The 144,179-nt window shown below is 43.9% G+C and overlaps 1 protein-coding gene across 1 annotated transcript; it reads right to left on the minus strand.

Moving 5' to 3' along the window:
• Positions 1–2,290: 2,290 nt before the first annotated feature.
• On the minus strand, positions 2,291–111,534 carry LOC124775129 (serine-rich adhesin for platelets). Its single transcript, XM_047249972.1, has 11 exons — positions 111,299–111,534; positions 79,418–79,823; positions 78,193–78,213; positions 76,057–76,089; positions 60,269–60,463; positions 60,050–60,120; positions 53,600–59,843; positions 43,082–43,300; positions 26,159–26,324; positions 17,340–17,713; positions 2,291–4,078 (listed from the first exon to the last, which is right to left on the minus strand). The coding sequence occupies exons 1-11, from the start codon at positions 111,532–111,534 to the stop codon at positions 3,857–3,859; spliced, it is 8,187 nt and encodes a 2,728-aa protein (XP_047105928.1). The 3' UTR covers positions 2,291–3,856.
• Between the last annotated feature and the right edge of the window lie 32,645 nt (positions 111,535–144,179).

The raw sequence follows: 144,179 nt of genomic DNA on the forward strand, positions 1-144,179 counted from the left end.
GGCCTTTGCCAGAGACTGCAGTTTTTGTGTGTGTGTGTGTGTGTGTGTGTGTGTGTGTGTGTGTGTGTGTGTGTGTGTGTGTGTGTGAAGAAGGCCTTGCTGGCCAAAAGCTTATTTGTGATAGTCTCTTTTTGTTGTGTCTATCTGTGACTATATGGTGCAGTGATGTGTTGCTCAGGCATTTACCAAATCAATTGGTGATGATTTCTGCCATAAAAACTTATTTAAGTAATGAATTAGTATAGCCTGTTGTTTGAATGTGTGTTTTATATATGTTAATATATTCAGGAGTGGATGGACACAGGATATGTGCAAGCCGTGATACCAATAGAAATCTTACTATATTCACCAGTACCTGCTGGTTGGACAGTTTGTCGTCGGGCCCTACCTTGGTGATATGTGAGCCATGGAAGAAGAATGGCCATGACCATCCCAATGATGTCACAATGACAAGGGAAAAACTGTTGTCTGTATATTCATTTGGTACCTGTTAACTAAGACTGATCATAATGTATCTGTGATGATTTGAATAATGAGCAAACTTCCTTATGCATAATAATTGTAAATGAGAGTACAGTATACAACACATTGTTCTGAGAAGCATCGTATTTATTTTGAAGATTTGGATGTTGGCTTGTACTCTTAACTTCCAACAGTACTGCAGCGCTTTGAGAAATGAAGTCCACCCAATAGATATTGACGACAGTGAAGAAATAACATGATGAGCAAATGAATAATAGAAATTATAGTGCCCGAGCAAATTTTACATTTCTACTCAATATCACGATAAAGAAACTCCGTACAAGCCCTTATTTCTCCTATCTTCATGGTCCTTAAACGAAATATATGTTTGTGGCAGCAGAGTTGTTCTGGAATCAGCTTCAAATGCCATTTCTCTAAATTTTCTCAATAGTCTTCCATGAAAAGAATGTTGTATTCCTTCCAGGGATTCCCTTTTTTTTTTTTTTTTTCAAACTCTTACAGTAAAATGTGATCACAGTTGCTCTTTTACTTCAGATGCATTGGGGTAATATAGAGTTTGGTCATTACTTGTTCTTCTAAAAGATTAAAATATTTCAGGGAAGAATACTTACAGAGTTTTGTGCAGAAACAGAAAGCTGCTAATTTTACTATAAGGAAAATATTCTAGTCACTGACACGGAAACCAAGACTGGCTCTAATTATTTTGGCACCCTAGGCACATAATGTGTTTGGGCTCCATCTCCATCCCCCCCCTTCTTCCTTCCTTCCTTCCTTCCTTCCCTCCCTTCCTCCTCCTGTCATCTGGTTTTTACCCTATCCTCTGCAAAAAATTGTAAATATTAGCATAATGTTAAATGGACAACAATTTGTAAGATAAGAATTGGAACAGTGACAGCTTACATCAACTGTTTCTCCTGACTGTTACTTTGTAAAAGAGGGTTGGTACTTTACCTTTAATGCCATACTTGTTGGGAATGCAACAGTAATTTTTGGGATTTATAAGTTCGTGGAAAGAAGTGTTAAAATTTAGTATGTAACAGCATGTTCTGAAGAGTTCATTCTTTAGAAGAACGTGTGTGTGTGTGTGTGTGTGTGTGTGTGTGTGTGTGTGTGTGTGTGTGTGTGTAATATTGACAAAATGAAAGCCTGTTTATATATAGGACTTTCTCATTCATTTTTCTCCATTACAGCTTCATCTAGGTTGTGTTGTTTCCATGCTATTATCTTTAAATCTGTGCTAGTTAACAGTTGTTTCTTCACAAGATTATCCTCTCCAAAGGTTATCTTTCATAGAATACAGTTTCTAATTAGACTGTAATCTCCAATTATCTAAACTGCATTTGTTAAGTGAATAGCATATAGAGAGTGAAATTGGCAGGAACAGTAAGTTGTGACCAATTTCATACAACCAATCACGTCCGAACAAATTCGTGCGGGATTGTTGTCAATTGTTATAAATCACTTTCTCTGGTGGAACACAGGTTGATAATGAAGATCTATAAAGGGGAGAATTATTTGTTGTGAAAGATCATTGTTCCACACTTCTCATATGACACGTTTTACTGTATACTTGACCGTATTTTTCATTTAATGATGTCCCCACCCATCATTACATGTAATTGATACTTGCATTTTGTTTACTGTCTGTGGAACTTGTGTGTTACTGATTAATCTAGGAGGCCCCTAATTTTACTTTCATTTAATGATGAAACATATCTACTAACAGGCATAAATATTTAAGGGTTTATTTCTGCTCTCCTGGTAAAATGAAATGGATATTTAGGAACTGATAGGTAATATGATGGGTTGTAAAAAAAATATTGTTTGTTGTAAAATGTTATAACAAATTGTCATTTTTATTCTTTTGTATTTAAATGACACCTCTTAGGAATATGCACCATCGAGTGCTCATCCATGAAGGTATTACATAAGTTTTTCCATACATTGATTGAAACGTCTCCAACAAATATAATAAATAATTTATCTGTATATAATGCTTTAACCTTAAATAGATATTAAGCAGCATTATTTAATGTACAGCATGTCTTGTATGAAAATAATGACTATGTTACATAAATGCAATTTGATGAGCTCCTATAAAACATTTGCGTTGGAGGAATGGATCATGACAAACTGAACAATGTGCCAGCATATTTTGAAGTATGGAGTGATAGATTCTGTAAGTCACATGTTTGTAAAGGGTTACAATACAAATAAAGCATCAGAGTGGTCATACATATCACAAGATACACCTTAAAGTGGGAATAGAGCTTTAGAACCTCTATGCACAGGGTGCAATCATTAAATATATTGCATGGAAGTCTGTCAGCATAATCTCGAGTATTTTAATGGCACTGTAATGTTCCACATTATCACAGTACATTTTCAGTGGAATAAAACCTGAGAACATTTTGGAAAATACGTTTCATTTGAAATTGCTGTGTAATATGTCCCTTGAGAAATGCCAAGAGCTTCCATTCTTAATATTAAAAATGAACAAAAATAAATGTACATTTTCATTTGAGTCAACACAGTCATCTAGAAGCTTGCTTCAATACCTTGACAAAGAATTAGGTGTACAGTACTCTGCAGCCTGCTGTTTTTAAATGTGAGGCAAATTGAAGACATGAGAATATATTATCAACAGGCAAGTTGGTTGTTTTTATTTCTAGAGTTATTTCACTTATTTTGCCATGTGGTGCTGTAAAGCTCTTCACTTAATCCATGCTAGTGCAGCACAGGAATTAGTAAAAGAAACTACTGAAAGTTATATCCACGAGCATGAAAAACGGAAACCTGCAAGGACAAAAGTAACTTCCAAAACATAAGTACAAGTGTTTGTTTGCAGCAGAACTCATTATTAACATGTTTACTAAACACTGCAACTGGACTAATTGCAATTCATGTATCACATTTCACCGCAAAATTCTTTCATTTTGCCATTATCAAAAGATACCATGGGGAAAGCTGCAGAGCATGATCTTTGATAACAGAATTTAATAACAAATTATAAGACATGTTCTTATCTCATTAAAAAGTGCATTCATACTACAGTCATCCACCTCCTGCACAGAAACTTGAGTGTTAACGACTGCCATGAGGCTTCCAGCGACCACAGTAGAGCCTTAGATCCAATACTGTGTGACCACCAGAAGCCACACCAGGACCTCATGCTTGACACAGAGGTCTGACAGTGAAACATTCATCACTATGCATGGAGCAGTCAGCGTGTTAAAAGGACACTGCGTCAGGAATATCCACTCGTATAGAGCAGCGAACAGCAGCTGTTATCACATCCCTAATTATTGTCAATGTTGTTGGCACTGTCCATATACAGTTTTCCCCTGTTAGTCACGATACAACTAACAGGTTTTCAGTGAATCAGGCGTGGGTTGAAACGGCCCATGTGTAGGATAATTCCAGTTGGATTGTGGCGCACAGCATAGAAAAATGGCCTATTAAAGGAAAGACGTGCAGCAGCTGCAGGACGACGTGCTTGCCGTGGCCGCAGTGCCAGAGGTAGCTGTAAAACTTCAGCATCTGTATCGTCATAATCCAGTCGTCTTGCTCGACCAGCGGCACGTTGAGGGAATACCTGTGAAACAACAGTAATGTTATTACTGCAGTGGTTTCTGACCACACACATTTTCTCTAGGGTGTGTTGATAAAAGGGATGTTATTCTTACAGTCACTGGAATGAAAAAAAAAGTTTAAAAATACTTAGGTAATGTGTATTCTGATAAATTATAAAAATTGAGTGCATATACATACTGACATACTCCTGTACATTCAACATAATGTGTTCCATGGAAGTACCAGAGAATAAGTAGTAGTTCAAAACAAGGTTTCAACAAATGATTGCTTTGAAAGTTTCGAAGAAAATAAAATTTCTGTAAATAAAATGATGCATGTTCTTCAGCACCATTCAATTGTTATTGAGAAGAGAACAATGAGGTAACAGTCATTAAAGTTTTCAGTGAAACATGTTGTTAAAATACCCCACAAATATACTGAATATGAGGTGCAATACTGATGACATATTGTGATTTCATTCCTCTTCACAAGTACAAACCACAAAATGGGTATCCAAACCATGTCTTTCCCAATAAATTTACTGAATTTATTTTTGGATAAAGGCTCATGTTGCAGATTAAAAATCGTTATGTTGCTGTTCTGTTTCCCTTGGCATCAGTGTCATTATAGAAATACTGGATTCATAATGTATAAAATTACTGTTGTTTAAGGATCTCAGCAGGTAAGAATAGAAGTATTAGCCACACAGTAAAATAAATGTCCCTTAGCGTACTATTAATTGACATGAATTATCTGGACATTGCTGTTGTGTTCTACTTTGGAAGAACTGTTGCATGAAACCTTACACATATGGCAGTATTTTCATTGTGCCTGTCTGTCACTCAATGTCTCCTCTATGTGATGAGTAACAGTCTCTCCTTTTTATAATAATATTGTTATTCCATTCTGGACTTTCCACTGTTAGAAATCTATTTAGGCAAGAAGATCCAAACTGTTTTACCACAACCATATAATATTCTGGGTTATAAATCTGAAGCAACTTTAAGGTAGGAGGTAGACCATATCAGTTGTAGGCAGATGGCCAACACATTTTGTTCGTATGTATGCCAACAAAGAATTAGTGCCCTCAGCCATTGTAAACATAGGGGGGGGGGGGGATCTATACATTTTTATGGGACCAACTTTTATCTGTATTCTCTCAGCCACTGTTACTTTGCACAAAAGATCACTGAAAGATTATTATAGATCAACCTGTATCAGGCACTCAACACCCACCATCGGAAACAGAGCCCCACGCAAATATTTCCATACTAAGTGGCTTCTATTCATCATAAGAATGAACCTGATGTAAACAAACACAAATGTGATGATTGATCAGAGGCCGTAGCACATGTACACTGGTGTTGACTCTTGGAAGGACTTTAAGATACTCTAATGTACTAACAGCCATCAATGTTTTTTTTAGTCATGCTTTAGCTATGTATTTTTTATTTAAAAATAATGTGCAGCCAGTCTCTGTACTGTTGTGCTCCGGTTGTCACTCTGTTAATACGCAATATGAAAATGGCTGAGGCTACTTCCTGCTCTGTAGTGAAACACCCATATGGAACACAGATAAAAAGTGCCGAGGAATAGGTTGTTCTTAATGGTGTCCAAAAAAAAAAAGGCTTTGAAGTTTTCTGAGGGACTGTATTAGATACATCTTTTTTATGAATAATGCACATCTTCTTGTTTCCAATTACATATTGTGCACGAAAATCCTGTTTTCATTTCAAATATAAATTCTTAATTACTGTATTGATATTTTATGAAAGAATGTTAATAAAAGTTCCTTAAATTAAGAAAACATAACAATTTAGTTTTTAGGATAAAAATGAAAAACCAAATACTCTTTATTTGGACTGTGTCCATTGTCTTATACCATAGATGTAGTCTTACACAAACCAGCATCATAAGTGTCATAAAAATATGAAAAACAATCATTTTCGCAGCTCTGATAACACCATACAAATGCATTTTTACATTTGCCACAGTACATTACAATATGAACCAAAGAGAACTGAGCTGGAGCGAAGTTAAGGGATTTGTCACAAGAAATAACAGAACTGTTAAGCTGCCAGATGAACTGAAACTAATGCGCGCAGCTTTTTCACATGTCACTGTTGAATGCTGGCGGGATATAGAACGGTAAGTCAAAAAAGGAGAAAATGCAGTGCCTGAGTGACTTCGTGGATTCTGTCGATTGACTTGCTGTCAACGTAGCAGATGACAGTTCCAGCATTGAAATGCATTTCTCGGATTTGGATGAGGAAGGAGCTAAGAGATTACCGGGTGACTGACTGTAATTAATACCTTCCATGCCTTCAGTTTTCAACAGTACTGTGCAATTGTTGCAGTATGCATTTGTATCACACACAGTTTGTTCGCAAAAATTACCCTGTGTTAAACTTAGTAATTTTAATCACTGTTGTCTGTAATTAGAATACTATGTTAGGTGAGAAATAGAGCATGCTTTCCGTCTGATCACCTAAGAAGCGTGTAGTAGTGCTGGAGTTTTGCTGAATATTATTTCATTCTCTTGAAAAATTAAATGGCTTTCAAAGTTGTATTGTTTCTGTGGTCATCTTATTTTACATCTGAACTGCAGTTGTTCATATCATTGCAGGTTAGTAGGACCAGGTGGCTGGCCAGTTCCGTTCAAGTCAAATGTGCTGTTAAAGCTGTTGTCCCGCATTATCGCTCAGTCTATGTGCATGTAATACAGCTTAAAACTTATACATGTGATCATACTTGACTGTACTGGACGTAGATTGGCTACTTCTCCATGTGAAACGAAATCCAATGAGATTGAAGCAAATGTGGAAGAATACATGGGGTAATTTTGGAAAGTGCTAGCAGTAAAATACTACCAAGAAGCACACCAAACAGGTTGTGTTCTTCAGTTCATTGTGCAGAAGCTCTGTCTGTTCCTGAACAGATTCTATTCTGAAACATTCACTGCCTTGTAGCAGCTGTCTTCACATCATAACTTGTTAACTGTTCTGGAAGGCAAACTCTGACAACCTTATCAGGAAAAATTGCTGAATGGTCGAGTGGATTCTCCTGCTTAGACCCATACATAAATCTTCTTGTGCCTTCAGCTCCCAAAATTTATCTTTCCTGATTATAAACTTTGCTCTTTCTGCTGCCTATTAGGTGATCATCAAGACATTTTATACATTTCAGAGGAAGCATACAAAATTCACATGATTTGTGGGCTGGATCTCCACAAATCCCATATGCAGCTTTACTTTTACATGTGACAAATATTAGACTTTTTTTTTTTTTTTTTTTTTTTTTTTTAAAGGCAACCATAGACCTTTAACAATGTAGTTTGCAGTACAAGATTTCTTGTGCAGTGTGGAACTTAAAATCACTTTAGGCTTCTTGAAAACATCATAGTGGCAATTTGTTCCATCAATGGATGCTTATTCTGAGGTCTGATAAATCCAGATCTGTGAGACAGTCTTTAGCATTTATCGTGAATGGCTTGGTTACATGTAGCCGATTCCTGAACATCCACTTAAAAAGTTTAGCTTCTCTAGCAGTCTAAATGTCACTAACTGAGGCAATGCTAATATTTTCGTGGCCTACCTAGCCACAAGGAAGCAACACCATATTTGGAATGCTTTCAAACTTGCTTTATCATGTTCTTCCATCAGTTGTTGTAGATTTATCTGTTCTATAGGAAAATGAATGTCACTCATTTATGTTAGCCCAGTTTAGAAATCTGGAAACTCCCTCTAGGACTACTGAGAATAGGTTAGTTGATATGGAAGCTTCTTTCTTAACTCTTCTTTCAATTTTGAATTTATCATTATTGAGATAAAGTCTGGTGAATGTTTATTTTGTGAAATTAAAACTGATGTACAATTCAAGAGATGCAAAGATAAATACATATATTTTACATTATCCTGCAGAATGGATATTCTGAATCCATTGGGTATGCTATACCTTATATGGATACTGCGGTGAGTTTCCCTTCAAAGTGTGCTTCAGAATGACAATAAAGAAATCATAGGAATTATCTTGAGCTAGAACTTTTGCCCACAGTCAGTTTTACTTAACACACCCATGTTTAAGCTTAGTGCACAATGTGGCAAAGGAAGTTGTTGTTCATTCTACAGCTTTTGCCCATTCACTTCATGTATGATTCCACAAAAGTAAATACTCCTTTTCCGACTCTTTACTCATGATACATCAGGCAATATTGCTTCGGTGATAAATTCCACTAAAAAAGTGACAATTTGCACAGGCCATTCCTTAACTTCCATTGCTAAACATGGACATACTACTTGATGTTTAATGGACCTCACCTGTTATCCCTTCCAGAAGTGTCTTTATTTCATCTCTACTGTTTACTTTTCCGATTCATATTCTGCACAAAGAATTAAAGAATACTTCAATAGTCTGTTATTTTTATTGTTTTCACTTGTTTCTCTTGGCAAATTTTCATTGCAACTTGTCATAACCAATCCAAAACATTTAGAATGGTTTTAATTAATCCATCATATTCCATCATGTCCCTTTTACTGCTTATATGGAACTATTGCCTTGTCTTTAGTGGCTGCCCTGCTCCATTTGAGACGTTCTTTTCTTTCACTTTCACCATACCTGCAACTGCTGTTGGCATAAGGACCTTTAAGAAACACAAACATTGCCTGCAAGGTACTACAGATTGCATATTATTCGATTTATTACCAGTTTTTCTCATCAGATGAGTGCATCTTCAGATGTTCATTGTCCTGACAGAAAGTTAAAGGTTTACATCTGAGTTGAACTTTAAACCTTTAATATATTGCCATCGAAGCAAATTATATTTAAAGATGTTCTCATCTGAAGAGGTAAACTGGTACTAAATGAAATAGTATGTAACCTGTGGTGATTTCTCGCTACATTAATATGTACCTTTTTTAAACAACTCTTTTTCTACCTCATCATTATGTTAACGTGTTATTGCAAAGATTTAAATTATTTCTGTGGAACAACTTTTGCTTATTTTTAAAACAAGTCTTAGTATTCTGTTGGAGATTCCTTCAGTCTTGTTGTGGCCTTCAGTGTGAAGACAGGTTTTAAACAGCTTTTCATGCTAGTCTGTCCTCTGCAAGCATCTTTATCTCCATCTATAATTTTTACCCCCACAGTTCCCTTCGTAACCAAATTGTCAGTTCCTTGATGCCTCATATATGTTGCATCAATCAGTGCAGTCTTTAAGTCAAACTGAAAATTTTCCTTTTTTCTAATTCAGCTTAGTATCTTTTCATTAGTTTTGCAGTCTATGACATTCTTCTGGAACACTACATTTGAAAAGCTTGTTTGCTCTTCTTGCCTAAACTGTTTATTCTCCATGTTTCACTTTTGTACAAGACTACACTCCAGATCAGTACTTTCAGAAAAGACTTCATAGCACTGAAATTTATATTTCATATTAATAAATTTATGTTTTTCACTAAGTCCAGGACTGACCTGATGTGATGAGACAGCACTTGCCTCCACTCCCTGAAAATCTGACTTGATACTGCATGACCACCTTAGTGGGTCAGAAAGTTTGCTTATTGGGAAGAGATACAAAACACTATTTAACTGTCTGAACAGTGATTTTTCTTTGCTGTGTGAATGGAACTGATAAAAATTATCTGTGATGAGCAGTTTTAGTCTTTCAACTAACATTCATTATATTTGTCAGATAATGATTCAAAAATCTGAGTCTATGGTATCTGAAACTTATTAAATTAGTAAAACAAAACTTCAACAGTCATTACCTTCACATATTATACAGAAGTAAAATAATACATTTAGTACATAATGCTGTATAGGGGATCTCCAGTTCGTCAGTGCTGTGGGCCACATATTACCTCAAACTGGACCTTAGTGTATATTTGTATAGATTTTGCTGTCTCACAGGTAACATTTTGATAGATATAATTATTAAGTACATTATTATTTTTAGAAGTTTTTGACATTGGCTGGCAACAGCAGAAAAACATAACCAACTGAAAGTACTATGTCACTTTAAAGATTTTAGAACCCAGAGGCAACTCACACTTTCAGATAAGGGGTGAATATTGGTGAACAGCCAAATATTGTTGAGATTTGACATCACACATGTCTAGATACAATTGCTACTAGTCAAGATCTATTGGATTTTCTGGCTTTTTTCAAACTAATTCTGAATTAACAGTGATGTCTGTGTAGCAGGCAGCATCCATCATTGGTTTGCAATGATCGTAATTATTTTCTTTCAAGAAGAGGGTGGGGGAGTGGGCCAGCTGTCATTCCTTGCCTATTGCTTTGTACTTCCTTGAACAGCTGCATTTCATGAATGTCTGGAAGGCAAATTCAGATCCACATTGTATGATTCCCTTAATTCTCACTAAGATGCGAGTAATGTATCTTCGTCCAGTTCTTAACATTGTCATTTTTAACTGTCCTACATGAAATATTTAAGTATTTGATAGCTTTAGAGTTCTGCTTTGAATCAACAGTTACTTCAAATGAAGAATAAACCAAAGCCTTATTTCTGAAGTCAGGTTGCTAGTATTAAACGGCAGAGGTGGTGCTTACTTAATTTGCTTCTCTGTAATCCCTGTGTGAATCAGTTGGTATGGCAAAGTCTTTAGGCTGCTGTCAGGCTGAGCATGCGATTGAACCACACGGCTGATAAGTCTCTGTGTCAAGGCTGTGTTGGCACATGAGAGAGTTGGAAAGTGGATACTGATGAGGCTTTTTGCTGTGTCACTGAGTATGGATGCCAATGATGTCAATGGAAGTAGGGCTCATGGGAACTACTCATTAATTGAAGGATGTGGTTCAGACACATGGGAGAGCATATTGGGTGGACTTGGCCTTAATTTGCGGTCCTATCTATGGTGGGGTTGAAGGAGATGTAAGCTAATGCACTGCCACCCTTTTAAAGATTTCCAATCCACTTAAGATTTAGTGTGTATGGAGTACATGAAATGATTAAATTTACAGATCAAAAGCACAAGCAGTTCTGAAGTACCAGGTATCGACCCATGCTCGAACACCCATATTAGTATGTGGTGTAGACTCCACAGGTGGCACGGCATGTGCTCACACTGGCTTCCAGTCAGTCATCCAGTTGATGAATACTGTCTTGGAATACATTATGCCATGCCTGCTCGGCATGTTCATGTAGTTCAATAAGAGTTGTTGGATGGTGAGTTGAACATGACACTTCTCATCTCATTGTACCCCACATGTTCAATTGGAGGCAAGTGCAGAGATCATGTTGGCTGAGAAAATTGATTCATGTCTTGCAAAGCTCACTGTGTTTCATGGGCAGTGTGTGGGTGGACAATACGTCACCTTCCTGTTGCAAGAGTGGCAAAAGATGGGTCTGACATTATTCTACACATAGTGAGTGCTGGTTAGTGTCCCCTCCCGAAACCCCAAAGATAAAAGAGTTTCAGCTTCTCACCCCAGACCATAAGGCCTAGGTTGGGACCAGTGTGTCTTGGATAAATGCAATTTATGAGACAGTGCTCACCATGTCTATACTGTATGGGTAGATTACCATCACTTGCATGCAGGCAGAATCTGCTTTCATCGCTGAAGACCACGCTGTGCCACTTCATCTTCCAAGTGATCTTCTGTTGGCACCAGTCAAGCCATGCATGACAATGCTGTGGCGTGAGTGGAAGACAGGTTGGCAGACAACACTGAAACCATTATCACTAATATTCTATCTCCCAGGTAGCATATGCCATCATCGGATCAAAATCGACATTGTCTTTCCAGGTATAGTAATTTTTGCTGGTAGTGTGTCCCTAGAAGTCAGTCAGTTTCGTGGCTAATGGGGGCTAGTTGAAGCTACAAGTAAAGAAGGTACTAGACTGACATTGAAAGTTTTCCCACAGTGCCAACCTAGCTTGACTTTCCTGAGCGAATTTTCACTCCGCAGCAGAGTGTGGGCAATTTGAAACTTCCTGGTAGATTAATACTGTGCGCCAGACCGAACATGGGACCTTTGCCTTTCGCAGGAAAGTGTTCTACTGACTGAGCTACCCAAACACGACTCATTACCCGTCCTCACAGCTTTACTTCTGGCAGTACCATCCTCTCCTGCATTCCGAACGTCATGTGCAAGATGTGCATGAGAACTACGAAGTTTGGAAGGTGGGAGATGTTCTGGTGGAAGTAAAGCTTTGAGGGTGGGTCGTGAGTCATGCTTGCATAGCTCAGTTGGTAGAAGAGTTGCCTGAAAAAGGCAAAGGTCTCCGGTTCGAGTCTCGGCCTGGCACACGGTTTTAATCTACCAGGATATTTCTAGGCTGATTTTGTCGGTAGACAGTAACAAGTTTAGCAAGCCGTCTGCTTTTCTATAGGGAAGTGGATGTGACACATGAAACAGACCATAATGAAGGTAACACTGAAGAATAGCAATAATTCTTTGTATGCTACAATGTACGCTGAGGTGACGAAAGTCGTGGGATAGTGAATGCACGTATATAGGTGGCAGTGGTGTCGCATACACAAGGTATAAAAGGGCAGTGGATTGGCAGAGCTGTCATTTGTAGTCACGTGATTCATGTGAAAGGTCCCGGTGTGGTTGTGGCCCCACAACCAGAATTAACAGACTTTCAACTCGGAATGGTAGTTGAAGCTAAACACATGGAACATTCCATTTCGGAAATTGTTAGGGAATACAGTACTCAAAGATTCATAGTGTTAAGAGTGCGCTGAGAATACCAAATTTCGGGCATTATCTCTCACTGTGGAGAATGCACTGGCCGACGGCATTCACTTAGCGACTGAGAGCAGCTGCGTTCCTGTAGAGCTGTCAGTGCTAACAGACAAGCAACGCTGCCTGAAATAACTGCAGAAATCAGTGTGAGACGGACGACCAGCGTATTCGTTAGGATAGTATGGCGAAATTTTGCGTTAACGGGCTATAGCAGCAGACAGCCGAAGCAAGTGCCTCTTCTATCACCACGACATCACCTGTAGCCCACCTCTTGGGCTTGTGATCATATCGGTTCGACCCTAGACGACTGTAAAACTGTGGCCTGATCAAATGAGTCCCGATTTTAGTCACTAAGCGCTGATGTTAAGGTTCGAATGTGGCGCAGACCCCACTAATCCAGGGACCCAGTTCGTCAACAAGGCACTGTGCCAGTCAGTCATGGCTCCATAATGGTGTGGACCGCGTTTACATGGTCCAACTGAACTGATCATTTACTCGAAATGGTCAAGTTCGGCTTCTTGGAGACAGTCTGCAGCCATGGATGATGGTCTTCACGTTCCCAAACTATGATGCGCCATGTCACCATCCACAGTTGTTTGCGGTTAGTTTGGACAATTCGAGTGAATAATTTGGCCACCCATATCATCATCATCATCATCATTTAAGATTGATTCTGCCTTTCAGCGTTCAGTTTGGAGCATAGTCCCCCTTATAAAATTCCTCCATGATCCCCTATTCAGCACTAACATTGGTGCCTCTTCTGATGTTAAGCCTATTACTTTAAAATCATTCTTAACCGAATCCAGATACCTTCTCCTTGGTCTACCCCGACTCCTCGTACCCTCTACTGATGAACCCATGAGTCTCATGGGTAACCTTGCTTCTCCCATGCCTGTAACATGACCCCACCATCTAAGTCTGTTCGCCCTGACTGCTACATCTATAGAGTTCATTCCCAGTTTTTCTTTGATTTCCTCACTGTGGACACCCTCCTGTCATTGTTCCCATCTACTAGTACCTGTAATCATCCTAGCTACTTTCATATCCGTAACCTCAACCTTATTGATAAGGTTTCGCTGCCATACAACAAAGTTGGTCGAAAGATTGAACGTTGCACAGATAACTTAGTCTTGGTACTGACTTCCTTCTTGCAGAAGAGAGTAGGTCGTAGCTGAGCGCTCACTGCATTAGCTTTGCTACACCTCGCCTCCAGTTCTTTCACTATGTTGCCATCCTGTGAGAATATGCATCCTAAGTACTTGAAACTGTCCACCTGTTCTAGCTTTGTTCCTCCTATTTGGTACTCAGTCCGTTTATATCTCTTTCCCACTGACATTACTTTCGTTTTGGAGATGCTAATCTTCATACCATAGTCCTTACATTTCTGATCTTGCTCTGAAATATTACTTTGCAAACTTTCAATCGAATCTGCCATCACAACTAAGTCATCCGCATATGCGAGACTGCTTATTTTGCTTTCACATATCTCAATCTCACCCAGCCAGTCTATTGTTTTCAACATATGAGCCATAAATAATATGAACAACAGTGGAGACAGGTTGCAACCTTGTCTTACCCCTGAAACTACTCTGAACCATGAACTCAAATTACCGTCAACTCTAACTGCTGCCTGACTATCTATGTAAAGACCTTTAATTGCTTGCAAAAGTTTGCCTCCTATTCCATAATCTCGTAGAACAGACAATAACTTTCTCCTAGGAACCCGGTCATATGCCTTTTCTAGATCTATAAAGCATAGACACAATTCCCTGTTCCACTCGTAACACTTCTCCATTATTTGCCGTAAGCTAAAGATCTGGTCCTGCAACCTCTAAGAGGGCTAAACGCACACTGATTTTCATCCAATTTGTCCTCAACTAATACTCGCACTTTCCTTTCAACAATGCCTGAGAAGATTTTACCCACAACGCTGATTAAAGAGATACCTCTGTAATTGTTACAATCTTTTCTGTTTCCACGTTTAAAGATTGGTCTGATTACTGCTTTCGTCCAGTCTGATGGAACCTGTCCCGACTCCCAGGCCATTTCAATTATCCTGTGTAGCCATTTAAGACCTGACATTCCACTGTATTTGATGAGTTACGACTTAATTTCATCCACCCCAGCTGCTTTATTGCACTGCAATCTATTGACCGTTTTCTCCACTTCCTCAAATGTGATCCTATTTCCATCATCATTCCTGTCCCATTGTACATCGAAATCTGAAACATTACTGATCGTATTTTCACCTACATTGAGCAACTCTTCAAAATATTCCCTCCATCTGCCCAAGGCATCAACAGGATTCACCAGCAGTTTTCCTGACCTGTCCAAAATACTTGTCACTTCCTTCTTACCGCCCTTTCGGAGACTGCTAATTACACTCCAGAATGGTTTTCCAGCTGCCGCCCAGATAGCCGACATAAATCCCTCTGAATATTTGTGGGGCATAATCGAGAGGTGAGTTCGTGCTCGACTTCCTACACTGGCAACACCTTGGCAATTACGGATGGGCCGGCCGGAGTGGCCGAGCGGTTAAAGGCGCTACAGTCTGGAACCGCACGACCGCTACGGTCGCAGGTTCGAATCCTGCCTCGGGCATGGCTGTGTGTGATGTCCTTAGGTTAGTTAGGTTTAAGTAGTTCTAAGTTCTAGGGGACTTATGACCACAGCAGTTGAGTCCCAAAGTGCTCAGAGCCATTTGAACCATTTTTTGAATTGCGGATGGCTATAGTGGCGGAATGGCTCAATATTTCTGCGGGGGTCTTCAGCAGCTTGTTGCGTCCATAGTATACAGGGTGTTACAAAAAAATACGGCCAAACTTTCAGCAAACAATCCTCACACACAAATAAAGAAAAGACGTTATGTGGACATGTGTCCGGAATCGCTTAATTTCCATGTTAGAGCTCATTTTAGTTTCGTCAGTATATACTGTACTTCCTCGATTCACCGCCAGTTGGCCCAATTGAAGGAAGGTAATGTTGACTTCGGTGCTTGTGTTGACATGCGACTCATTGCTCTACAGTACTAGCATCAAGCACATCAGTACGTAGCATCAACAGGTCAGTGTTCGTCACGAACGTGGTTTTGCAGTCAGTGCAATGGTTACAAATGCGGAGTTGGCAGATGCCCGTTTGATGTATGGATTAGTACAGGGCAATAGCCGTGGCGCGGTACGTTTGTATCGACACAGATTTCCAGAACGAAGGTGTCCCGACAGGAAGACATTCAAAGCAATTGATCGGCGTCTTAGGGAGCACGGAACATTCCAGCCTATGACTCGCGACTGGGGAAGACCTAGAACGACGAGGACACCTGCAATGGACGAGGCAATTCTTCGTGCAGTTGACGATAACCCTAATGTCAGCGTCAGAGAAGTTGCTGTTGTACAAGGTAACGTTGACCAGTCACTGTATGGAGAGTGCTACGGTAGAACCAGTTGTTTCCGTACCATGTACAGAGTGTGCAGGCACTATCAGCGGCTGATTGGCCTCCACGGGCACACTTCTGCGAATGGTTCATCCAATAATGTATCAATCCTCATTTCGGTGCAAATGTTCTCTTTACGGATGAGGCTTCATTCCAACGTGATCAAATTGTAAATTTTTACAATCAACATGTGTGGACTGACGAGAATCCGCACGCAATTGTGCAATCACGTCATCAACACAGATTTTCTGTGAACGTTTGGGCAGGCATTGTTGGTGATGTCTTGATTGGGCCGCATGTTCTTCCACCTACGCTCAATGGAGCACGTTATCATGATTTCATACGGAATACTCTACCTGTGCCGCTACAACATGTGCCTTTACAAGTACGACACAACATGTGGTTCATGCACGATGGAGCTCCTGCACATTTCAGTCGAAGTGTTCGTACGCTACTCAACAACAGATTCGGTGACCGATGGATTGATAGAGGTGGACCAATTCCATGGCCTCCACGCTCTCCTGATCTCAACCCTCTTGACTTTCATTTATGGGGGCATTTGAAAGCTCTTGTCTACGCAACCCCGGTACCAAATGTAGAGACTCTTCGTGCTCGTATTGTGGACGGCTGTGATACAATACGCCATTCTCCAGGGCTGCATCATCGCATCAGGGATTCCATGCGACGGAGGGTGGGTGCATGTATCCTCGCTAACGGAGGACATTTTGAACATTTCCTGTAACAAAGTGTTTGAAGTCAGGCTGGTACGTTCTGTTGCTGTGTGTTTCCGTTCCATGATTAATGTGATTTGAAGAGAAGTAATAAAATGAGCTCTAACATGGAAAGTAAGCGTTTCCGGATACATGTCCACATAATATATTTTCTTTCTTTGTGTCTGAGGAATGTTTCCTGAAAGTTTGGCCGTACCTTTTTCTAACACCCTGTATAGAGTTAGTGCACTACGCCAGACAAAAGGGAAGTCCGACGCGACATTAGTAGGCATGCAACGACATTTATCACCTCAGTGTATACTGGGCTAAGGTCGGTAGAGACTATAAACGAGTGGTTGTCAGTTCAAAGTTGTACTCCGTCTCGCGACACTAAAAGCCAGAGCTCGGAGCGCCTTCCCCGGAGAGGACGATTTACAGGAGCAGACGGGCAACTGACCTCGGCGTGCGCAGAGTGCCCCGCGCAGGTGGAGAGCTGTGTGGCGGCGAGCACGTCCGCGAGGTGGAGGTCTGCGAGGCCGCCGCTGAGCCCGCGCAGGTCGGCGCGCCCCCGCGTCAGCAGGTCGCGCAGGCCGAGCCGGCGCAGCGCCGCCGTCGCGTTGAGCAGCGAGCGGTGCGCGAAGCGCGGAGCCTGCAGCTGCAGTCCGCGGCGCGGCGCCACGCAGCGCAGCGCGCGCGCCCAGCCCTCCGGCGTCAGCAGGCGGCGCTCCAGCGCCGACAGCCCGTCGCCCGGCGCCACCTGCCCCTGCTGGCCCGGCAGCGCCAGCACCACACTCACCGGCGTGTCCGCGCCTGCGCCACACACACCACCAAACGGCTAACATCACAGCTCTGCCGCGTAACCGGCTTCCCGACACTGACGGTGCAAATGGCCGAAAGCGGGATGTTGTGATTTTAAACAGTGGAGAGCAAAATTACTACAGAGACCTTCAGAACAACTAAACGACTGAAACAAGGACGCTGTCTGCCTCCCATACTCTTTTAAAATACACAATATCGCTCAAAAGTATTTTGTATTTTTGAAAAACAAATTTAAGTGAAACAGTATAATTATTAAATCTTTATAGCGTTTCTTTAATTTTCTTACTTATATTACACTACTGGCCATTAAAAATGCTACACCACAAAGATGACGTGCTACAGACGCGAAATTTAACCGACAGAAAGAAGATGCTGTGATATGCAAATGATTAGCTTTTCAGAGCATTCACACGAGGTTGGCGCCGGTGGCTACACCTACAACGTGCTGACATAAGGAAAGTTTCCAACCGATTTCTCATACACAAACAGCAGTTGACCGGCGTTGAATGGTGAAACGTTGTTGTGATGCCTCGTGTAAGGAGGAGAAATGCGTACCATCACATTTCCGACTCTGATAAAGATCGGATTGTAGCCTATCGCGATTGCGGTTTATAGCATAGCGTCATTGCTGCTCGCGTTGGTCGAGATCCAATGACTGTTAGCAGAATATGGAATCTGTGGGTTCACGAGGGTAATAAGGAACGCCGTGCTGGATCCCAACGGCCTCGTATCACTAGCAGTCGAGATGACAGGCATCTTATCCGCATGGCTGTAACGGGTCGTGCAGCCACGTCTCGATCCCTGAGTCAACAGATGGGGACGTTTGCAAGACGACAACCATCTGCACGAACAATTCGACGACGTTTGCTGCAGCATGGACTAAAAGCTGGGAGACCGTGGCTGCGGCTACCCTTGACGCTGCACCACAGACAGGAGCGCCTGCGATGGTGTACTCAATGACGAACCTGGGTGCACGAATGGCAAAACGTCATTTTTTCGGATGAATCCAGGTTCTGTTTACCGCATCATGATGGTCGCATCCGTGTTTGGCGACATCGCGGTGAACGTACCTTGGAAGCGTGTATTCGTCATCGTCATACTGGCGTAACACCCGGCATGATGGTATGGGGTGCCATTGGTTACACGTCTCGGTCACCTCTTGTTCGCATTGACGGCACTTTGAACAGTAGACGATAAATTTCAGATGTGTAACGACCCTTGGCTCTACCCTTCATTCGATCCCTGCGAAACCCTACATTTCAGCAGGATAATACACGATGCATGTTGCAGGTCCTGTACGGACCATTCTGGATACAGAAAATGTTCGACTGCTGCCCTGGCCAGCACATTCTCAAGATCTCTCACCAATTGAAAACGTCTGGTCAATGGTGGCCGAGCAACTGGCTCGTCACAATACGCCAGTCACTACTCTTGATGAACTGTGGTATCGTGTTGAAGCTGCACGGGCAGCTGTACCTGTACACGCCATCCAAGCTCTGTTTGACTCAATGCCCAGGCGTATCAAGGCCGTTACTACGGCCAGAGGTGGTTGTTCTGAGTACTGATTTCTCAGGATCTATGCACCCAAATTGCTTGAAAATGTAATCACATGTCAGTTCTGGTATAATAAATTTGTCCAATGAATACCCGTTTATTATCTGCATTTCTTCTTGGTGTAGCAATTTTAATGGCCAGTAGCGTACACATTTCCGATCTTTGCATCAATAATAAAACACAAATGAACAATTATATAGACTCAAAAGTATTTTATTAAAACTAAACAGAAGAAAAACAATACTTGATTGCATAGGCCTTTGCATGTATTACCACAGCACATCTGGATGGCACAGAACCAATAAGTTTGGCTAGTTGCGCCTGAGAAATCTTTTTACATTGCTCACACAATTGTTTGTAGAAAGTCTCCTTATTGGTACATTTCGTTGGCGAGCTCATCTTTCCAGCTCGCCCCAAAGATGTTCTATGGCGTTTAAATCTGGACTTTGGCTTGGGCATTCAAATACCTTTACTTTGTGCTGCTCCAAAACTGTCTTCACGTGGCCAGAAGTGTGCTTCGGATCGTTTTCGTGCTGGAATTTCCAATTGCAAGGCATATTTCATCTTCTGTGAGGTAGAGACGTTGAAGTAACCTCTGGCGTGCCACAGGGGAGTGTTATGGGACCATTGCTTTTCACAATATATATAAATGACCTAGATGATAGTGTCGGAAGTTCCATGAGGCTTTTCGCGGATGATGCTGTAGTATACAAAGAAGTTGCAGCATTAGAAAATTGCAGCGAAATGCAGGAAGATCTGCAGCGGATAGGTACTTGCTCAGGGAGTGGCAACTGACCCTTAACATAGACAAATATAATGTATTGCGAATACATAGAAAGAAGGACCCTTTATTGTATGATTATATGATAGCGGAACAAACACTGGTAGCAGTTACTTCTGTAAAATATCTGGGAGTACGCGTACGGAACGATTTGAGGGGAATGATCATATAAAATTGATTGTTGGTAAGGCGGGTGCCAGGTTGAGATTCATTGGGAGAGTCCTTAGAAAATGTAGAAATGTAGTCCATCAACAAAAGAGGTGGCTTACAAAACACTCATTCGACCTATACTTGAGTATTGCTCATCAGTGTGGGATCCGTACCAGGTCGGGTTGACAGAGGAGATAGAGAAGATCCAAAGAAGAGCGGCGCGTTTCGTCACAGGGTTATTTGTAAGCGTGATAGCGTTACGGAGGTGTTAAGCAAACTCAAGTGGCAGACTCTGCAAGAGAGACGCTCTGCATTGAGGTGTAGCTTGGTGTCCAGGTTTCGAGAGGGTGCGTTTCTGGATGAGGTATCGAATATATTGCTTCCCCCTACTTATACCTCCCGAGGAGATCACGACTGTAAAATTAGAGAGATTCGAGCGCGCACGGAGGCTTTGCGGCGAATCATACGCGACTGGAACAGGAAAGGAGGTAATGACAGTGGTGCCCTCCGCCACACACCGTTGGGTGGCTTGCGGAATATAAATGTAGATGTAGATGTAGATCAGCCAGCAGTGACGCATAGTGCCGTGGAAGCAGTGAGGCCTCGCTAGGTCGCTGGAGGGAGTTGGCACCATATCTGCACACACAAGTCATCTAATTCCCGTGAATTACGGGGAGGGGGCGATGAGCTCTGACGCCATCCCTCCCATCAGCATGATGAAGAAGGAATAGGGATTTATCAAACAACTCCACACTCCACCACTGCTTCAATGTCCAGTGCTGATGGTCATGTGCACATTTGAGTCATAGTTGTCGATGTTCTGGTGTTAACATTGCAACATTCATGGGTCGTCGGATATGGAGGCTCATCGTTAGGAGTGTTCAGTGGACTGTGTGTTCAGAGGCACTTGTACTCTGCCAAGGAATAAAGTCTGAAGTCAAATCCACCACAGTTCGCCATCTGTCCTGCTTTATCAGTCTGCCCAGCCTACGATGTCTCACATCTGTAATGAGGGGTGGCCGCCATACGCCACGATGTCTGGACATGGTATTACTTTGGTTTGGCCACATGATGAATACACTCACCACAGCACCAAAATGCTTGTGCCGAGCCTTTACAATCTGCCCTTGGCCAAACTCAGACAGATCACACGCCTTCCCCATTCTACACATGGATAGCACGCTCACTGATACTACACGCCCCGTATGTATGTCTGACTAGCAGACATTCCTCGCCAGGTGACGCTGCTATCGCCTAGAGGGGTTTATATCGATAGTAGGTCGGGTTTTGGCTGATCAGCGTATGGTCTATTAATATTTCATCATACTTCGGAGTATCCACTACCTCACGCATTTCGACGAGAGGACCTACACCCGATTTGTGAGAAGCAGCCTCGCGTTATGATAGCTCCTCCTCTGGGCTTAATGCTGGGTCCTTGGTACTGTCTGTCGTTCCTCTTGTTTATCAGCTGTCGAACATATTGCATCTGGTTGAGGACAAGAGATTAAACTTGCTTTCAATACTCCATAGAATTTTTGACCAGTCTTCAGTGGCACATGTTGCTTACTTCTTAGCAAACCGTAGTCTGGCCTTCCTATTTTTTGAACTTATCATAGGTTTCCGAGTAGAACGCCTACTAACCAGGTCTGTGGCTGCCAAGCGACGTTTAACAGTCGAAACACGGACCTTCACCCCCTGTTTACCCGCAGTACTGCCTGAGCTGATTTTTTGGGATCTACCACTGATTGCCTTCGGATGAACCTATCTTCTTTTTGGGTGGTTTTTCGGGATCGACCACTTCGTGCACTGCTCTCTATCGTCCTCTTTTTTTCTGAAGACAGCCTCAGACACTCACGACCTATTCTGAGATGCCAATCAAGGACTGAACTTCGCCTTGATTCAGTACCGTTAAGACAGCTTGTCTGAAATCTACTGAACATCCCTCAGTTTTAGGCATTGCTGTCAGTAAATGAAAATATTAGAATTTGATTTTCTTTATATAGTTGGATATATTGCAGTCTTCACATTCTACAAAATACTTATGAACCCCTTGGAAACACTGTTTACGGCCAGGGTCCATGTTTACCTGCACTCGGTAATCAATACATGTAACCGTGGCGAGGTCAATCAGTCTTCTCTCCGAACAGTCGGTTTGTTTTAATTCCACGTAAAGGTAAACCTGCCTACCAACATACTAGTTCAACTACAAAATACTTTTGAGCAATATTGTGTGAGTAGAAGCCACTGGATCTACGGTGTAGAAAGTGTGTCGGTGTGGGGACTGAAGTAGGGAACCAGTATATGTATAGACTTGTCTGTGCTGATGGTCAGGTCCTTGCAGCAAACGATGAAGGCGATACATATTCTTAGATGCTTAAGAAGTAAACAATTTGGGTTTAAAAATTAATTTCGAGAAGACGGAATACGTACGTTGCAGATAGAAGGGAAATACACACATCAAAAAAAGTTTTGCATCAGCCCAGTTCCCAGAACCCCCGAAGATAGACGTTGTCTGTGAATATTGTATCACAGACATAGTCCTTTTGACTGTTCAGAGATGTCACTAAACCCGCTCAAATATGTAAACAACCATGCACAAGCAGCGCCTATTAGACGAAGGGGGTCTGACTGCCGATCAGTTGCAGCCATTCCACCAGGAAGGAGGTATACGGATCGTGTTGTGTGTAGTTCAACCATGCATAGACGGCCAATAACGCGGTTACTTTGTGCCAGGAAGGGCTCTCAACAAGGGAAGTGTTCAGGCGTCTCGGAGTGAACCAAAGCAATGTTATTTGAACATGGAGGAGATACAGAGAGACAGGAACTGTCTATGACATGCGTCGTTCAGGCTGCCCAAGGGCTATTACTGCAGTGAATGACAGCAGCGCCACCATGTTGAATAATAATTTTCGTGCAGCAACAGGGCGTCGTGTTACTACTCAAACTGTGCACAGTAGGCTGCATGATGCGCAACTTCACTCCCAATGCCCATGGCGAGGTCCATCTTTGCAACCACATCATGCAGCGCGGTGCAAATGGGCCCAACAACATGCCGAATGGACCGCTCAGGATTCGCATCACGTTCTCTTCACTGATGAGTGTCCCATATGCCTCAACCAGACAATTGTCGGAGAAGTGTTTGGAGGAAACCCGGTCAGGGTGAATGCCTTAGACACACTGTCCAGCGAGTGCAACAAGGTGGAGGTTCCCTGCTGTTTTGCGGTGGCATTATGTGGGGCCGACGTGCGCCACTGGTGGTTATGGAAGGCGCCGTAACGGCTGTATGATACGTGAATGTCACCCTCCAACCGGTAGTGCAACCATGTCGGCAGCATATTGGCGAGGCATTTGTCTTCATGGACGACAATTCGCGCCCACACCGTGCACATCTTGTGAACGACTTCCTTCAGGATAACGACATCGCTCGACTAGAGTGGGCAGCATGTTATCCAGACATGAACCCCACCTAACATGCCTGGGGTGGTTTGAAAAGGGCTGTTTATGGACGACGGACCCACCAACCACTCTGAGAGATCTACGTCGAATCGCCATTGAGGAGTGGGACAATCTTGACCAACAGTGCCTTGATGATCTTGTGGATAGTATGCCACGACGAATGCAGGCATACATCAATGTAAGAGGACGTGCTACTGGGTATTAGAGGTACCAGTGTGCACAGCAATCTGGACCGCCATCTCTGAAGGTCTCGCTGTATGGTGGTACAACATGTAATGTGTGGTTCTCATGAGCAATAAAAAGGGCACAAATGATGTTTATGTTGATCTCTATTCCAATTTTCTGTACAGGTTCCGGGACTCTCGGAACCGAGGTGATGCAAAACTTTTTTGATGTGTGTAACTTGGACTTCGGCGGAATTCATAGAAAAGTGTGTAAAGAGTTTAATTACTAGGTTTGAAGTATCCTGTCACATGGTGGTAGATGTGACGGAGATGTCCAACAACGGATTAGGCAGGGAAGGGCTGCTATCCAAAAACTATAAACTGTACTTTGATCCTCAAAATTGAGTTTAAAGGTTAAAATGTTTTCATACAATTGCGTCTTGAAATCTACAAGAAGTTATCGGAGGGAGTGCTGGGAATTCATAGAAAGAAGTAAAAAGAGACTGACAGCTTTAGAAATTGACCATTTGAGAAATGCATGCAGAATTTCCCAACTTGACCACGTAAGGAATGAGGAAATAAGAGAAACGATGCACTCTCCTTATAATTTTATGTACGAAAATAGAAGAAAGACGGCTATGCTGATTAGAGGATGACAGAAGAATGGAAGAAGAAAGATGGTCAAAGAGCGTACTTTCGTGGCAATATCCTGGTAGGAGGAGAAGAGGAAGACCACACAAAGGATGGCTAAGGGTTAACCAAGAAGCGATGGAGAGAAAAGGAATAGAAGAGGATGAGGAAGAATGGTGAGATCGAGTTGTTTGGCGACGGAGACATGGCATGCAGCGACATCTGTAGGACGCCCAAAAACAGAAGAAGAACAACAAGAGATGATCCTGAGAGGAAAACGAATGATAAATTTAACCTCTAGCAACCCCATACACATAGATTACTCTAGCTTATCCATTACCAGAATGCGAGCACTACCTTGGTGCGCCCGGCTGATGATGAGATTAGGTTGTTTAGCTTATTTGGCTCAAGTATTCTAAAACACACTGAAATATTAATTTCGTTGTAGGATATACGTAAAAACAAATCTTCTAGAATCTTCATTTATTATCATGTCTACAACACTAAAATATCTAATGAGTCATACAGTTTTACAGACAACACCATTATTTACAGAAAATTACTCTCTGAGGTTTGGTATTCACCAAATCATCGAGAATGGAACTAGTTTCAATTTAACTTGAAGAAAGGCTGAATTAAAAATCTGAGCCACAAGTATTTAGAAGCCTATCACATAAAATGTATGTTTTGCCCATATTACACAGTCCAGTCACATAACGTGACCACCTGCCAAAAAGCCCGAATAGCCACATTTCGAGGGAATGGGCACGCCAGTCCATTCCACGAATATCCACTATTCCAAGAATTGCTCCACCTGCGCGGTTTGACTTTGTCACGCATTCTCATCCATTAAAATGAAGTCATGACGGAATGCATCCCTGAAAAGACGTGCATGGGAAAGACGTACAGTGTCACAATAGCATTGATCAGTGAGCGTACCATGTTCAAAGATTTGGAGGGCAAGCACCCTAATACGACATTACACCTCCCCACACCTAGATCATCAAAACAATCATGTGTGACAATGTTCCTGAGGGCATTATTTGTTCCCACTGCCATATGGAGGTATGTCTAGCATTGGTATATCCACCCCCAAATGTCACCGGTCAACGTGCTGTACACCGTTCTCGTATGCGTCTTTTTGGAGGTGGATTCGGCCCTGACTTCTTTTTTATTGATGGCATTGTGAGACCACATTGAACTGCGCAGTGGAGGAGCTCCTGGAACGAGAGGATACTCGGCCTTCCCCTTCCTTCGACTTACATCCCAATGGGCACGAGACGCGTTGGGAGACTATTGCAGCACGTGCATATCCACCAACAACCGTCCGTCAGTTGTCAGCCGTGCTGGTGGAGGAATGGGACACTCTATCACGGAACTCTGTACCAAAACTGTGGCCAGCGTGGGAGTGCCCTGCAGAGCAAGCACTCCCATCCGTGGGAAAGCGTGGAAGGGTGGAAATGGAGAGGAGTGACACTATCAGTAATGTGAGCCCCCCTCAGAACCAAACCCAGAATCCACGCCCGATCGTGCACTCATTCATCGGCGCCCCCCCCCCCCCCCCCCCCCCCCACCATGGTGCTGGCATGCGGGTGCAGTGCGCACCGGATGAAGGCTCGCCAATGCGTCCATCAATGATAACAGAAAGCCTTTGTAAAACACTGTAGAGCACGGTGCTGAAGCCTGGAGACAGCGCCTTACCGATGGCCGCTACGGTGGCGTCGATGTGCGGGTCGTAGCCGGCGTGCACGCCCTCGCTCCACACGGCGGCGGGCACGGGCACCAGGCGACGCTGGCGAGGCGACGGCGACACCGTGAAGTACATCTCCCCGTCGCGGCCCTCCGTGCTCGCGCCGCTGCAGTCCGTCTGCAATCGGGAGCTCCATACAGTGCGAATGCCGGACACTGGAGCGCGACTCCATAAAAATCTTAGAGGATCTTAACTGAGTGCTTTGAGATAAGGAACGAATGGCGTATTAATGACTTGGGAGACAATATTAACAGCAATGTCACGCTTTTAGCAGATGATGGAGTTACCTTCTAGGAGTTTCGGACAGGTTCATTACATCAAAACAAGAAAAAAACGTCCACAAAAGTTGGGCTTTAAAGTGCATACCTTAAGAGCTATGAGCACTTGTTCAACTTCAGAACTGTAAGACAGATCTTTTCTACTACAATCTCTTTGCTTTCCATATTTTGAGAGGACAACAAAAAAATGTCTAGTAACCTCGGGCTGGTAAGTGCTCACCTTTAGAGTTACGAGCACTTGTTCCGTAGAAGAGACGTGTTTCACAGTATCGAAGATGAGCAAGAGCTCATAGTTCGTAACGTATGCACATTGCAGCTTTTACTGGACTTTTTTTCTTGTTTTGGTCCGTACTGCCTCCTCCCAAAATATGGAAAGCAGAGAGCTTGGGCCCGCCGGAGTGGCCGAGCGTTTCTAGGCGCCACAGTCTGGAACCGCGCGACCGCTACGGTCGCAGGTTCGAATCCTGCCTCGGACATGGATGTGTGTGATGTCCTTAGTTCTAGGGGACTGATGACCTTAGAAGTTAAGTCCCATAGTGCTCAGAGCCATTTAAACCAAAGAGCTTGCAGTAGAAGAGATGTGGTACACAGTATCGAGGAAGAGCAAGTGCTCATAGCTCTTATGGTATGGTATGAATTTTAGAGCCCATGTTTACTGAACATTTTTTCTTATTTTGGTGTAAGAAACCTGTCTCCAAATTTTGAAAACATCGTTGTGAAACACCCTGTATAACGCGGCAATGTCCGAAGAAAAACTCTGCACAAATGGCCAGTCAGATCTTCAAGATTTCAAAGCGGTGCAAAGACTGGTAACTCGCTTTAAATGTTCAGAAATGGAAATCTCTACACTTCGCGAAACGAAAAACATGCACTATTCTAAAACTACAATATCACAAATTCATAATTAGAAACGCTCAGCTCATACAAATATCTGGGTGTAACGATTTTTAGGGATACAAAGTGGAATGATCATTTGAAGGGCTTATTTCAATAGTGGTACAAGTCCATTACCTCCACTTTTCTGATTATAGTGCTTCTGACATTAATGATCTGAACAAACAGAAAGAAAGGTTCGTCTCCAGCAAGAAGCCATATGCTTGAATATTTCTGGTATCTCAACTGCAGATTTTTCAGCGCTCATTTAACTTTTGGACTATGTATCTTAAAATGAACAAAAATGCACTTGTACCACTATTGAAATAAGCCCTTCATATACGCTCACTCATAGACAAAGCACAATCAATCTGGAAAGATGGCTGCTCACAAAATACTCATTCAACAAACCTAGAATATTACTCAATGGCGTGGGACCCTACCAAATAGGGCTAACAGGGGATAATGGACGCATGCAAGGCAGTGCAGCACGAGTGGTCACAGGTTTGTCTGACCTACGGGAGAGTGTCATAGAGGTATTGAAAATTCTGAACTGGCAGATGCTTCAAGATAGACCTAAACCATCCCGTGATAACCTACTTACCAAGTTTCTATAGCCAACATTATGTGACGAATCTAAGAATATACTACAAATCCCTGTGTATGGTTCCTGAAGTAATTGCAAAGACAAGATCAGACTGATTAACAGTAAAGTCCCATCCAGATTCATTACAGAATCGAACTTACATGTATAAAACATCATATCTCCCCAACTATGTCGTACAATGATATAACGTTTCAGGTACACTCATTGGTACATGTGAAAATTGTCTGCAAAATGTGTTGCCGATAGAGTTGGTAGTAAAGAAATATTAAATTAAAACGTCACGTATAATGCTGCAGTCTTACTGCATAAACAGCGAAATTATAGTAAGTGATAAAGTTTATTCCTTTCATCATTTTACGGAGGTGTCAGCGAGAAAAAATTTGGGTGCCTGGGTGCAGTTGAAATTGCCTCCCATGATCAATGCATCCTACCGACCCAGGAAACGAGGCGTGACTGTTTCTGAGAAGAAAATGGAACGTTCACAGTGCTGACCCGAACCAGATGGCGCATAGACATTGACAATCCTGACGCCTCTAAACGTGAGAGCCATCAGGGAGATAGGCAACAGCATCAGCTAAGATACCATTACGTAAGAGGATCGCCGCCCCACTACCAGTAGGGGAAGCATAAGAGACATGTGCTGTAAAACCATGGGGAGCGCAGAAAGTTGCAACGTGTACCTCCTGAAGGAGAGCAACATCAGCGTCCGCAGTATACAGCATTTATGGAGTACAGCCAGTTTTTGGTATACGCGAATGGTGTTGACATTGATCGTGGCTATGTGATAAGTCTGGACAGCTACCGTCGACAGGAGGATGGGGCGATGCAAACACGGGGGAAGCACAGGGAACTCCCTGTTAGGCCCCCACGGAAGGACACATCCCTGTGATGGGGAAGGAGACGACTCCATCAAGGATGGTCCATCGCTCTGTACACCTCCAGAATATCTATCCTTAGCATTGACGTCGTCGGCCCGGTAGACAGACGTCTCATTGGGTCGGTTCAGTGGAACACTATCAGAGGTGCGCCCACAGGCAGCGTCAGACACACAAAGGGAGGCAACCGTGTCAGACGCAGGTGAGGGAAGGTCGATGTCTGGAGGTGGACGCTGACTGGAAATGGAGGCGTGGAAGGACGTTGCGTCATCAAGTGTCAGGACTTCAGAGGACAGAGCACCATCAGTAGCAGGGTCGTCTTCCTGTGTGCACAGCCAATGGAGACAGTCATCAGACGGGGTAAGGCGTTGTCTCTTCCGTTTCCTCAGCGACCGTTGCTTCCTAACATGCTGTCCTGTGTCAGACGGCGAGCGGCTATCATCCTACATGTGGCCAGAAAGCAGAAAATTGGTGGTCGGTACAGCTCCATGATCAACACATAATTTGCTATTAAATGGACAGTTCGGCTTTATAAGTCGTCTAACAAGTGAAAATGCTATATTCTCTTTTCCTTGTGAGGAAGTGGATGGATTAAAACAAAAGGTTTCGAACGCTAGACGTACTTTTTACCCAAAGCGTTTGATTATGTTGATCATAAAATGTTGCTCCAGAAGTCTGGCTGCTATGGAATGCGGGGAGTAGCTCACAATTGGTTCACCTCTTACTTTGATAGCAGACGGAGAAACGTTATTCTCCACAGCGTTGAGAATGGCTATGATGTGGTGTCTGAATGGGGCATGATTAAATGGAGGATCAGTTTTGGGGCCACTCCTGTTCCTTATTGGAACGAAGGTCACTCCAAAAGAAATGCACACTATTTTTTTAAGTCCATCTTTTATTCTACATGTTTGAAAATTTTACAGTGAGTAGATACATCCTTTAGGAACAATATTTTCATTTCTCCACATAATTTCCATCCCTCTCAACTGCCTTACGCCATCTTGGAACCAGCGCCTGTATACCCGCACGATAAAATACTGGACCAACCTGTTGGAGCCACTGTTTGTCAGCGTGCACAAGGGAGTCATCATCTTCAAACCTTGTTCCACGAAGAGAGTCTTTCAGTTTCCCAAAGAGATGATAGTCGCATGGAGCCAGGTCAGGACTGTAAGGCGTGTGTTGAACTGTCCATACAAGTTTTGTGATCGCTTCCATGATTTTTTGGCTGACATGTGGCCGTGCATTGTCGTGCAACAGCAAAACATCCTGCTTTTGCCGATTTGGTCGAACACGACTCAGTCGAGCTTGAAGTTTCTTCAGTGTCGTCACATATGCATCAGAATTTATGTTGGTTCCACTTGGCATGATGTCCACAAGCAAGAGTTTTCGGAATCGAAAAACACCGTATCCGTAACTTTTCCAGCAGAAGGTGTGGTTTTGAATTTTGCTTTCTTGGGTGAATTTGCATGATGCCACTCCGTTGATTACCTCTTCGTCTCTGGTGAAAAATGATGGAGCCATGTTTCATCACCTGTCACAATTATTCCAAGAAATTCATCTCCACCATTCTCGTACTGTTCCAAAAGTTCGCTGCATACCGTTTTTCTTGTTTCTTTGTGAGCCACTGTCAACATCCTGGGAACCCACCTGGCACAAACCTTTTTTAACGCCAACACTTTCAGTATTCTGCAAACACTTCCTTCCCCTATCCCAACAAAGGGTGACAATTCGTTCACTGTGATGCGTCTGTCAGCAGTCATCAATTCGTTAGCTCTCTGCACATTGTCTGGAATATGTGCAGTATGTGGCGTGCCGCTGCGAGGACAATCCTCAATATTGCCGTGCCCACTTTCATCACGTAACCTGCTTGCCCACCGACTAACTGTACTGCTATCGACAGCAGCATCTCCATAGATCTTTTTCAACCTCTTGTGGATGTTTCCCGTTGTCTCGTTTTCACAGCACAGGAATTCTATGACAACACATTGCTTCTGACGAACGTCAAGTGTAGCAGCCATCTTGAAGACATGTTGTGATGGCGCCACTCGCGGGAACAGGTTGAACTAAGTTTGAAAACAAGCGGGAAGGATTTATCTACACACCGTAAAACATTCACACATGCAGAATGAAAACTGTATTTTTACAAAAATAGTGTGCATTTCTTTTGGAGTGACGCTCGTATAAATGATACGTCCTCTAGTATTAAAGATGATTCTAAAATATTTCTGTTTGCTGATGACACTAGCCTGGTAGTAAAAGATGCTTTGTGCAATGTTGGCACTGTTTCAAATAGTGCAGTTCATGACATAAGTTCATGGCTTGCAGGAAACAAACTAACGTTAAGACTCAGTTTTTACAGTTTCTAACACCCGATGTTTTAATTTCCCAGAATGGGCATATGATTAGTGAAACCGAACATTTCAAACTTCAAGGTGTCCAGTTAGATAGTAAACTGTCGTGGAAAGTCCACGTTCAGGATCTTGTTCCAAGACTTAATGCTGCCATTTTCATTGTTCGAACGGTATCTGAAGTAAGTGATCGTTTGATACGAAAATTAGTCTACTTTGCTTAATTTCATTCGCTTATGTCGTATGGTATTATATTTTGGGGTAAATCTTCCCATTCTAAAAGCATATTTTTGGCTCAGAAACGGGCAGTTCGGGAAACAAGTGGTGTAAGTTCGCGAACCTCTTGCCGACCCCTGTTCACTAGTCTGAGTATTTTGACATTGGCCTCTCAGTTATACATTTTTTACTGTCGTTTCTTGTTGACAATATCAGCTCATTCCCAAGAATAAGCAGCTTTCACTCAGTTAATACTCGGCAGAAATCCGATCTACATTTGGATCGCACTTCCTTAAATGTTGTGCAGAAATGTGTGGAGTATACTGCTGCATCCATTTTCAACAAGCTACCACAAGAATTAAAAAATCATAGCAATAATCCAAGCGCTTTCAAATCGAAACTCAAGAGTTTCCTCATGGGTCACTCCTTCTATTCTCTCGATGAGTTCCTTGAAGCCGGCCGCTGTGGCCGAGCGGTTCTGGGCACTTCAGTCTGTAACTACGCGGCTGCTACGGTCGCAGGTTCGAATCCTGCCTCGGGCATGGATGTGTGTGATGTCCTTAGGTTAGTTAGGTTTAAGTAGTTCTAAGTCTGGGGGACTGATGACCTCAGAAAAAAAATGGTTCAGATGGCTCTGAGAACAATGGGACTTAACATCTTAGGTCATCAGTCCCCTAGAACTTAGAACTACTTAAACCTAACTAACCTAAGGACATCACACACATCCATGCCGAGGCAGGATTCGAACCTGCGACCGTAGCAGTCCCGCGGTTCCGGACTGCAGCGCCAAGAACCGCAAGACCACCGCGGCCGGCCGATGACCTCAGATGTTAAGTCTCACAGTCCTTAGAGCCATTTGAAGTTCCTTGAAAAATTAAGCTGATTCTTGTTGTACTGTTTACTTCAACTTACGGTTTGACTTTTTCGGGTTCATGAACATTTTATTTTTATCTGTTATTACTTTTACGTTGTAATCTCATGTACTGACACGTTCCATGACCGTGGAGGTTTGTTCCTCAATTTGGTCCTATGGAACTAGACGTGTAAATAAAATAAATAAATAGACAGCTTCTGTCTGCTGACGGTCATCGTACATTTGTATTGCCTCTGGTAGGAGAAGCAGGCGAAACATCCATCGCGTCGTCGAGAGGAGTCGTCGCCGATACCGACTGATTCAGAGGGAGCACAGCAGGCAGCAGCGCCTCAGACTTGTAAGATAGAGGTAACACAGTGGGCGGCGCTGGAAGAGCGGCGTCTCCGATCGGCTTCTGAACCAGTCTACGTCGGAGACAATCAGAACGAACATGGCCTTCCCGGCCACAACCTGAACAGGAGCGGGGCTGGCCATCGTACATGACGAGAGCCGTACAGCTGGTAATAACCGAGGAGGAAGGCACGTGTTTCTGTAGTTCTATTTTTATCTGACGGACATCATTGAGGACACGGTATGTTTCGGACGTGTTCCAGGTTTCAGCGGCGTGACTGACGACGTTACCGTAAAGTTTCAAGGCGGTCACCACAACGTCCAATGCTACCTCAAACGGGAGTTCGGAAACCTACGTTCGGAGGCTAAAACCTGCATGATCAAGCACGACAATCCTCATATGTCAGTTAGAATATCGGAACTTGAGAGCGTCGCGCCTCTCAACGTCGGCGCTCAGCTCGTCATTCACCAGCTTTATGCCGGCCGAAGTGGCCGTGCGGTTAAAGGCGCTGCAGTCTGGAACCGCAAGACCGCTACGGTCGCAGGTTCGAATCCTGCCTCGGGCATGGATGTTTGTGATGTCCTTAGGTTAGTTAGGTTTAACTAGTTCTAAGTTCTAGGGGACTAATGACCTCAGCAGTTGCGTCCCATAGTGCTCAGAGCCATTTTGAACCAGCTTTATGTACACAGTACTACTGAGGATCGGAAAATGAATTCAGAGAACATCTTGTGGCGGGAGACGCATTTCATACCGTATAGAACGTTCTACTTCATACGCCTTCGGTCGTTCGTGGTCCAAAGGAAAAGTTAATTTAATCGTGGCTAGGGGGTAAGAAAAGACCATGATGATCGATGAAGTCGGATTCTGAGACAAGCCGGTACGCGGAAGTAAACGAACGCGCGCTGGTTCGCAAGGAGCACAACAGGCGAGACTCAAACAAGGCGTGCGCGCCTCACCACTGTCCAAAGGTAGACTGCGACACAAAAAAATGGCTCTGAGCACTATGGGACTTATCATCTGAGGTCATCAGTCCCCTAGAACTTAGAACTACTTAAACCTAACTGACCTAAGGACGTCACACACATCCATGCCCGAGGCAGGATTCGAACCTGCGACCGTAGCGGTCACACGGTTCCAGACTGAAGCGCCTAGAACCGCTCGGCCACACCGGCCGAACTGCGACACATTAGGCTATCTGAACATGCTTCACGGCCAGACCCAAATTTCCAAATGTCGTCAACCACGTGTCACAGCCATTATGTATATTACTCACGTGCGGGGGAGACATTTTAATTAAAAGTCGATTGCCCGGTATTGGCGGAAGAGACGCAGAAGTTACTTGTTTTGTAACAAATGTCTGCCCTCGATGTAGATAGCTAGCTTTCTTTTTATCTTTCGTCATTTTAAAAATTAAAGTGTTCACAGAAAGTTCTTTTTCATTCATTTGGGGGATGGGTGGAGGGGGAGAGGGGGCAGGGGAGCGAGGTGTGGAGGCGGGAGAGTGTTGGCTAATATCTGTTTGCTGTCAGGGGTAATCATCTAATGGTCTCACAAAGGCTAGGAACCACTGGCCTAGGTTCTTGGCTTTCAGGATGTCACATGAGAAACTGACGGTCAAATTCTCATCGGAACATCAGTAAGAACAAGAGTCCAGTAGCGAAACCTGTTAGGTCCTGTGTAGGTAATACAGCTGTTTTTTACTGGCTGTTACAGAATGCGTGACGAGCAATGAGTGGGGGAGGAGAAGAGGAGAGGGGGGTTTACCGCGCAGCGAAGCGGGTCAGTGGCGCGGCCCTCGCAGCACGCTCAGCTGCCGGCGGGCGCGCCGTGTGCGGACAGCGCGTAACAACACGTCTGCTGCCGCCGCCGCACTGGTCGCACTGGTCGCACAAGTGGACCGGCTGCCCCACCGGCCGTGGGCTCGGCCGACCCGTTCTGCGCTCTCAGGTGAGTCACCGCGCGCACAGGACGGAGGAACGGTTGCCCAAAGCTCACCGATTCCGCCAAAGATCTGGCGCGACGTTGCAACAAATACAGTTCCGGAGTATTACGAGAATATTAAGAAGGTGCTCTTCTTGTCCAAACTATTTACCGTCCATGTTTCACTTCCATACATGGCTACACTCCTTACAAATACTTTCAGAAACGACTTCCTGACACTTACATCTATACTCGATGTCAACAAATTTCTCTTCTTCAGAAACGCTTTCCTTGCCATTGCCAGTCTACATTTGATATCCTCTCTACTTCGACCGTCATCAGTTATTTTTCTCCCCAAATAGCAAAACTCCTTTACTACTTTAACTGTCCCATTTCCTAATCTAATTCCCTCAGCATCACCCGACTTAATTCGACTACATTCCATTACCCTCGTTTTGCTTTTGTTGATGTTCATCTTATATCCTCCTTTCAAGACACTATCCATTCCGTTCAACTGCTCTTCCAAGTCCTTTGCTGTCTCTGACAGAATTACAATGTCATCGGCGAACCCCAAAGTTTTTATTTCTTCTCCATGGATTTTAATACCTTCTCCGTATTTTTCTTTTGTTTCCTTCACTGTTTGCTCAATATATAGATTGAATAACATCGGGGAGAGACTACAACCCTGTCTCACTCCCTTCCCAACCACTGCTTCCCTTTCATGTCCCTCGACTCTTATAACTGCCATCTGGTTTCTGTACAAATTGTAAATAGCCTTTCGCTCCCTGTGTTTTACCCCTGCCACCTTCAGAGTTTGAAAGAGAGTATTCCAGTTAACATTGTCAAAAGCTTTCTCTAAGTCTACAAATTCTAGAAACGTAGGTTTGGCTTCCTTAATCTAGCTTCTAAGATAAGTCGTAGGGTCAGTACTGGCTCACGTGTTCCAACATTTCTACGGAATCCAAACTGATCTTCCCCTAGGTCGGCTTCTATCAGTTTTTCCATTCGTCTGTAAAGAATTCGCGTTAGTATTTTGCAGTTGTGACTTATTAAACTGATTGTTCGGTAATTTTCACATCTGTCAACACCTGCTTTCTTTGGGATTGGAATTGTTATATTCTTCTTGAAGTCTGAGGGTATTTCGCCTGTTTCATACATCTTGCTCACCAGATGGTAGAGTTTTGTCAGGTCTGACCTCTTCCAAGGCCGTCAGTAGTTCTAATGGAATGTTGTCTACTCCGGGGGCCTTGTTTCGACTCAGGTCTTTCATTGCTCTGTCAAACTCTTCACGCAGTATCGTATCTCCCGTTTCATCTTCATCTACATCCTCCTCCATTTCCAGAATATTGTCCTCAAGTACATCGCCCTTGTATAGACCCTCTATATACTCCTTCCACCTTTCTGCTTTCCCTTCTTTGCTTATAACTGGGTTTCCATCTGAGCTCTTGATGTTCATGCAAGTGGTTCTCTTGTCTCCAAAGGTCTCTTTCATTTTCCTGTAGGCAGTATCTATCTTACCCCTAGTGAGATAAGCCTCTACAACCTTACATTTGTCCTCAAGCCATCCCTGCTTAGCCATTTTGGACTTCCTGTCGATCTCATTTTTGAGACGTTTGTATTCATTTTTGCCTGCTTCATGTACTGCATTTTTATATTTTCTCCTTTCATCAATTAAATTCAATATATCTTCTGTTACCCATGGATTTCTACTAGCCCTCGTCTTTTTACCTACTTGATCCTCTGCTGCCTTCACTACTTCATCCCTCAAAGCTATCCATTCTTCTTCTACTGTATTTCTTTCTCGCATTCCTGTCAATTGTTCCCTTATGCTCTTCCTGAAACTCTGTACAACCTCCGGTTTAGTCAGTTTATCCAGGTCCCATCTCCTTAAATTCCCACCTTTTTGCAGTTTCTTCAGTTTTAATCTACAGATCATAACCAATAGATTGTGGTCAGAGTCCACATCTGCCCCTGGAAATGTCTTACAATTTAAAACCTGGTTCCTAAATCTCTGTCTTACCATTATATCATCCATCTGAAACCTGTCAGTATCTCCAGGCTTCTTCCATGTATACAACCTTCTTTTATGATTCTTGCGGAGGGAGCTGTGGAAGTAAATTAATTTATCTATACAAAATCATAAGTTGTCTTAAACTGCTTGGGCGAGAATTATGAATATTTTTTTCTTCTAATGAGAGTTTCATTTATGAAATAAGAGTGTAATGTACTTTGAAGAAAAGTATTTTACCCAGCTCAACCTAGCCGTTCCACTCACTTCTTATGTAGCATTTTACATCCCTGTGTTTTAGCAGATGTGCTGTATTAATTTAAACTTGTGTCTGATGTCTGTTGGCAACCAGATAGTGTAAAAAAAGGTGAAGTAATATGAAATCTAACAACAACGAAGTCTGATGTCCGTATACTCCTAGGCTACATTTCAGAAACAAACAAAGAAAAAAATCCACCGAGGGTACCACAAATGTGTTCTAGCAAGAAGACGGACACTCTTCATTTCATTCTTAATAAATTCCTCTTTTTCAAAAATTCTTTCCTTGTTATTGACAGTCTACATTTTACATCTTCCCTACTTCGGCCATCATGAGCTAGTTTCCTCCACAAACAGAAATTCTCAGTCAACTGCTTTTAGCGTCTCATTTCATGTTCTCCATCTACACCTACGTCATACTCAGCAAGCTTATGGTACGTGGTGGAGGCTATTTTTTGTGCCACTAACTGAGCATTCCAACCCTGTTCCACTCGCGAATAGCGCATGGGGAAAATGACTGTCTTGAATTTTCTCCTCATGGTCATTACGCGAGACGTATGTAGGGGGGGGGGGGGGCATAATGTGTTGTCCGACTCTTCCCAGAAAGTGCTCTCGAAATTTGAATAGCAAATCTGTCCGTGATGCATAACGCCTCTCTTGTAACGTCTGCCAATGGAGGTTGTTGAGCATCTCCGCAACGCTCTCGTTCCGACCAGACTATACAGCGACTAAGCGAAGGATTTTCTCCATCTTTTCTATCAATCCTACCTCGTACGGATCCTAAACAGATGAACAGTACTCCTTAAATCCACTTCCTTCGTGGATGAGTTACATTTCCTTAAGATTTTTCCAATGAATCTTGCACCTGCTTTTCCCACTATTTGTTTTGCCATTCCACTTAATGTCGTTCTGGGTAGTTACTCCTACAGGTGCGGTTCCATCGGTTTGTCATCGATAGTGTAGCTATACAATAGTGGATTTCTTGTCATATGTATGCGCAATATGCTACATTTATTTACTTTCAGGATCAACTGCCGGAGCCTGCACTATTCATCAGTTGTCCGCGAATCGTTACTATCTTCTGGCGTTGCTACTTTGTTGTAGACAACCGCATCATATGCGAACAGCCTCAGAGAGCATCCGACGCTTTGTACTAGATCATTTATAGATATTGTAAACAGTAACGATACTACCACATTTTCTTGGTGTACACCGGAAATTACCTTTACATCTGTCGATTTTGTTCCGCTAAAAGCGACGTGTTAAGTTCTGTCTGCAAGGAAGTCTTGAATCCAGTCGCTAATGTGCTCCGATATTCAATAAGCTCCTATTTTTTTCACTAAACGGCAGTGCGGGATTGTGACAAACGCCTTCCTAAAGGCAAGGAACACGGCATCAACCTCAGCGGAGTTGTCCACTGCGTTGTGGATCTCACGGAGGAACAGAGCGAGCTGAGTTTCGCAGGATCTCTGTTTTCTGAATCCATGTTGGTTTTTATATTATTTAGTCCGACTTCAGTCTAATACCCTTGTTTTACTTTTATTGATGTTCATCTTATCATCTCTTTTCAAGACGCTGTCCATTCCGCTCAATTGTTCTTCCAGGGCCTCTGCCGTCTCTGACATCACATCATCATCGGAAACTGCAAGGTATTTATTTCTTCTCTTCGAACTTTAATTCCCTTTCAAAATTTCTCCTGGGATCCCCTCACAGCTTGATCAGTGTACTCTTTGAATAATATCGGCGATAGGCTACAACGACTGCTTCTAGTTCATGTCCTTCGTGGAAAGTGGTTCTGTACAAGTCGCAAATAACTTTTTTCTCCCTGCATTTTATCCCTGCGACCTTCGGGATCTCAAGGAGTGTAGTCCAGTCCGTGCTGTTAGAAGCTTTCTCTAAAACTGCAAATGCTATAAACTAAGTTTACCTTTCTTCAACCTATCTTCTAAGATAAGTCGTAGGGTCGGTATTGGGTGACCCTACATTTCTCCAGGGCCTAAAATGATATTCCTAGAGATCAGTAAATAATTGATGTCAGCCTTTTGGAACCGCGACTTAATAAACTGATGGCTCGGTAGTATTCACACCTATCAAGCACCAGCCTTCTTCTGAATTGGAATTGTTACATTCTACTTGAAGTCTGAGTCCCAGTCCCATATATGTTGCACCCCAGATGGAAGAGTTTTGTCACGGATGGTTCTCCTGAGGCTATCAACAGCTGTGATGGAATCTCGTCTACTCCAGGTGGTTTTGTCGACTTCGAACTTTTAGTGCTCTATCAGATTCTTCTCGCAGTATGATATCTCCCATTTTATCTTCATCTATATCCTCTTCCATTTCTATAATATTGGCTCCATATCCTTTGTATAGACTCTCTGTATGCGCCATCCACCGTTTCGCTTTTCCTTCTTTCCTCAGTACTGGTTCACCATCTGAGCTCTAGATATTCATGCAGCTGCTTCTCTTTTCTCCAAAGTTCTCCTTAATTTTCCTATAGGTGGCATCTGTCTTTCTGCAAGCTATGTATTTTATATCATTGCATTTGGCCACTAGCCATTCGTACTTAGTCACTTGCACATTCTGTCAATCGTTTTTTTTTTTGAGACATCTGTATTCTCTTCTGCCTGCTTCATTTGCTACGTATTTACATTTTCTTGTTTCGTCATTTAAATTCAATATCTCCTGTGTTATCCAGGGAATTCTACAAAGCCTTATCTTTTTACCTATTCGATCCTCTGCTGCCTTCACTGTTTCATCTCTCAAATCTATCCATTCGTCTTCTTTTACATTCATTTCCCCTGATTCAGTCTAACGTTGCCTAGTGCTACCTCCGCAACTCTCAACAACCTTTCGTTCTTTCAGTTTATCCAGGTCCCATCACTTTTATTTCCTACCGTTTTGCAGTTTATCCAGTTTTAGTCTGCAGTTCATAACCAATAAATTATGGTCATAGTCCACGTCTGCCCCGGAAAAACCTTATAGGTCAAAATTTTTTTCCAAATCTCTGTCATGCCATTATATAACCAATCTAAAACCTCCCGCAGGTCTCGCAGGAGAACTTCTCTGAAGTTTGGAAGGTAGGAGACGAGATACTGGTGCAAGTAAAGCTATGAAGACGCGTAATGCTTGGGTAGCTCAGTCATTAGAGCACTTGTCCGTGAAAGGCAAAGGTCGCGAGTTCGAGTCTCGGTCCAGCACACGGTTTTCATCTGCCAGGAAGTTTCATATCAGCGCACCCTTAGCAACAGAGTGAAAATTTCACTCTGGAATCGAAACCCTTCCAGTGTTTCCAGGTCGCGACCATGATGTTTCCGACGTTATTTGTAGGTGCCGCAAGCAGGTTCCGACCAAGCAGTTTTGCACCGTGAGTTTTCTGACAGAACCTCCCCACTCCTAATTTACGTTACTCGTTCACAAGTAGCGGGTGTGTTGTTACCGTCAATCAGACAGTGCGCTGCCAATAGGCTTCTTTTCGATATGATTTCGTAGTCCTAATGTACTTCAGTTCTGTGAATTGTGATTAATGGAAATAACTACAGCGATAGGGAAGCCGTGTCTTCCCGGCAATAGTTATTGCTACTGGTTGCATAGTAAATGTAATGTGTATACGAACTGGTTGTGTGTAAATTCAGAATGGAGTAAGTGCCGTGACCATTTGAAATTTGCAAATGGCAGAAGCACGGCTGAACAGCAACATTCTTGCCCACCTGACAAAGCAGATATGGAGATTACGAAACGAATGCCTAGCTGCAGGAAAAGTGTCCACGACATAAAAAAACAGTGTCTGTTTTAAAAAATTTTAAAGAGCAGTTTCAAGATGTAAAAGATAAAGGTTTAGATTTCATCGCAAGTATGTCAACGTATGAGAACTTCAAGACTGCATTCTGCAAAGCAAGAAGGGATGCTATTGAGTCGACCGAGCATCCTGAATCTAGTTCGGAGATTCAATTGAGCCAAGACATTTTGAAATTAACTGGACTTTTTTTTGTTTTGAAAACGGAGGGGTATGTTCCAGAGAAAATAACGGTGGTGTTCGGTTGTGAAGAAGCGGAGAAAAATCCTGCATACAATTGGTACTGTTCTTGTGGGAGGGATATTTGACAGTTGTTTGAACAATTCAAACTGTACACTGTACACCACACTCGTTGACATCAGAAGCGCAGAAGAACAGACGACGGTATTCCTTGTTTTATTTGCTTTGTTCCAGACAAAAGTCAAAATACACATGAAAGACTTTTTTCCGGACTGAAAAATAAGATGCCTGGTTGGTAACTGAAAACAACAGTGCAAACCTTTGAAATGGCTACTATTAAAGTTATGCAAACAGTGTTCCCCAGAACATCCCTTTCCGGTTGCAATTTCCGCTTGAACCAATGTTTATGGCAGAAAATACAAGCATTGGGATTAAAGATGGAATACAGGGATGGAGAAGAATTCCAACTGTTTTGCCGCATGTGTGCTGCAGCGGCACACATTCCAGCAAACAGTTTTGACGAAGCGTGTGTGGTTATAACGGAGGAAATACCCAATGGAGAAAACGTCATGAAATTCGCAGACTATACATAGTCAATCAATGGATGGAAAATCCCAGTATACCAACTGAAAAGTGGAATGTTTTTAACTAGCGGCATGGGACCAGGGTTGCTATCCAAGGTTGGCATAGGAGACTAAACTTCTCAACAAATGAAAAAAGCCCTAACGTATAGTTTCTGATAAATGAGCTGAAAGAGGAAGCAGTAAATGCTTTATTTGAAGTTAAAGATGGTTCCATTGCCTTGCTTCTTCAAAAAAGAAGGAAAAGTGCATAGAGACAGAGATTATAATATGTAACGACTCGAGCGATTTAAGGTATTTAGAATCTCTGGCTTTCTTATAACGACTGACTGAGAAATTAAAATTTATAACATTTGCTGAAGTAATGTTATAGAAGGAAAAAGGTGAAAATGGAAACAAACAAAAAATCAAAAATTAAAAATGTATAAAATAAATAATAATTATTTAAATAAAAACTTTCTCATGTAACACGTTTTTAAAACTGCCTATAAGGTACAAAATAGTTTCTCCTAGCTTCATACATATTCTTAATCCCATATAGATTGTCTTAAAAATTTTGCTTGTGAATTTTTAATAGCAATGACATTGTAAAATTGAAAAAGGAAAGCGTAGAGCGCATGCAATAGATAATTGATGCACGGGTAGTTCACCTAAGGCACTAGAAACTTTATCACACTGCAAATGACATGAACTGTTGTGTAATTTTTCTCAACAGCAGCAGCTCTCTACACTGCTCGCTATTATCTACTGCATGCGCCCCACATTTTTCGTTTTAAATTTTACAAGGATTCTCGTAGCTGTTAAAAATTCACAAGCACAAATTTTCAGGGCTATCTGTATGGGGTTATGAGTCTGAATAGGGCTAGGAGAAATTATTTTATGCTTTTTAGTCTTTTTTAAAACGCCAATCAATTACTGAAACTTTGTACAAGTTTCTGTTTCAGGTTAAGAGGGAAGATATTTTATATTTTTGTAAGACGTGGAGAGATACAGATGCCTTCTTGAACACCTCAATTACGTGCTCAGTCCAACTGAGATTTTCATCTATTATTACTTCTAGACTCTTTGCTGAAGAAGAGAAGTTGATATTTGTCCCATTTAGGGTAAAGATTGTAGGGAATACCGGATATTTTGGGCTAATGGGCCTAGATGACTAACCAGTATCGCTTGGGTTTTGGATGAGCCGGGCTTTAACCCTATATCCTGCACAAGTTTTGATGGTGCACACAGATCAGTAATGAGATTCTCGACAGCTGTCTTCAGGTTTATTGGTTTTGCTCTTCCATACAACTGGAGGTCATAAAAATACATGTGGTATTTGCTATGAGAGGAAAACTGATGGCACATCATTGAAATACAAGGGGAAAAGTATAGGACCTTATACCGAAACCTGGGGGAAGCCTGATACTAATTGCCTCCATTTTTACTGTTTGGTACCGGACATGACGCATTGCTGGCGTACCTGACAGGTACGAGAGAAACCGTTGCAGTGCATTTGGCGAGAAAATTATGGTGCTAAGTTTGGCAAGTGAAATGTTGAAGTCAACAGTGTCAAAGGCTTTGCTGAGTCTAAGGACCACGTTACAGTCGTCTCTTGTGAATCCATGGCAAGCTTCAGGTAATCTGTTGCCTTTATTAAGGTATCTACTGGCTGTAAAAAGACTGGAGGAAGAGGCTTAAGTTAAAGGCGTAGTAGCGCTGAGAGTAGAAGCTAGAAGCGAGCGCCGCTGACCTGGAAGACGGAGGCGGTGAAGGCGGCGAGCGGGGGCCGCAGCGCGAGGCCGGCGCCGCGGACGAACTCGTGGACGCGGCCGCGCGTCTGCCGCCGCACCAGCAGGTTGGTGCGCCGCCGCACCAGGTCGCCCACCGCCGACCAGTCCGCCTCCTCCACGTGGCCCTCGTACCACTGCTGCGCGCGCTCCTTGTAGAACTCCAGCAGCTTGCCTTTACTCTGCACAAGTCGCGCGCGCCACCACGTCACTCATCTCTCCACCACAAAATACCCTTCTTCTTTTATTTTCTATTTTTTTACGATATACTCGCTAGAGCAACACAATGTGGAACAATAAACAGGACACTGACCTGAAAAGATACAAAAACTAAATTTTATAAAACTACGGCGGTTGTCTTATAACTAAACGAGAGCTAGATACACTACCAGCCATTAAAATTTCTATACCAAGAAGAAATGCAGACGATAAACGAGTATTCATTGGACAAATGTATTATACTAGAACTGACGGCTGATTACATTTTCACCCAATTTGGGTGCATAGATCCTGAGAAATCAGTACCCAGAACAACCACCTCTGGCCGTAAGAACGGCCTTGATACGCCTGGGCATTGAGTCGAACAGAGATTGGATGGCGTGTACAGGTACACATGCAGCTTCAACACGATACCACAGTTCATCAAGAGTAGTGACTGGCGTATTGTGACGAGTCAGTTGCTCGGCCACCATTGACCAGACGTTTTCAGTTGGTGAGAGATCTGAAGAATGTGCTGGCCAGGGCAGCAGTAGAACATTTTCTGTATCCAGAAAGGCCCGTACAGGACCTGCAACATGCGGTCGTGCGTTATCCTGCTGAAATGTAGGGTTTCGCAGGGATCGAATGAAGGGTAGAGCCACAGGTCGTAACACATCTGAAATGTGACGTCCACTGTTCAAAGTGCTGTCAATGCGAACAAGAGGTGACCGAGACGTGTAACCAATGGCATCCGATACCATCACGCCGGGTGATACGCCAGTATGGCGATGACGAATGCACCCTTCCAATGTGCGTTCACCGCGATGTCGCCAAACAGGGATGCGACCATAATGATAATGCAAACAGAACCTGGATTCATCAGAAAAAATGACGTTTTGCCATTCGTGCACCCAGGTTCGTCGTTGAGTACACCATCGCAGGCACTCCTTCTGTGATGCAGCGTCAACGGTAACCGCAGCCATGGTCTCCGAGCTGATAGTCAACGCTGCTGCAAACGTCATCGAACTGTTCGTGCAGATGGTCGTTGTCTTGCAAACGTCCCCATCTGTTGACTCAGGGATCGAGACGTCTCTGCACGATCCGTTACAGCCATGCGGATAAGATGCCTGTCATCTCGACTGCTAGTGATACGAGGCCGTTGGGATCCAGCACGGCGTTCCGTATTACGCTCCTGAACCCACCGATTAAATAATCTGCCATCTGTCGTCTGTGAGCAGCAATGTCGTGATACGACAAACCGCAATCGCGATAGGCTACAATCCAACCTTTATCAAAGTCGGAAACGTGATGGTACGCATTTCTCCTCCTTACACGAGGCACGACAACAACGTTTCACCACGCAACGCCTGTCAACTGCTGTTTGTGTATGAGAAATCGGTTGTAAACTTTCCTCAAGTCAGCACGTTGTAGGTGTCGCCACTGGCGCCAACCTTGTGTGAATGCTCTGAAAAGCTAATCATTTGCATATCACAGCATCTTCTTCCTGTCGGTTAAATTTCGCGTCTGTAGCACGTCATCTTTGTGGTGAGCAAATTTTAATGGCCAGTAGTGTAAATACACGGTCCAGTCACACCATCACCGCCTATGTTCTACTCACAGACGGCAGGTGGCAGCACTACCAGTGGAGGGTGTATAAAGCGTGTCAGTGGGATGCGAAACACAATGCAGTCATTGTCCTGTTGTGGAAACGGAGCGATTTATCCAACTTCCAACCGGGCGTGGTCATTGGCTATTGGGCCGAGTGTGGAAGTATCTCCGAAACGGCTAAGTTTGTATACTGCTCGCGTGCTGCTGTGGTTAAAGTATAATCGTGCATGGCAAAATGGCACTATTCATAACTGGCGCCAAGGCAAACGTGGTTCACCACAGGTGCTGGATGACAGGGGTAAACGACTGCTGCGGAGATGTGTGCGGGCGAACAGATGTGCAATTGTTGAGCAACCGAAAACCCAGATGAACCAAGGTGGACCAGTGGTGTTTCCTCTACGACTGTTCAGCGAACGCTGCTGTGTATGGGCCTCCGCAGTAGGCACCTGGTTCATGGACCCATGCTGACTGTTGTTCATCAGCACGATACTGCAACCGAAGGTCCACTCAGTGGCGACAGGTAGGCTTTTCAGATGAATCACGTTTTATGCTCCATCGGACAGATGGCTGTTGGCGTGTACAATGTGAAACGTCTGAAAGCAAACACAGTGTAACAATCGCCAGGAGGGTCCAGGCCGGAGGGCGAAGCACTATGTCTGGAGAATACTTTCGTGATATTCCCCGGATGATCTCCTCTTTCAGGAAGGCACTTTTGATCTACACAAGTATGCATATATTCTTGAGTACCAAGTCCATCCCTACATGCAGTTTATTTTTCCTCGGTACGTGGCAACTTCCAGCAGGACAATGCAACGTGTCATACTGCTTGCAGTGTACGACCGTGGTTTTGAAGAGCACCAGTATGAGTTTGCTGTATTCCCGTGGCCACCAAATCCCTGTATTAAAATCCAATCGGCAATCTGTGGGACTACATCGACTGTGCTGTTCGTGCCGTGGATGCTCAACAGAGAAACCTAGCGTGCTGGCCACGTCACTGGAGTGGGCATGCCTCCAAATTCCTGTTGGTATCTTCCAGAACTTCACTGTCTCTCTTCCTGTACGCAGCAGTCTGTACTGCAGAAGATGGCTATTCAGCCTTTTGACAGGTGGTCACGTAATTGGGACTGGACAGTGTATAAGGCGCATTCAAAAATAAACGAGCCAGAGGCTGTAAAATTAAAACCGCTGAAAGAGTCGTGATGCCACTGTCCGAGGAAGAAGGTACAATCCCTATAACGCTGAGGGACACTAGAGGGACGCAATCACACCCGACGTGAGGACAGAGCGAGCGCTCAGCCGTGCTGGAAACAGTGAAATGGAGGCCTCAAACGAAGTGCGTTTTGGGTAGCAGCGACCCTGCGCGCTTCCTGTGGAGACTTTGACGTTTTGACTCGGGTTCAAAGTGGTGACACCACGTCTCGTCTCCAGCGACCACTTGTGACAAGCAGTCGTTCCCTTGCTTCGCATAGCACTGCGCATGTTCAAGAGAGAGTGCCATTCGACATTCTTCCTGCGCTGTGAGGCACTCATTGGGTGCACATTTTGCGAAACTTTCTCTTTAATGATGAAGTGTACACTTCTGATGCTCAGTGCGACCCTCTGCAGCAATGCCTGCTATTGTAATTCGACAGTCGTGGACAATGAGAGCATTCCCCCTGCTGGACAATGGCACCGGTAATGTGGTGTACTGTTCTAGACAGTGCATTCTTGGCCAATGACATCGGTCATTCTGTGGATTGCTTGTGCCAAGCCTTGACCTTTGCAACAAACGTGTAGTGCTCTCCATATATTTGTGCCATTCTCCTTCCGCTGATGCTAAGATGGCAGCAGCGTCGGTCACAGAGTGATGTGGCTCCGCATTCGGACGCAGTTTCCCTAGATTAAAGGTGGCCATGCACAATCGTATTTACTTTTCCTGGTACAGGGAGTGTTTTCTAACCTAGTGCGCTTCTACTTTATTTATTAGGTATTGTATATGAAACAGAAACAGTGATTAAAGAATTTGCAGTGCGTTCGTCCTCTGGAACTTGTCTGCTGCGTGTCGGTTTTGCCAGTTTCGTTGTTAGGGACGGCAAAAACCAACCTGTTGAAACCGATACAGATGCTTTAACGCTTAATAAGCGGTACTTTTTTGGTCTTAGTTACAACACTTTTTAATTTTTTAAAATAATAAACACGTAAAAATAACCGGTATATTAATTTGTGATAGCAGAGGTGCTAAAATTTTTGATTATTAAATAAAACTTTTTCAACATGAGCAATGTTCATTAATAAAATTTCCATTTCTTTGAAATATTAGGTTTTAAAGAAAATGAGAAAAATAATGAGTGCTGTTTTAACAACAATGTCGACAGTTAGAAACAAGCAATATACACATTGCATAAAAATCGGTACAGCACTGCTGACGCAGTAATGTTCCCGTTGTCCCTTACTACCCAGGAGCAGCGGTCCTTTCATGTTTTGGGAACAGAGTAAAAGCCGTCGTTTGCAGCTCAAAAATATTTATCATTGACAAGGAATTTCTGTGGCTTCTGGAGGAATGGTATCCTCTTTGAATGAAATTGTTTCTGATGAAAGGAGTCGACTCACAGATCAACACATTATAGAATGTGTATTTGTGAGTAGATTGGTCAATAAATATTGGCCACTGAATTAATTCATTACTAAAATTTTAACTATTGTCATGTAACTGTTCCAGGTAAATGTTCAATTTTTCTCACTATATAAATTGTTCATTTGAATTTTTTAGAAAAAGTATTTTTAGTTATATCGGTAAAAAATCAATTGTATTCGATTTTTTGTTAATAAGTACCGTAAATAAATATATTTGACTACGGGATTTTCATTCGAAATAATTAAAGAAAAAGAACGCTATAAAATTTAGCCAAGAGTTTGTTATTTGTCTGCTATTTCTATGAAATAATAAAAGAGAAAAGAAATTAAGGTCACTGTAATAAATTAAAATCTTAACAATTCACTCACAGTTTATGATAAAAATAGAAATTAACTGATCTGATGCCCTTATTTATATAATATGCTTTTATCTGGTTGAAGCACTGGGAAACGGACAACTTAACACGAGAAACAGAGTTCTCCAACCTCAGTTTCTCACTCCTTAGCAATTTGGTAATATCCAAATAGTGGCATGATAATGAATTACAATATAATTTTTGATCAGAGCTCCAAAAAATTAGAATCAATAGGAGAATACTAGCGGTTTTCCCAGTATTCAAGTCCTCATTACTTTTTGAGAAAAACACGAACGGTAGAGAGACGAGGTATTCTTTTATTTGCCTATTGTATTTCATATTTTGATTCCACATATCTTGAACCGTGTAATGCAAAAGGCTGAGGGAGTCTTATAGCTTTTCAGTCTTTGTTCTATGTTTATTACCGGAAATAATAGTAATGAAAAAATCAAAGATCGATTATATCAGAAACTGATTATTTTGGGCGGTTTTAGCAGTCAGGTTAAACTGAAGATGAAAGAAAAACCGATATAGCCGAAAATCAGTTGTTTCAGGGAGAAGCGCAATCCGTACCTTGTCTTTCCATCTGCCTTTCAACACTAGCAATTACAAGAGTTATGATGCCCCAGGGACGAGCAATGTGTATTAGTACAGGAGACCCAAAGCCGGTTATGCGTTACGTTTTAATAACGTCATGATTGCGTGAATGGTAAACTACAATGCATTTCTCAACAGGTCTCGACGAGAGGAATGGATTACCGAATAAACGACTTAGGGCACTATTTAAAAGAGACGAATTGATCTTCATATCTTCCTAACGATCGAAGTTGCAAGAAAGGCAATCATGTTGGTTCACATCCCCTGGTAGCTAAACAGTACTGCTTGATACATTTTTTTTTAACGAAAGATTCTTTGTGGTAGTCAAGAGAAGTCGGACACGCTTTATACGTGGTATAAGTAGCTGCTGCATCAATAGTTTATTAAAACTGGTCCTGTGGATGAAACTACTGAAACGTGATTTTTCAACACGATACAAGTTTAGTTTTATTCAGTTAAATCACCTGTAATTGTAAGGTTTTGTCGTGCGGTTCTTTAGAAATTACTTCAGAAACCTTGTGGCAATATCAGCTAACAGAAAATACTACGGCTATGAGGAGCGGTTGAATGAAAAGCGGACACCCACCGCAACGGGACCATGGAGTGGTTCCACTGAAAAGTTGTCATCACATTTGTTAACACGTATATCTAACAGGGAGACGAGACGATCAAAACCGACCTCCACGCATGTCTTTCTTCTGATCGCCAACGATTTGAAATCACATGGTGAAAGATGCGACTGTACTGAGGATGTTGCAGTGTTTCCCAAACAAACCACTGAAGTGTAGACTTTGTCCGATTAACAGTATGAGGACGGGTGTTTTGGTGAAACAGGGTGCTTCCGTCCGGCAACATTCCAACAGCACGAGGCCAAACGGCAAAGACAAAGGAATCCAAAGTAGTTTCACAACTTCTGGTAAGGTCATGATGACCTTATTCTTGGAATGCAGAGGCCCTCTGCTCGTCGAGTTCCTCGAGCGTGAGACCACAGTCAGTATGCAGAGCTATGAAGATGCTTTGCAGAAACTGCGACGTGCCATAAAGTCAAAACGCCCGTGAATGCTGTCGGATGGAATCATCCTGTTGCAAGAAAGCAGTGCCCCCCCCCCCCCCCCCCCCACTGCCAATTGGACAAAGGCTACACTTCAGCAGTTTGGTTGGGAAACACTGCAACATCCTCCATACAGCCTGAATCTTTCACCATGTGATGTTCTCATTGTTGGCGACCTGCAAAAAGACACACATGGAGATGAGTTTCAATCGGACAAGATAAGGGAAGAGTAGGCATGGTTTTGGATCCGCCAGCAGTCGACTGCATTCTACGAAAGAGGAATTCATCTACATCTACATACATACTCCGCAATCCACCATACGGTGCGTGGCGGAGGGTACCTCGTACCACAACTAGCATCTTCTCTCCCTGTTCCACTCCCAAACAGAACGAGGGAAAAATGACTGCCTATATGCCTCTTTACAAGCCCTAATCTCTCTTATCTTATCTTTGTGGTCTTTCCGCGAAATGTAAGTTGGCGGCAGTAAAATTGTACTGCAGTACGCCTCAAATGCTGGATCTCTAAATTTCCTCAGTAGCGATTCACGAAAAGAACGCCTCCTTTCCTCTAGAGACTCCCACCCGAGTTCCTGAAGCATTTCGGTAACACTCGCGTGATGATCAAACCTACCAGTAACAAATCTAGCAGCCCGCCTCCGAATTGCTTCTATGTCCTCCCTCAATCCGATCTGACAGGGATCCCAAACGCTCGAGCAGTACTCAAGAATAGGTCGTATTAGTGTTTTAGAAGCGGTCTCCTTTACAGATGAACTACATCTTCCCAAAATTCTACCAATGAACCGAAGACGACTATCCGCCTTTCCCACAACTGCCATTACATGCTTGTCCCACTTCATATCGCTCTGCAATGTTACGCTCAAATATTTAATCGACGTGTCTGTGTCAAGCGCTACACTACTAATGGAGTATTCAAACATTACAGGATTCTTTTTCCTATTCATCTGCATTAATTTACATTTATCTATATTTAGAGTTAGCTGCCATGCCTTACACCAATCACAAATCCTGTCCAAGTCATCTTGTATCCTCCTACAGTCACTCAACGACGAGACCTTCCCGTACACCACAGCATCATCAACAAACAGCCGCACATTGCTATCCACCCTATCCAAAAGATCATTTATGTAGATAGAAAACTACAGCGGACTACGACAATTCCCTGGGGCACTCCAGATGATACTCTCACCTACGACGAACACTCACCATCGAGGACAGCGTACTGGGTTCCATTACTTAAGGAGTCTTCGAGCCACTCACGTACTTGGGAACCAACCCATATGCTCGTACCTTAGTTAGGAGTCTGCAGTGGGGCACCGAGTCAAACGCTTTCCGGAAGTCAAGGAATATGGCATCCGTCTGGTACCCTTCATCCATGGTTCGCAAGATATCATGTGAAAAAAGGGCGAGTTGCGTTTCGCAGGACCTATCCTTTCTCTGTCTCAAAGAAATTCATTATATTCGAACTGAGAATAAGTTCGAGAATCCTGCAACAAACCGATGTGTAGGATATTGTGAAACATGCCCTTAGAAAAATTAATGAATGACTGTGCTGATAAACTTCTTACGTTATTTGATTTTCAAACAGCTGAGCAGAACTGAACGTACTCAGACATTTCTCTTTTTACTTATTCTGATCAACACTAAACTTACACACAATATTTTTAGCGCAACGCAATCTGACTTTTAATAATCCCTACAAAAGAATGGCCCTGACAAACAATAACCTATACCTCTCATGAATCACTTACCTCACAAAAATCTTCGTTACACAAACTACTGCAATACAGAGAGCGCCACTACTGCCAGCTAAATAAAAGATTCAAACTACTGAAGGCACTAACTACTGATAGACATAGTTAGCAAATGAAAGATTTTGATGGAGAACAAACAATGTATTTACCTTAATAGTGTTCAAAAGTCATAGTATATATATCAGTTCATGACATCCAGTCTTACAAATTTACTGTCTCTGATGGACACATGTCCAGATCATCCGCTCTCAAAACTCCACCACTGCTGGCGGCTTATCTCCAACTGCGCAACGCTACGTGCTGTTAACATCCAACTGCCCAACACTACAATAGCAAATTGCAACAATACAAACCAGCCACAGACTGCACACAGCACAGTCAATGATTTTCATATAGAGCGCTACATGGCGTTACCAACATAAAAACCTAAACAGCCTCATTACAATTGGTCTGTAATTTTGAGGATCCGTCTTTCTACCCTTCTTATATACAGGCGTCACCTGCGCTTTTTTTCCAGTCGCTCGGGACTTTACGTTGGGCGAGAGATTCGAGATAAATGAAAGCTAAGTAAGGAGCCAATGCAGTAGAGTACTCTCTGTAAAATCGAATTGGAATCCCATCAGGACCGGGCGATTTATTTATTTTCAACTCATTCAGCTGCTTCACAACCCAAGGGATGTCTATCACTATGTCCTCCACACGGGAATCTCTACGAGACTCGAACGGCGGTATGTTTGTACGATCGATTGTCTGACTTCCCAGTGGTATAAATGACTTGTGTGGCGATTATTTTGAGTGGAACCGTTGCACGGTTCCGTTGTGGCGAGTGTACAGTTCGGCTTTAGAAGTCGTTTGACAACTGAAAATACTATATTCTCTTTTCTCTGTGAGGTACTGGATGGGCTAAACAAAAAGTTTCGAACGCTTGGTGTATTTTTTGATTTAACAAAGGCATTTGACTGTGTTAATCTCACAATATTGCTCCAGAAGTTGAACCATTACGGAATAAGGGGAGTAGCTCACAATTGGTTCACGTCTTACTTTAGCAACAGGCAGCAAAAGGTCATTATTCACAATGTTGATAACGGCTGTGATGTGGAATCTGAGTGGGGTACTGTCAAGTGGGGGGTGCCCCAGGGATCAGTGTTGGGGCCGCTCCTGTTCCTTATTTATATAAATGATATGCCCTCTAGTGTTATGGGTAACTCTAAAATATTTCTGTTTGCTGATGACACTACCTTGGTAGTAAAGGATGTTGTGTGCAACATTGGCTCGGTTTCAAGTAGTGCAGTACATGACCTCAGTTCATGGCTTGTAGAAAATAAACTAACGTTAAATCACAGACTCAGTTTTTACAGTTTCTAACACACAATTCAACAAAACCTGACGTTTTAATCTCAGAGAACTGGCATACGATTAGTGAAACTGAACAGTTCAAATTCCTAGGTGTTCAGATAGATAGTAAGCTGTCGTGGAAAGCCCACGTTCATCTTGTTCAAAGACTTAATACTGCCATTTTCACTATTCGAACGGTATCGAAAGTGAGTGACACTTCGACACGTAAATTAGTCTACTTTGCCTATTTTCATTCGCTTATGTCGTATGGTATTATATTTTGGGGTAACTCTTCCCATTCTAGAAGGATATTTTTGGCTCAGAAACAGGCGGTTCGGGCAATAAGTGGTGTGAGGTCACGAACCTCTTGTCGACCTCTGTTCACGAGTCTGGTTATTTTGACATTGGCCTCTCAATATGTATATTCCTTATTGTCGTTTCTTGTTACCAATATTAGTTTATTTCCAACAATAAGCAGCTTTCACTCGGTTAATACTCGGCAGAAATCAAACCTCCATTTGGATCGGACTTCCTTAACTCTTGTGCAAAAAGGTGTGCAGTATACTGCTGCATCCATTTTCAATAAGCTGCCACTCGAATTCAAAAATCTTAGCAGTAATCCGCGCGCTTTCAAATCGAAACTGAAGAGTTTCCTCATGGGTCACTCCTTGTATTCTGTCGAGGAGTTCCTTGAAAAATTAAGCTGATTCTCATTGTATTGCTGATAGCGTTTGCTTAAACTTATGGACTGATTTTCTTTCAGGTTCGTGAACATTTATTTTTATCTGTTATTACTTTTATGTTGTAAGTTCATGTACTGACACGTTCCATGACCTTGGAGATTTGCTCCTCAATTTGGTCCTACGGAACTTGACGTGTAAATAAATAAATAAATAAAATTACAGTTGCGAATTAAAGTATAAGCAGAGAGAGTACGGGCGGAGCAGCCACCTTGTCGCTGTACAGCTGCCTGACGAAGGCGACGGCGGCGACCCCCGGCGGGTTGCCGTGCACCAGCGAGTCGGTGACGTTGCGCAGCACCAGGTGCGGGTTGAAGGTGACCACGTCGTCGAGGCGCAGCAGGTCGTTCATCTGGTCGGAGGTGGGTCCGCGCGCGCCCAGGAAGACCATGGCGAGCAGCGAGGTGAGCGCGAACGGCGACAGCACGAGCGAGCGCGGCGGCGCAGACGCCGTGTTGAGCCCGCGCGCGGCCACGCCGGCCCACAGGCGCAGCGCCAGCTCGTTCAGCAGGTCGGCGAAGGCGCGCACGTCGCCGTCCAGCGCCGCCGTCGTCGCCTCCAGGCCCAGCTGGTGCGCCGCGTCAGCCGGCCGCAGGTCCACCGGCGGCCGCTCCGGCTCCTCCACCTCTCCCTCCTGGGGCCAGGACACCTCGGGCGGCAGCAGACCGCCGGCAGGGCTAGAGCTCTGCGCCGGGGCCGCCGGCTGGGCCGTCACGCTCTCTATTATTATGCTCGGACTGGCGGAAGGGATTTCGGGAGGGCGTTGGGACTGTGAGGCGTCTTCGACGGAGAAAGTATGTTGAGCATCCGTCGCCTGACCGTCACTTCCTGTCGCGCCCTCTACGGCCTGTCCCTGTGACTGGTCTCCGTATTCGGGCACACTTACTGCCGGGATATCCTCAGTCTCTGGCGCTGCTCCGTCCCCTTCTCCAGTCGGAACTTTCCTGTCAGGCGCTTCTATCCGTACGACGTACGCTGGCTTCTCGTCTCGGATGGCGCTAGGGGAAACTTCCTCAGATGATGTCACAGTCGGTGCAACAACACTGTGTATCCTGCTTGGTACATCGATAGCTGAATGATACTGGACAGGAATTTTCTTGATTTCTGAAGATGCATGAGTACCAGCATCACCGTTTACGGCAAGCGGAGGATTTATTTTTATGAATATAGGCTCTTCGCCGTCTGTGGCTGTGTCCTTCACATCCGCCTCAGTCGAATCTGGGGCACTTCCACCTGGTGACTGCGACGACAGGTCGCCTTGGCTTGATGCTGCAAGGCTGCTTTCACCTTCCCCTAACTTATCGCCCTTTACAACAGAAATTCCCGAGGCACTTACTCCAGGTGAGGCCTCGTCAGACAACTTCGCAGCTATTTTTTCTTCCGAATGACCTGAATAGTCTTCGTCATCCTTCTGCGATACCTCTGCAGTAGAATCACTCTCAGCAACATGCTGCTCCTCGGACTGAGAGTCCGTTGCTGAGTCGGAAGTTGATTTGATGTTGGAACTGAGGGAGGTTTCACTGCTGTGGAGCGCCTCCGATGCAGACGAGCTGCCGGTAGGTACCATCTGAGCTTCCTTGTCAAACAGAGACGAAGTTGGTTCTGTCGATGCAATATCGACTAGGCCAATTTTCTGAGCATCCGACTCTTCGTTCAGCGAAGATTCTGCGCTCTCTAAGATTGGAGTCGTATTCTCTGGTACATCGTCTTCTTCCTGGGCATCACTGGCGTCGTTTTCGAGAACAGTCCCAGGAAGATTGTTGCTCGATGAAGACGCTTGTAGCTCGTCTGTTCCTGCATCGGCTGAAATATTCTCCTCTGGAGTCTTCTCATCTAAGTTCTGAGTAGATGTGTTAGAAGCGGTAACTGTGTCTGCACTTACTGCATCATTCGTTCCTAGTGTCTCCTGATTATTTGCATTACTTAAATCAGGCGCGAGTTGATCTTTGAATGTAACGCTCTCGGAGAACGTGGCGGCACTGCCTTCTTCAGGAAGGCCACTCGATCCAGCCATTGCAGCAGGTGTTGCCGTCGCCTCAGCAGAGCTTGGACCTCCTGCGGCTTCGAGTTCTGTACTTTTAACGGTGTCTTGCTCTTGACTTTCCGCGGCGAATTGTGACAAATATACACCAGAATCGTTAGCCGTGGTGGCACTGATTCGGTCAGGAGTGGAGCTACTCGGTGAATCGTCAGGTATTCTGGCAGTAGCTAGTTCTTCTGTTACAGACATCGTTGTGGGATTCTTTATCGGTGGTTTAATTTCTTCCGTGTCATCCTTCAGCGAATCTTTATCATCAGCTTGCTGAGATAAAATAGTTTCAGCGTTAACAGCAGTGTCATCAGTTGCCTCTACCTTAAGGGACTGCGCAGTCTCTAGAATTGTTCCTGATGGTTGTGATGTGCTCATCAAACTGTCAGGTGTAGCGCTGATTCTGACAATACTACTACTAAGTTTTTTTGAAGGAGTTGTTGTTTCTTGACCTTCTTTCATTTCTGTTGCTATATTTGCAGGAAGTGGAGTTATAGTAAATTCACCACTTTCAGTGCTACTTCCTGTGGGCGGAGGACTCGTTTTTGGGTCACTGATAATCGTGGTAATGCTTACTACATCCTCAGACGACGAAGCGTTGCTGCCATCCTCATCATTCGACGGTGAAGCGTCGTCTTTGTCCCTGTTCAAAGGGGAGATGCTACTGTCGCCACTGCTGGCCACCAGCGGTTTCTCGTCTAATTTTTGCAACGAGAATTCTGGTGATTTTTCAGCTACTTGTTGTGAGAGAACATGCACAGAAGTTTCTCCAGTACCAAGACCTTCGCCAGGGATTCTCTCTTCCTGTGACACGGTAGCACTGTCCTTGATACTCTCTAACGATGAAGACGTAGCAGTGACGACACTGATTTTGGTAGCGCCAACAGATTCAGAACCGCCTGTTCCCGGTTCGTCTGACGGCAAGGTTTCTGCTGTTGGGCCTACTTTATTATTAAAATCGTCTCCCATCGCTGATATAGGCGAAGCTGGAGCCTCCTGCAGTTTTTGAGACTCTGTGACCGGATCTTGCAACAGATCATCGTTTTGAGAGTCAGAGGTGGCGCCGGAATCTATTTTCGAAACGATTAAGTCACCAGTGTCAACAGGGATCCCGGACATAGATTCATCCTTTAAGCCGGACGAGTAGGTTGTCTCCATCTCCATGGTAATCGTGTCCTGCTCTGGACCTTTGACAATAGTTACGGGCGGTTTGTTCTTTGTTTTGTCGGCGTTCAATTCTGGCGCCGCATTGGACGCTTCTGGCCCAGGAGTGGTCCCAGACTCATCGCTACTCTCTGCCGCAATATCCTTCACGTCCAGTGCGCTATCAGAATCTTCTTCCGGAGTGACTGTATAGCTGGAAACTGAGTCAGAAGCCATAGTTGCTTCTTCCTCTGGCTTAGCCGTTTCTGGAGCACTATGGACTTGCACAGAGGCACCAGAAACAGAGCCATCTGACAAAAGCTCATCGCTGCTGTTTTCTTGTCCGGCGACGTTTTCTTGCACAGCAGCAGTATCTGCGTTCTCTTCTTGTTCTGATGATACCTCGTCGTCAAGTTTATCACTGTCTCCAGTTGGGACAGGGCCAGTGGTTGCCCCCTCTTCACTGGTACCTACGACGTGCACGCTTGTAGTCACTATCTCCTCGTGTTCTGTCGCCACATCTGAAGCACTTACGTCATACGCTGATGTTAGAACATCGGAAGGTGGTGCGTCTGCTGACGTAGCGATAGCACCTTCAATTTCGGATAGCGGCGTCTCGTAATCGCTTACCTGAGGCGTCACGAAGTGTTCTACATCGGTATCAGTGCTTTCTGCTGTAGTATCTGTAGTTCCAAGACTGAGGGTGTCAGTAGCAGTAATGGTTTCGTTTCGAAATCCCGTTGCAGAAACTGCTGCAACATCGCTGGATAGCAGCTCACTTACCGAGGAGTCGTTCACCTTACTTTTTATTTCTACTTTGTAACCACCCGTTTGCTGAGCTGCGGACTGAGAGATCATTTCCCACTTGCTTTCTTCTGAAACGCTTCCGCTTTCGGGTCTGCTGTTTTTAATCGCTTCAGAGATAGGTTCTGGTTTGGTAGCAACTTCGTCGTCTTTTTGCCCAGCATTCGCGCCATCTACAAGTAGTGTCGATTGTGTTGTCGATCTAGAACCCACAATAACGCTAGTTAGAGTAGAAACATCCTGAAGACGGTCTACACTACTGCTTGTTTGTGCCACACTCTCACTGAAGAAAACCTCAGAGGCAATTGTTCCCAAATCGGCAATGCTTACATACCCGGTAGAATTACTAGTTTCTTTGACGCCAACAGCACCGAGCTCCATGCCAGTAAAGTCGGATATGCTGCCTGGTTTCTCGTCATAGATTTCCGTTACTTTCTCGCTATCGGAAACCTGTGATAACACGCTGCTTAGTGAATCGAGCAGCTCAACTGGGATCGGGCCGCCACCATTTGAATCTCCAGTAATTATATTCTGGATGCCTAGGAAGTCTTTTTCTGTGGACAATTCCTGTTCTTCTGGTCTTTCTGTGTCTGTAAGGTTGTTGCTATTTTCTAAACCACCGTCAAATCCATTTGCATCGCTAGATGGTTTCTGTTCTTTCATACCTTCTGGCGATTTTTGTCCTTCCAATTGCAAATTTTCAGTTGACAAACCATTGATAACATCCGAGGAAAGTTCGGATAATTTTTCTGTAGTATCGAAAAGTGTCAAATTATCTGGCGCTATGGATGCTTCTGTCTCTGTTGTCCCCTGAGCTCCGACGGTAGGTTTTTCTGGAACTGAATCTGATTCCTGGACAGAGGACTTGACTATGGATGAATTTTGCGTTCCATACTTCTCAAGATCATTCAGCTGTGTGTCTGTTGCGTTCACATTGAAACTGCTATCATCAGCACCACTAGTATCTTGCAACGCATTTATAACTGGCTTCTCACTGACTTTTTCAGTACTAGACAAATCAACTGATACCGCTGTGCTCTCTGCAATTTCAGCTGCAACATTTAAAATTTGTGAAGCATCAGAAGCTATCTCACCAACGGGTAAATTATCAGCAGGTGACGTTGAGGGTGCTGGGGACGCCATTATATTCATCTGTGAAGCGTTCATTTCTTTGTCTGTTGTGAGAGGTGACGGTTGATATGTCGAAGTGAACTGTGTACTTGACTCTGTCGAGGGACTGACATCCACTGCATCTTCTGATACCCCTGCACCACTATCAGGCCTAAGAAGCAAAGAATCACTGGTGGATTCGTTACGGAATTCGCTAACGGAAGAAGATGCCTCAGTCTGCATTGTTGTTGGATCTTCAGTATTGATCCAGGCTTCTTCCGTCTCAGTTGCACCCTTTTGCGTGCTTCCGTCGAGAGGAAGAGCTGTGAAACTGACATCGAGAGGTGTTTCTCCTGGTTGTGGGACGTACACCGGCTTGTGGGTAGCGTGGAAAGGCGCTGACAGTGATACGGATTCTGGAGCTGGTTCAGGAGAAGCAGGAGGCTTAGGTGAGGATGTTGTTCCTGTACTGGCGGCTGTGGTCGTCTCCAGATTCTGGCTGATAGTGCCTGGTGCATTATCTTCATCTCTAGGCCAGTCTATCGTCGACAACGGTGTCCCAATTGTCGTGGATATGGAGGATTCTTGAGTTGGTAATGTGTCTCCCACGGTGGTGGATGTTGAAGCTGTGGTAGACGTGGGAGGTCTCGTTACTGGTCGCGGCGTTATTTCTACAAACGATGGTGGTACAGAGAATTTCTTTGTCGTCTGTTCCACCTCCACAGACTGTGTGGAGACTGTTTGTTGTTCTGCAGTTGTGGTGGCTGTTGGGCTGGTAGTGGTTGCAGTAGCAGTGATGCGTTCAGTTGTGGTGGTGGTGGTGGTAGTTGGGATCATGGGACTGGCAGAAGTGGTACTGGTGGGGTTCGTAGTACTGGTAGTAGTGATGGTGGTTGAGGTTGTGGTGCTGGTGGTAATGGTGCTGGTGGGGGTTGTAGTACTGGTGGTAGTGGTGCTGGTGGGTGTAGTGGTACTGGTTGTAGTGGTGGGGGTTGTGGTACTGGTTGTTGTGGTGGGGGTTGTGGTACTCGTTGTCGTGGTGGGGGTTGTGGTACTGGTTGTTGTGGTGGGGGTTGTGGTACTCGTTGTCGTGGTGGGGGTTGTGGTACTGGTTGTTGTGGTGGGGGTTGTGGTACTCGTTGTCGTGGTGGGGGTTGTGGTACTGGTTGTTGTGGTGGGGGTTGTGGTACTCGTTGTCGTGGTGGGGGTTGTGGTACTGGTTGTAGTGGTGCTGGCGGGGGTCGTGGTACTCGTGGTGGTAGTGATCGTTGGTTTTGGGGTTGTGGTAGTGGGGATTGGACTTGTGGTAGTGGCAATCCTAGTGGTAGGAGTTGTGGTTGTAGAAGTCGTGGTGGTGGTGGTCGTGATCCTGGGTGTGGTAGTGGTGTTAATAGTAGGCTTTCTAAAGAAAGTGGGCTTAATGGTAGTGATCGGAATGGCTGTAGTAGGTTCTGTAGTGGTAGCTGCAGTGCTGGGTGCTTTTGGAGGAATGGCTGTAGCTGGCTTCACTGTTGTTTTGATTTTGGTGGGCTTGGTGATGGCAACTATTGGAGGGCTGGACGCAGTTGTAGTAACGATTTCTGCAGCTGTTGTCGTAGTTTTGTAAGGTAGTTTCGACGGGGACTTATCTGCCACAGTTGTGGCCTCTGTGTGGGTAGTGGGAGAAGTAGTCCATCTGGTGGGTGGAGGCCGGCGAGTGGGCTTGACGGTAGAGATGATGCTGTTGGCAGTGGAGACCACCGGCTTGATGGTGCTGGCAGCGGGCCGCAGCGGCGGTCGTCTTGTCTGGCCGACGGGTCTGGGCGAGCTGGGACGGTACTGCGGCCTGCTGGGTGGACGCCTATTGGGTGCAGGGCGGCGCGTGCTGCTGCCGGGTCTTTGGCTGGCCGGTGCTGCAGCAGTGGTTGCGGCGGCTGGCGAGGGCGCAGCTGTCGGCGGGGGCTGCGGCGCTGCAGGCGGCGGCGGCTTCTGCGCGCCGCTCGATGACACCTGCGTGTCGCCAACAAACATGTCACACAGCGTTTTTACCAACTACAGTGCGCAAGGAAATTAAAGGATCATTTCTTCGCAACCTCGTAATTGTCTGCCACTGTGACGCATAAGCTTGGAATTTGGCTCAAAGGTACAGTTCCACACGGTAAATGGAATGACACCATTAATAAATATAGACTTCGATCTGAAATCGGTAGCTAAGGTAGAATATTCAAAATTTCTAGGTGTATGTATTGATGAGAGGTTGAACTGGAAAAAACACACTGAGGATCTGCTGAAACGTTTGAGTTCAGCTACTTATGCTATTAGGGTCATTGCAAAGTTTGGCGATGTACATCTGAGTAAATTAGCTTACCACGGCTATTTTCGTTCTCTGCTTTCGTATGGCATCACATTCTGGGGTAACTCATCATTGACTAAAAGAGTGTTCCTTGCACAAAAGCGTGTAATCAGAATAATTGCTGGAGCTCATCCAAGATCATCCTGCAGACACTTATTTAAAAAGCTAGAGATCTTCACTGTAGCCTCACAATATATATATATACATTCACTTATGAAATTTGTTATTAACAATCCGAACGAATTCAAAAGTAAAAGCAGTGTACATGGCTACAACACTAGGAGAAAGGGTGATCTTCACTACTCAAGGTTTAATCTAACTTTGGCTCAGAAGGGGGTAAATTATGCTGCCAGGAAAGTCTTTGGTCACTTACCTAATAGCATCAAAAATCTGACAGATAGCCGTATAGCATTTAAAAGGAAATTGAAAGAATTTCTTAATAGCAACTCCTTCTACTCATTAGATGAATTTTTGGATATAGTAAGTGGGCAATTTCCCCAACACCCACAAAAAAAAAAAAATATTAAGTGTCATGTAATATTTTGTGTAATGTAATATCTTGTATAGACAGCTTTTATTAACCTGACACGATCCACATCATTACGAAGTGTCGTATTCATGATCTGTGGAACACTTACTAATCTAATCTCTAATCTAATCTAATCTATACCTGAAACCTTCCTCTGTAACGGAGCAAAAGCGTGGCGCACTGCAATGTCACCCTCAGGCTCGGCGACACTGCAAATAGCAAGGCATCGACACATGCGAAAAGAAGACCACAGCTCACAAGTTCATGTGAGCTAGAAGGTGGGTTAATGATGTCACATTGGCACCAAACTTCACAACAGTTCTTCCCAAGCCCACCGTGGACATGTCACACGATGAGACGGCCGTCACAGCTCCTCTCACCCACATTTCCCCCTGATTTTGACACTCTGCGGCAGAGGTCAGAACCGCGTCACACAGCGTTGAAATCAAGCGGCTTTCTTATGGGTGGGCGAAGTAAACATTTCAGCCACATCGGCGATCAGGATCGGCACGAAAAGGCCACAGGGCGTGACATGGAGGGCGCTAAAGAAACGACTCCTCTCCTTGCAACCTTTATTCCAACACATTTAGAGGTTGAAAATGACAGTTCGCAGGTGTAATAAGCTAGAGGAAGATGTTCTTGAGAGCCTATGAGACTGCTGACACCCCCATACGTTTCAACCCTTCTCTAAGGAAACTGTGAGGCTGCAGCCTCGCGGAATCTGATCTCTCCCCGTTGGACTGCAGCGAGACTGCAATTTTTGCTCTCGTGTACAGGGTGGAACCACTAATGACCGTTAAAAACCATTCGAAGAAACCTGAATATGATCCGAAGCAGTAAAGCGTACTTACGCTGTTTCAGTTGTCCTGTTTTACAACCTCCTGCGGCGTGATGACGCGGGAGTGCAACATTAACATGCGCGTGAATAAAACGGCAATAGGACCCTCTTAAAACCACCATTTCGCCAACAGCCTCGGTGACACTCACCCAACTTTGTTGAGCACGTTACCAATGTACCTGCCAGAAACTTCTAGAGCAATTAAGCCTGGCGGCTACTCTAGCGCCTGAAGGTAGGCGAACCCCACCCAAGGGTTGTAGAAGACGCCAGAGGAGCCGCCAGACTGGTTTTGTGAAGAAATTTCTGAACGTACTTTTGCAACTGCTTAATGTGCGTGGGTGACACCAAGGGTGTTGTCGACCTGGGGCGTCTTAGAGGGACCCTTTACCATTTTATTCACGCACATTTTAATGTTGCACTCTCGCGTGATCACGCCACAGGAGGAAGGAAAACAGGAGGTTTTTAGAAAGCATAAGTACTCTATGCTGCTTTGGATCACGTTCAAATATCGCCTAAAGATTTTGAATGGTTTCTAGTGATTCAAAGCTGTACATGAGAGCAAAAATTGAGGTCTTGCTGCACTCGAAAGGTGAGCGTTCACGTTCAGTGGGGATGCAGGCTAAGGTCCTTAGAGAAGGGCTTAAATGTCCCAGTTTGTCAGCAGATAATATTGTGGAGAAGGCAAAACAAAGATAGTGCTTTGTTGGCAAAACAGTTAGAAGATGCGACAAACCCACTAAAGAGACAGCTTACATTACATTTGTCCGCCGTCTGCTGGAGTATTGCTGCCCGGTGTGGGATCCTTACCAGGTAGGATTGCCGGAGGACATCGAAAAAGTGCAAAGAAGGGCAGCTCGTTTCGTGTTACCACGCAATAGGGGTGAGAGCGTCACTGGTATGATACGCGAGTTGCGGTGGCAGTCACTGAAACAAAGGCGGTTTTCTTTGCAACGAGATCTATTTAGGAAATTTCAATCGCCAACTTTCTCTTCCGAATGCGAAAATATTTTGTTGACACCCACCTACGTACGGAGAAATGATCATCATAATAAAATAAGAGAAATCAGAGCTCGAACGGAAAGATTTCGGTGTTCCTTTTTCCCACGCGCCATTCGAGAGTGAAGTGATAGAGAAGTAGTATGAAAATGGTTCGATGAACCCTGTGCCAAGCACTTAAGTGTGAATTGCGGAGTAACCGTGTAGATGTAGATGTAGGTTGTCAAGAACATCTTCGTGTAGCACTGAGAACTGTCGTTTTTGACCGCGAATCGGTTAGGAAATGAGCGTCCCAAGTGGGGATGTTTCACTGAAGCCCATACTGCCACCCCAGTAGGGCTTTTCGTGTCGATTCTGGGCGGGGGTGTGTCTGAGATGTTTTCCACAGCCACCCCTAACAAAACCGCATGATTTAAACGCTGTGTGTTGCGGTTCTGACCTCCATCGCAGAGACGTCAAAACGAGGGATCAAACGTGATGGTCGGCCGGAGTGGCCGAGCGGTTCTAGACGCTACATTCTGGAACCGCGCGACCGCTACGGTCGCAGGTTCGAATCCTGCCTCGGGCATGGATGTGTGTGTTGTCCTTAGGTTGGTTAGGTTTAAGTAGTTCTCAGTTCTGGGGGATTGATGACCTCGGAAGTTAAGTCCCACAGTGCTCAGAGCCATTCGAGCCATTTGAAACGTGATGACCTCACCGTTTGATACGTTCACGGTAGCGTTGGAGCAGACCTGTCATGAAATATGGTGCCAATGTGACATCATTAACAGAGCTGACATCTCACATTAACTTCTGAACTGTGCTCTTTTTCCGGCATGTGCCGAGACTTTGCTGTCTGACGCGTCACCGAGGCCAAGGGTGACGTCACAGGACGCCACCTTTTGCACCGTTACAGGGGAAGTTTGTAGGTGCCTTTGAACCAAATTTCAAACTTATGCGCCAAGTGGGATACAATAACAGTGTTTCGAAAAAGTGATCCTTTAATTCTATTGCGCAGTGTATTTATTTACTATTGTCTCCTAGCATACATACTTTTTAGCCATCACAAGTTTAAAGCATTTACAAATATAGAAAAGTAACAGTTGACCATCTCCAAACATACATTTTAGAACATAAATTCTTAAATCTGGTGTGAGGTTGGCGTTATGACAGATGTACTACTAGAGGTAAATGGACAACTAACTTCCAGAATGTAACTGCGAACTGTGTCCTGATTTGTAGACTTCTAGCAGAATAAACCTGCCTACCGGACTGGGACTCGAACCCGGAGTCTTCGCTTGTGATAATATCGTTTTTTTTTTTTCTTATGTGGTGGTCCTGCAAGGTATGCAGGAGATCTTCTGTTTAATTTCCAAGGTACCAAAGAAGTGGTGGTGAAAGTACAGCCGTGAGGGCAGAATTTGGTTGGCTAGCTCAGTCAGTGTGAAAGGCAAACGGCCCAGGTTCAAGTTTTGGTCCGGCACACAGCATTAATCTGCCAGGAAGTTCCGTATCAGCACATATTCCGTTGCAGAGTGAAAATTAATTCTGGGAACAGTCCCCTAGGCCAAGGTCAAGCCATTTTCCTGCAAGATCCTTTCTTCCAGCAGCACACAGTAGAGTGTCTGTGTAAAGTGGAAGGTTGGACAGAGGTACCGACAGAAGTAAAGCTGTGAGAGCGGACTGTGAGTCGTGTTTGGATAGCTCAGGCTGGAGTTCAAGAAAGTTTCAGCTAATGATTTATTTGTATTAAAATATTTCATTAAGTCCTTTCACTAAATTCGAGGTCCATGTTTCCTTTTTGATTTTTATGTATTTTGGGTTATAAACCTGGCTATGGTGTCATCAGCACTCCTGGGCAGTGCAAGGCGGCAGGCAGTGCTCAAAACCTCCTTTAAAAATTTAAATCTGCTTTTCTCGCAATGACTTAACTTGACTTAATTCCTTTTACTCCGATGTGGAGCGTAGGGCACATGTTACAGCTCTCCGTCTGACCCTGTTCGTTGCCATCTTCTTGGTGTTACTCCAGGAGTGGCCAACGGCTGCCACCTCAACTTCAACAGCCCTGCGACAAGTCGACCTCGGTCTGCCTCTCCTCCTTGCTCCTTGTGGGTTCCAGTCTAAAGCCTTCTTTGGAATATGTTGCGGGCCTCTTCTCAGGGTGTGTCCAATCCATCTCCATTTCCTTTCTTTTACGGTTATCTCGACTTTCTCGTAGTATTTCCACTGAAAGAAGATATGACGTACCTCACCAGTGTTCGCACCATCACATCGACAGAAGAATTTGTCCAATATGCCGACATTATGGAAGTGGGTGGAGAAACATCCGTGGTTGAGACCTATTCTCACAATGGACGCTACAATTTTCATTGATTTTATTGATGTGTGTGCCACAGATGTCTTGGCATGAATGGTTGTAGACTAGTATAGCTTTTACCTCTTGTTTAGTTGACTTCCATTCCGTTCTTCCTACCCCGAGAGAATCGTTTTTTGTTTGATTTTGAGGAAGTAGACTGTGTATGAGAGTTTTACTTGTACATGTCTCCTGTTCCTAACTGCATCTTTCGTTAGTTTACCTGATATTTTGTTGTATACAGGGTGTTACAAAAAGGTACGGCCAAACTTTCAGGAAACATTCCTCACACACAAAGAAAGAAAATATGTTATGTGGACATGTGTCCGGAAACGATTACTTTCCATGTTAGGGCTCATTTTATTACTTCTCTTCAAGTCACATTAATCATGGAATGGAAACACACAGCAACAGAACGTACCAGCGTGACTACAAACACTTTGTTACAGGAAATGTTGAAAATGTCCTCCGTTAGCGATGATACATGCATCCACCCTCCGTCGCATGGAATCCCTGATGCGCTGATGCAGCCCTGGAGAATGGCGTATTGTATCACAGCCGTCCCCAATACGAGCACGAAGAGTCTCTACATTTGGTACCGGGGTTGCGTAGACAAGAGCTTTCAAATGCCCCCATTAATGAAAGTCAAGAGGGTTGAGGTCAGGAGAGCGTGGAGGCCATGGAATTGGTCCGCCTCTACCAATCCACCGGCCACCGAATCTGTTGTTGAGAAGCGTACGAACACTTCGACTGAAATGTGCAGGAGCTCCATCGCGCATGTAACACCCTGTATAACTCCGAGATCCACACAGAACTCTGGAACGGCTCGAGCAGTTTACGTCACAGCCGGGAAATCTCTGGAATTGTTTGAGCTTTCGAAAGCCGTGCGATCTAGCGATTTGTATCGGTGCTGTCTCCACGTTATTAACGTACTAATCGCGCCTGGTGGTCTTGTGGCAAAGCACGTGCCACGTGCCTAGAAATCGAAAGGTCGCAGGACATTGCCCTCTGTTTTTAACCTATGCTTTACCTCTCGATGATATGAAGATTTGCCAGGCATTTCATCCTAAACTGTAGGGTCCCTTTCCCCAGAAGGATTGTTGGTGTACGTTAGGAACATGCAAGTCGCAGAAGTGGCGTCCAATTGAAAGCTTTGTACCAGGCCGATGAGCCACCCGGCATTATTTGTAACATGACTAGCACGTATCATTTCGTGATCCTGTATGAGTTCAGTTACATTTATTTCGTAAGTTAACAGTGCAAACTTTAGGTGGTGCCGGGAAGGTACTCAGGCAAGGAAGGGGATTCCGGGACTACTCATAGAAATTGTCACGTACGACTTTGCTGAAGAGTTGGGTGGTATTTTGAGGTGGTTCCCAGGGACTGTTCGGCCTCTTCTGAAGTTGCTATTTCTGGGAGTTAATCCCTGACAAACGGTTGTAACAGCGCCTTAGCCCCCAAGTGCCCACTTGAGATGTAGCTCAGCATGGATGTCAACAAAAACCCTACCTTCTCATTTCCACGAAACGTGAGAAATTTAGCATCTTCTCAACAGCATTTTCTGTTCAGTTGATCTTGCGTGTTGCCTCCCCTTACAGACACTATAAATGCCTCGTCGACCAATTGTCAAGGCTGTTCAGAATTGATACCAACCGCATTAATTGTTTATGTGTATTTGTACGCTGTGTCAGGGAAACTTCTACGTTTCCCTCTATTTTCATGCTTCGAGGCACATTTACGTTCGTCACAACCGCTAAAAGCTTGCTGCCGTCCCTCCAAGGACAGTTTGGGCAGAAAACAGAGAACTCTGAGTTCTGATTTTTAGTTTCCTGGGAGTTGTTCCGTGTGAACTATTCATTAGCTTCCTGGCTTTAGTCTCGTTTGATGGTGCAGTTTGAAGCTATAGGTGTCACTTATTGCCAATATCAATAGATGTTAGTTTCATATTTCCGAGTCCAAAGTCCTACATACCTATTAGCTTCTCGATCCTTAGGGAAGGTTCTGGAGAAGTTGTAATATGGTAGACTACAGGAGAAACGACTTCTTCATGGAATGAATTCGCAATGGTATGGTTTCAGAAGCGGCAATTCAAAAGAAGACACTGTAAATAAGTCTAAAGGACTTGTGAGAAACGATCCGCATAAGTATGCCGTAGTCATAATGGTGGACATCGTCGGGGCGTTCGATCACTTATGATGGCCAGCACGTTTTGATGACCTCAGGAACTTGGACTGCCCAAGAGCGTTATAGAACTGTTTTAACAGAAGTAGAGAAGCAATTCTGTCGTGCCCAGGAGAGACCCTAACAAAAGAAATTTCAAAATACTGTCCCGTTTTCTGGGATATAGTACTCGTCTCGGTATTACGAAAGCTGTAGGATAATGAAGAGGTCGTAAGAACAGTGGCATATGCCGACGACCTGATGATCCTTCTGAAGGGAAGCTCCAGAAGCAACCTGGAAGATCGATGGAATATAATTTTTCAAGAATTACATCAGTGAAGCCAAGGAATCAAACTGTCTGTTGTGCCTGAAAAGACAACGTATGTGCTTTTAAAAGGGAATCTTTTAAGAAACCTGATCATGAAATTAAGCGACAGGACCACAAAGAAAAAAAAATCCGCCACCAGATACTTGGGCGTCTTCATCGACGAAAGACAAAATTTCGGTGCACATATTGAAGAAATGAGCAAGAGAGCCAGGAACACGATGAACAAAATTATAAGTCTCGCCACTTACGATTACAAGCTGCCAATACAAACAATAAGAGCGTATCGTAATTCAGTCTTAATTGCGATCATGAGATACTATGTGAGTGTTTGGGCCCACATACTTTTCCTCGTAAAACCAGCGTGGATAGTTAACAGTGTGCAATGTGGAATACTTCTTCGGTTGTCGGTTGAAGCTTTGCAAGTAATGCTTGGAATATGTCCATTTGATCTCCAGACATGCAAAAAAGCCACCCTCTATTGGCTGGGTATAGAACAATATCTTAAAGTGCTGAATTTAATAGGAATACGGGCCACAAGCAAGCATTAAGTTCAATATCAGATCCTCCGTCACTGGCAGAAACGATGGGATGATACCCAAACAGCGAGGTGCACCTATGGTTTTCAGCCAAATAAAAGCAGAGACTAGGAATGAAGTACCTATCGTTTTCACCCAAATAAAAAACAGAGACTAGGAATGAAGTACCTATCGTTTTCACCCAAATAAAAAACAGAGACTAGGAATGAAGTACCCGAATCCCTCAGGAGACCTGACACACTTCTTGACTGGTGATGGCCCCTACGCCGCCTGCTGGCATCCAATTGGTAGATGACAAACCTCCGAGTATACCTGTGGTGAAGAATGTACGCCAGAACATACTATCTGGGGACGTCCACTGTATACCCATGTAGCTGATCCTGATCGGCAGCAACTGAATCGCAACGAAAGACTGGATGTCTAGGAGATACTGCGTTGCAGCAAGGAGATATTGCGTGCAGCTCTTGTACATCACTGACGCCATTACAAGAATGGATTGGGTAGCGCGTATCTTATAAACCAACACCCGTCTATTGCACTAAGAGAGGTTGCAACAGAAGATCGAGAAGCAACGCGGCGAAGGTAGCCGAGGTCAACAATTGTGGCAGAAGAACTGATAACACGTATGCACAGCCATGGTAACAACACCAGAGAGAAACACGTCCGTGGGCGGTGTCTCGTCATCCAAGGAAGCACAACTGGGTTGACGTGCTCCGGCGAGTGGCTGTGCTCGTCACCGGCAACAACAATGCTCGCTAAGAACTGGGGAATCCTTCCCTACAGTCAAGGAGCCAACAAACAATGGAAGAGGCGGATGCAACCACAACGTCCTCCAAGCGCCCAAGGAACCGGCAGGACGTGCCTATGGACTGGGGAGCGACGGAGTGCTTTGTGGAATGTGACAGACAAAAAGTGAAGTTATTATAACACTAGTAGACATGGGTTTGGTCGTTGGTGTAGTTTTTATTCATAGTAGAAATAGTTTTTATATTATTATTATTATTGTTGTTGTTGTCATTGGGGTGTGCTCAGCCCTTGTGAGGCAAACTGAGGAGCTACTTGACTGAGAAGTAGCGGCTACGGTCACGAAAACTAATAACGGTCGGGAGAGCGGTGTGCTGGCCACATGTCCCTCCGTGTCTACATCCAGTGACGCCCCTGGGCTTAGAGGATGACACGGCGGCCGGTCGGTACCACTGGGCCTTCCAAGGCCAATTCGGACGGAGTTTAGTTTAGTTTAGAAGTAGATATGGTGATGGGAGGCGGTATTGTGTAGGACAAAATTAAGTATTATGTATATTGCAAGTATCTGTAAGAATCAGTACAGCGTGTGTTTAAATTATAGGTAACAAGATACAATGGAATGGAATAAACAAATAAATTTCAGAATCCATACACTGAGGAGCTCGCATTTATCTGGTTGTTTGTGCATCTTGGATGTGGAGTTCATTAGGTTGCTTCTCTCTTTTGTTCGAAAATGTGAGTTTCACATGTGAGAAACTCTGAATTTCTTCATCTTTCAGTCTTCCTGCCGATATATTTCGAAGTCCCACAATACTGGTTTCAGTGCTTCTTGCTAGTTTTTCTGTGTTTTTGTTTCCCGAGTGTGACTTCGCAATAATATCCCATGTCGATTTTGAATTCGAATAAATGCTTGGTTCCTGTGTAATCGACCCACTTCCTGCAACTTCTTCTATGAATAGGCGACGCTTGTTTACAAATATAATCAGAGATACACTAAGATATTGTTTCCAATGTGATGGTGTTTTCTGTTGTGCATAGTGGCCAGTTGTTAATGGAATGTTGTATAAGATGCAAAGTTGTGTATTATGGTGACCAGTGGGCAGCAATAACAGGTTTTTATTTCGGTGGTCAAAACATTAGGTATGCAGATTAATTTAATATTATTAATGCACTATGGAAGGGAAGCAGTGGTTGGGAAGGGAGTGAGACAGGGATGTAGCCTATCCCCAATGTTATTTAATATGTATATTGAGCAAGCAGTAAAGGAAACAAAAGAAAAGTTCGGAGTAGGTATTAAAATCCACGGAGAAGAAATAAAAACTTTGAGGTTCGCCGATGACATGGTAATTCTGTCAGAGACAGCAAAGGACTTGGAAGAGCAGTTGAACGGAATGGACTGTGTCTTGAAAGGAGGGTATAAGATGAATATCAACAAAAGCAAAACTAGGATAATGGAATGTAGTCGAATTAAGTCGGGTAATGCTGAGGGAATTAGATTAGGAAATGAGACACTTAAAGTAGTAAAGGAGTAAAGGAGTAGCAAAATAACTGATAACGGACGAAGTAGAGAGGATATAAAATGTCGACTGGAAATGGCAACGAAAGCGTTTCTGAAGAAGAAAAATTTGTTAACATCGAGTATAGATTTAAGTGTCAGGAAGTCGTTTCTGAAAGTATTTGTATGGAATGTAGCCATGTATGGAAGTGAAACGTGGACGATAAATAGTCTACACAAGAAGAGAATAGAAGCTTTCGAAATGTGGTGCTACAGAAGAATGCTGAAGATTAGATGGGTAGATCACATAACTAATGAGGAGGTATTGAATAGAATTGGGGAGAAGAGGAGCTTGTGGCACAACTTGACTAGAAGAAGGGATCGGTTGGTAGGACATGTTCTGAGACATCGAGCGATCACCAATTTAGTATTGGAGGGCAGTGTGGAGGGTAAAAATCGCAGAGGGAGACCAAGAGATGAATACACTAAGCAGATTCAGAAGGATGTAGGCTGCAGTAGGTACTGGGAGATGAAGAAGCTTGCACAGGATAGAGTAGCATGAAGAGCTGCATCAAACCAGTCTCAGGAGTGAAGACCACAACAACAACAACATGGATTTTAAAGAATAAAGTAACAGTGCACCGTGGGCTGTAGAGTGCAGGTCATGTCTAACATCTAATAAATAAAAGATCACAGTCAGGGTTCATTTTAATTGTCAAGCTTTCGCTCGTCTCACAATCTAGTGACATTTGTTGATACTATTTCCACAACAAGCCTTGCTACTATAAATTATTCTAGCAGTCGCAGCTGCGGTCAGTGTAATATGATTTACTTTTTTTATTAGACATTTAATTCCTAATTTTCTTCCTGACTGTTCTATCCGAATGTTGGCAACTTGTTGTCAAGCTGATTCAAAACATTTTTAATCATGATTCTTGTATGTAAATACCGATAGAATTCTTCATTTACAATCGATTTATTAAGTCGTTATAGTCTCTAATAACCAAACGAAATATTGTGTTTTGTTCGGAGTCAAGTAATATTTTTATAGGGCAACATTTTAGCCTTTGTTACTTAAAAAAAAATCTATAAATATTTGTATATACATATACAGGGTGAGTCACCTAACGTTGCCGCTGGATATATTTCGTAAACCACATCAAATGCTGACGAACCGATTCCACAGACTGAACGTGAGGAGAGGGGCTAGTGTAATTGTTTAGTACAAACCATACAAAAATGCACGGAAGTATGTTTTTTAATACAAACCTACGTTTTTTTAAATGGAACCACGTTAGTTTTGTTAGCACATCTGAACATATAAACAAGTAAGTAATCAGTGCCGTTTGTTGCATTGTAAAATGTTAATTACATCCGGAGATATTGTAACCTAAAGTTGACGCTTGAAACCTCCGACGTTCAGTTGCGTGTTGTAACAAACACGGGCCACGGTCGGCGAGCAGCATCTGCAGGGACATGTTTACGATGACGACCGTGTTTACGAGTGTGGCTGTAGTGCACTGTTGTGGTTTGGTCTAGCTGTCGCAGTGTCCGCATGTAGCGCTTGCTGCTATTGTTATTCTGCATTCGTCTCCGCACGCAGACCAACTGTAGTACACCGTGTTACCAGACGTCTGTGATAGTGCAGTGTTGTAGGAACTGTGACCATGGTGTATTCGAACTCTGAAAAGGCGGAGATGATACTCATCTATGGCGACTGTCGACGAAATGCAGCGGAAGCCTGCAGGGTGTATGCAGAACGGTACCTGGACAGAGAGCATCCAACATGCCGCACATTGCAAAACATCTACCGCCAACTGTGTGCAACAGGTATGGTCGTAGCACGCAAACGGGTCCGTAACAGGCCCGCCACAGGAGAAGCGGGTGCAGTTGGTGTGTTAGCTGCTGTTGCCATGAACCCACACATGAGTACACAGGACATTGGGAGAGCCGGTGGACTGAGTCAAAGTAGTGTCATGCGCATACTGCATCGTCACCGCTTTCACCCGTTTCATGTGTCGCTACATCAGCAATTACATGGTGATGACTAATTATCGAGTGCAATTCTGTCAATGGGCATTAACAGAGAATGCGTTGCAGTTCTACCTGTTTACCGATGAAGCGGGTTTCACAAACCACGGGGCAGTGAATCTACGGAACATGCATTACTGGTCCGTGGACAATCCTCGCTGGCTCAGACAGGTAGAGCGACAGCGACCGTGGACTGTAAATGTATGGTGCGGAATCATTGGCGACCACCTCATTGGTCCTCACTTCATTGCAGGGGCCCAAACAGCTGCAACATACATCGCGTTTCTACAGAATGATCTGCCAACGTTGCTCGAAAATGTCCCACTGGAAACGCGTCGACCTATGTGGTATCAGCATGATCGTGCATCTGCACATTCCGCAATTAACACTAGGCTGACCCTTAACAGGATGTTCGACGGGCGTTTCATAGGACGTGGAGGACGCATAAATTGGCCAGCCCGTTCTCCTGATCTTACACCTCTGGACTTCTTTCTGTGGGGTACGTTAAAGGAGAATGTGTACCGTGATGTGCCTACAACCCCAGAGGATATGAAACAACGTATTGTGGCAGCATGCGGCGACATTACACCAGGTGTACTGCGGCGTGTACGACATTCATTACGCCAGAGATTGTAATTGTGTGCAGCAAATGATGGCCACCATATTGTACATCTATTGGCCTGACATGTCGAGACACACTCTATTCCACTCCGTAATTGAAAACGGAAACCACGTGTGTACGTGTACCTCACCCCTCATGGTAACGTACATGTCCGTCAGTGAAACAGACCAATAAAAAGGTGTTAGCATGTGGACGTAATGTGCTGTTCCACTCTCTTCTGTACCTAAGGTCCATCACCGTTCCCTTTGGATCCCTACGTAATTCGGTGCTCTCCGATACACACGATCTAACAGCGGAGGAGTGGTACTCAAGCGTCAGCTTTAGGTTACAATATCTCCGGATGTAATTAACATTTTACAATGCAACAAACGGCACTGATTACGTATTTGTTTATATGTTCAGATTTGCTAACAAAACTAACGGGGTTCCATTTAAAATAACGTAGTTTTGTGTTGAAAAACATACTTCCGTGCATTTTTTATGGTTTGTATTAACCAATTACACTAGCCCCTCTCCTCACGTTTGGTCTGTGTAATCGATTCGTCAGTATTTGATGTGGTTTACGAAATATATCCAGCGGTAATGTTAGGTGACTCACCCTGTATAGTGTATGAGAACTGTTTAAAGCCAGCTTGTTCAAATACGACAGTTTATATGGTCGTGGGATTTAGTGCAACCTCCTACTGAGTTTTAGGAAACTGAAAAATTTTAAGTACGAAGATAACGTGTCGCTGTGGCCAGTTCGTAATTTCTCGTACATCTCTTGCACTCGCGCCAGATGAGTTAAGTGTCATGTGACTGTCCGAGCGCGCTGCATACTGTATAGAATAGGGCTGTTGCATTATGGTATGCCTTTGATACTAAGTAAAGAGTATTCCACGAGACTCGAACTATAGTTGCGTCTTCCCATTAAAAGTCTCATTACATGTTTTCTTCTTGGCACACAATTTATACCTGACTCAGGCTAGTCGGTAGTTTTAGAATTCATCCAAGTTCTTATCTTCAGCGGAGCAAGTCGTTAGTGAAACGAAATACTGAATCCATTTTGTCAGTCACCATGTTTTCTTTTCCGCATGCAATTTGTGTCCGACTCGGGCAGATTGAGCAGTATTCATAATCCTCCAACTATTTCGTTTCATTCACTATGATTTCCACAGTACGGCAAATCGCTGGATAGCCCACAAAGTTAAACGGTGGTTTTAACAAGGCTGCATCAACTGGACGGAACACATCAATTGGCGTCCGGCGACCTATAATGTCCTGCCTTGTCATTGCAGAAGTTGGTTGCAGTACGCCGTGTCTGTCTGTAGTGGCCTATGTGAGGCAGAGGCGTGGCGACTAAATTTTTCCTTTAGGAAACTTTACTCTGTGTTAATTTTATGTGAATTCTGTCAGTCATTAAGAGCAAATAAATGTCTGTTACTGTCAGTCTCAAGATCCCTTACCTTCTACAGCTTTTACAAGGTTTGTCGACCCACAAATAATGAATACGAGTATAACCTATTGTATTCCTAAATTGTTGATCTCAGTTTAGCAGTGTTTTTATATTTCATAGGGGCCAAACTCAACGTTTAGTTACTTAAACATTTATAAAAGAGAACAAACTTTGCACTTGCTCGTCTTCTATTTATTCATTGACCAGGGAGGGTGGTTCTGATTTCCCCCTGCGCTATAACTTAGCTTTGTGTTGTTTCATGACATTAACGAGAGCACAACTTCGAACACAGACTCTTGACTTCAGGTTACCCTACAAAAGGACGTCAGAAAACGATAGATCAGGAGAGCATATGGACCGAGAAACATTGCCAAATTAAGAAATGACATGTCCCGAACCACTTCCACGGGTGCTCTCACCGTGTGAGTTGTGGCACCATCCTAATGGAAACATATTTCTCCCATGTTCACCATATGCCTTTCCAGTTGTGGATCCAGGAAGTAGTTTAAAATTTTGATGCAACGCGCTGATGGCACAGCATCGTGGTTTCCCGCTCTTCAAAGAAGTACGGACCAACAATCGCTATCATGCAGACACCGCACCACACTGTTACTTTTGAGCCGTGGAGAGGTTTCTGGTGTAGTTCACGTGGGTTCTCCGATGCCCAACACCGACAGTTCTCGACATTAAAATAGCTATCGAGATGGAAACGGGCTTCGTCACTCATTATTATTAGGATGCCTGCATCTTCCGTGCGAATGATCTCCATTAAGCCACAAAATTCTTTGTATTGTACAAAACCTCTTTCATTTAGCTGTTGCATGATTATTTTCTGAATGGGTGAAGTCTGAGATCATCATCTAAGACGCAGTGAAGCGAACGATGTGACATATCCAACGCTATAACCTGTCGCCTAGCGGATAATTAAGGACTAGGAAGAACTCCCCTTCTCACTCTGTCTAGGCTTTCCACAGTCCGAACCCAACGGAGAAAACCACAGATCCAGTACTGCAAAACGCTTCAACACCTCGGAGTGAGGTACTGAGATCTGGGACAGCACCTGGACTTTCGACATTAAAATATTGTTGGAAAAAACGTTGAACCGCGATCATAGAATCATTCTTTCTACAAAACTGCTAGGCAACAAAAACCCGAAGCTCTCTGCTCCAACACTCCATAGCGACTAAAACTGCGACGTCTGAGCTGTCCGCCAGAGGTCGCCCAAAGTCGAGCCCCACTGCCGGCTGAACGCCAGCGGTTTAAAAAACAGGCTTTTCCTCTTCTCCGCCTCGTATTCATATGTAACGTCTGTCTCAGTAATGACGTTCAGTTATGAAAGTAGCGAATACTTTGTGACCTGTGTGGTGCATCGATATCAACCGAAACCCTGTGGTATAATCTATTTGTATGTGTGGCTAAGCGACTGCTTCCCTCGCTCTCTGCAGGGAGCATGCATACTCTCCACTGCGCCGACCTCATGGCATTGCACATGAGCTGTTTACCACAACCGACTGCAGAATAGTCATCTAAGGCCAAGTGCTCTCAGCAGTGTGGCACGTGGATGCTATGAGCATTTGCTGATGTAACTTTGGGTGGGTGCGTGATTCTCTATTCTATCACCTTGCATGGCCGAGAACCATCTCCCTTGGATTTGGTGGAAGATAGCCTTGGAACTTTGCCTGCTAGTTGGACTACAGAATTAACGAGCAAAGTGGGATTAGTCAGCTGTAGTCAACGGGGCTTGTTGGGCTGTCTGAGGACTTGGTGCGCACCTTAGTGTACAGACTGTGTGAACAATTATTCTGAGCTATCTGCTATGCCGTAGGATTATTTGAAGTAATATATTGTTTTTCGTTTGAGATAACCCTGATTTTATTATGGAGTTTACCAGTTCCACCTTGGCTGATTTACGTTGCTAAAACTGTTTATGCCATTGTTATTCTGGATGGGTTGTGTAGTTCCTGTTTATCAAATTTGAGCCCTGTTGCTAATTTATGAATATTACGAAGTACTTGTGCTGGTTATGTGTAATGTATTTAGTACTCAGGGTTTGCGTTTCTACAACGAAGCGCCAAGGAACGAGTATAGGCTTGCGTATTCAAACAGGCAGAACACGGCGCTGCGGTCGGCAAGCGTCTGGCGCAGTTGTTAGATCGGTTACTGCTGCTGCAATAGCAGGTTATCAAGATTTAAGTGAATTTGAAAGTGGTTTATAGTCGGCCCACGAGCGATGAGACACAACATTTCCGAGGTAGCGATAAAGTGGGGATTTTCCCGTACGACCATTTCACGAGTGTACTGTGAATATCAGGAATCCGGTAAAACATCAAATCTCCGACATCGCTGCGGCCGGAAAAAGACCCTGTAAGAACGGGACCAACAACACCTGAAGAGAATCATTCAACGTGACTGAATTGCAACCCTTCCGCAAACCGCTGCAGATTTCAATGCTGGGCCATCAACAAGTGTCACCGTACGAACCATTCAACGAAACATTATCGATATGGGCTTTCGGAGCAGAAGGCCCACTCGTGTACGCTTCATGACTGCGTGACACAAATCTGCACGCCTCGCCTGGGCCCGCCACACCGACATTGGACTGTTGATAGCTGGAGACGTGTTGTCTGGTCGGACGAGATTCGTTCCAAATTGTGTCGAGCGGATCGAAGCGTAAGGGTGTGGAGACAACCTCGTGAATCCATGGACGCTGCATGTCAGCAGGGGACTGTTCAAGCTGGTGCAGGCTCTGTAATGGTGTGGCCGGCCGCTGTGGCCGAGCGGTCCTAGGCGCTTCAGACCAGAACCGCGCTGCTGCTACGGTCGCAGGGTTCGAATCCTGCCTTGGGCATGGACATGTGTGATGTCCTTAGGTTAGTTAGGTTTACGTAGTTCTAAGTCTAGGGGACTGATGGCCTCAGATGTTAAGTCCCATAGTGCTTAGAGCCATTTGAACCATTTTGTAATGGTATGGGCGTGTACAGTTGGAGTGATATGTCTCTCCTGACAGATCTAGATACCACTCTGACAGGTAACACGTACGTAAGTATCCTGTCTGATCACGTGCATCCACTCATGCCCATTGTGCGTTCCGGCGAACTTGGGCAATTCCAGCAGGACAATGCGACACCTAGAACGTTTAGAATTGCTGCGGAGTGACTCCAGGAACACTTCTGAGTTTAATCACTTCCGCTGCCCATCAAACTCCCGAGACATGAACTTTATTGAGCGTATGTGGGATGCTTTCCAACGTCTGTTCAGAAGACATCTCGACCCCCTAGTATTGTTACAGACTTATTATGGACAGCCCTGCAGGATTCGTGGTGTCAGTTCCCCCCAGCACTATTTCAGGCATTAGTAGAGTCCATGCCACGTCGTGTTGCGGCACTTCTACTTGCCCACTGGCGGGGGGGGGGGGGGGGGGCTAACCTATATTAGGCCGGTGTACCAGTTACTTTGACTCTTCAGTGTAGTTTAAGGGATGTGGTTATGGTTGTTTAAATATTATTTATTCATTCTTTTATAGAACTAGCTTGAGTTATCACAACTTAAAACCTAGGTACATACGTTGGTAAATTGTCTCTTGTCTGAGATTTGCATTCTGCCTAATTCCATCTTTGGCTATTTGTTCCTAATCTCATGCTCTTTAAGGAGACAGCCACTGTCTAGTTATGAGAATTCAAATAGTATTCACCTGATTTACGTGAAGTTACATTTTACATTGTTCTAATGTCGCTCATTGCCTGTTGTCATCTGGTGTGTTTGTAGGCATCAAATGATGTGTTAACCAACAGTTTGTTCACGCTTGATACATTATTGTGAAACATCAGTTAATTAGAATATTTTCTATCAGTTCTAGTAGTACATGAATTCCTACGGTGCTTTACTAAATGTATTTTGAGACAGACCACCTGAGTGAGATGAAGATCTACGGAAGGTCATGATTTCAAATCTCAAATTGATAGTATTGATTAAAAACGGTGTTGGTTGCAATTTTAGTTTTTATTTTTCAACTACGCGTTTCACCTTATTTAGGCATCTTCAGGTTATCTTAATTCGGTATTTCTTAGAAGGATCATTTAGTCAGTGCAGCAAAAGGACATGGTCGGATATATCAAGCCAACATCGCCTTCGTTAAACTCAGTAAAAAGTTTTCTAGATGGACGCGAGTGACACCAAGACCCACATAACGCGTTGTGCAGGTCTCGGTGTTTATAATGAGTTTAACGAAGGCGATGTTGGCCTCGTATATTCGACGATGCCCTTTTGCTACACTGACTAAATGATCCTTCTAAGAAATTAAGATAACCTGAAGATGCCTAAATAAGGCGAAACGCGTAGTTGAAAAATAAAAAACTAAAATTGCAACCAAGACTGTTTTTAACCAATACTGTTAAGCACTGGTTTGCTGTATGCCACGTATGGATTGGAAGAATTTCTCCAATTGATATTCATCAAATCTGAAGTACTAAGTGTTTCATGCTGGTTATTTTTGGACTGCTATAAATAACTGCGTTCGTTTGAGCTTATCAGCTCTGTGGTATATCGGAAGACCTCAGGCCTTGTACCTTGTCGAGGGCGCCGCGCAGCACGCTCTGCACGCTCTCGACCACGTGCCGCACGTCGTCGCTGTCCTGCCCGGCGCCGGCGTCCTCCTCGGCGCTGAGCAGCGCGGGCTGCGCCTGCCCGTCTTCCGGCTGCTGCAGCGGCGGCCGCGGCCGGAGGCGCAGGCGCAGCGGCTGCCCGCCGGCGGCCAGCAGGCCCTGGATCTGCGCCAGCGTCATATGGCGCCGCACCAGGTCGCCCTGCTCGTCGAACGTGTAGAACTCGTACCGGTCTGGCGACAGCAGGGCCGCAGGCGAGCCCGGCGGCGGCGACCCGGACGCCGGCCGCAGCGGCCTCCCGACCGCGTCCGCCAGGTACGCCTTGGTGCCGTCGCCCAGGTCCATGATCACCGACACCGACGTCACCACGCTGTGGGCACACACGCACTCCGCTGACTAACACTGCAGCCAGTGTTCGCAAAAGCGACCGCGTGCGTGGCAGGCTCGCGTTCCATTCCACTCATTGGCAATCTATGCTGACACACTACTCTTCTTAAAAGTCGTAGCAAACAAGCTTTTACTAGCCTGAACCTCACTCCTCATTACGCACGTCATTTCTTACTTACCACGTTTGTATTGCATCACTTTCATTTTCCAGTTGATTTTAAACTAACTCCCGAACGAGTTACAGACACGAAATTTCAAACATAGCGCAGAAGTGGATGATAACACAATGTTAACGCACTTTTTTGTCGGTCTGTTCCATGGAGTTGGGGGTGGGGGAGAAAAACATCGGTAACACCTGACATCTCGGCTGCCCTGCAGGAGCGACGTGTTATGCAGGTAGTGTTGGAATGTGTTCTAGGAGGTGTGCGAGTGGGTGGGCACGGCTGAGCAGAGACAGGAGGGGAAGAGGAGATGGATGTCACTTTGCGTTGCGTTCAAATGCGTGTGAAATCTTATGGGACTTAACTGCTAAGGCCATCAGTCCCTAAGCTTCACACTACTGAACCTAAATTATCCTAAGGACAATCGCATACACCCAAGCCCTAGGGAGGACTCGAACCTCCGCTGGGACCAACCGCACAGTCCAAAATTTTGCAATTGATTGTACGCTAACTTCCCAATGAGCTAAATATTTGAAACTACATAGCTCAGAACTAGATGAACACGCGGTATTAACTCACTTTCTTTTCTGGTGTGCGGTGGTGTATGCTTTGTTTACCACTGCCATTTTATAATGAGCCAGAGACTTGAAACTTTCAACATAACCCAGAACAGGATGACAATGCAGTATCAACTCGAATTCTTGTGTGGTGTGTGACGGAGCGACGTACCGCTGCCATTTCCCGCTTCTCTGTTCCCACTGCAAACGGTTCATGGGAAGTACAAACGCTGGTAAGCCTCCATCTGTGCTCGAATCTACCTAATTTATACCGCCACGGTCTTTACGAGCTATGTGTATCAGGAAGCAACGTATTGGTTCAATCAGTTGAAGAGAAACTGAAATTAACCTAAAATTTACCGGATATCTCTGTTGCCTTCTCAAGAAAATGTTTGAAGTAGATTGAAAAATTTCATTCTCACAAGACTAAAATGCAAAAAATAATTACTTACATAAAAATGAATTTTAACACACCGCGTTTTACATAAGACTAAAAAGTATGGAAAACTTCTTTCCTAGCTCCATACCGATTCCTAATCCCATACAGATAGTCCTCAAAATTTGTGATTGTATAGTAGCTATAAAAATACTTGTAAGATTTAAAACGAAAAAGTGGTGCTCATGCAACACATAATTGGTGCATCAATAGTTCACCTCCTTCCGTTCCAAGTGCCCCATACTTTTGTTTTAAGTATTACAAGTATTTTAATAGCTATTAAAAATTTACAGCCACAAATTTTCTGGAATCTCTGTATCCATTTAGGAATCTTTATGGGGGTAAGAGATACTATTTCATACTTTTAATCCAATTTAAAAAATGGTATATTAAAAATTCATTTTTATTTAAATACTTATTTATCTATCATATGGCACACGACTGCAGCGCATATACGGATATATATACACCAGTAAACAAGAATAGAAATGTACAATACAAATAAAACTACACAAAGGTTGTGATAAGCATCGCATAACAAACAAAGTTAAAATATACAGCATGTGAGACTAGTTTTTGTTACACATCGATGTCCATATCTCGTACGCACTTCATAGCTTTACTGATGGCTTCTATTCGTATGAAGTCCTCAGTTGATACGCCATGTTTTTTTATAGGGCACACTTCTATATAGTGTTCCCATCCGCCTCTAAGTCAGAACTTCGGCTGTCCGCCAAGTCACCGTTTATAAACCGTGGCCTTGTGTCTTGTGTGGTCACTCCAGGTACGGTTAAGTTCAGTGCAGATTTTTCTTGGGAAGTTGACCCCTTGCATTGTGTTTGAAGGATCAGTTACGAGATAATGGTTACTGAGTTCTCTCAGTCTCTTTTTTTCACTTTTCTATGAGGTTAAAGGAGTTCTGTCCTCTTACACAGTTATTGTTCCAATTATCTCTCGTGATCTCAGGTGTGTATCTCATAAATCTAGAATTACATCTTGAACGGGTAAATTTTTTAGTCGTCAATCTGTGCCATTTTTTCCCATTCTTTATGCCTGTTTTTTATCGTCTTACCTTTGGCGGAGCAATGTCACTGATGACAGAGAGTAACGGTAACGGAGTGGACCTTCACGTACCAGTGATTATGTACATGGTGAAGCTGGACGTATACCTTGTTGGTATAGTGACTTTCTTGCCAGGCCGGTGCACAGTACTATGTAGCGGTAAAGACTATTGACATTATTCTTGTTCGCAGTGCGGATGCACCTGCACCCGAAGAACTATCAGTCAGTTTTCTGGATCAAGGGTCTCTCATGGTCTTTACAAGCAGCATAAAAAAATCTGGCACAGGATGAAAAAGAAAGAAGAGTGAAAAACTCATTAAAAACCTGGGCATCACCTGACTTAGGTGACATAATCTTGTGAAGAACCATTCCTAGTATGATAGAGAAGATCTCGACAGGATTGAAGGTGGAGAGAATGGATCTCTGTAGGGAGAATTAGCGGAAGCCATCTCACTTAATAAAATCCACTTTGTATCTGACTTGGATCAAGCACCATGGTGGTCAGCGTCTGTTCTCCACAGGTGCGGACAGAAATTAAAATTCAGGAACAAACCCTTACAGCCTTAACCAATGAGTTCCATTACAAAATGATCCCTGTAATTTCGTGCACAACAATGGAACCTTTTTCCTAATCGAAAAATTACCCCATGAGGTAACAAATACTCCACAATCACTGGCGCAACTAGTCTATCGGATTTTGAAGAGATTAGGCTGACATGCTACAATCCCAAATCAGAAGAAAGCGGAGCCTCTGATCAACTCAAGCCAAAAATAAAAATTTTCTTTGGCACAGTCAGTATTAACTCACTTCTAAAGCCAGGAAAACTGTAAAAATTTGGAAAAACGAAGAAAATACAAATATTTTAGACTTGCAAGAAACAAGCTTGCCAGATGAGAGAACCATGGATTTTGGAAATTACATACTGTCAGAAGTAAAATAGACGAAAGACTCCTTAAAAATACTCACCGTCTGGGGGTTGCATTCACAGTTTCACGTTATTAATTCCATAATCGACGTAAAGCCTGCAGACAGCAGATTACTGATAGTTTCCTTGAAATATGCAAATAAAATGAACTTAGTATTTAATGCACATACGATGATCAACCAAAAAAGTAAAACAAACCCAGAAAATGAAAAATAAATAGTAGGAGATGTCAGAATATATTATCTCGAAAATTCCAAAGAACCATTTGAAAATTCTAGTGGGAAATTTTAAGTCACACTCAGGAAAACACGGAAAATTCAGGGAAACAGTTGGTGACTTCCCTGTTCACAAATGGACCAATCTAAACAGAAACAGACTGTTAGCACTGTCTAGAAATTTCAACCTCAAAATTATGTCAGTCAGTGTTAGCAAAGAAACTTCAAACCAAAAAATACATAGCGATCACATAATAAGAATAAAGGTGGATTCCAAATTGATCATACTGCAATTTCTCTATAAACATCACAAGAAGGTTTTAAGTGATTCAGCACGCAAAGGAGCAAATATGGAGGGAGACCACTACCTAACCCGACTGAAACTAAATTTAAAGCCCCAAAAATTCAGTAAAAGGATATCAGGAATTACTAAATTTGATACTAGTAAAATCCATGCGTTGTTATTACCAAACGAACTCGACGAAACGCAAGTGCCAAACTGGAAACAATTGAATCACACGTTTATCGAAACTGTCGTAAACCATATTCCTTTGCAAAGGTGGAAGATAAGTTCTTGCTGAATGAAGATTGTGGACATGTGGTGAAATCACGACTCAAGGCATTCAAAACATGGAATAGTAACAAATCAGAAAATGCACATTTCTATTCCCCGGCAACTAGAAAAGAAGCATCAAAATTAATTATACCAACGAAATGAGGACATGAGGATAATCAATCCCATAAAATTGAGGAAGGTTTTCACAGAAACAAGACCAGAACTTTTTAGAAGACTTTGAAAAGAAAGGTAATGGGTATCAGCCCCAGAATCTCTGCTTCAAGAAGGAAAATAGACAGACCAAGAAAACCCCAGGGTCTTTGCAAATATTTAAAAAATGCTTCTAAACTGCCCTGAGCCTACCAGAAATTCCCCTAAAAACAATCCCGATTCAAAAGCACCGAACGAAGAACAAATTACTAGCCAAATCAAAACATTAAAAAATAAAAAAGCCTCTCGTAAAGACGGAACTAAAATCAACTGGCCCAGAATCTTAAAAGACATTTCATTGATCAAGCAAAACATTTGACAAACTGAGAAAATTTTGGTTGAATGGGAAACCGCCTTGATACAGCAACTAGATGAAAAGGGAGACAGAACTGAAAAAAATAATTATAGAGGTATTTCCCCTCTTTATGACTCACATAAAAGTCTGTCTCAGTGTCTCCTGCTCCGAACACAACAATTTGAATGCAAAACTGGTGAGTTTCAAGAAAGTTTCAGAGTGAGTTTCAAGCATCTTTCAGAAAAAATAGATCTTACCCAGAAAAAAGTTTAATCTGAAGCTTCAGGGCTATTCAAAATTATGCTACCACTCTAGATCCATTCCTGGTCATGAAACGAATAAATAAATAAATAAATAAAGACGTACGTATGGTATAGCGGCCTGGATGGTCCCGAAGGGCAAATTCAGCCGCCTACTTTAAAACCTTATTGTCCTTTATCACAATGATACCTTTCCTTCTCGAATGCGAGTGTTGTGCGTTTAAGTATGTGTAGGTGACTGTAATCGGTCTGTGGAGTGTTGCATCATGTTGGTCTTGGATTGTGTAAAAAATAAAGAAAACAAAAAAGTCGTTCAAATGATATGCAGAATGTGTAAATAACTAACATGGCAAACTGATGATACAACGCTACTAGGAGCTTTTAGAACACAGAGCTATCTGACATTTTCAGTTGCAAGGAAAAATGCTGCAAACGGCAAAATACACACATCAAAAAAAGTTTTGCATCACCTCGGTTCCGAGAGTTCCGGAATCTGTACAGAATAGTGATCAACATAAACATCATTTCCGCCACTTTTATTGCTCATGAAAACCACACAGTAACCACACATTGCATGTACCACCATTCAGCGAGACCTTCAGAGGTGGTGGTCCAGATATCTGTACACACCGGTACCTCTAATACCCAGTAGCACGTCCTCTTGCACTGATGAATACCTGTATTTGTCGTGGCATACTATCCACAAGTTCATAAAAGCACTGTTGGTCCACACTGTCTCACTCCTCAACGGCGATTCGCTGTAGAGCCCTCAAGGTGGTTGGTGGGTCAAGTCGTCCATAAACAGCCCCTTTTCAATCTATCCCAGGCACGTTCGATAGGTTTCCTGTCTGGAGAACATGCTGGCCACTTTAGTCGAGCGATGACGTTTCCTGGAGGAAGACATTCACGAGATGTGCACGATGGGGGCACGAATTGTCGCCCATGAAGACGAATGCCTCGCCAATATGCTACCGATATGGTCGCTTTATCGGTCGGAGGATGGCATTCACGTATCGTACAGCCGTTCCGGCGCCTTCCATTACCACCAGCGGCGTACGTCGGCCCCACATAATGCCACGCCAAAACAGCAGGAAACCTTCATCTTGGTGCAATCGCTGGACAGTGTGTCTAAGCCGTTCTGCCTGACCGGGTTGCCTCCAAACACGTCTCCGACGATTGTCTGGTTGAAGGCATATGCGACACTCATCGATGAAGAGAATGTGATGCCAATCCTGAGCGGTCCACTCGGCATGTTGTTGGGCCCATCTGCAACGCGCTGTTTGGTGTCGTGGTTGCAAAGATGGGCCTCGCCATGGACGTCGGGAGTGAAGTTGCGCATCATGCAATTTATGAAACTTCCTGGCAGATTAAAACTGTGTGCCCGACCGAGACTCGAACTCGGGATCTTTGCCTTTCGCGGGTAAGTGCTCTACCATCTGAGCTACCGAAGCACGACTCACGCCCGGCCTCACAGCTTCACTTCTGCCAGTATCTCGTCTCCTACCTTCCAAACTTTACAGAAGCTCTCCTGCGAACCCTGCAGAACTAGCACTCCTGAAAGAAAGGATATTGCGGAGACATGGCTTAGCCACAGCCTGGGGGATGTTTCCAGAATGAGATTTTCACTCTGCAGCGGAGTGTGCGCTGATATGAAACTTCCTGGCAGATTAAAACTGTGTGCCCGACCGAGATTCGAACTCGGGACCTTTGCCTTTCGCGGGCAAGTGCTCTACCATCTGAGCTACCGAAGCACGACTCACGCCCGGCCTCACAGCTTCACTTCTGCCAGTATCTCGTCTCCTACCTTCCAAACTTTACAGAAGCTCTCCATGCAATTTATGGCGCACAGTTTGAGTCGTAACAAAACGTCCTGTGGCTGCACGGAAAGCATTATTCAATATGGTGGCGTTGCTGTCAGGGTTCCTCCGAGTCATAATCCGTAGGTAGCGGTCATCCATTCCAGCAGTAGACCTTGGGCGGCCTAAGCGAGGAGTGTCATCTACAGTTCCTGTCTTTGTGTATTTCCTCCACTTCCGAACACCATCGCTTTGGTTCACTCCTTGTTGAGAGCCCTTCCTGGCACAAAGTAAAACGGCGGACGCGTTCTAACCGCGATATTGACCGTATAGGCATGGTTGAACTACAGACAACACGCGCCGTGTATCTCCTTCCTTGAGGAATGATTGGAACTGATAGGCTGTCGGACTCCCTCCGTCTAATAGGCGCTGCTCAACCATGGCTGTCTACATCTTTGGACGGGTTCAGTGACATCTCTGAACAGTCAAAGTGACTGTGTATGTGATAAAATATCCACAGTCAACGTCTGTCTTCAGGATTTCTGGGAACTGGGGTGATGCAAAACTTTTTTTCGTGTGTGTAGTTTTCTGACTGGTTCTCGGTACACTTAATACTAATCCCCATATCCGTTACTGGTTCTGGCTTCCTTCAAAACTGGTACTGAACTGACACTACTGTCTATGGGGCAGGGCAGAGTACGAGTTAGGTTTTGCGAAGATCATAATTACTTTTCCGCCGTGTGGTGAGGAGGGGGGAGCGTGGATGCAGCTGCTGCCTTCCCCTGCCCATTGCTGAGTACAACCTTGTGTAGGTAGACAAACATTTCCTCAAAGAAATTGTGTTTTTTCAGAGTCGACCTAGTCGTAAAAACTTGCGAGGACTGTAAAGTTTTAAGAACGTATCACTGCATGTTGTGTTAGTTTTGAAAAACGATCTGATTGGATGTTAGGAGTTAAATCATAGCACTTTCGAAAAGGCAGTGTTCCATTATGTGCGAAACAATGATTTTGAAGAACCGGCATTAGGAATCCATCATTGGATCTATCGTTATAAGTGTCCGTCATTCCCCCAAACCGTACATACGCTAGATAACATATTTTTTCAGAAAGGTTGAGCATTCTTTGAGAAGCCTAAAGCAATCATTGCAGAGTGTTTATTTTCAGCTATAGAAATCGATCTCACTATGCGCATGTGGAGTGTCATGGAACTGCACACGGAAGAATTTTTTTGTGCGATCTATTTTGTCTAACAGAATTTCTGGGCATTCATGTACGTTTATTAATAATGCATGTTTGACATGTTTCAGTCAGCTGGCTTCATTTCTGCTGCTTGCACGTACGATATGTTATCGATTCAACTCCATCTCCACGCATTCGTATCGCTATCCAATCAAAAGACTTCGGAATACAACGAGCTAAGCAAACAGCATACTCGTAAACATATTATCTGATCAAAACTATCATGACACCCCTATGTAATGCGGAACTGAGTACTAGATGTCATGAGAGGCGGATCCAGCAGTATAATAGGAGGCAGGGAGTGTTGTATTGTCAGTAGAGAAGAAATAAAAGCAGAGTGAGTCGGTCAGGAGGCCTCACTGACTTCGAGTGGTGACTAGTCATTTGATGTCACCTGAGTATCAGATCGATCAGATACATTTCAACCCTTCCAAAGGTGCCCAAGTCGACTGTTGGGGATGTGACTGTGGAATGGAAACGCGAAGGAACAACTGCATCTAAACCAAGGCCAAACAGACCTCACGGATTGCCACAGTAGAAGAACCGTCGAACGTTGTGGGGAGGAGGGGTGGGGGCGGTTAATGAAAATCACTTGAAGTCAACGGAAAGAAACACTCGCGAGTTCTAGAGTGCTACCAGCAGTCCAGCTAGCACAATGAATGGGCGTAAGAAGTAAAAAATAATGGGGTAAAACAATCGAACAGCTCTTCATCATCTACACATTTTTGTACTAAGCGACACTTGGGGTGTTGTAAAGAGCGACGACGCTGGACATTGGATGAACAGAAACGAGTGATTTGGAGGGATCAGTCACGCTATAGCCTGTGGCAATCCGATGGAAGAGTTGCGTATGGAGACTGGCTGGTGAATGTTATCTGCCATCACGTGTAGTGCCAACAGTGAAGTGCACAGGAGATGGTCTCACCACGTGGGAGTAGTTTCCATGGTTAGGGTGTGATCCCCTTACTGCGTTTAAGAAAGCGTTAAATGGGGAAGGATGTGAACACATTTTAAAACATTGTGTCCTGCATAAATAGATGAACAGTTTGTATCAGCATGACTGCACCCTGTCATATGGCAGCATCTAAGCAGCAATGGCCAAAATTCAGAGAGCAACATCACTACCTTCTCTGATTTCGGCTCTTGAGGATGAATCGGCTGCCATTACTCCATAGACATTCAAACACCTCAGTGAAAAGTGCCCCCAGCAAAGATTACGCAGTCATAAAGGCTGTAGGGTGAACACACCACCTGTGGCCTTATGCAAGCAGTTATTTGGCTTGGCATTGATTGACAGAGTTGTCGGATGTCGTCATGAGGGGTATCGTATCAAATATTGTTCAGCTGGTGCGTTAGCTTGTCAAAATCCTCGAACTGGTTGGAGTGCCCTGCCCACGATGACCCAAACGTTCTTATTTGGGAGGCGATCCGGCGATCTTGCTAGCCAACGTAGGGTTTGAAAAGCACGAAGACAAGCATTAGCAAATCTCGCCGTGTGCAAGCGGTCGCTATATTGCTGAAAAGTAAGCCCAGGATGGCTGACCATGAAGGGAAGGAAAGCGAGGCGTAGAATATCGTCGACGTAGCACTGCGATGTAAGGGTAACGCGGCTGGGAACCAAAGGGATTCTGCTATGGAATAAAGTGGCACCCCAGACCATCTCTCCTGGTTGTCGGACTGTATGGTGGGTGAAAGTCAGTTTGTCAGTTCTAAGCTGGACTGACCACTGAAGATAATTCTACTCCAGTCAATGAGAACTTGTCTGGAGACTGCTTAGACACCGGTGGGATACCAATCTGACTGTCCCCTGCCATACGGTCCGATAGTCAGTAGTGGTGGTATGGGTTGCCATTTATTTCACAACAGGATCCCTTTGGTTGTCATCCGCGGCACCCTTGTAGCGCAGCGGTACGTTGACGTTTTTCTACGCCCTGTTTTGTTTTCCTTCATGGGTAAACCAACCTGTGCTTACATTTCAGCAAGATAACGACCACCCGCACACGGCGAAAGTTTTCACTACTAGTCTTCGTGTCTGCCAAACCCTACCTTGGCCAGCAAGATCGATGGATCTCTCCCCAATTGAGAATGGAGCATTATGGGCGTGACCCTCCAACCAGCTCGGGATTTTGACGAACTAACGCGCCAATTGGACAGTATTTGGCATGATATTCCTCAGGAGGACATCTCACGGCTCTGTCAATCAATGACAGGCCGAATAACTGCTTGCATAAGGTTCGGAGGTGGACCAACGCGTTGTTGACTTGCTCAATATGTCTAGATGTTTCTCTTGAGTAAATAATCCAATTTTTCTGAAATAGAAATCATTTGCTTGTTTGTACATGTACATTAATTACATCTGGCGATTTTCAACCCATTCGGATAATTCCTTCGTGTGCGTCTTTTTTTTTGTCTTAGTGTGTGTATATAAAGAGCCAATAATGAAGATAACAATGGGACATGTGAACCATGTTTTATTAAAGTATGGCAGCGTTGCAAGACATGGTAAATGTGACGCTGGTTTTTTCTTTAATAAGGAAACGAAATGAGACATTGCTACTTATAGAAATCATTTGCTTGTTTGTACATGTACATTAATTACATCTGGCGATTTTCAACCCATTCGGATAATTCCTTCGTGTGCGTCTTTTTTTTTGTCTTAGTGTGTGTATATAAAGAGCCAATAATGAAGATAACAATGGGACATGTGAACCATGTTTTATTAAAGTATGGCAGCGTTGCAAGACATGGTAAATGTGACGCTGGTTTTTTCTTTAATAAGGAAACGAAATGAGACATTGCTACTTGCGTAACATCCTCCCTTCAGCTAATCGCGGAAAATCGTGTACTTAACGTGCACAGCTGCAGCGCACGCGATGAGCTCCATACAGCGAGAAGTGTGGCGAAAGAATCTGAAACTGAAAGTTCAAGGAGGAGAGAAGATGAGCGATCCGCAGCCTCTCCGAGAACCAGGCGGGAGGCGAGTGAGAGGGAGAGCGATAAGGAGAGCGAGAGGACACGAGAGGGAGGATAGCATCGCCGCTGGACGGGCTTCCGGGCCGCGCGGTCACGGCAGCAGCGGCAAAAACACACCCTGCCACCCACCTCTCTCTGGCGGGAACCTGTCGAGAAAGCGCTCGCAACTCGAGAGTAGCACTCTCCCCCAAACTTGCTTCTCGTATCGCCTCCATCGTTATGACTTCCTCGTGGAACAATTATGGCCGCTGGAAGCTGAACAGTCTGTTGTTATTACTTCGTCAAAGGACGCTGTCGTTAACAGGAGACGTTTTGTGAGTACTGTTAGCACGTCAAATGTAAATCTTCACAGCAAGAAATGTCATATTTATTAAATTTTCTGCACGATTATACCACGATCGAGTGAATTTCTGCGAGACACTCACTGTTTCGTTCCCATCTGGGAAGATATCTCCAATGAAGATTGTGGCTTCCATGAAGGTCCGATTTATACCCTGGTCGCTCCTTACTGCCAGTATCAGCCGAGATAAAAAGACCGTTACCAGTCTTGATAATACTGTCTCGGTGAAAAAACTGAGAACCTGGAAAACAGCTCTGGAATTAAAAGGAGTACAAGGAAGGAAAAAGAAATTATACACTCGAACTCATAAATTAAGGATAATGCTGATACGTGGTGAAACAACGCTCTGGTGGGCGGTTTGCAGGTTTAAATCACCTCGGGTATGACCATGCGGTGCATTTGACCTGCGGTCGTCGCACGGTGGCTCTGGCAGCAGTCCACATACCCAGAGGTGTGCTAGTGCAAGTCAGAGTACGGTGCAGCGAGTAAGTAGTTTACAGACGTGCTAATGATGACTGTGTGTTGAAAATGGCTCAAAGAACACATATTGATGACGTTATCAGAGGCACATTAGTAGTGCGACTGGAGGTCGTAGCACGGGTCCTCCATGTGCCACGAAGTGTGATCTCAAGATTATGGCAACGATTCCAGCAGACAGGAAACGTGTCCAGGAGCTACAGTACGGAATGTCCACAGTGTACAACACCTCAAGAAGACCGATATCTCACCATCAGTGCCCGCAGACGGCCACGAAGTACTGCAGGTAGCCTTGCTCGGGACCTTACCGCAGCCACTGGAACAGTTGTCTCCAGACATACAGTCTACAGACGACTGAACAGACATGGTTTATTCGCCCGGGGACCTGCAAGGTGCATTCCACTCACCCTGGTCACAAGAGAGCCCGTAAAGCCTGGTGTCAAGAACACAGTACATGGCCATTGGAACAGTGGTCCCAGGTTATGTTCACGGACGAGTCCATGCATAGTCTGAACAGTGATTCTCGCCAGGTTTTCATCTGGCGTGAACCAAGAACCAGATACCAACTCCTTAATGTCCTTGAAAGGGACCTGTATGGAGGTCGTGGTTTGATGGTGTGGGGTGGGATTATGATTGTTGCACGTACACTACTGCATGTCTTTGACAGAGAAACTGTAACAGGTCAGGTGTAACGGGACGTCATTTTGTACCAGTATGTCCGCGTTTTCAGGAGCGCAGTGGGTCCCACTTTCAATCTGATGGATGATAACGCACGGCCCCACCGAGCTGCCATCGTGGAGAAGTACCTTGAAACAGAAGATATCAGGCGAATGGAGTGGCCTGCCTGTTCTCCAGACCTAAACCCCATCGAGCATGTCCGGGATGCTCTCGGTCGACGTATCGCTGCACGTCTTCAAACCCGTAAGACACTTCAGGAGCTCCGACAGGCACTGGTGCAAGAATGGGAGGCTATACCCCAGCAGCTGCTCGACCACCTGATCCAGAGCATGCCAACCCGATGTGCGGCCTGTGTACGTGTGCATGGTGATCATATCCCATATTAATGTCGGGGTACAAGAGCAGGAAACAGCGGCGTTTTGTAGCACATGTGTTTCGGGACGGTTTTCTCAACTTATCACCAATACCGTGGACTTACATATCTGAGTCGTGTGTGTTCCCTATGTGTCTATGCAATTAGAGCCAGTTCTGTGTAGTGCCACGTTGCGTGGTACCACATTCTGCAATTGTCTTTAATTTATGAGCATGAGTGTAATTTGTGTGGCCGGTGTTGGACAACTTTTAGAAATGTTAAGAGCTGCATTGCACAATACACACTGTAATGATTATTTTGTTCTTGGCTACCGATAGCGGTCAGCTGCGGACCATCCATGGGTCATCTATATATCTACACTCCTGGAAATGGAAAAAAGAACACATTGACACCGGTGTGTGAGACCCACCATACTTGCTCCGGACACTGCGAGAGGGCTGTACAAGCAATGATCACACGCACGGCACAGCGGACACACCAGGAACCGCGGTGTTGGCCGTCGAATGGCGCTAGCTGCGCAGCATTTGTGCACCGCCGCCGTCAGTGTCAGCCAGTTTGCCGTGGCATACGGAGCTCCATCGCAGTCTTTAACACTGGTAGCATGCCGCGACAGCGTGGACGTGAACCGTATGTGCAGTTGACGGACTTTGAGCGAGGGCGTATAGTGGGCATGCGGGAGGCCGGGTGGACGTACCGCCGAATTGCTCAACACGTGGGGCGTGAGGTCTCCACAGTACATCGATGTTGTCGCCAGTGGTCGGCGGAAGGTGCACGTGCCCGTCGACCTGGGACCGGACCACAGCGACGCACGGATGCACGCCAAGACCGTAGGATCCTACGCAGTGCCGTAGGGGACCGCACCGCCACTTCCCAGCAAATTAGGGACACTGTTGCTCCTGGGGTATCGGCGAGGACCATTCGCAACCGTCTCCATGAAGCTGGGCTACGGTCCCGCACACCGTTAGGCCGTCTTCCACTCACGCCCCAACATCGTGCAGCCCGCCTCCAGTGGTGTCGCGACAGGCGTGAATGGAGGGACGAATGGAGACGTGTCGTCTTCAGCGATGAGAGTCGCTTCTGCCTTGGTGCCAATGATAGTCGTATGCGTGTTTGGCGCCGTGCAGGTGAGCGCCACAATCAGGACTGCATACGACCGAGGCACACAGGGCCAACACCCGGCATCATGGTGTGGGGAGCGATCTCCTACACTGGCCGTACACCACTGGTGATCGTCGAGAGGACACTGAATAGTGCACGGAACATCCAAACCGTCATCGAACCCATCGTTCTACCATTCCTAGACCGGCAAGGGAACTTGCTGTTCCAACAGGACAATGCACGTCCGCATGTATCCCGTGCCACCCAACGTGCTCTAGAAGGTGTAAGTCAACTACCCTGGCCAGCAAGATCTCCGGATCTGTCCCCCATTGAGCATGTTTGGGACTGGATGAAGCGTCGTCTCACGCGGTCTGCACGTCCAGCACGAACGCTGGTCCAACTGAGGCGCCAGGTGGAAATGGCATGGCAAGCCGTTCCACAGGACTACATCCAGCATCTCTACGATGGTCTCCATGGGAGAATAGCAGCCTGCATTGCTGCGAAAGGTGGATATACACTGTACTAGTGCCTACATTGTGCATGCTCTGTTGCCTGTGTCTATGTGCCTGTGGTTCTGTCAGTGTGATCATGTGATGTATCTGACCCCAGGAATGTGTCAATAAAGTTTCCCCTTCCTGGGACAATGAATTCACGGTGTTCTTATTTCAATTTCCAGGAGTGTATATCAAAAGAGAATAGACTATACACAAAGTGTATACAATAACTACAGCTAATGTCACATAAAAGATTATTTACACATACACTGTACTCTACATACCGAGTATCTCTCTTCAGCGTATTCACACATATTTTTCCCAGTATTTCGGCAGATATTTGCAATTTTGTTCTATCAACGTGTAGCTGGAGTCATCCCAAACAAACGTTGCTCATCGCGTCTTCCACGCGACGCGCAGTCTCGACGTAAAGCGTCAGTTTGTGTCCCGTTGCGGGAAACATTATTTTTAAAGAGAAATTTTAGGTGCTAATTCGATAGAATAGTTCCATATCAGTCTACTGCGATATTAATTTTGTCGGTATGTGCTAACAGGGACAGTAAAACACGAAGAACAACCAATACTCCAGCAGCAACTGAGCAGCGCCCTGTCCCTTGCTGACTGCTGCCGCCATGCAGAGTTGCTACTCAGTCGCTGCTGGAATACTGATTATTCTTTGTGTTTTACTGTCCCTGTTAGCACACATCGACAAAATTAATATCGCAGTATATACTATACATACCGGATGTCTCTCTTCAGAGTATTGAGGCATATTTTCTTAGAGTTCCTGTGACCGCTCTTTCGAATGAGCACGTAAAATTTCGCTTCAAAAATAATTTTCTTCAAAACAGGTAACCAACGGACGCTTTCCGCCGACACAGGGAATCACATGAAAGCCGCAATGAGCAGTGTTTGTTTGTGGTGACTCCAGCAACACATTGCAAAAACGAAATCGTAAATATCTGCCGAAACACCTGACAAAATGCGCCTTACGATTGTTAGGCGAGACACCCCGTACATTATGCACAGAGTTTCACATAATTACATAAAAATACTTACAGAACCTATTCAGTTGTGTATTCCACGGTTCAATGCTTACTTTTTCTGAAATGTTCTACTACCGTATACCATGTATTATACCCATTAAAATCTACAAGTCTCCAAAGGCATTGCTATACTTATATTTGGTGCTCACTTTAAAATAAAGACATCGACAGACGACTACCTCGTAGTCTATAACTTCCCAGTTAGATTTTGTGCATTGATGTGCAACATGCTCTTTGTAATTGGACTCATCATCATTATCATCATCATCATTTAAGACTGATTATGCCTTTCAGCGTTCAATCTGGAGCATAGTCCCCCTTATAAAATTCCTCCATGATCCCCTATTCAGTGCTAACATTGGTGCCTCTTCTGATGTTAAGCCTATTACTTCAAAATCGTTCTTAACCGAATCCAGGTACCTTCTCCTTGGTCTACCCCGACTCCTCCTACCCTCTACTGCTGAACCCATGAGTCTCTTGGTTAACCTTGCTTCTCCCATGCGTGTAACATGACCCCATCATCTAAGCCTGTTCGCCCTGACTGCTACATCTGTAGATTTCATTCCCAGTTTTTCTTTGATTTCCTCATTGTGGACACCCTCCTGCCATTGTTCCCATCTACTAGTACCTGCAATCATCCTAGCAACTTTCATATCCGTAACCTCAACCTTGTTGATAAAGTAACCTGAATCCACCCAACTTTCGCTCCCATACAACAAAGTTGGTCGAAAGATAGAACGATGCACAGATAACTTAGCCTTGGCACTGACTTCCTTCTTGCAGAAGAGAGTAGGTCGTAGCTGAGCGCTCACTGCATTAGCTTTGCTACACCTCGCTCCCAGTTCTTTCACTATGTTGCCATCCTGTGAGAATATGCATCCTAAGTACTTGAAACCGTCCACCTGTTCTAACTTTGTTCCTCCTATTTGGCACTCAATCCGTTTATATCTCTTTCCCACTGACATTACTTTTGTTTTGGAGATGCTAATCTTCATACCATAGTCCTTACATTTCTGATCTAGCTCTGAAATATTACTTCGCAAACTTTCAGTAGAATCTGCCATCACAACTAAGTCATCCGCATATGCGAGACTGCTTATTTTGTGTTCACCTATCTTCATCGCACCCAGCCAGTCTATTGTTTTCAACATATGATCCATAAATAATATGAACAACAGTGGAGACAGGTTGCAGCCTTGTCTTACCCTTGAAACTACTCTTAACCATGAACTCAATTTACCGTCAACTCTAACTGCTGCCTGACTATCTATGTAAAGACCTTTAATTGCTTGCAAAAGTTTGCCTATATTTGGACTATATTTGTAAAACAATTTGGTACATGCACGTAAAACATGCTCTTTGTAACAAAATTTACCTTTTATGATTGGACTAATTTGGTGTTTTTAATATATATTGGACTACGAGTGGAAAACATAAATACGAAAACAAAAATCTATAAGACGTCTTTGCTACGATTTAAAAATGTGTATGTGAATTCCTAAGGGGCCAAACTGCTGAGGTCATTGGTCCATACACACACACACACACACACACACACACACACACACACAGAAACCCACGCCCATGGGAGGGTTCGAACCTCCGGCTGGAGCGGCCGCACAATCCGTGACATGGCACTTCAATCCGCGGGGCCACTCAGAGCGGCACTGCGATTTAAGATGAACCTAATAAAATACATGCACATCTGACTGTAGCGCCATTGTTTAATTTATAGTGGGATTCCTCTAATTTCGTATAGTCGCGTAATGTAACTATACAATAAGCGAATTTTGAAGCATAACTGTTTGAAATATTTTAGCCCGTAATTTGAGATATTTGAACGATTTCAGCAATAGACTACGTACCAACCGCTGATCTGACACTATAAAGTTTACATTACAAAACAGAGGCAATGTTGGGTATTACACATGTTATACTGTAGTTAAACATTTCAGGATGGTTAAGCACTGCAGTTGTGAAACACACAGTTTGAAAGGTTTTGCAAGAAAAAAAGTTATGTAATTATGTGACATTCTATGTATAATACACGTGTAATGTGTGTATGAATATGGCACTAACTATGCTCATTGTATAAACTTCACGTATATTTTCGTCTCTTCTCTACATGTAGGAGACTGGTGGAAGGTCTGGAATTGACCGAAGTTGAAAGCCAAGGATAAAATAAGTAGTGCAGCTGTGTGTTGATTCCATTTAACAAGAGAGACAAAACAACAGTGGTCCTAGCCCCCTGTTGTTAGAAACGAAACTATGCGGAATCTCTCCCTGTTATTCTAGAGAAGGCAAGTATCCTCAAAGGGTAGTTGGAGTCGCATTTGTTAGATCTCCGTTAGCCACAATTTCTTCAGAAATTAATGACCCAAATATTTTGTGTCTTTTGGACTCCAACCCTTCGCACTGGCAGATTAAATGTGGCGCGATTTCATCCCCTGCATCACAAAGTCTGCGCTTAGGGGCTCCTTCCTCTAGCCCATCCTGTGTCCTTGTTTCCTGAACCTCCTATGATTAACCATTAACTATCATTTGTTTAATCTGTCTCCTGTTGAAGCACAGGATTAAGGAACTATCAGCCGTCTATTGTACTCGGTCCAATCATACGCTATTGTCATTAAAATTGCTACACCACGAAGACGACGTGCTACAGACGCGAAATTTAACCGACAGGAAGAAGATGCTGTGATATGCAAATGATTAGCTTTTCAGAGCATTCACAGAAGGTTGGCGCCGGTGGCGACACTTACAACGTGCTGACATGAAGAAAGTTTCCAGCCGATTTCTCATACACAAACAGCAGTTGATCGATGTTGCCTGATGAAACGTTGTTGTGATGCCTCGTGTAAAGAGGAGAAATGCGTACCATCACGATTGCGACTTTGATAAAGGTCGGATTGTAGCCTACCGCGATTGCGATTTAGCGTATCACGACATTGCTACTCGCGTTGGGCGAAATCCAATGACTGTTAGCAGAATATGGAATCGGTGGGTTCAGGAGGGTAATACGGAACGACATGCTGGATCCCAACGGCCTCGTATCACTAGCAGTTGAGATGACAGGCACCTTATCCGCATGGCTGTAACGGATCGTGCAGCCACGTCTCGATCCCTGGGTCAACAGATGGGGACGTTTGCAAGACAACAACCATCTGCACGAACAGTTCGACGACGTTTGCAGCAACATGGACTATCAGCTCGGAGAGCATGACTGCGGTTACCCTTGACGCTGCATCACAGACAGTAGCGCCTGCGATGGTGTACTCAACGACGAACCTGTGTGCACGAATGGCAAAACGTCATTTTTTCGGATGAATCCAGGTTCTGTTTACAGCATAATGATGGTCGCATCCGTGTTTGGCGACATCGCGGTGAATGCACATTGGAAGCGTGTATTCGTCATCGCCATACTAGCGTATCTCCCGGCGTGATGGTATGGGGTGCCATTGGTTACACGTCTCTGTCACCTCTTGTTCGCATTGACGGCACTTTGAACAGTGGAAGTTGCATTTCAGATGTGTTACGACCCGTGGCTCTACCCTTCATTCGATCCCTGCGAAACCCTACATTTCAGCAGGATAAAGCACGACCACATGTTGCAGGTCGTGTACGGGCCTTTCTGGATACAGAAAATGTTCGATTGCTGCCCTGGGCAGCACGTTCTCCAGATCTGTCACCAATTGAAAACGTCTGGTCAATGGTGGCCGAGCAACTGGCTCGTCACAATATGCCAGTCACTACTCTCGATGAACTGTGGTATCGTGTTGAAGCTGCATGGGCAGCTGTACCTGTAGACGGCATCCAAGCTCTGTTTGACTCAGTGCCCAGGCGTGTCAAGGCCGTTATTACGACCAGAGGTGGTTGTTCTGCGTAAGGATTTCTCAGGATCAGTGCACTCAAATCACATGTCAGTTCTAGTATAATATATTTGTCAAATGAATACCCGTTTATCATCAGCATTTCTTCTTGGTGTAGCAATTTTAATGGCCAGTAGTGTATAACTATGACCACCTGTCAAGAGCCTGAATAACCACATTTTGCAGCACGGACGTGCAGGAAGACAGTCAGTGATGTTTTAGAAGGCACCAACGGGGAACTGGAGCCATGACTACCCCAGTGCCGTGGCCAGCTGCGCTCGGTTTCTCGGTTGATGATCCATGGCGCGAACAGCCCGATCGAAATTGTCCCACACATACTCGGTTGGGTTTAATTTGGGAGAATTTGGTGGTGAGAGGAGTACGGTAAACTCGTCCTGGTGCTCATTGAACCACGCACGTACACTGCTAGCTGTGTGACACGGTGCATTGTCCTGCTGGTAGATGTCATTTTGCCGAGGATAAAAAAGCAACATGTAGGGATGGACATGGGTCCTAAGGATAGATGCATACCTGTGTTGATCCATTGTCCCTTCCATAATGACGAGATTACCCAGGGAATGCCACAGAAACATTCCCCAGACCATAGCGCTCCATCCTTTGGCCTGGATCTTTCCGACTACTGTTGCAGCGCATTTGCCATGTGTCCACCGTGATTCATGTGAAAAGGCCACCTGTCGGCATTCAGTGGATTCCAGTTATGCTGTTGGCGTGCAGAGTCCAGTTTTTGTCGATGATGAGTAGCAGTCAGTGTGGGTGCCTGAACCAGGGGCCTGTTGCTGTGACCCATACGCAGCAACGTGCGCTAGACGGTCGTTGAGGAGACACTGTTGGTAGCCCCTTGGTTCTTATGAGTAGTGAGCTGCTCAGTAGTTGCACGTCTGTTCGCCCATGCACATCTCCGCAGCCGTCGTTCACCCCTATCATGTATGGTCCGTTGTGCACCACAGCTGCCTCAGTGCCAGTTTTGGGTAGCGCCATTTTGCCATGCATGGTGTACTTTAACCACTGTGGCACGCGAAAAACTTACAAACGTAGCCTTTTCCGACATGCTTTCGCCGTTGGCGCAGAAAACAATGAGTATACCCTTCTCGACGTCAGATAAATCGCTCTGTTTCCGCATTACGACAACGTCTGCACTATTTTCCGCATCTTCTAGACACGCTTTAATACCCCACTGTTAGTGCTGCCACCTACTGTCGGTGAGAGGAATTTGTACCTAGGCATCGGAGAACATAATGAGACTGTATAATGCAGTTATTAACAAGAAGTTTCTTGAGAACCTTTGCTGACGACCTTGCCTTGTTAGCTAAAATCCGAGAAGATACTGTCACAGACGCTTAGGTATACAGGGTGTTACAAAAAGGTACGGCCAAACTTTCAGGAAACATTCCTCACACACAAATAAAGAAAAGATGTTATGTGGACATGTGTCCGGAAACGCTTAATTTCCATGTTAGAGCTCATTTTAGTTTCGTCAGTATGTACTGTACTTCCTCGATTCACCGCCATGATTTCATACGGGATACTCTACCTGTGCTGCTAGAACATGTGCCTTTACAAGTACGACACAACATGTGGTTCATGCACGATGGAGCTCCTGCACATTTCAATCGAAGTGTTCGTACGCTTCTCAACAACAGATTCGGTGACCGATGGGTTGGTAGAGGCGGACCAATTCCATGGCCTCCACGCTCTCCTGACCTCAACCCTCTTGACTTTAATTAATGGGGGCATTTGAAAGCTCTTGTCTACGCAACCCCGGTACCAAATGTAGAGACTCTTCGTGCTCGTATTGGGGACGGCTGTGATACAATACGCCATTCTCCAGGGCTGCATCAGCGCATCAGGGATTCCATGCGACGGAGGGTGGATGCATGTATCCTCGCTAACGGAGGACATTTTGAACGTTTCCTGTAACAGAGTGTTTGTAGTCACGCTGGTACGTTCTGTTGCTGTGTGTTTCCATTCCATGATTAATGTGACTTGAAGAGAAGTAATAAAATGAGCTCTAACACGGAAAGTAAGCGTTTCCGGACACATGTCCACATAACATATTTTCTTTCTTTGTGTGTGAGGAATGTTTCCCGAAAGTTTGGCCGTACCTTTTTGTAACACCCTGTATAATGTTAGAAATAAAAATTTGTTCAAAGTTAGGGTGGAGCAAGTGATGTCGTATGGTACTGTTAGCTGGCATACCCCCCCCCCCTCCCCCCGTGATCGTTTGTTTATCCGCCTAACCGCAAAGGCTCTCTTTCTCCCCCCGCACCCCCCCCCCCCCCCTCTTGACTTAACAAAGCATCCTCCCCATCCTCCCTTCCCGAAAAGTGGTAGTTGAATCTTGTGTTTTGCATCTTTCCAGATTAAGTAACTCGATGAGAGCGTGAAGAAATTAGTCTCTTGTTGGTGTTGGTGACGATGGGGACAGAAGTAGAGACTGATACCCAATGGTGACTCAAGGCCGACCGCCGAGTTCGAGTTCATCGTGCCTATTAGACGAACGGATCACTATCAAGAGTGTGACAGTCTCACTCCATGAGACACTGCCGAGAGGTTTGGAGCTTAGCAGAGGGCACTGACACAGAGCCTGCCAATCTAGCGGTGGACGGCACCACCACCTTCCCCCTCTCCTTGCCGGCCAACTGGCGCTGAAAATTTCTTCCACGTGCAGGATTCGGGCCGGCTTACTCTTGGTCTAGGCCTTGTGCCGGCACTGGCTTTCGTTATCTCTCTTCTCTCGTCTACACACAACAGAAACATGACACCAAACTGTACCCACATCCATTACAGTCACCTATACTCGTCAGACACGCTTACTACGCAGGTCTCATAAACCACGAGGAAAGCGGCCATTGAGAGCAGAGGGTTACTTACTTAGTCAGATATTCCATAGGTCATTTGAACTATTCTTTTATCGAAATGATGTGGGATAAGTCAGTTTACAGGTTATGTATATATGATTAGTGTTAACATTGAGGAACACATTATTATTTTTCCTCATATTCATGCAACTACATTTAACGAATATTTATTATTATTATTATTTACTGGCTACCAGTTTTTAAGTAGAAATTATTCAGTGGAATAGAAAGAGTTGTGCAGAAGAACCGATTTTAAATTAGATTTAAAACTTGCTTTACTGCCAGTCAGACATTTTGTATTATTGGGCAAATTAGCAAATATTTTTGTTGTTGCATATTGAACTCTTTGCTGAGCCGCTGACAGTTTTAACAATGAGCAATAAAGGTCATTTTTCCCTACAGTGCTGTAGGTATGTTCTTTTCAAATTTAATGGGGCTATTTATGATGAATTCTTTAGCAAATATATGTACTGTGACGGCGTAATTGAAACGTCTAGCTCCTTGACGAGGTACGTACATGAGTCTATGGGTGAACACCACACATTATTCTTACTGCTCGCTTTTGTACAATCAGTCTTTAGCTATCCAAGAAAATTATACCGTGGGACATTATCGAGTGGAAATATGCAAAATATGTCAGGAGGTTGATACGTTTGTTTTCATGATTAGCAATTATACGAAGAGAAAAAGAGGCTGCACTTAATTGTTTGAGAAGAGCAGTAGTATGCTTCTTCCAGTTTCAGTTTTTCTCAATAGGTACACCCAAAAATTTGGGACATTCTGCCCTTTTTCGTGACCACTATTTATGTGCTACTTCGGTTGTCGGTATATCTCTATTTCTTGTGCAGAACTGAATGTAGCGTTGTTTTTTTTTTTTTTTTCAAAATTTGAAGGCAGTACATTTTCAGGCAGGCTCTTAACAATTCTTTGGAAAATATCTAGAACCAACTCTTCTGTTGCTTTCCCTCTAATGCGGTTTGTTATAACACTAGTATTGTCTGCTAAAAGTACAATTTTGCTTGTAGAATGTTAAGTGGAGGGCCATTCACTTATATATGGAATAAGAGCGGACCCAAAATTGAACCATTTGGGATTCACACTGCGATTTTTTTCCCAGTGAATAAAATTTTTTTACCTTTCCGATGTTGTTTCAATTGTTTAGCTCAACCTTTTGCATTCCGTTTGTTAAGTATGATTCAAACCAGCTTTGCGTAAAGCGATCATCGAGGTTTTCTAAGAGAGTGTCGTGATCTACACAATCAAAAGCCTTGGAGAGATCACAAAAAAACCCACCTGGGTATATATTATTATTTAAGTCTTTTTCTACTTGATGAGTGGGTGTATAATAGCACTCTCAGTCGAGCAACCCTTCTGCAATCCAAATGCTTAGTAAATTCTTTACACTTAAGTGTGCAACCAATCATGAGCACATTACTTTTTCGAATATTTTGGAAAAAGATATCAGCAAGGAAACTGGATAATAGTTGTTTCAGTTTGTGTTGTCCCCTTTCTTTTGAAGTGGTTTAACACCTGCATATTTTAATCCGTTTGGAAAAATTCTCTGTGCCAGTGATGCGGTGTATATATCAATAAGAACATGTCTTAATACGTCGGACAACTTTTCAGAATTCTATTGGATGTTCCTTCAACCCCACATGAGCTTTTATTTTTTAGAATTTTTGTACTTCAGTGAAGGATGTTGGCGTTACTTCTAGTTGCTTGCCTCGCGGAGAGGCCGCGCGGTTTGAAGCGTCATATCACGGACTGCGCTGCCCCTCCCGCCGGAGGTTCGAGTTCTCCCTCGGGCATGGGTGTGTGTTGTTCTTAGCATAAGTTAGTTTAAGTAGTGTGTAAGTCTAGCGACCGATGACCTAAGCAGTTTGGTCCCTTAGGAATTCAAACACATTTGAACATTTCTAGATCCTTAAAGTTTTGTGGGATAACAAAGATCTCGTCTCCAACAAGATTTGAACCGACAACACCGGCAATCTTCCCTCTGAAGGCTGAACACTGTAACACTGAGCTAGCGAACAACTAGAGAGAAAACGTTCTCTGATTAGGCAGCTGAACCTACACGTCGCAGTCTGCCAGTCACCAAAGCTATACGGCTCTTATTTCCTTTCTTAAGTAGTTAAAAAATTGATGAGAGTTCCTTTAATGACTTATACATTATACAAAGTAAAATGTCTTTTGGCTTCTTCGGCATCAGTTTTCTTTCCAGTAACACAACAAAAAGCCAAAGTTTCTCTTTAGAATTCATTTCTCAGCTGGCTCGCGCAATTATGTTGCACTTACCAGAGAGATTCAGGCGCACGCTCAGCGACTTAATCGCGCAAGTCAGTAGCGTTGTGGGAGTGCATTCCAGCGGGTCAGCCACACGGCTGAACCTCGGCGGCTAAACCGGCAGTGTGAAAGTAGCCTAACATCCGAGAGGGAACGCACTCTCACTGTTTGAACGTAACGCCGTGCTGTCGCTGCGTCTAGCGCTTGTGACGTCGAAACGGAAGCTCTTCTTGGACAAGGGGGGCGCGGGAGATCGTCCTCAACCTTACCGAGTTAATGATATCTGCAATTGCATGAAGTGGATTTTGGAAAACCGAGAGAAAACTAAGATAGGCCAAATGGGAGTCTCAACCTTGCTACTCTCGAATACGAGTGTGTACTATGTACTCGTTTAATATAATGGCTTAGGGTGTTTAACACACGGCCAGGCACGGGTCCAGTGTCATGTTCTGGGTGGGGGAGGAGGGGAGAGGGGTCATAGTTTGTTACTCATCCCCTCCCCCCCCCCCCATCCTTCTCGCGCTATATAACTAGCTGCACACACACTTTTAACGTCCCACCGATACCTTGATTTTAATGTTAATAACATATAAATATATGAGAGCTGATCAACGAGAACCGAGACTCATTTTTTTCACACATGTTTATTACTCCATTGTCCACGGCTCGTGGTCTTGCGGTAGTGTTCTCGCTTCCCGCGCACGGGGTCCCGGGTTCGATTCCCGGCGGGGTCAGGAATTTTCTCTGCCTCGAGATGACTGGGTGTTGTGTGTCTTTCATCATCATTTCATCCTCATTCACTCGCAAGTCGCCGTAGTGGCGTTAAAGAGCTTGTGGAGCGGCGGCCGAACCGCCCCGTGAGGGGTCTCCCGGCCACCAATGCCATACGCTCATTATTATTACTCCGTTTCAATGTTTACACGATCTTTTTAAAAATACTTCCCTCTTACTTGAATGCACTTTTTATAGCGTCTCTGCAGTCCTTGAAAACATAATGCAGGAAATGCTTTACGAGATCCCTGAGAATAGGCTCACTTTTCTTGAGCACTGCATTAGAGTTCTCATATCGAATGCCCTGCAGGTTTTCCTTCAGTGATTGGCATAACAAAGCCACAGGGGGCAAGATCGGAGCTATAAGCGGATGCAGTACACAGTTAATGTTCAACTGAGCCAGAAATTGCATGACATGTTTTGCTTCGTGAGGTAGTGCATTGTCATGATGTAGTCGCCACCAAGTCCGAGAAAAGTTCTGGTCGTTCCTTGCAATGCGCTTCCTCAATTTAGTCAATACTGGCGTGTAGTATGCTGCTGTAACAGCAGTGTGAGGGGGAACTGCATGCTGGTGAACAATTCCACGGCAGTTAAAAAATGTGAGCAACATCATTTTCGCCTTCTATATGTGGGAGAACCTTGCGATTTGCACACTGTGCTTGTTCGTTTTCCTTCAGAATCATGCAGCTATGACTCATCGATTCCACATACGCATCCTCTCTATCAGCAAAGAGACGCAGCGCCGCACGGTGTGTCTATATCTGCACAGCCTTTTGTTTGGGAGTCAACAGGCGAGGCACCCAACGGGCACAAATTCGGGTGCTCATGCATAATTGTGAAGACACTGCCATATGAAATTCTCAACACTTCACTCAGGCTACGTAATGTTTTCCGCCGTTCCTCACGGACAATTTCAATAGTTGTGTTAATGTTGATTTCTGTCACAGCAGGATCCGAAACGCCATGCCCAGCTTGCTTGACACGACAAGTCAACTTACTTTGAAGTCCTTGAACTACATACACACTGCTGCATGGGGCAGTGCGTCTTCACCGTATGCTTGCAGCAGATTTTCAGAAGTTTCAGCTTTTCGTAAATTTGCTCGTTCTAGTTCCCCCCAACACGGTCTCAGATCTACTCGGCCTGCTATCAAACGAGTGCTGGCGTTCTTGGGGGCAAAGGACGGCCGGGGAGAAGGACCCGCCAGCCCTCTCCCTCCTAGTGCCCCAGCGGATAGGGCTACACTCTACCTGCAGTCACGTCACGCCGATAGCCCGGTCACGAGCTTGCGTCACAGACTCTACCTTTCCCTTTACCAATGACTAGTACATTGCGTTAACATAGTTTCCAAAAGATTGCATTTCGGAGAAATGCATAATATGAAAAGCATTCACTCGAAAAAGTGAAGTTTACGCATGCCGTGTAATTCATTTAAGGGGGGACGTTCATGAAATTAATGGAAAATTTTCAGTTTATTTTTTGTTTATTAGTAGAATTCATGGACAATAACTTCCCAAAATTTCAATGGCGAAATCTCATCCGAAGTGCATGAAAAATAATTAAATGTGTTACGTAACCTTCCTGTCACACCCACGTTTTGATGCAACGCTTCAATACTAGATTGTTCACGATTGCGAGGATTATTTTCAAGCAAAATTGCACGGGATACCCCTAGAAGGCTGTGATATACACTTTTTGGTTTCACAGATCATCTGTGATTCAGCTCCGTATCTTAGATACAATAATGAACCAACTAGCTGTTACGAAGAATCAGTTCTTGTTTTGCCAGTTTTCATCTGCTACAGTGTTAGAATTGTAACTTGTAATCCAGTTTTTATATTTAATGATGGGAATGTAGGAAGGACGAAGATACTAGAGAAAATGAGCTCTGAGATTGCAAATTTCACTCAAGATATCTTGAGGAAAATTGATTTACAGCGTCTCTCTGCAGCTGAAAAAAAAGTCACTCGAAGACCTGGTAAGAGAAAGAAAGCAGGAAACAAGAAACCGGAAGAGAAGCCTTGAAGAAGACCGGAAGCATAAATTTGGGGCTTCTGAGGAGATGATGTAAGAAAAAACGTTAAGTTAAACTTGAAATTGCATTTTCTGAAATTTATGTTTTTAAAAGTTTTTACCTTTTTCTCAAAATCTATGAAGGCTAGAAATATGAAATATCGTACACTTATTTCCATAAATACAATAAATAATGTCTCAAGATACATTTTGAAATTCTGAGTATAAGCTGAGATATGTGGCCAAGTGCTTGGAAACTTGCATGGATTTTACGCGATACTTACAGCATTATAATTAAATAATTATTAAAAGTCTCCTATTATATATATTCTAAAACCCTCATGAGGGATGATTACTATATCCAAAGAAATTAAACGGAAAAATTTTTGCAGAAATTTCTTGAATAGTTTCTGAGAAAAAGGTACATATACCATTTTTTGAAAATAAAGATTTTAATTTCCATAAAAAAGTTAAATGAATATAACCAAAGGAACGTAACAGTAAATCTGTTAATTTTATATGAAGCATGGTACAAAATTACATTGCCTTATCTTCAAAATTGTGGATTTGGTGCATCTTTTAAATAGTGCGACCTTTTCATGAACGTCCCCTCTCAAGGGCTAAATAAGCAAGAACGTCTCACAGCTGTGACACTCCCATAATTTACTTAATACAAAATCGAAGGCTGCACTCGCCGTTACCAGTACTTCCCTTCGAACTGTGATAGTGAACAACGGTATGGAGACTATGGCTAAGCGAGCGCATAAAAGAGAGAAATGCTCTTTCTTTCAGTTGTTTCTTATTACATTTGGGAAAGTCAGATTTCGTTACTAGTTTCGTAGTGGAGGGGCTGTTTCCCTATCTGCCTTACGTTGCTCAGTTTTCTGCCGATTTACCGTTCTATATGTGGATTCCAAAAAAGTGTCGGATTTGGTGCGGGCGGGAGTGACGACCAGACTTTACGTTCCTGGAATGTTCTGTGCAGGCGGTCAGGGCCCCAGCCCGTCCACACGAGGGGGCTCTCAGGCAAGTAACTGTAACGTGGCTACTGGTTCTCAGAACCATGCCGTTTTCGAGGCGCTTAGGTTTCGTACTACTTTATTACCCGAAAGGTGCGTGAGAAGCGTAGAAATTGATGCATATAAAAGTAGAAACTGAAGCGCGGTATCTGGTGTTACGTGGGAACAAGTACCAAGGAGAAAGGATACGGTAGGCAAATAAGGTTCCTGTGCATGGCCGTTACTTCTGAAAATCCTCACGAGTTACATGCATGGTTTGTAGACCATGAGTGTTGTGTGTGACCGGTGCAATACATGAATTAGTGGATCGAGCTTTTTCCGATAAATCATAACGCTACAAGAGAGGTGCTGCGCATCTCGGAGAGGTTTACTTCTGAAATTCCGCTAGAGTACGTTCCAGGAGGAGGCGGGCATGAAATGACCACAGCGAGAAAGTCCGAGACGTTAGAGCTAATACTGAGGTTTACCGACAGTGCCAATCGCTAACGGATGAGTCAGGGGAGGAGGGGGTGGGGGGCGAAAATCAAACAGTGGGACCGGAAGTACTCTCCGCCACTCACCGTAAGATCGCTTACGGTTTATAGATGCAGACGTATATGTAGAACTTCTGATGTACTGCAGCCTTTTCAAGAGAACTGACAACTGTTCGTTCATACAGGAAAATGGAAGAACACACACCGCTAATGAATCTATGGCGCTATTAAGAGGTGATTTTGATGAAATAATAGCTAAGCCAGCTCCACATGGGACGCATGTCTCATCGTTGAGCACGCCAAACGTACTTTACAGTGTGCACTTAGAAACCAGCTGGTGCATCACACGAAAAGCGCTCCTCATCATGATATACGACTGCAGCACTCTCCAGCGGCAGTCGTCGGCTATCACACAGTTTATTCACGGAAATTGAAACATGTAAAATTGCTACTTCAGCTCTGTTAAAACGCACATTTCATACCTTGTCCATGTGCTGTCTGTATACATAAAAACTGCAGTATCCGTGAAGATGTTATAAGGCAAAAAGGTTCACGTCCAGTCAGTGAAGACAACAGCTTATGAAAGCTACATTACAGATAGTGCTATACAGATTTATAGTAGTCTACTAAATAAGATAAAAGTAAATTTATCTTTATTACTTTTTTTGTAAAACCCTAAGGCCATCCTGAACAGACCATTCCTGCTATTCAGTATCAATATGAGAAATATATGATTTTAAACAACTGTAAGTAGGCTGTTTAGGTTCTTATATTGGTAACGCCACCGCCACCTAGCGCTCTGTATGAAAATCGCTGGCTGTGCTGTGTGCAGTCTGTGGCTGGGTGGCATTGTTCGAATTTGATATTGTAGTGTTGGGCAGCTGGCTGTTAACAGTGCGTAGCGTTGCGCAGTTGGAGGTGAGCCGCCAGCAGTGGTGGATGTGGGCAGTGAGATGGCGGAGTTTTGAGAGCGGATGATCTGGACAGAGACAGTAAATTTGTAATATTGGATATCATGGACTGATATAGATATTATGACTTTTGAACACTATTAAGGTAAATACATTGTTTGTTCTGTATCAAAATCTTTCATTTGCTAACTATGCCTATCAGTAGTTAGTACCTTCAGTAGTTAGAATTTTTTCATATGAAACGTCCCCTTAGAAACATTAATGAATTACTATGCTGATAAACCTCTTACATTATTTGATTTTCAAACAGCTGAGCAGAACTGAACGTACTCAGACATTTCGCTCTTTTCCTATTCTGATCAATACTAAACCGACACACAATATTTCTAGCGCAACGCAATCTGACTTTTAATAATCCCTACAAAAGAATGGCCCTGACTAACAATAACCTATACCTTTCACAAATCACTTACCTCACAAAAATCTTTGTTACTCAAACTACTGCAATACAGCGAGCGCCACGACTGCCAGCTAAATAAAAAATTCTAACTACTGAAGGCACTAACTACTGATAGGCGTAGTTAGCAAATGAAAGATTTTGATAGAGAACAAACAATGTATTTACCTTAATAGTGTTCAAAAGTCATAATGTCTATATCAGTCCATGATATCCAACTCCCCAACACTACAATAGAAAATTCGAACAATGCCACCCAGCAACAGACTGCACACACACAGCCAGTGATTTTCATACAGAGCGCTAGGTGGCGGTGGCGTTACCAATATAAGAACCTAAACAGCCTACTTACACAACAAAGTGTAAAATATGTTACTGAAAGCTCTCCTGTAGATAAACATAAAAAATTATTTATTTACTGCAATGTTACTGTTACATTTTCTGTACTTAATGTGTGTATGTGTGTGTGTGTGTGTGTGTGTGTGTGTGTGTGTGTGTGTGTGTGTGTGCGTGTGGGGGTGCGTACTTGCGTGATAGGCCTACTTAAAAATAATACTTAGGAATTATGTATCCCAAAATTTAGGCTTTGGATCAGTAAATAAATAATGAATTGCGATGGAGTCAGGCAGAGGCGTAGAAAGCAGTCTTACAACTTGTTGGTCCATGTTGCCTAGCATGCTCACGAAATCGAACAAATTCACTACTGAGAGGGAGTGCTCTTACATTTGCATAAAATCGTTAAGACCGAACACTATGTAACATAGTTATGTTCGTTATTACGAAGTCCTGGAACATATTACAAAACATGAAACTGATTAGAAAAATATCTGGATATAACACGACACAAAGCAACTATCTGAAACACTGTAACTCCACGCCTCTATAAACTACACTATGCCTATCTTGTGTAACAAAGAATCATGTCTTTCATGGTATGATTTTCTGAAGCCTCAAGTCACCAACCTATTATTAACTGACATTTAATTATAACAAACTGTACCAAGAACAACGCATTTTGATAAATCTTCAATGGAACGACTTGCTTCCATAACACCCAGATTATAATATGAAAACAAGCAAACAAAAAAATTCTTAACCACTAACGTGAAGTTTCCTTTATTTTGCTTCAACTATTCGTACCAATAACAACGCGTTTTCGAGAGTTACTTAGTATTGTGGTGCTTTGAAACAGCAAGTATTCATAACACCTAAGTTCTAACGTAAAATCCACCAAAAATGGGCTTCAATAGAAAACGACGAAATCCAGTTTGGCGTCTTCCAGTTTCTGGTCGTGTCGTAGATCACGAACTGGGATCTCATTGGCCACGTTTCCCTCCACGAAGCAAAGATATGACTCGTTTTATTCTGTGTTTCATGCAATAGAATGTTACGGAGCTTGGAAAAAACCATGCTGTGACGTCACAAAACTCGACCAGCTCCTCGTCCACGAACACTTTCTCGTCGTGTGTGAGGGCGGCTTTGTGTATTTCTTCTTTACAAAGGGACTGCTAACCGCCTCGACTAAACCCGATGCGTCGGACGCAGCGCTCGCGTCACTTACAAAACACTCAGTACTCTTGTGTGCCGCGGACTGACCTGGAGCCGAGCACCTTGCGCGACTCCTCGCCGTCGACCTCAGGGTCCGCGTGGGGCCCTTGGAGTGGGCCGGCGCGCACTGGGGCCACCAGCGCTGCGAGCACCAGCAGCAGCAGCGGCCGCGGCAGCCGCCTCGGGCGCTCCATGTCGCCCACCTGCAACAACACCAGCACACCAGCTCTCACTACGTGGCAGTCTAGCACACACAGAGCTTCCTTATCATCTAGGAAGGGCATAGCCAGCAAAGGCTAACGATTGTACACGTTAATGGTGAATGAAAATCTTCCGCACTGGCTGTTAAAACAGTTCTAATAAAAACTCACTTAAAGTTTCGAGTCAATAGAGATGCATCTTCAGGTGATCTGTACAAGAAATTAAAACATTACAGAATTACAATGGCTTGAAAATATACGAGGATTGTCCAGAAAGTAAGTTCCGACCGGTCGCGAAATGGAAACCACAGTGAAAACCAGACACGTTTTATTTGCAACAGTTAGGTACACCTTCCACCTTCCACCTACATAGTCGCTCCGGAGGAGAGATGAGACTAAGGGGTAGCCAAAGACAGATAGTATTGTGGGTGATCAAACACTTCTCATCGGAAACGCTGCAGGAGCGTCTTTTTATTGCCCCCGCAGTGTGCGGCCGAGAATTGGCATGAAGAAGGAAGTGATCGACAGTTGTGTTATGTGGGATGCATGACACAGGCGAAATCTCTAACCAGGCCGTCTTGCTTGGCGGGAGACGCTATTCCCTACGCATCATTACGTGCTCACTGTTCACTCAAAACTGAAAAGAGCGACGCGACACGATCGACAGGCATACTAGAGACACTGCCCAACACATCTGTGCAAAGCTTTACCGGATTTTCCCAGTGGTTTCCATTTCGTGACCGATCGGAACTTACTTTCTGGACAACCCTCGTATTTGTGCCACCATAAACCTCTATATATTAGTGATGACTATGCACTCAAAGGTTTTTTAAACAGTCAAGGCCCAAAAAAGTGGTTTTTTAGAGCCTAGTACCATCGTTCATCGTTAAGATAAAAGCAGATAGCATGCTAAAAGCTGTAGTACATGATTAAAATGATTGGGACCGCAGTGATAGGAAGCTTGATAAGTCTATTTAAATTACTGACTACCATATAATTGTGCAAACTAACTAAAACACCATATTAACATGTCTTAACTTCGACAGACAGATATAACAGGGCTTGAACGTCTTTCCATGTCGTAGAAACCATAGAGGCGTGTACGGTGCCAGCGTAAACTGTACTGAAACTACAGCGTAAAACGTACTATACTGACGAAATTATATGCCCTGTCTTGTTGTCTTTCACGACAAACCATAATGGCCTTACGTTTCAGCAAGATAATGCCCACCCACACACGGCGAGACTTTTTACTGCTTGTTTTCGTGCTTGTCAAACCCTATCTTGGCCAGCCAGGTCGCTGTGTCTCTCCCTAATTGAGAACGTTTCCGTTGGGTCATTATGGTCAAAGTCCTCCAACCAGGTCGGTATTTTGACGATGCAACGCGCCAGTTGGACAAAATGAGGTAAGACATTCCTCAGGAGGACGTACAACTATGTCAATCAGTGCCAAGCCGAATAACTGCTTCCATAAGGGCCAGAGGTGGAAGAACGCGTTACTGATTTTCTCAATTTTTGAAACTCTTTCTCGTGAATAAATCATCCAATTTTTCTAAAACTGTAATCGTTTATTTGCCTACGCATGTACATCACATCAAGCGATTTCCGTTCTGTTCGGATAATTCCTTCGTGGTGCGTCGTTTTTTTTCTTTGGCTTAGAGCGTACTTTATATCTCGTTCATTTTGATGCATCACTCATTTTCGTTTGTACGTGTTCCCAGTAGGTGGTAGCATCGGCTGAAAGACAGCTGTCTATCGCAGCTGCAGCATGTCTTCGAGAAATACAGTTTTCTTTTTTTTAATTTTGGGCTGGAATGTGTTTAGAAAATGCTGTAATATGTCAATATACTCTATGCTATCGAATAAATGATTGTTCATTTCATCATAACTATGCTGCTACGTATTTTTTTCGATATAGCGCTGCGAGTACATTCGCCAACGGCCAATATTTTCACATTTCAATGAAACTGTTTTTTACAATTTCTGGGTGTTTAATATTGAGTTTCCAGAGCATTACACATATTTCAATTATTTTATAACACAAACGACATTCATTTCTAATATATTTTAAGAGTTTGGTGAATACCAGCAGTTTTTTATATTGAGTATTTATCTTATTTTGCCCGACGACAGTGCATTGACCACTAATATAAGCTTTTTATTTATAAAATCTAAGCTCAAGACTGAAGGAGTTAAAGGTGACAGATAATGGAATCACCAAATATTTCTGTTTTTCCTTCAATGTGTACACAGTAAATACACCTTTACAAATATAATTTAATAATTTACTCATAGTTCGCCGTTATGATTTGTTTCTATCCAATGTATTTTAATTTTGGAAGAAATAAACTTGAATAAATTTGAGTTCGGCCACTACTATAACACACTGCCCGCACATGACTTCGTGGGAAAAGCGTGAAGGGAGTTTGGGTCTTTATGTCCCATCGAAAACGAAACCATCACAAGCTGAGCGGAAAGTCCGAAGCGACATGAACGGGGAAGGAAATCGACCACATCCTTTTCAAGAAAGTCACATCGACATTGAATTTACTCTGTGAAGAGGAACGACAGAAAATCTAACTCGAAATGGCCGGGAAGGTTTTTGAACGCCGCTCTTTCTGATTGGTGTTCTAGTCCGTTAACCGGCGCTCCATCTCGTTTGCTGGGTTTCGTGGCATTAGGCAACTTTGCTGAAGACAGGAAAAAATGGTTCAAATGGCTCTGAGCACTATGGGACTTAACATCTGAGGTCATCAGTTCCCTAGAACTTACAGAGTGATTCAAAAAGAATACCACAACTTTAAAAATGTGTATTTAATGAAAGAAACTTAATATAACCTTCTGTTATACATCATTACAAACAGTATTTAAAAAGGTTTTTTTTTCACTCAAAAACAAGTTCAGAGATGTTCAATATGGCCCCCTCCAGACACTCGAGCAATATCAACCCGATACTCCAACTCGTTCCACACTCTCTGTAGCATATCAGGCGTAACAGTTTGGATAGCTGCTGTTATTTCTCGTTTCAAATCATCAATGGTGGCTGGGAGAGGTGGCCGAAACACCATATCCTTAACATATCCCCATAAGATAAATCGCAGGGGGTAAGATCAGGGCTTCTTGGAGGCCAGTGATGAAGTGCTCTGTCACGGGCTGCCTGGCGGCCGATCCATCGCCTCGGGTAGTTGACCTTTTTCGTAGGACTCTCCATACAGTTGATTGTGGAATTTGCAGCTCTCTGCTAGCTCTGCGAGTCGATTTTCCTGGGCTGCGAACAAATGCTTGCTGGATGCGTGCTACATTTTCATCACTCGTTCTCGGCCGTCCAGAACTTTTCCCTTTGCACAAACACCCATTCTCTGTAAACTGTTTATACCAACGTTTAATACATCACCTATCAGGAGGTTTAACACCATACTTCGTTCGAAATGCACGCTGAACAACTGTCGTCGATTCACTTCTGCCGTACTCAATAACACAAAAAGCTTTCTGTTGAGCGGTCGCCATCTTAGCATCAATTGACGCTGACGCCTAGTCAACAGCGCCTCAAGCGAACAAATGTACAACTAAATGAAACTTTATAGCTCCCTTAATTCGCCGACAGATAGTGCTTAGCTCTGCCTTTTGTCGTTGCAGAGTTTTAAATTCCTAAAGTTGTGGTATTCTTTTTGAATCACCCTGTAGAACTACTTAAACCTAACTAACCTAAGGACATCACAAACATCCATGCCCGAGGCAGGATTCGAACCTGCGACCGTAGCGGCCGCGTGATTCCAGACTGAAGCGCCTAGAACCGCTCGGCCACACCGGCCGGCGCTGAGGAGAGGAGACACATTAGGTGTTCTCCCTGCCCTCAGCTCTCCGCCTTAGCAACGAATGCTCCTTCTGGATTCTGCAGTTCCGTCGCAACTCCCAATTTTTTTCTCAGCAACAATTTTCTAACAGTGTACAGGCAGCCGTACATTTGAGCAGAAATTTGATTTTTCAAATATTTGCATTTTTAATAAATATATTCGCAGTTGCGAATACGAACAACTATCAGCTGTGTAATGGACTGACGACAATGACAAATTGTGCCTGACCGGGACTCGAACCAGGATTTCCCGTTATCGCGATCGGTCGCCTTACCATTTGGCTATCCGAGCACGACTCACAGCCAGAACCAAACTTCCATATGTCGTCAACCATGTGTTTACATCCTGTATTCGTACATCCATTATGTATATTTCCGTACAGTGGAGACATTTTACTTGAAAGTCGCATACCCGGTGTCGGCGGATACATAGAATATAGGAGTGTCTACGTTAGTGTGAATTACGATGCTAAGTTCCTTTGGACATACAGACGCATGTCCGAAGGAACATCGCGTCGTAATTCGGAATAACATAGGCACTGCAATATCGTATTTGCATTTTCATCGACATTTTATGCTGTAACAATAATGTTTGTAGCGTCAGCAGAAACGAAGGCTTACTTCAAAAGAATAGGCTTACGGACAGTAAATCGCAGTATTACCTCTGTCATTCATTCGCCTATACACCTCAAGCGGAGCTCAACTACCACAGTATGAGACGTCTACATACACAACTCTCTTTTGACAATCACCATAAAGTTTGTGATATAGAGCGTTTTTCATTGTGCGATGTGTAAATATTCCTTCTCGTCGCATTCACAGACGAAGCGTGAGGAGAAAGTTTGTGCGTCTCTGCGTGAGCTGTTGTAAGTCGAATTTTATCTGTTTAACCTCTAAGGTATAAATATGTGGCTAAAAACCATTGCCGTGAGAAAGTATTAAGGCAGTAGATTATGAGGAAAATCACACTTCTTAGTAGTAGTCACGTCCTACTCAAAGCGACGCTGCGACATTGTAATTCTGCCGCCCTTCTTGGAGTGATCAAACATACTCCCTCTCAGAGGAACATGAGGACTGTCTTGCGGGATTGTGTGTTTGATTATAGCGTTACCCAAAGTAAACATTATCTCAGAAACTTGGACAAAGTGAACTCTGTAGAATATGAGTGGGGGCTGCCACACTTTGATAAGAATTCTTCTTCTTACCTCACGCTCATAAGACATTTAGAGTGTAGGACTTCGAGCTTAAAGGGGGAAGAGGAATGGCGGGAGGGGGGGGGCATTGGTCGGAAAGAGGGCAAATCTGTCGGATAAATATATCATTTAGTTAACCAGTGAGAAACGCTGACCATGGATATTCTGAAGGACAGAAGAACTCACCTAAAACGAAATTTTTTTATCATTAATTTGCATTACCAACTTTCCTTTGCCTTTGCCGTGTCTTTAACAACAACAATTTAAAGTAGAGGGGGATGGCAGTAAAATAAGGATATTTATAAATGAATATCGGGGTTTTAACGTTTTATAATATTTATTACATTAAACTTACAGTTATAAATGATATGTCAAATGAAAGAGCAACTCAGTTTCACCAAGAACCCTATAAATGTTCAATGTGAGCACCATTTGTCACACGGCACACATCAAGTCTATAGCCGAGTTCTGCTGGTAGGCCGCAAGGGGCCCAATGACAGGGCTTGCTTTGCATGGCCTCCACGTTCACCCGACCTAACGCCATGCGATTTTGTTTCCTTTGGGGCTTCATCAAGGATGGTGTGTACGTGCCTCCGCTACCAGCAGACCTCTCTGAATTAAGAAACCCCATTGAAGCAGCTGTTGCTACAATCACTGAAGACACACTTATTAACGTTTGGGGAGAACTCGGCTATAGACTTGATGGGTGCCGTGTGACAAGTGGAGCTCACATTGAACATTTATAAGATTCTTGGTAAAACTGTTTGAGTTCCTCTTTCATTTTACATATCGTTTATAACTGTAAGTTTAATATAATAAATATTATAAAGCGTTAAAACCCAATATTCATTTATAAACACCCTGTATGTATAGGGAAGTGTGCCGTTGACGATTATGTGGGTTGGAAAAGATGAAGCTTCATCTTGTCTCATGCCATACTTCTACGGAAGAACCGCAACGGACTCAGCGAGCTTAACGCGCCCATCTGACGTAAGAATCACCAACAAAAATGTTTCATACCTTTAAAGTACGAGACACCCCGCTGAGGTTTGGACTTTAGGTAATGACATTGTAATGGAGTGATCGACGAAAGCTGACCGTCTAACCCTGACGTTTCACCATATTTCAGGCAGAGAATCACTGTAAGTATCTAAAGAAAATGTAAATCATCGACGAAAGCAATGATACAAAAACTCTTGTTCAGACCATTCTTGAGTAACCCTCTTCAGTCTGGCATCCTTCCCGGATAAGGTTTGTAGTATCATAGGTTGTAGAGATTACTAGATACGTCGCCTCGAAGATTCCCGCGGGCGCCACGAATAGCGCTTTGAACACCGCCGTCAATGAAGAACCTGCAGGCAGCCGGCCAATGAAGACCGCAAGGACGGTGTTGTAACAGGCGGCCACCTGGGCGCCAGTCTTTTTCCTCTACTTCTCCTTGTAGCTCCGAGCGTGTAGTTGTCGATCAGTTATGTTGCTAGTTGGTGCCAAACTTCACTCCACGTTGTTGATAATGAGCCCTACCGGCAAATATTCATTGTATATAGACGCATGCCCGTCTAGGGCCTCTGCATGTAGCTAGCCGTGGTCGCCCACAAGTTGGCAACAGTATAGCAGTTCTTCAGAACAAAGTTCAGCAAAAGCGCATTTGTGGCAACTAATATTTTGCTTGCCTGTCCAGATTCCTACGGCGACAGATCCTCTGGCAACCTTGTACCCATTTGCCATTAGCACCGTGCACGTAACTTTTCCTCCTCAGAAGAGGGTTAATAGAAAAGCCAGAGAAGTTCCAAAGAAAAGATTGTTTAAAAGCGCGCGGTTTTTACCAGGATGCCCAACAAACTCCAGTGGCAGACACTACAAAGAATAAAGGCATTGTGAATCACAGAGGTTTACTCTTAAAATTCCGCAAGGGTCCGTAGAGCTCATACCGAGGCTTATATCAATGACACAATTGTAGTTCTTTCCATTTTGGTGCTGCACCGATTTATTCATCAACACCAGTTCTTGCTTCTGTTTCAAACTGTTTGGTATTCTGACTCTTTTTCTTCTTCTACTACTTCAAGGCGTGGGAGCCGGTTTATTCCAAAACCAAACGAATTTAACAGAATTCTCCGTCTCTTCGTTTGCCATCCCGTATTCCGTCTTTCAGTTTGGTTAAAATGTAATACTTGCCACTGCAAGCACTCGGGTGGTGTCATTTGATATAATCATACTATATTTTGGTTGTGCCTAATTTCTTTTGTCAATGTTATTTTCACATCTAAATATTGTCTTATGCGTTCACTTTATACTCTGTTTTGTTTTCTTCCTCACAATCGATTTTAATATGATAACAGGGCAGTTAAACAATCAAAAAGCTCTTTCGTGTGATCAGTTGTATTTTGCCCTTTCAACAACCGGTAGTACAGGAAACCAGTTCATACTCGTAACACACACTATGTATATAGTGTAGTTTTGGAATTGTTTTGTGTATAAAAAGTAAAAAAAAAAGAAGGTTTTAAAACAATAAAAAACAAAAATGAAAAACAGAGCAGTATTTTTCATTCATATTGCATATGACTTATAATAATTTCCCGTTCCGTAGCTCCAAAGTGGGCGAAGTCGGAACGAGGGATCGAAATTTTTGTTCTGATACTGTTCCGAGGGATATCGCAGATTAGGACATACTTCCAATTCCCAGACATATTCAGCAACTGCGAACTACGAAGCATTGTAGGCTTCGCAAGTTCAATATATTCAGCGACGGCCCCCAAATCAGAGCGGCCTCCCCTATCCGCCACCTGGGAATTCACCCGCGACGTGGTCTTCTGCCTCTACTACCATCTCATAGTCCTGCCTGAGGGTTTGGCTTTTACGGTCACCTGGTCAGCCACAAAGGACCGAGTGGATTTGACGAAAGTCGTTCTCACTACGCTCCATTCCTGAGTGGAGCAGGAAAAGGGCGTATCACAAGTACCGTCCACCCCACACCGAAAGGTGACTTGCGAAGTACAGAATTCGATGTGGAAGATTTGGTCATAAACAATGCTTTCTGTGTTTCTGTACGGATGAGAGGAACAGCATAGTCGCGCTCTATCAAAACTACCGTTTGGTAGTAGTTTTGGTGCACTACTTATATGATGTAGCAAGTGGTATAATTGATAGAACTGATAGGGAAAAAAAACAAACGTAAATGAATGTGAAAGAGAGAAACTGGAAGTTGACGACTTATCTTTGTTTTATTGTTTGTTTGGTTCATTGTTTCACAAACATTTGGAACTGCACATTATTCCACTGCGTATTTTACACTGAAGAGCCAAGGCAACTGGTACACCTGCCTAATACTCTGTAGGGCCCCGGCGAGCACGCAGAAGTGCCGCAACACGACGTGGCACGGACTCGTCTAATGTCGAAGTAGTGCTGGAGGGAACTGACACCATGAATCCTGCAGGGCTGTCCATGAATACGTAAGAGTACGAGGGGGTGGAGATCTCTTCTGAACAGCACCTTGCATGGCATCCCGGACATGCTCAATAACATTCATGTCTGCGGAGTTTGATGGCCAGCGGAATGTTTAAATTCGGGAAAGTGTTCCTGGAGCCACTCTGTAGCAGTTATGGACGTGCGGGGTGTCGCATTGTCTTGCTGGAATTGATCAAGTCCGTCGAAATGCACAGTGAACTGAATGGATGCAGGTGATCAGACAGAATGCTTACGTGCGTGTCACTTGTCAGAGACGTATATAGACGTATCAGGGGTCCCAAATCACTCCAACTGCAGACGCCCCACCATTAAAAAGCCTCCACTATCTTGAACGGCCCCCTGCTGACATGCAGGGTCCATGGCTTCATGAGGTTCTCTCCATACTTGTACATGCCCGTTCGCTCGATACAATTTGAAACAAGACTCGTCCAACCAGGCAACACGTTTCCAGTCATCAACAGTCCTATGCCGGCGTTGACGGGCCCAGGCGAGGCGTAAATCTTTGTGTGGGCAGTCATCAAGAGTACACGAGTGGGCCTTCGGCTGTGAAAGCCCATATCAATGATGTTTCGTTGAATGGTTCGTACGCTGGCACTTGTTGATGGCCAGCATTGAAATCCGCAGCAATTTGCGGAAGGGTTGCCGTTCTGTCGCGCTGAACGATTCGCCTCAGTCATCGTTGGTCTCGTTCTTGTAGGATCTTTTTCCAGCGGCAGCGATGTCGGAGATTTGATGTTTTGCCGGATTCCTGATCTCCACGGTACACTCATGTAATGGTCGTACAAGAAACTCTCCACTTTATCGCTACCTCGGAGATGCTGTGTCCCATGACTCGTGCGCCGACTATAACACCACGTTCAAGCTCACTTAAATCTTGATAATCTCCCATTGTAGCAGCAGTAACCGATCTAACAACTGCGTCAGACAATTTTTGTCTTATATAGGCGTTGCGAGAACAGCGCGGTATTCTACCTGTTTAGATTTCTCTGTATTTGAATACACACGCATATACCAGTTTCTTTGGCGCTTCCGTGTATATTCTTACAGAATATAAATTTCGTTTTATAAGTAATAAATATGAGTTGATGGCGTAACTTCTGCGCTTTTATGTAATCAAAACAAATACGTTTGATGTACGTACAGTTTACATACACTAACATAAAAGAATATATGATTATTGTTGTTATATTGTACTCAGTAGAACATCCTTCATCGTGATCAAAGTTAGTAGGTTCCTGTTATTTTTGATGAATGTGAAAGTTTTTTTATGAATAACAGAAACGTATTTCATATAAGTTCGACGAAGTATTGACGCGATGTGTGGTGTATTTTGGTTTTGCGTTTTTTCCTAATATTACGTTTTCGTTGAGGAAATTGCGCTGTTTCATAAATCTGTGTTGTTTTCTTTATTTTTACTATAGCATATTTCTATTTCACATTAAAAAAACAACAACCTTCGAAAAAAACCTGAATTAAACTTTGACAATTTCAGTTTTGCTACTGTTATTCTTAAATAACAGACAAGAGGATAAATATGTGGAACAAAAACAATCCTTATGTGACCCGGCCCTTATATATCCTGAGTCAGCATCTAAGCAGCTCACCGCCTCCAGTTTTTATGGTAATCTAGTTTATGAGATAACCCGCGATACGTATGCAACGCACCTAATGTACAGGTACGCGGGTACGACCTTAACTGACTGAAGCTACGAGGAAAACTACGGTAGCCAACGCGAACTTACGGTAGTCTACGGTAGCCTACAGCAGTTTTTCTACTCTAAACAAGAATAAACGTGAATCAGTAAAGCGTTAAGAAAGAGTAGCGGTACAGCGAGCCTGAGTGTTCTCGCAGTCAGGGCGCGCTACACGACGGCGGCTGGTGCGTGACGCGCAGCTGACCGGCAGGTCAGCAGGCGGAGTGCGATTAGGCGATGCGAGCCGCGTGTCAAGGCCGGGGGAAGGCCGGGGCCTTGCGGGGGCAGTGACCCTGCCGGCCACGGCGACGCTCCGTCACGGTCCGCGGCGCCGGCGCTATGCGACGGACAACTGCAGCCTGGTCGCGGACACGCCACGTCTCCTGAGCTGCAGGCCGCGTCACGCCAGCCACGACCGGTACGCGTAAGGGTGATAAAAACTCCCCGGGAAAAATGTTAGTCGTCCCGCAAACGAGCACACTGACCTGTTTACAGCGATATACACTCAGGTGAAAAAAGTAATTGCATACCTCATAATAACCATGAAATGAATACCCTAGCTGCGTACAGGCGTTGATATAAGTCAACGTGGACAGTTGAAAATGTGTGCCCCGACCGGGACTCGAACCTGGGATCTCCTGCTTACATGGCAGACGCTCTATCCATCCTTCTTTTTTTTTTTAATCTCATTTTGTTCGTTTTCGTTCGTTCTATCTGCTCGGGGCGGACGTCGCAAGACACCCGTTTCAGTTCGTCGTCGATTCATTCACTCAGTTTTTATTTTTTTTAATTTTTTTTTTATTACAGAGGGCAGCTAACCCTCCGACCGAATACGCTGAGTTAACGTGCCGGCTCCATCTGAGCCACCGAGGACACAGAGGAGTAGTGCGACTGCAGGGACTTATCTCTGGCACGCCTCCCGTGAGACCCACATTCGCAACTTATTGTCCCGCACTATATTCATAGTGTCCCTGCCCATTATACTCATTACTCGTGGCTTTACTGCCGATTCCCGTAAGAGTTCGGGCACTGTTTCTGAATCCGCACAGAAGAAGATGGTCAAATGGCCGGTGAGCCTTAACATGCATATATATATGAAGGTGGTATCTGTTCTTTCGGACATGTGCGAAAGAACAGATACCATCTTCATATATAAACATACCTCATAATATTGAGTCTGCCCTCTTTCTGCCCGGCGTAGTGCAGCAACTCGACGTAGTAGGGATTCAACAAGTCGTTGGAAGTCCCCTGCAGAAATAGTGAGCCATGCAGTCTGTAAAGCTGTCTGTAACAGCGAAAGTGTTCGCAGTGCAACTTTCCTGCACGAAATGACCTCCCGATTATCTCCCATAAATGTTCGATAGGATTCTTGTAAAGTAAACTGGGTGCCCACATCAATCGCTCAAATTGTCCAGAATGTTCTCCAGACCATTCTCGAACACCTGTGGTGACATGATACAATGTCATCCATAAAAATTCCATCATTGTTTGGGAGCATGAAGTCAATGAAGCTGCAGACGGTCCATAAGCAATCAATGACCGGTTCCATTATGTTGCCACCACCAGCTTGGACAGTACCTTGTTGACAATCTGGGCCCATGGCTTCGTGGCGTCTGAGCCACGCTAGAACCCTACCATGTCCTATGCGTCTAGTACCAACAACCATTCCGCTTTCAAAGATTGTTAATTCCGGTCGTACAGCGATAATCATGTCGGAAACCTTTCCAAATGAATCATCCGAGTACAAATGACAAACAAATGTACTTTATTCCTTTATTATAATATTGTGGCTAGAGCAAACCAAAGACTGCGATTCATTGGCAGAACGCTTATGAGGTGCAACAGGTCTACTAAAGAGACATCTTACATCACGCTTGTCCGCCCTATTCTGGTGTATGCTGTGCGGTGTGGGATCCGCATCAGGTGGGACTGACGGATGGCATCGAGAAAAGTACAGAGAAGGGCAGCTCGTTTTGTATTATCGCGAAATAGGGGAGATAGTGTCACAGACATGCTACGTGAATTGGCGTGGCAATCATTAAAACAAAGGCGTTTTTCGTCGCGATGGGATCTTCTCATGAAACTTCAATCACCATTTTTCTCCTCCGATTGCGAAAACATTCTGTTGGCACCCACCTACGTAGGGAGAAATGATCATCACTATAAATAAGAGAAATCAGGGCTCGCACAGAAAAATTTAAGTGCTCGTGTTTCCCGCGTGCCGTTCGAGAGTGGAACGGTAGAGAGACAGCTTGAAGGTGGTTCATTGAACGCTCTGCTAGGCATTTTGTTATGAATAGCAGAGTAATCACGTAGATGTAGATAGATGTAGTCCTTGTGCACGGGATGCTACCGTCATCTCTATATCTGCATATCGCTATCCCATAGCTTTTGTCATCTCAACGTATATCGTTCAGAACTCGTACCAGGATGTCATGTAACCCTCCTCGTGCACCCCCCCCCCCCCTCCAATCTCTGACGTAAGTCGTGACAGTGAAGTAATGTCCGCGTGCCAGTCCACTGAATGTAGCACAGCACATAGGGTCGGCGTGGAGACGCAACAGAATGGCAGAAATGAGCTACCGTTGCTGGACGTACCAGTGGCCACACTCCGAACGAAAGTAGCCCTTTTATTTCATGTATCGATATTTACTGTCCAATATGTCTAGAAGGGATGGTGCAGCACTGTCATCCGTGTGACGCTGCATAGGAACAGTGATCGTGAAAAGATCCTAACCAGCAATGTTCGCACACAAGTGTCATGAAAACCGGTTCTAGTCCGATAGGAATTGTTGCTTTGGTAAAGGGAGGCCCATCTCAACAAGTTTCCGAGACGGGAGTGCGTCAAGTAACCGCGGTATATACCGTCACTCCACAAAAAAGTTTCTAAACTCGATTAATAAGAAACAGGTGGTAGTTTTAATGTTTCAGGAGTTCTGTATAGCCTTGCCCCACTTGAATACAAAGCACAGAACGGTCACACAACCATGTGTTCTACACAGAGGCGACAAAAGTCGTGGGATAGCGATATCCACATACATAGATCGCGGTAGTTTATCGTACACAAGGTATGAAAGGGCAGCGCACTGGCCGATCGGTCATTTGCACTCTGGTGATTCATCTGAAAAGATTTTATGTGATTATCGCCGCGCTACAGGAATTAACAGACTTCAAACCCGGAATGGTAGCTGTAGTTAGGCGCATGGGACATTCCATTTCGGAAATCGTTAGGGAATTCAGTAGTCTAAAATCCACAGGGTCAAAAGTGTGCAGAGAAGACCAAATTACAAGCTTTACTTCTCACTATGGACAACGCAGTGGCCGACGGCCTTCACTTAATGACCGAGAGCAGCGCCGTTTGCGTAGAGTTGTCAGTGCCAACAGATAAGCAATATTACGTGAATTTACCGCAGAAATCAATGTGGGACGTGCGACGAACGTATCCGTTAGAACGGAAACCGGCGCCTGGTCAGATGAGTCCCGATTTTAGCTGGTCAGAGCTGATGGGAGGCTTCGAGTATGCGCAGACCCCGCGAAGCCACGGACCCAGGCTGTCAACAAGGCACTGTGCGAGCTAGTGATGGCAACATAATGGTGTGGGCTGTGTTTATATGGAATGGATTGGGTCCTCTGGTCCAGATGAACCGATCATTGATTGTAAATAGTTATGTTCGGCTACTTGGAGCCCATTTTCAGCCATTCATTGATTTCGTGTTCCCAAACAACGACGTAATTTTTATGGATGACAATGCACCATGTCACCGGACCATAATTGTTCGTAATTGGTTTGGAGAACACTCTGGACTATTCTAACCAGTAGTTTGGCGACCCAGATGGCCAAACATAAATCCAATGGAACATTTATGGGACATAATCGAGAGATCAGTTCGTACACAAAATGCTGCACTGCCAACACTTTCGCAATTGTGGAGCCCTGCAGATGTAGCATTTCTCAATATTACTGGCAGGTGACTTCCAACGACGTTTTGAGTCCACGCCAAGGCGAGCTTCTGCACAATGGTGGGCAAAAGAAGGTCCGACACATCAGGAGGTACGCCATGACTTTTGCCACCTCAGTGTACGTCTTGCTTTGAGATATTATTCAACTCCCGCGTCACATTGGCTTGAATGTCGGTTGGGTTGTTGTGTCGTTTTCTCGTTATGTACTAGGTTGGTACTGGTAACACCGTGTCTTGTTAGCCGTTTTGCATTTCAGTCAAGCTGCAGCAGGCGGCCATGTGTCGCAGTTTTTGTTCGGAAGTCAAGGTGCAAGGCACAAACTTTGCACACACTTTTCCCTCGTACGGAACATCCTGGAGAATATCTTCAAATCTGATGCTGCTCCATTGTGATTTGTGATAGAACACCATTGATACACAATGGTCGCGCGTCCACTACTTAACGCTACCTGCTGACTGATCGAATGCACATCTGTTGTTTGCAGTGTTATTACTCTTAATTCTAGCTGCCACTATAGTTACTACACTGACGCCGCTTATACGCCAGGAATAAAATCAATCTCGCACCTTTTCGAGCGAACGGAATATTTTCACTTTTCCACTCAGGGAGAGCAGCCAGTTGTACTGAACATTTACACCTGTAAGGTAGCAGAATAAATAAAGATCAGATTCGCACGTTACATGAGAGCTTTATACATCGCAATGGGAAGGTGAATATGGCACCTAACTTAATTTGGCAGTAATTAGCAAATTTGCCTAGCAGTATGTAATGCAGAAAGGGATGACATTAAATCCACGGTATTTGGTACACCGTTCCTGTCATGCATGTTTGAGATGAGGTGAAACAGGCAGCGAGAGGCGTTTTGGTTTCGAATTCAGAGGGACGATGCAGAGGCAAGGTCGCGCCACAGGGGGTACCATGGAAACCACTTAAAGGGGTGTACCAGGTGGAAAGTCAATGACCGACCAGGTGACTCTGAAGGGGAGAGCGAGTATAACGGCCCATCTGAGGGAAGACAGGAAAGAAAGCTTTTAGGAAACTGTGTTTCGGAATTCCAAATGGATACGAAACAAGACCAGTGACACATTTTCGATCATGTGTCCAATGAGTGGTAGACACGTGATAATGTCAATGTACGCATTTAGGCGTCTAGAACGGGCACAAAACGTCCGATTGCGTTCACAGCAGCTGATATCCAGCTAGAAATTAGCTGTAGCATCGTTTAGCTCCAACTGTGGACAAACAAACCAGCCAATTAGTTAATTGATCTTGTGAGAACTGAGAGGGCATTATAATATACACGCTGCTCCAACCATGCCCATGTATATCGCCACATTTTAAGACTAGGGATGAGTACACGTTCTCTTGCATAACTAGAAACATAAGGAAAGTTTCTACTGGAAAATTCAGCAAAGGTGTAATTTGTTTTATAGGAATTTCAGCGGAAGAGAGCGAACTAGCAGACGACAGCGTATCACAGCTTCAGGTAAATACCACGTGCAGAGGCATAAACTTGTTGGTTCACTAGCTTGCATCCACAGTAAACTCGAGCGACCATGGGTATCCTTTTGCTCAATTTGTCACATAACTAACCGTCCATCGTAGACTTGATTGTCATCCTAAAAATAGTACTGAACTTTGAAGTGGAATCGGACGATTTTCGTAGTACTGACCAACATCATAACGTATGTATAGGAATAATTTTGTAAAGAAACTTCTAGTTAAACTTACATATTGTCGTGTATAGGAAAATTTATCCTTCTGAGAGTTAATATTTAATATTGTTGGGCTTAGGAATATTTCACTTTTTGTGTTATCCTGACAACTGTTTTTTGCTGTCACATTGGAAACTGTGTAAAAGCGTGTATTTTTGTGCTAATATTGAACATGTCATTTCAACTTACACAGTTGTCTTCCATACTAGAATAAGTAAACCATAAATATCACACCTTACACACCCGTGCACACGCAACAAGCCAAGGCATGAGGGTACGAATCAACAAGAACTGAACAAATCACTTTCGTACTTACGTACAGAGAAATCGGCGTTACCTTATCCGTATAGCGCAATGCGCAGCGCGCTGCCTTGGGTGGAAGGGATGTCTGCCAGATCCGGATCGAATCTAAGCGGCGGATTAATGATCATTATCTGGTACACACTGGCCAGCCGGAGTCTGGTATTCAGGCGATTTCCTATTCTCGTTTAGGCAAATGCTGCTCCGCTCCCCGTATTTCGCCTCAGCGATTACGACACGCGAACACTTAAAATACGATAACATACAGAAGAAAGTTAAACGATTTACTGACAGAGGGAGCATACGACTTACCTCTCTAATGTTATCTTGATGACTTCGGCGTCAGGAAGGTCATCTGGCCACTAATATAAATACCAAAATGAAATTTGTCGAATAATTCGTTACTTAGATATATTAAAAAACTTTCAAATTATCGGTTTGCGGCAACTATTTGCAATCTTCGGCTGAACTTAATGCACTAAAAGGCGTCGTACAGATGTGTAGATAAATATAGTTAGGCACTTCGAGTATCATGAATTCATTTAACAAATTTCAATTAATGTACATCATACAGTCACATGACATAGAGACTGAAATGAGAAAATCACCCTGCGCTATCATACAGGATGAGGCAGCTAAGACAGACCGCCCCAAATATATTCCCAATGAAAACATGTATCGAGGTGCGGTTTTCGCCAAGCTATAGCGGACAATACGGCGGATTTCCTGACCTTCAAAAAAATGGTTCAAATGGCTCTGAGCACTATGGGACTTAACATCTCAGGTCATCAGTCCCCTAGAACTTAGAACTAATTAAACCTAACTAACCTAAGGACATCACACACATCCATGTCCGAGGCAGGATTCGAACTTGCGACCGTAGCGGTCGCGCGGTTCCAGACTGAAGCGCCTAGAACCGCTCGGCCACCAGCGGCCGGCTTCCTGACCTTCGCAAGTAGCAGTGATCGCCAGATTACGACATTGTTTTTTTCCCCTAATGTAACTACTGCATGTTCTTTTCCTGTGGCATTTGTGAGAAGCTTCCAAGAGTTCAACGATATGTCATGTATGGGACCTATCAAATGGTATCAAGATAACATACCCGCAAATCACTGTCCCGCCATCAGAGTAACAGGTTACACAAAAGTCTACCCTATTATACCGAATGCAAGCAAGTACGTAACTGAGGTATGGTTCTTGTGTTTACCTGTGCGGTTGAACCCCGTCAGTGTGTGTTCTGCTGTCGTAGCAATGAGCTAACTTGCTCTTAAAGCTACAGAGAAATTTACAATGCATAAAGCAAATGTCACTGAGAGGCATCTCGGAAGTACAAGAGGGATCAATCAAACGAGTGTTCTGTGAACACTACACTGCATCGTATTTCATCCTCTTCATATTTTAAGTAAATAATACAGGACACCCATTCGGAAAAGTGGAATAAAAGGTCGAAGTAGTCCACCGCCTAAATAAAGGGAATAAAACGGATTTGTTAGAAGGACTGGAGATATATTCACATTACATAAAATATGAAGATAAAGTATTTTTTTAAAAAAGTTGAAGGTGAATCAGTAAATTTCTTCAGATGCTTCGACTATATACTAAAATCAACACGTATAAATAAGCACCACTGTAAAATGGATATAAGTAAGTTATGATTGTTAAGATAAAATACCCTCTGTACAAAAGCATATCATGTTCAGTGGAAGACCTATTATATTATCTCTGTCGGCTATATCCAAACATATCTTTATAGCTGTTTGTTTATGTAAGTATTCTCGATGTTTACTGTGCACAGGAAGTTGTGTGTGATGTTTAACATGTATGACACTCTGCACAAATGGCACATAAGAAAACTGTAAGTACAAATTCTTCCAAATTTCGCCATTAACTACACATAAAGATGGATAATCAATCTAATATTGTGCATTTTTTATATACTGCAGTAAAGTCAACACAATAAAGCAGAACCTCACACACCAAAAACATTACGTAAACATTTCATAGTACTTAGAAGCAAACGCACTTGAAAATGGGAATTATTTCCCGAAACGCATCACGTAAATGATAAATAAAAGAAAATCGTGACTGGTAGCAGAAAAGTTATTTTTAAACAAACCCGCAACTCTAACAGGAAAGGAACAACTCATCCAAACGGTAACAAAACATTCAACAATATTAAAATATAATATTAATATTTAATTCTCACGTAATGTAACATAGATGACGAGTTCTTAGGTACCTACAGCTCAGGAAGGATGAAGGAAATCCCAACGTCATGTTATGTGTTTTGTTTTATAGTCTTTAAGTTCATCCAGACCAGAAATTGTGGTTTTCGTCCTTCCTGTGCTTCCAGAAATTACACGCTTAGTGCATGTAATGCATCTAGCGAGTAAGACCTGACCGAACCGGAATGGCATTCTCCATGAAAAGTACGTGAAAGGTGCCCGGGATCCGGCGAAATGTTGCGTCATGTTCTCTCGTCCCTCCACAAGGCCGCGCCTGCTGGGTTGCCTACGCCTAGGATGCACGGACGAGACAAGCTGACGAACGGGTACCATACGTAGCAGTGAGCCCGCGGCGTGCGACACCTGATCACTTCTACACCTGCGGGTCCCCATCTACTCGCAAACAGTCCATCAGTTATTTGGACTCCTGTTCGAATAATCGTTGCCGGTTACCTGTACCTTCATTTACTTACGTTTATAATGGGTCTTGTTTCCTGTCTTGATTTCTTAACATCGATTGTGAAGGGAGCCCTAAGAGTGTTGTACGAGTAAGGCTGAAAATACTCTGCCCCTTGAAACTGGTGGCTACCAGTGATACTTATAATCAACCTTTTCTCACGTCTGTTAGTCTACATCTACATCTACATGGTTACTCTGCAATTCACACTTAAGTGCCTGGCAGAGGGCTGATGGAACAATTTTCATACTACATCTCTACCATTCCACTCTTGAATGGTGCGTGGGGAAAAGGATCACCTAAATCATTCCGTTCGAGCTCTGATTTCTCTTAATTTATTATGATGATCATTTCTCCCTACGTAGGTGGGCGTCAACAAAATATTTTCGCTTCCGGAAGAGAAAGTTGCTGATTGAAATTTCGTAAATAGATCTCGCCGCAAAGAAAACCACCTTTGTTTCAGTGACTGCCACCCCAATTCGCGTATCATACTAGTGACACTCTTACCCCTGTTGCGCGCTAACACGAAACGAACTGCCCTTCTTTGCACTTTTTCGATGTCCTCTGTCACTCCTACCTGGTAAGGATCCCATACCGCGCAGCAATATTCCAGCAGAGGACGGACAAATGTAACGCAGGCTGTCTCTTTAGTAGGTTTGTCGGATCTCCTAAGTGTTCTGTCAACAAAGCGCAGTCTTTGTTTCGCCTTACCCATAATATTATCTATGTGGTCTTTCCAATTTAAGTTGCTCTTAATTGTAATTTCTAGGTATTGAGTGGAACTGACAGCCCTTCGATTTGTGCGATTTATCATATGCCCAAAATTTAGTACCCATGTGGATGACCTCGCACATTTCTTTGTTTAGTGCTAATTGCCACTTTTTGCACCATACAGAAATTCTCTCTAGATCGTTTTGTAATTGGAATTGATCGTCTGAGGATTTTACTAGACGGTAAATTAAAGCGTCATCTGCAAACAATCTGAGGGGGCTGCTCAGATTGTCACCTAGATCATTTATATAAATCAGAAATAGCAGAGGGCCTATGACAGTACCTTGCGGTACGCCAGATATCACTCCTGTTCTTCTCGGTCGTTTACCGTCTATCACTACGAACTGTGACCTCACTGAGAGGAAATCACGAATCCAATCACACAACTGAGACGATACTTCATATGTACGCAATTTGAATAACAGTCGCTTATGTGGAACGGTATCAAAAGCCTTTCTCTGGACTTTCCTCATTATCAACTATGGCTGTACGTTGTCCCTGAAACCGTTCTCCCCTGTTTTGCGCTGTCCTCTTCATTTCTTGGAAACTTTGACACATTGCTACTTTCAGAAGATCTTCAACTATTTTCCTTCTTGACGTCTTCTTCGTAGCCTCTCGAAACTTTTTTTTTTCTTACAATGTGTTTGAATAGAATTAGAAAGGATATTCAGCGAGTGTTTTCATCTGTGGTGTAGTATTTCATGGTAGCGTTAAGTCGCGAGTCAAAAAGAAAGAAGAAAGTAACTGGATGATTTTGAAATGTGGTTGTCGATAAAAATACTGCAAGTGAAATGGACTGGCAGAATAGCGTACAAAGAGGTGATTCTAAGAATAAGAGAAGGGAGAAAAATAGCGTACATGATAAGTGTGAGGAAAACATCTTGCTTGGGACATACAGTGTGACTAAATTACCTACAACGAAAAGTCATTGAAGGTAAGATTCCGGGGAAGACTGGGAGAGGCAGACGATGACATTAAATAATGTTGACAGGTGAGTGTACAGTGTTCAAAGATTTGGAAGACAGTACGCCCACACAACATTACGTCTCCCCTCACCACAATAGCTGAACCACCTAAACGACCATATTCGACAGTGGTGGACGTACGCTCATATGACGTGAGATGGTAACACGCAATGCACGCAGGAACATTTTCAAACAAGATCGTTTGGTGTAGGGAGGCATAACGTTTTATGGGGGTAGTGACTTCTAGATCTTTGAAAACGGCACAACGGCCGGTCAGCGTTGTTGTACTCCTTCCCAAAGTGCGTCTTTTCATTTGTGGTTTCGGCCCTGATTTCCTTTTAATGAAGGACAATACGCGAGCGCATCGAACTGTGCAGTTGGAGCAGCTCTTCGAACGAGATGATATACGGCGAATGGACTAGCCTGCCCGTTCTCTCGACTTAAATGCCATCGAGCACGTGAGGTACGCGTTGGGCAGAGGTAATGCAGCGCGTCCGAATACCCCAACGACCATCCAGGAGTTCTCAATCGCGCTAGTGGAAGAATGGAACGCTCTACCGCTAGAACTCCTTGCCAAAATTGTGGCCAGATTCGAAGCGCGCTGTAGAGCACGCATTGCCATCCGTGGTGCCCACAGGTTCCAGTGAACTGGTCAGGTTCGAACAGGACTCACGCTCTGAGGGTTCCGTACGAACTTAATTATGTATTCAGACACTTCGTCCATCCCAGTAGTCGAGAATCTCGGCGATTTTTGTCTGCTATAGACGTTGATACTCGCAAGAGATCGGCCCCGAAAATTCCACGACTTTCGAGAATGTTGTAATTTTCAGTCTGAAGTCGGATAACAAATGATAAAAGAAATATTTTTTGGCTGATACAATTACAAATTAAAAGTATTCTGATTTTTTCCTTTGTTTTTACTGCGAAACCTTGGTTCTTGCTAAAACTCATGATTCTCGTTCAACAGGAAGTGCACTACATGTTCTAATGAGTGAGTTTGCGAGTAACAAAAGATGTGTGTCATAAATGGCCATATCTTTTCATTGCATTGGCTTAGAAGCTTAACATTTTCACACCACCAAAGGACTGTAGACGTTAGAATGTGACAGATTCCAATGTGATATGTCTACACGTTCCTGAGAAACGGAGAGACGGACAGTCGGATAACATATGATAAAAAAATTGTTTTCTTGTGACATATTTACAAATTAACAATTTCAAGATTATTTCCATTATTTTTTGCTGTGAAGGGTTGCTGTTTGCCAAATTTCATGCTTCTTGGTATCCTACAGGTTTTTATCAGTGAGTTTGCGAGTGTCAAAATATGTGACATTAATGGTCATCTTTTCATTGCATTGCCTTACAAGCTTACATTTATTACAAAGCCAAGAAACCTTAGACCATGGTACGCGACACAGATTTTACTTGGTACATCTACACATTCCAGAGAATAAGAGGGCTTAACAGACGGACAGACAGACAGTGGGATAAAAAATGAAAAAAAAGTAGTGTGATGTTATTACAAACTAAGAATTTTTCCATTTTTTCCTGTAGTTGTTCTGTGAAGACTTGCTTCTTGCCGAATTTCAAAATATGCGACATTAATGGCCGTGTCTTTTGATTGCATTGATTTTGAGGCTTCAATTTTTTACACCACCAGTTGACTGTAGAATTTAGTATGTATCATAAATCTCAATTCGATACCTCTACCTGTTACTGAGAAAAGGGTTTTGTAACAGCCGGACAGACAGACAGATGAACAAGCCTGTAAGGGCTCCTTTCTTACCGACTGAGGTACGGAACCCTAAAAAGGGCGAAGTTACCAATAGATTAAGGCTGAAGCACAAGACAGAGGAAAATCCAGCTGATGCCCATCACGAGACCAATATACCAGTGAAGAACAAATAAGACAATTTGTGGCTAAATCTTGGCAGATAATAAGACGTTAATGGTCCCGCTTGCTGTAACGCTTACAACGTGCGTGCTGAGGAACCGATTGTGATATAGTGAGTAAAATTTCACGTTCAGAGGCTCCGCGTTGGGAAAATATTTCTAAATCAAATTATAAAAAAATGAGGGGTTAACATATTACATTCACAAACGAGTGTAAGATCGTGGAGTGTAAGGCATCGTCATCACAAAATTTGACTGTAGTGGTTGTGGGAGCGGCCTTGTTCTAGTGGGTAGACCACTAGACTGCGAACCTGGAGCTCCCGCGTACAGTCCCGGATAGGAACTGCCATTTTTCCTATCACTTACCCTGCTATCTAATGAGAAACAGTGAACTTTCCCAGGGGAAAATGGCCGCCGAGGCGAAGGGTCCGCCACCGATTCCTTCCTACAACTGTGACGTACAATGAAGTCGGGAGAAAAAGAACTGACTTCACTCAACACTTGCCCTTGGACCCACTCGCGTCGCCGTCGAACCCTATCAGCTCTGTCTACTGCCCGACACTGAGCTCGCTACCCCTACTTTTTTTTTCCTTTGCTCGTAGTGGGAAACCTCGCTTACTGCCAAAATTCATGATTCTCGTTCAACGGGACATGCACTATATGTTCTATTGAGTGAGTTTGCGTGTGCTGTACTTGTATGTGGCGTTAGCGCGACAGAGTAGCAGCCAGAGACACGCGACTCTCTGGTGAGGGCGAGGCCGCGAGCCGCAGCCGTGGCGTGGGCAGCGCCTCCTCTCTGACTCAGGGCTGTGAATCACGGCTCGCTCCAGAATCGGGGCCGCTGTGTCCCAAGCGTGCGCCTCCAGGAACGCCCGCGCCCGATTCGTCTCACCGCAGTGGCTTGCAGGATGTGCGTCATCCACTGTGTTCCTATTTTTTACAACCTACAGGTATACACAGTGTACGATTCCACTGTTTAACACAATCCATTTTTCGTATTTACTACCCCTACTCTACATACATACTCGGCAAGCCAAAAACAGTGAATGGAGAAGACTGCCTGTACAACTACTAGCCATTCCCTTCCATGTTACACTTGCAGACGAAAGAAGGGAAGGAAGAAACTTTATTCCTCTTTTCTTAAGTTTGCGATCCTTACGCGAGTTGTACTTTGGCAGCAGTAGTTCTGCATCTGTCGCAAATGCCAGTTCTCTGAACTTACCCAATTGCGTTTCGAGAAAGTAACATTTTCTTCCCACAAGTGATTCCCATTTGACCATTTGAGTTCACAGAGCATTTCCACAATACTAAAAAAAAGCGGTTAAAAATGGCAACCTAACTAACCTAAGGGCATCACACACATCCATGACCGAGGCAGGATTCGAACCTGCGACCGTAGCAGCAGCGCGGTTCCGGGCTGAAGCGCCTAGAGCCGCTCGGCCACACCGGCCGGCCCGCAATGCTCTCGTGCTGATCGACTCTACCGGTAAATGTCTAGCAGCTCGCCTCTTAATTGCTGCGATATGTTCCTTTAATCAGGTGTGGTGGATTTGCAAACACTGGAGCAGCACTCAAGAAGTGGTCGTACAATGTCCTGTAAGTGAAAAATTTTAAAGACGAGCTACACTTTCATAGAACCCTCTCAACCAACCGAAGTCCACCATTAGCCTTCCCTACAACCGACCTAAGTCCTCGTCCCATGTCATGCCTGTTTACAACTTTACGCTTTGATATTTAATCAGCGTGACTGGGTCAAACATCATACCACTAATACTGTATGCGAACGTTGCAGTGTGGTTTTCCCTACTCTTCTGCATTGACATACATTTTTCCACATTTAGAGCAATCTGCCATTCACCGAACCAATTAAAAATTCTACGCAAATCACCTGGTATCATCCAAGGATCACCCAACGACGGCCGAGCGGAGTGTCCGCGCGGTTAGAGGCGCCATGTCATCGATTGCGCGGCCCCTCCCGCCGGAGGTTCGAGTCCTCCCTCCGGCATGGGTGTGTGTGTTGTTCTTAGCATAAGTTAGTTTAAGTAGTGTGTAAGTCTAGAGACCGATGACCTCAGCAGTTTGGTCCCTTAGGAATTCACACACATTTGAACATATTTGAACCCAACGACGACATTTCCTTAAGACCGTTTTACACGAGCGACTTTCTGGTCAAAATCGACTTCCCGATATGGATGTGCCTTTAGTGCCATCCTGTAAATCAGCAACCAATCACGACGCGAGTGTGTCTATGACGTCAATGATCTACAGATTGTTTCGAGCGCAGAGTTCTAAATTTCCTAGTATGCTGCACGCTGCGCATGTGCACTGACGAGAGATTATGGCGGCTTCTGCTAACATTGGAAGTTATAACCTGTTCTGTCTGAGCTCACTTCTATTATAGAAACGGATTTTGTGTTTTCGTGTCTTCATAATCTTTGTTATGTTGTTTGTTTTGTTTCCGTCGCACACTGAAAAGTTACGTCAAGTTCTTGGTATTTTTTCTACCTACTAATGTTCTCCTATAAGAGAGACTAAATATGTGAAAGCAAAAAGCATTTACATTTTGCAGAGAAATATCTTACTACATGTATAAATAAGAACCTAAAAGGATAAACGTGTTTTACTGAAAGTTATTAGAGCTGTGGAAAATTCAGAATTATTGGACGAGAAAAATAATTTTCGTTATCTTTCCGCACTTCGGAAGAAAACGAGATACAAACGATGAAGCAAAAGGGCGCTATTTACTGTGCTGTACAAATTTCCTGATTTGCAAGCACATATTTTCCCGAGCAAATAAATGTAAATGTTCTGAAATGCCTGGATGACACTTTTCCTGTTCTTTCGCTTTTTAGGAGTGTGGAGAATTTACCACGCGACGCTTACCAAGACTTCCACTATGAATTCTGCTTTGGTCATTGATAAACTCTATTCCCATTGTTTATTCCTACATTTTGTTATGGTTCAAATGGCTCTAAGCACTATGGGACTTAACATCTGAGGTCATCAGTCCCCTAGACTTAGAACTACTCAAACCTAACTAACCTAAGGACATCACATATCCATGCCCGAGGCAGGATTCGAACCTGCGACCGTAGCAGCAGTGCGGTTCCGGACTGAGGAGCCTAGAACCGCTCGTCCACAGCGGCCGGCGCACGATAACTCCTTAACAGTGTTGTGGCCAGCATGGAAGCACGTTGCAGGGCGCGCATCGCCATTGGTGGCGACCACCCACATATTAAGGACCAAGTCCCACCGTTGGTAACGTTCACGGGACCATCATAAATCGCGGTGGCTCAAGTGTAATTATCGGTTTTGAATAAAAATGTAATTTCTGTTACTCTCATTGAGGATTTCTTTCAGTTACCTTCTGTACTATACTGTAGCTGTTCTTTCCACGTATGGACCAAGTTTCGTCCATCCACGTTACTTGGCAGTGACACTTAATGCGAAAGTTACCTGCGTCCTTAAGTTTTCGACAAAGGGATTTACATAATAGAGAATGTTCCCTATCGCTGAGTGGAATTACTTGTTACCAGCAGGTGATGTATTTAAAAAAAATTACAGATAAAGTGGTCAGACTAATCCTTATTAAATTGGGCGTTAGAACTTTTTCCGGGGACCGCTTCATTTGAGGTTGTGGTTGAAACCGTCATAGTACTCCTGCCTACACTCTATTATGTAATTGATAAAGAGCCTCGTGCTCCTACATGAACAAGGAATTACACCATAACACTGCTTTGATAAACCTGGACTGTTCCGAAATCTCTGTAGAGGCATAACTTAAATCAAAAGCATATTCAAATTGATCTGGATTACAAAGCGAAAATTGATCGAAATGACAGGACTCATACAACACTATGTACTTTTTTTGAAAAAGGCACTTACTTCTCGACGTAATTTCCTTTTAGGTAAATGTACATTATCCAACATTTTTCCAGTAAGTAATTCCATACTAAAAGTGTTGTTCTGAAAGGTTTGCAAAATAATCACCGTACTCATCATAATACCTTCATTAAACGCAGGATGTTTTCAAGACACGAATATCTTTAAACGTGGAAGCAGGCGGAAATCGAAGTTGGACACATCTGGAGAACAAAATTGATGCCTCAAACAGTTACATTTAAAATCCTTGAGCCTACCCACTGCTACGGCTCATTTGGTGGCAGCTGAATCGTCCTGAAGAAAAAGTAGTTTTTTTTTTTTAACAAATCAGTCCTCTTGCATTTTTTTCCCCACCCAGTTGGGCCGAAAGTGGTGCGTCGCATTCGCCTGTTATTATTTTACCTTGCAAGGCCATCACTAGGAAAGATCACTGATGCACCCCAAAACTCACTGGTCGTAACCTTTCCGGAAGAACAAGTCTGCTTCTCCTTATTCGGTTCAGGGTCATCGGCCGGCCGCCACCCATTCCCTCGGCAGCTGTTTCGTCGCTGGCGTGAGGTGGCGCAGCCAAGTCGTATCCACAGTTATACCGTCCACTCAGAACCAGCTGAATTTATCTAAAATGTCCCAAATGTTCCGAAGAAATTCAATTTAGCGTTTTGTTTTGCTTAGCACTCGATAAATGTGACAGCCAAGTTGCACACAAAAGCTTCCTCATAGCCAATTCTTCATGAAAAAAGTACCATGCGCTTTATTCTGGTATGCCTAAAGCGGCACGTATTTCATACAGCTTTAATCGGTGATTTTTCAATAACGTTTTGTAAAATTAATCGTTGTTTTCCTCTGAGATTGCAGCTTTATGTCGCACTTTACCTAGATAATCTTCAAGAATGGTACGGCAAGTTTTGAATCTAGCCACACATTTATAAACCGTTATAAAAGGAAGAATGCACGCCTCATAAGCCTACACCAACTTTGGATGGAACTATCGTCGACTGTAAAAGGACAACGTTATCGTGTAACATTACCGACAAAATTTTATTGACTACTCGTAGGTCACATACCCATGTGGAGCCATGAAACTTCCACCTTGTCCTTGTAAAAGCAGTTTCTAGAATCTCCCATTCAGCGTAAAACACCAGGAGAGTGTCGAATTAGCGTAATTTACACACTGAGAACTTATTAGCCCCCTTTACACGCACGCTCTCAGTCGTCAGTTCTGGAGCGTGTCGAATAAGTTATTTATCTTTATTTCCACTCAGAGAATTTCTACAACGTTATGGACAGCTGTGCCTATATTTGGGGACGAGTCAGTTTTGCCCAAGTACCTTACACAATTGAGTGTGAACCTAACTCGATTTAGTAATTATTAACATCCCTTTAATGACAGATGATTTCTTTTACGAAATGGCGAAGAGGAGAGAAATCATAATATGAACAATAATTTTGATGTAACTTCTTCGTTTAATTTATTGGAAAGAGTCAAGTTTTTCTTTTGCTCACATACGTACATGGAATGCTGCGTTAGTTTTGCAGACACGCAAAATCTTATTTACATAGAAAACAAAGTGAAGCATTCCCAAGTCGTTGCGACAGCTGTAGTAGCTGGACAAAACATTTTCGCCTTATAAAGTATGGTGGAGACTTTAGGAGAGTTTACGAATCGTCTCTAAGGTTGTCACCTGTGAAAGGGCCATCTCATCTTCCATTAATGTCACGCTGTTCAATAATTTTGTGTTAACATGTCTTTTTCTGACATCGGTCTCCCGGTTTGCATGTATACAACAATTATGGTACTGAAACGTTTTGCATTCGTCCCGTTTCACAGGTAAGCATCTTTTCTTAGTAACTGCTTGTTGTTAACCAGCACTATGATAAGCCTACTGCGATTAATTTGTGAGCTGGCTAAATATAACCAACAGAGAAATTTATTCGACTGTCCGAGATCACTCCAATCGCAGCTGTTCGCGGTTGAAGCTAAACAACGTGTTTCATCAATTGAAAGGCGGGAAGAGACTGGCAGAGAAACGTAAGAAGTAGTTACTATGCAGTCATTCCGCTGACTGACTTGAAATTGTCGAATACCATTTTCTATATACAGAGATTATAGATGACTGATGTTGGAGTCGTTAAATTCATATTACTTTTAATGTCAAATTGGCACTCCCCTGCTCCACAAAGACAACTAAGGGGAATGCTCATCGACAGCTATACGGGATTTACTTAATCACAGTCTCTCTGGCGTTGCGACCGCAGTTAATACCATGGATGCAAATTATTCTGAATGGTGCTAAGTAAATTAGGAAAAAGAAATTGCCTGAGACTACAACTGACGGGTATTCAGTTATTGTACCACGGTACGAAGACGGAGTAATTGTATTACTACGCAATTTATTATTTAATTAACCAAACGGCTGAGTTCTCCATGGCCCCATCAACGATGTAAAGTTTAAACACACTTTTTAAGTGTTAGTCCTCTAACTCTTATTGCTATGATGAATGTGTAGGTCCAAATGGATAACTCACGTTGATTAAGCAGAATTTGGAAGCAGTATATCATGAGAGGAAATTGCAGTCTAATTAACAAGTATTTATCAATGATTATCTGTCGAAATTAATGGCGTACTGAGAAGACTTGTATGGTCGACGGCTGTGACAGTAACCCAGACGTTACGACCTCGCACGACTCTGTGAGGTCTGCTGATACCATCTACCGGTGCTAGACCCGCCGTCCGTTCGCTTCACATCGATCACCTGGTTCGGCGTCCTTGGTCAGGGACACCTATCTTCTGGCACATCGCTGATCTCGCGGTTTGCCCCGCTCCTTGAAGGACGGACATGCCATTTTATATAGATCTTAACTACTCGCCTAGCAACAACGTGCGTTGCAACATATCCGTGACTGCAATTTCAGTTCCTCCTAAAGTCATCTTCTTCCATTTTATGTGGAGGTAAATTACATACGTAGTTCCTTGCAGGGCACAGCAGCTATATTACGGGCAAGATAAAGGTGGTGGAATAAATAATCTTGCACAGTCCGCTTCTTACTTGATGAGCTGTAGCATCTCGACCAGGCACCATCCATTATCAAATGGGCTATTCATTGGTGATTTATGATATGTCCTATCAACGTGTCACTTCTATAACCAAGTTCTGACACAAACCTATTTTCCCTCCTATTCGAGTCAAATGGCTTTGAGCACTATGGGACTTAACATCTGAGGTCATCAGTCCCCTAGACTTAGAACTACTTAAACCTAACTAACCTAAGGACATCACACACATCCATGCACGAGGCAGGATTCGAACCTGCGACCGTAGCAGCAGCGCGGTTCCAGACTGAAGCGCTAGAACCGCTCGGCCACAGCGGCTGACAAACTATACATAAAACTCAAAATGCGAAACGAGGTAGGAATGTACGGATTGTGTATCTACTACAATGCTTTCAAAACTACCATACCCTGGAGGACAAATAATTTTTACAGTTGTAGATATTTTCCTATTAGAAATTCGCTCAGTAGGAGCATTTATTCTTGTAATTGCTTTTTTTTATAGTATCATGTTTAGGCTTCGTGTTATTACATTCCTTCTGAAGAGATCAGATCTGAAGAAGCCCACGAAGGTCATATTTGATATTTTAGTAATGCTTACGTGTAAACATTTGTTTTTATATTTTGAAGTATTGCTAAAGAAAAAAGGTTAGTGTTAACGCTCAAACAGCAGAAGCACGTGAAATAAATAAACGTGTAGCTACATAAGAAGTATCAGCATGTCGGCTTGCAATGCAATCGTCACGTGCATCGCGCTTGCCTGTTTCGCACGTGTCGTGTCCAGTTCCTTGGGCACGGATTTTGTCGAACTACACTGAAGTGCCAAAGAAACTGGTATACGCACGTGTATTCAAATACAGAGAATGAGGCGCTGCAGTAGACAGACAATAAGTGTCTTGGGCAGTTGTTAGATCGGTCACCACTATTGCTGCAATGGCACTTTATCAAGATTTAAGTGACTTTGAACATGGTGCTATAGTACGCGCACAAGTGATGGGACACAGCATCTCCGAGGTAGCGATGAAGTGGGGATTTTTCCTTATGACCCTGTCACGAGTGTACCATGAATATCAGGAATTCTGTAAAACATCAAAACTCCGAGATCGCTGCACCCGGAAAAAGATCCTACAAGAACGGGATCAACGACGACTGAAAGAATCGTTCAACGTGACAGAAGTGCAACCATTCCGCAAACTGCCGGAGACTTCAGTGCTATGGCATCAAAAAGTGTCACCGTGCGAACCATTCAACGAAACATCATCGATATGGACTTTCTGAGATGAAGGCCCACTCGTGTACCCTTGATCACTGCACGACACAAAGCTTTACTCCTCGCCTGAGCTCGTCAGCATCGTCATTGGACTCTCGATGAATTCAATTGTATCGAGCGGATGGACATGTCTTCATCTACATCTACATCTACATCGTTACTCTGCAATTCACACTTAAGTGCCTGGCAGAGACTTCATCGAACCATTCCACTCTCGAATGCCGCGTGGGAAAAAGAAACACCTAAATCTTTCCGTTAGAGCTCTGATTACTCTTATTTAATTATGAAAATAATTTCTCTCTACGTAGGTGGCTGTCAACAAAACATTTTCGCATTCGGAAGAGAAAGTTGGTGATCGAAATTTCGTAAACAGATCTCGCCGCGAAGAAAACCGCCTTTCTTTCGGTGACTGCCACCCCAACTCGCGTATCGTATCAGTGACACTCTCACCCCTATTGCGCGATAACACGAAACGAGCTGCCTTTCTTCGCACTTTTTCGATGTCCTCCGTCAATCCTACCTGGTAAGGATCAGACACCGCGCAGCAATATCCCAGCAGAGGATGGACAAGTTGTAAGGTGTCAGGCAAATCCAACACCTTCCATGAAAACCCTGACATGATAAGCAAATCCAGTAGTATGTCACATATCTCCGAATAAATCGTGACATTAAATTAACCAAAGTAATACGAGTAACGAGTGAGCAAATGGAATACCACAGACTAACACGAGAATGCCTAAATGCATGTCATACCTTCCCACCGTGAGACAGGCGCAGTTCCGAGGGGAGAAACGAGAACAGAAGCCGAGAGCAGAACCGTGTTAAGCTAGAAGGCCCTACGATAAGGGACGGACACCCACGTCGCCAGCTAACCGCTAGGACCACCCCCCAGCCCATGTTAAAAGCTAGAGCCCTCCAGAAGAACAGTATAGATCTTACGATAACACTAAAAGGGCCACCACAGCTGCAAGTTTTAGCGTGAGACTTTTTCGCGTCTCTGTTACGTCAGGACCACCCCCCAGCCCATGTTAAAAGATAGAGCCCTCTAGAAGAACAGTATAGATCTTACGATAACACTAGAAGGACCACACCAGCTGCAAGTTTTAGCGTGAGACTTTTTCGCGTCTCTGTTACGTCAGGACCACCTCCCAGCCCATGTTAAAAGATAGAGCCCTCCAGAAGAACAGTATAGATCTTACGATAACACTAAAAGGACCACACCAGTTGCAAGTTTTAGCGTGAGACTTTTTTGCGTCTCTGTTACGTTGCAAACTTTAAAAACATTGCCCCACCACGAAAAGTATAACGTTCCTCATTGGATAGACAGAATTTTTGTAGGCGGAGCTTAAGGTTAACATTGAGACCCTGATTGGTCAGATGAAAACACAGCCAGATAGTTTTTTTAAACCAACTTCGGTAAACTGAAGTAAGGAGAACTTAGGAGAGAGTTGCTTCCGAGACGGCGAGGTGAGCGGAGCTGTGCTGCCCGCTGCCCCCTGACGAACACCGACAAGGTAATGAACGCACGCGATGCCGCATAACAGTGCATAAAGCTTCACTCAGAACTGCAGAAGTCTCATCTGTTACACCCCCTTTTTGCGTAATACTAGTGTCGATCGTCAATTAAAGCTCATGGTGTTCACATTTGCCACTTGAAGTAAAAATCTGAAACGCGATGATTTTTCTGTTATATAGTAGTTGAGAAGCCACATCAGCCACTGTAATTTACGACAAGTTAGATAAGTAATTAAAGATAATTGAGGGTCACTGTAGACCATTTTGATAGTTTTCTCTTTTGTGAAACTTAATTTCAACCTAGATTATAGATGTGATATGGCATAGGTCATCCTTAAATCCATTGTAGAACTTGGAAACCCATTCAGGGAATACTCGTTCACATCTTTGTTGAACGCAGTTGGTTTTTACCATCCTGTATTAAAACATTTCCTTTTATCAATAGTGCAATTTATAAACAATGTTTTGTGAACAGAAAAAAATTGCCAATGATAAACTTAACTGCTTTTTCGACGTTATTT

Source organism: Schistocerca piceifrons, chromosome 1 (genome assembly GCF_021461385.2).
Source record: "Schistocerca piceifrons isolate TAMUIC-IGC-003096 chromosome 1, iqSchPice1.1, whole genome shotgun sequence".
In the NCBI taxonomy this organism is placed as follows: Eukaryota; Metazoa; Arthropoda; class Insecta; order Orthoptera; family Acrididae; genus Schistocerca; species Schistocerca piceifrons.

What these genes read in the sequence shown, in the direction of transcription:
- LOC124775129 (XM_047249972.1), bottom strand. Translation starts at nt 111,534, where the DNA reads ATGCCCTTCCTAGATGATAAGGAAGCTCTGTGTGTGCTAGACTGCCAC. An exon ending in GTCCCAGCTCGCCCAGACCC is followed by an intron (nt 60,121 to 60,268) that starts GTCGGCCAGACA and finishes CTACCCACACAG; the next exon opens with AGGCCACAACTGTGGCAGAT. An exon ending in CGACAACAGCTGCAGAAATC is followed by an intron (nt 59,844 to 60,049) that starts GTTACTACAACT and finishes TACCACACCCAG; the next exon opens with GATCACGACCACCACCACCA.